At 36.8% G+C, this 119,626-nt stretch overlaps 2 protein-coding genes and 1 pseudogene across 5 annotated transcripts; 1 reads left to right on the forward strand and 2 right to left on the reverse strand.

The window, feature by feature from the left end:
- Nucleotides 1–21,446: 21,446 nt before the first annotated feature.
- On the forward strand, nt 21,447–66,713 carry MIS18BP1 (MIS18 binding protein 1; the record flags this gene model as incomplete). Of its 3 annotated transcripts, none has more annotated exons than XM_081047726.1 (17): nt 21,447–21,846; nt 28,167–28,801; nt 32,614–32,712; nt 33,010–33,494; nt 36,048–36,121; nt 37,799–37,929; nt 41,477–41,564; nt 42,982–43,133; nt 44,558–44,709; nt 45,199–45,295; nt 47,326–48,184; nt 56,292–56,464; nt 57,668–57,828; nt 59,717–59,862; nt 63,394–63,481; nt 65,099–65,153; nt 65,342–66,713. In XM_081047726.1, 16 exons carry the CDS (start codon nt 28,258–28,260, stop codon nt 65,443–65,445), a joined length of 3,408 nt encoding a protein of 1,135 aa, XP_080903852.1. In that variant the 3' UTR covers nt 65,446–66,713. The 3 variants fall into 3 exon arrangements, with proteins under 3 accessions (XP_080903852.1, XP_080903853.1, XP_080903851.1); XM_081047727.1 differs by having other exon boundaries at nt 21,537–21,846; nt 32,617–32,712; XM_081047725.1 differs by lacking the exon at nt 21,447–21,846 and adding an exon at nt 31,119–31,199 and having other exon boundaries at nt 28,258–28,801.
- Nucleotides 24,235–25,349, reverse strand: LOC308497355 (serpin B5-like; annotated as a pseudogene). The gene has a single exon. The product of its transcript is annotated as a serpin B5-like (transcript).
- A 1,682-nt stretch (nt 66,714–68,395) lies between the features above and the next one.
- On the reverse strand, nt 68,396–118,755 carry FANCM (FA complementation group M). The gene is made up of 23 exons (XM_081047724.1): nt 118,041–118,755; nt 117,389–117,561; nt 114,286–114,363; nt 110,874–111,032; nt 107,088–107,219; nt 104,893–105,025; nt 104,441–104,566; nt 103,820–103,900; nt 101,332–101,516; nt 96,837–97,043; nt 95,203–95,386; nt 91,561–91,718; nt 90,502–90,657; nt 87,024–88,929; nt 82,321–82,409; nt 82,147–82,215; nt 81,208–81,336; nt 80,298–80,454; nt 77,497–77,603; nt 76,142–76,708; nt 71,607–71,985; nt 69,716–70,007; nt 68,396–69,221 (listed from the first exon to the last, which is right to left on the reverse strand). The coding sequence occupies exons 1-23, from the start codon at nt 118,555–118,557 to the stop codon at nt 69,083–69,085; spliced, it is 6,123 nt and encodes a 2,040-aa protein (XP_080903850.1). The 5' UTR covers nt 118,558–118,755; the 3' UTR covers nt 68,396–69,082.
- Nucleotides 118,756–119,626: the final 871 nt, after the last annotated feature.

A 119,626-nucleotide genomic window follows, 5' to 3' on the forward strand; every position in this document is an offset into this window, starting at 1 on the left:
ACAGGCAGTGAACAACTGCAGATCGCTTTGTAGCTTCTATCAGGTAGGCTCTCTGGCCAGTCACAGGCAGAGGCTGACCCGGGCCTGCACTGGAGCCCCTCCCAAGAGGCCCCAGAAACAACAAACCTGGAGGTTGGCCTCAGACCACAGCAGAGCCCCACCTGATTAGCCCCACAGGTGGCACACACAAAGGGCGGTCTCAACAGGCACCAGAGCCTTCTAAGGCGAATCCCACTCAGTAGGATAAGCCTCCTGCATAGCAGCCCATAAGGTGTGGATGTGACCAAACCCAATAGCCAGTCAGCCTGAAGGTCAATCCCACACACTGAAGTGCCAATAGCAATCAAGGCTCAACTATAACAGGAGGGCATACAGAAACTATACAAGGGACACTCCCAGAGCACCCGGCTCAGGTGACCAGGGAGACTGTGCCACTGAGCCCCTCAGGACACCTACTATATAAGGCCACACAGCCAAAACTGGGAGACATAGTAGATCTGCCAAAATGAGGAAACAAAGTGACATCTTACATAATTATAACTATTAGTATAATATCAAAAATAGGAACTTGACATTAGGACAATGTGTCTATAACTCTATGTGAACTTATCCTATCTGTAGATTTGCAAAAACTACTACCACCATCAAGAAACAAAACTATTTAATCAGCAGGAAAATCATCCTTATTCTATCCCTTTAGAGTCACACTCATACCCTCTCTCATCAACAATCCTGACCCCTGGCACCGCTAATCTGTTTTCTCTCTCAGTAGTTTGTCATTTCAAGAATGTTTATAAACAGAATCACATAACATGTTACCTTTGGAGATTGGCTTTCTTTTTTATTTAACATAATGCCCTTGAGATTGATCCAAGTTGCTGTGAGTATTAATAGTTTCTTCATTTTATTTATAGATGCGCCCATAGTCTGTTTAACGATTCATCTATTCATAGACATTTTGGTTGTTCCCATTTTTTTTTGTTATTACAAATAAAACTGTTATAAAAAAATCCTTTACAAACTTTTGTGTGGGTTTAGGTTTCATTTCTTTGGGACAAATTCCGAGGAGTGTGATATCTAGGTCATACGGTAAGTATACATTTAGTTTTTTTTGAAACTGCTGAATTATTTTCCGGAATGGCTGTACAATACCACCAGCACCGTGTGAGTAATTCAGTTTCTACACATTCTCACCAGTTGTCCTTGAGGAGTTTCATCTCCAAAGTTCAATGATGAGCAGCATGTCTCAAACATTGACTCGCCACCTCTTTCACCAGAGCAAATACAAGCTAAGTCTCTAAAAGAACATTCTGATATCCTTATACTATTTCACTATCAGAATTGCCCTACCTACTTTGGTTCACTAAAGGGACAAGTCACATCTTTTCTCTTAATTTCTCCATTACTTTGAATAGTGGGTTTTAACTAGATACTTTGTTACAAGCCATATTTTATGACAAAGTATTTATATCAGTTTATGGAAATACCAATAAAGCATTTCAGGATGGTATGTAAATCTAATTCACATGTGACAATATCTTAACCACAAATAAATATATACGAGGCCTGACAATTAAGTTCGCAAACTTGTCACCATGTGCTTACATTGGCAGCACTGTACAAACAGCTCAGTAAGGCTTCATAACTTTCATATATCACCAGTATCTCACAGCTGTGTTCGTGTTGACGTGTGGCGGTGTCTTGCTGAGTGGCGTTCATTATTGTTGTTGTGTGTTTTTGTATGCCGTAGCGAAAATTCTGATCTTGAATTAGAGCAACGAACAAACATTAAATTTCTTGTTAAACTTGGCAAGTGAAATCAGAGACATGTTAGTCCAAGTTTATGGGAATAATGCCATGAAGAAAATGGCAGTGTACAAATAGAGTAAATGTTTTTCTGAGGGGAGAGAATGCGTCACTGATGAAGAAAGGTCAGGGCAGCCAGTAATGAGCAGAACTGATGAAAATATTGCAAAAATTCATCAAATTGTGCGTCAAAATCATCAGCTGACGGTAAGGAGCGTAGCAGACCAAGTAAATATCACTTCAGAAGTAGGAAAATTTTAACTGAAAATCTTGGCATGAGAAAGGTGTGTGCAAAAATGGTCCTGAAGGAGATCTTGCATCGCAATGCACCAGCTCCCACGGCACTGTCAGTGAGGGCGTTTTTAGCCAGTAAACAAATAACTGTATTGTTTATATAGTTAAATAACTGTTTGATCTTATTCATTAATCACTTCTTTACCTGAAGATAAAGGAGATATTGAAAGGAAGACATTTGGATGACATTCAGGACATCAAGGGTAATATGATGACAGCTCTGATGGCCATTCCAGAAAAAGAGTTCCAAAATTGCTTTGAAGAGTGGACTAGGCACTGGCATTGGTGCATAGCTTCCCAAGAGGAGTACTTCGAAGGTGACCATAGTGATATTCAGCAATGAGGTATGTAGCACTTTTTCTAGGATGAGTTCGTGAACTTAACTGTCAGACCTTGTATGGATGTTAAAGAAATTGCAGCATTGAGGAAAGAGGGAATAGGGAAAAAAAAAAAAAAAAATATATATATATATATATATATATATATATATATATATATATATATATATATATATATATACAAGGTGTGATCAAAAACTAGGGTGAATGTTTAAATTAAAAAAAAATTATTACAGTGAAAGACACATTACTATTAATCCCCCTCAAAAATGTTCTTCCTGACTTCAAGCACACTTATCCCATCATTCTTAGCCCTTTCTGAAGCAGTTTTGAAAGTCCTCTTTCGTGAGTGTCTTTAGTTGCGCTGTCATGGCTGCCTCCATGTCCTGAATTGATTCAAAATGTTTACCTTTCATTGTCATTTTGACTTTGAGGAAGAGCCTTATTAGACCTTATTAGTCAAACTTATTAGTCCTTATTAGTCACAAGGTGCCAGATCCGGTGAATAAAGTGGATGAGGACACACCATAATGTTTTTATTTGATAGAAATTGCCATATCAGAAGCGATGTGTGACACAGAGCGTAGTCATTATAGAGGATGATTTACGGCACACTTTAAAACACACCTTCTCTCAACTGGAGCTCATACCCAACTGACTGCTCTGAACAAGTTGAAACTTGTCACACACTGTTACTAAGGTTCGCCACGCCACTTCCATATTGAAGATCCCTGCCTTTCCATTGGATGGCACTAGGCAGCAGCATTCACTGTAGTTTTTTATCACACCTCATATAAAATGAGGTAACTTTAACCAAGTTTCTGAAATTGTTAACATTAATGAAGGTTGAGACATGAGGAAAGACCCCATTATCGTTCTTACTAGACTAGCCTGGGAACTTAATTTTTTTTTTTAACTTTCCAATCCTGTATCAACACCACAATATGCATCTGGACCTCCAGATAATTCTATAATTACCCCCTGAAGGACTCAGGTTTTCAGGCCAGCTCATTCACCTCCGAAGGACTCACATATATATCCACCTGACATCCATTGACCAGACCACCAGACGTGACCAGACATCCTGGCACCCATCTCTGGGCCACCTGGCATGACCAGCCTGACTGCCTATCATCCGACTGATAATTCTCCTGGACCAACTTTAGGGCTAACAATGAAGGACTAATAAGTCTCAAGAATGTACTTTTTGCTATAAGAACTTTTAAATTTTCTCTCTTCTTTGGAACACTTTTTCCTAGCTGTGTTTCTAGTTTGCAAAGTATAAGACCCTTGAATAAATCTCATTTATTTCTGGCAAAGCCTCCAGACTCTTTCTGAGTCTGTTCAACAGCATAAACTAAAAATAATCAGTTCTTAATAATCACTTTGACCAAACATAAACATATCATTTGAAACAAAAGAGCAAACAAAGGAAAAGAAGATCTAGTTGATAGAAAAATGAGTAAAATAAACTTTAAGGCATACACATTATATAAAATAACAGGGCCTTTATTTTCATATGTAAAAAATGGCACAAAAAAGATAAAGTCATTGCCACTTAAGCTATATCACACGTTTGAATTATGTTACTCTTCATATCAAAACTGCATGCATCGGGGCCAGCCCGGTGGCTCAGGCGGTTAAAGCTCCTTATGCTCCTAACTCAGAAGGCTGCCGGTTCGATTCCCACATGGGCCAGTGGGCTCTCAACAACAAGGTTGCCAGTTCAATTCCTCGAGTCCTGCAAGGGATGGTGGGCTGCGCCCCCTGCAACTAGCAACGGCAACTGGACCTGGAGCTGAGCTGCGCCCTCCACAACTAAGACTGAAAGGACAATTTGACTTGGGGAAAAAAAAAAAAGTCCTGGAAGTACACACTGTTCCCCAATAAAGTCCTGTACCCATTCCCCCCCAAAAAAAGTCTTTTTTAAAAAAAACTGCATGCATCTTCTTAAGTCCAGACCAATATTTTATATGTATTACATATTTCTATAAATACTAGTACTAGTATCCATCAACTTTCCCAAATCAGAAACAAGAAGGTTTTGTTTTAAAAATTTCTACCTCTGAGGTTCCATATCAAACTGGCCATTTAATTCTGTATTCAAGTATACTTCCTTAATCTCTCTCCCATCTGCCTATCCCCACTTCCAGAGTTTTGGGTTAGGCTCTCATCATGTCTTATCCTGACTGCTACAAAAGCTTCTGAAATGGACTGCCCACCTACAATGTCATCCCATTCTAATCAATTTTCTACACATTACCGAAGTGGTCATTCTAAAATTCAAATGCTGGTGAGAATGTGTAGAAACTGAATTACTCACACGGTGCTGGTGGTATTGTGCAGCCATTCCGGAAAATAATTCAGCAGTTTCAAAAAAAACTAAATGTATACTTACCGTATGACCTAGATATCACACTCCTTGGCATTTGTCCCAAAGAAATGAAACCTAAACCAACACAAAAGTTTGTAAAGGATTTTTTATAACAGCTTTATTTGTAATAACAAAAAATTGGAAACAACCAAAATGTCTATGAATAGATGAATCGTTAAACAGATTATGGGCGCATCTATAAATAAAATGAAGAAACTATTAATACTCACAGCAACTTGGATCAATCTCAAGGGCATTATGTTAAATAAAAAAGAAAGCCAATCTCCAAAGGTAACATGTTATATGTGATTCTGTTTATAAACATTCTTGAAATGACAAACTACTGAGAGAGAAAACAGATTAGCGGTGCCAGGGGTCAGGATTGTTGATGAGAGAGGGTATGAGTGTGACTCTAAAGGGATAGAATAAGGGTGATCTTCTTGCTGATTAAATAGTTTTGTTTCTTGATGGTGGTAGTAGTTTTTGCAAATCTACAAATAGGATAAGTTCACATAGAGTTATAGACACATCGTCCTAATGTCAAGTTCCTATTTTTGATATTATACTAATAGTTATAATTATATAAGATGTCACCACTGGGGGAAAATTGATAAAGGGTACTCAGGAGCTCTCTGGACTATCTTTGTAACTTCCTGTGTATCTCTAGTTATGTCAAAATAAAAAGCTAAAAATAAACCAACATATCAATTTAAACTTACAGTAAGTTGTAGTAGAAGAAACTAAGGTGATTTCAATGTTTAATTTGTCCCATATTATAGGCAGAGTATGTCTGGGCCAGACTGTCTTTTGATCTCTTCTATTCTCATCAATATTTGTTTTTATTTCTTTAGTTAGTTAGTTAGTTAGTTAGTTAGTTAGTTAGTTAGTTAGTTTTATTTAGTTCCTACATTATAAAATGATCATCTCTGTACTGCATCCAAATTTATTTCTTTAAAACAAATGTGAACTTGTCACTGTCTTACTTAAAACCATTCAATGTTTTCCCTGTGCCTTTATAGTTCTCAACATGCCCTTTCAAAATGATTAGATATTTATCTCTCTCTAACCATATTCATCACCACTCTTCTGCTAGCTTTTATCTTTTCATTCTTTAAACAAACTATTGCATTCTTTCCATATCAATGTCATCATCCCAGCTGGTCCCCCTAGAATGAATTATTCCCTTCCTTCACCTAGCTAACTCCTAACATCCTTTAGGTCTCAGCTTACATAATATTGCCTCACAGAAGACTACCTTGAGCCATTAATGTAATAAAGCAATCTGCAGTATTTTTTCATACTGCTGTGAGATATGAAATCATTTTAGTGGCTGATAAGCTTTTAATCGTATATTTATTTCTCTTGTCCTGATACTAAACATGAGGTTTCTAGATTAGGACTGACCATTATTATAGCAATAACCACGTTGGTTTCTCAAGCCCCATTCTCTCTCTGTGGGGTAATGTGATAAGAGCCAGATGGTAATTTCTGCATGTATAAAAAGGGAGTTGTTGCACTGCAGGATAGGCCCCCTGAAATTATGAATTTGGTAGCTTATAATAGCAACTGCTATGCAGTTACACTCTCATCTGAGAGAGGAGAGAAACTTTGTCTCCCTAAGGTAAATAGGTCATGTGGACTAGAAACATATGGCTCTACATTTCACCCCCTTGGAAAGTGAAAAGCAAATGGATCTGGTAAAAGGCGACATTATTTATCCGTATTGCAAGTCAACTTTCTTTACTCAGAAAGCCTGACAAAGTAAAAATGGCAAAATAGGTAATTCCAAGAGTCATTTTTTTTAACATCGAAATATCAAACAAAAACTATTAGTTCAGCTTACTTAGAACTCTGGGAAATAGTTAAAGATTTACGGCAACCAAGATAATGCTGAACCAAGAAAGAGGAAACTTAAAAGTAGTACGAAAGCTTTATGAGAGGCATTTTAAATCACCTTTACTGCTTTCCCCTCCCTGGTTTGGTGGCAGTCTTGAAGACAGCATCGCAAATTCCTAAAGTGGGAGCCTGGTCCCTGGTTCCAGGGGAAGCAGAGCAGACTTTATTCCAAAGAATTGTGTTTGTCTGTTTTCACCTTTTGGGGGCTACCTGGAAGAATGATACAATGTGCTTCCTTTTGTTTTGCATATCTTGGATCCCATTCAGTAAAGAAAAATGGCTACACAAAGGACATTGCTCAAAAAGAAATGTGAGACAGATGCCGCCTGGGGCAAAATATTACTGTTGAGGCAAACAATAGATGCACTGATAGTCTGGGAGAAAAAGCTTCGGAGAGTTCCTCTGAGAAAATTAGGGCATTCAAAAGTGCCTGCATATATTGGGGAATTTAGCAAGCCACTTCCCTGCCATAGGCAGAATGTATACTTAGAAACAACCTAAGATGACCCAAAGCTTTTTAAAATTTTCTTTTAATTTATTTATTATTTTATCTTACTTCACTTTTCTTTTCTATTCTATTATAGCTCCTGATGACCAAGAAAATCTGTGTCAAACACTAGTTGGACACAAGCTAAAGAAACAGAAACTTCAGAGTCCACACAAGGCAAAGAGTACACAATTTGCAAAAATAATGCAGAAAAATCACTAAACAAACAAAAGCTACAGTCCACATCAAGCAACAAAAACAAATTCTGATGAGGAAAACAAATCTGTTTCCAGAGTTAGCACATTTTAATGTCCAGTTTTTAACAAAAATAATTTGCAAAGAAACAAGAAAGTATGGCCTACCACAGAAGAAATTAACAGAAATTAATGCCTGAGGAAGCACAGACATTGGACTTACTAGACAATGACTTTAAGTCAACTGCTCAAATAGCTGAAGGAAAGCACAGGCAAAGATTTAAAGGAAACCAGCAGAAAGATCTCTCAACAAATAGAAAATATTAATAAAGAGATATAAAGTATGAAAAGAAACCAAACAGAAATAGTGAAGCTGAAAACTACAATAATGGATATGAAAATTCATTAGAGGGTTACAATAGCAGATTTCAACAAGCAGAAGAAAAGAATGAGTGAACTTAAAGATAGGTCAATTGAAAGTATCTAGTCTGGGGCAGCTGGTTAGCTCAGTTGGTTAGAGTGCAGTACTCTTAATAACAAGGTTGCCGGTTGGATCCCTCAATACCACTAACATCTGATTTGTCATGAGAAACTATGGAGGCCAGAAGGCAGTGAGACATTCAAAATGCTGAAAGAAAAAGACTAACAAAAATTCTGTATCTGGGGCCGACCCGGTGGCTCAGGTAGTTAGAGCTCTGTGCTCCTAACTCCGAAGGCTGCCGGTTCGATTCCCACATGGGCCAGTGGGCTCTCACCCACAAGGTTGCCAGTTCAATTCCTCAAGTCCCGCAAGGGATGGTGGGCAGTGCCCCCTGGTACTAAGATTGAACACGGCACCTTGAGCTGAACTGCTGCTAAGCTCCCAGATGGCTCAGTTGGTTGGAGCCGTCCTCTCAACCACAAGGTTGTGGGTTCGAATCCTGCAGGGATGGTGGGCTGTGCCCCCTGCAACTACCAACGGCAACTGGACCTGGAGCTGAACTGCACCCTCCACAACTAAGACTGAAAGGACAACAACTTGAAGCTAAACGGCACCCACCACAACTATGATTGAAAGGACAACTTGACTTGGAAAAAAGTCCTGGAAGTACAAACTGTTCCCCAATAAAGCCCTGTTCCCCTTCCCCAATAAAATCTTTAGAAAAAAAAAATTCTGTATCTGGTAAAACTATCCTTCAAAAATGAAGGAGGAAATAAGATAAACAAAAACTGAGGGAGTTTTCACTAGTACACCTACTCTATAAAGGAATGCTAAAGTAAGTCCTTCAGGCAGCAATGAAGGGGCACTAGATAGCAACTTGAAGCAATAAGAAGAAATGAAAAACTCAGATAGTGAGTGATGTCATCAAAATGGCGTGAGGTGAGCCTCTGGAAATCTCCCCTGGAATTTACAACACATTGAACAGCCATAACTCCACAAAGGACCTCCCGCACAGCAGACAGGCAAGACAAAGAAGCTCACTACTGAATTCACCTAAAGGTAGGCAAATTGGGCAAGCAGGGGCGTTGGGAAGGGAGAAGTGCGGAGACAAGGCCCTGCTGGTGCAGGACACAGACCTAGCTCAGTGCTCGGAGCTCGCTGCATCCCGGAACTACTGCAGCCGCAGGAGCAGGAGGAACTCGGATTCTAGTAGAGCTCCGTTTATGGCCCACAGGGCTAAGGGGACAGTGTATAACACGGCTGAACAAAACACTCACAGCAGAGACCTCGGAGCAAAGACTGAGGAAAGCAGGCTGAAAATGGTGGTTTAAGCCCTCACTGCTGAGCAGAGAACGGAAGCCTTAGGCACTGAGACTAGCCGCCCCCTCCCAACCCTCCCAGAGCTTACCCCGTCCCACCTGCCCAGTGCTAGCAGCAGAACAGTAGCAGTGTCAGATCAAAAGAACAGAATATTTGATGTTCTGAGAACTGTGGACCGCAGACACAGATTCGCAGCCCAACTAGTTCCAGCAAAGAGGAGGGAGCTGTGGAAGCAGGACTGGCTGTGGTGGTGGTCACCGCCATTGCACTGGGCCACCTCTCACGACCTAACCTGCCCCTGTCCCCACCTAACTGGGTATATCCCTGCAGGAGTAAACAGAACTGCTGAAACATACAGGCTCTGACTCTGCTGCAGGAAGAGCTTTGGAACTTCAAAAGCTCTCCGCAGACCAACACGGATGAGGTGCCCTATGACCCATGCGAACTGTTAACAGAGGAGAAGCCCACCTTCCATGGAATCCCACCATTCTGTGAGAAACTGGAATAGTGCAGATAAAACATAACACTGCAGTGTGAGAGAGAATAAAGGCTACAGTTGGAGAGAAAATAAAACATCCTACCAACAAGTACTGGAAAACAAAAGAAAGACTTCTTCCTATCAACCTATTGCAAAACCCACTCCTGTAGATGTCCAGGAAGAGAAACAATAAATCATTAATTGCCATGAATAACCAAGCAAGAAGAAAGTGAAAAGTCTCCAGATAATTAACTTAAAGATATGGAAATATGTGACTTAAATGACTCAAGATTACAGTTCTGAAAAAACTCAATGAGATGCAAGGAAACACAGAAAGGCAGTTTAACAAACTCAGAAACACAATCAAAGAACAACATGAACATTTTACCAAAGAGATTGAAATTTTAAAAAAGAACCAAATAAAATTTCTGGAGATAAAGAACTCAATAGAAGAAAAGAAGAATGAAATAGCCAACTTAGGTAGTAGAGTTGACCAGATGGAGGAAAGAATCAGTGACATCAAAGATAGTAACCTGGAAATGACATAGATGGAAGAAGAAAGACTTGAGACTTAAAATAAATGAAAGAACCCTACAAGAACTTTCTGACTCCATCAGAAATACCAATATAATAATAATGGGCATACCAGAAGGAGAAGAAAGAGAGAAGCGAACAGAGAATATATTCAAACAAATTGTTGATGAAAACTTCCCAAAATTGAGGACAGAACCTGATCCTCAAATCCAAGAAGCAAAGAGAGGCACCTAATTACCTCAATCCCAACAGGCCTTCTCCAAGGCACATTGTATTGAAGCTGCCTAAAATAAACTACAAAGAAAGAATCCTCAAGGCAGCCAGGGAAAAGAAGACGGTAACCTACAAAGGAAAGCCCATTAGATTATCATCAGATTTTTCAGCAGAAACTCTACAAGCCAGGAGGAAATGGAACCAAATATTCAAACTATTGAAAGAGAGAAATTATGAGCCAAGAATAATATATCCAGCAAAGATATCCTTTAGATATGAAGGAGGAATAAAGACCTTTCCAGACATACAGAAGCTGAGGGAATTTTCTAATACACGACCTGCACTACAAGAAATACTAAAGGAGGCTATTCGACCACCATCAACAGGGACAATTTGTGGCAACCAAACCATAAAAAGGGGGAGAGTAAAGGACTGAACCGAAATGTGGAAATGGAGAAAGTAAGCGTGCTAAAGAAAATGGAATACTCTAAATATCAAACTCTCTTTTACATAAACTTAAGGGTAATCACCCAAAAAAAATCCAGAACTGAAATATATACTGTAATAAAAGAAGAAACAGAGGGAAACATCATAGAATACCACCACACAGAAATAATAGGCAACAACAAAAAGGCAAAGAAACAATGGAGACACAGCCTTACCAGAAAACTAAAGATAGAATGACAGGAACTCCTCACGTATCAATAATCACCCGAAATGTAAATGGACTGAACTCACAAATAAAAAGGCACAGAGTAGCACATTGGATCAAAATACTAAACCCAACCATATGCTGTCTCCAAGAGACACATCTCAGCTACAAGGACAAACATAGACTCAAAGTGAAAGGGTGGAAATTGACACTCCAAGCAAATGGTACCCAAAGAAAATCAGGTGTAGCCATAATGATATCAGATGAAACAGACTTCAGGGTGAAAAAGAAAACAAGAGACAAACAAAGATGGACATTTCATAATGATAAAGGGGACTATACAACAAGAAGACATAACAGTCATCAATATTTATGCCCCCAATCAGGGAGCACCGAAATATAGCAAGCAACTACTAACAGAACTAAAGGGAGAAATTGACCAAAACACAATTATACTAAAGGACTTAAATACATCATTGACAGCTATGGATAGATCATCCAAACAGAAAATAAATAACAAAATCGGAGCCCTAAATGACACATTAGATGAAATGGACATAATTGACATTTATAGAGCACTTTATCCTAAAAAATCAGAATATACATTTTTTCTAGTGTACAGGGAACATTCTGAAGGATAGACCATATATTGGGGCATAAAATCAGCCTCAGCAAATTTAAGAAGATTGAAATCATACCAAGCATATTCTCTGATCACAAGGCTTTGAAATTGGGTATCAACTGCAAAAAGAAAGCAGGAAAAAACACAAATACATGGAGATTAAACAACATACTTTTAAAGAACGACTGGGTATTAGAAAAAATTAGAGGAGAGATCAAAAGATACATAGAAACAAATGACAATGAAAATACATCCTACCAAAATTTTGGGGATGCAACGGAAGCAGTTTTAAGAGGGAAATTTATACAATTACAGGCCTATCTCAAGAAACAAGAAAAATCCCAAATAAATAACCTCATGTTACACCTTAAAGAACTAGAAAAAGAAGAACATATGAAACCCAAGGTCAGCAGAAGAAAGGAAATAACAAAAATCAGAGCAGAACTAAATGAAATAGAGAACAAAAAGACAATAGAAAAAATTAACGTGACAAAGAGCTGGTGCTTTGAAAAGATTAACAAAATTGAAAAACCCTTGGCTAGACTCACTAAGATAAAAAGAGAGAAGACACTAATTAACAAAATCAGAAATGAAAAAGGGGAGGTTATCAAGGAAACCACAGAATACAAAGGATCATCCAAGAATACTATGAAGGACTATATGCCACCAAATTCAATAACCTAGAAGAAATGGACAAGTTCTTAGAAACATATAGCCTTCCTAGGCTGAACCATGAAGAACTGGAAAACCTAAACAGACCGATCACCAGTAACGAAATTGAATTAGTCATCCAAAACCTTCCCAAAAGCAAAAGTCCTGGACCGGATGGCTTTACCAGTGAATTCTACCAAAACTTCAAAGAGGACCTAAAACCAATCCTGCTCAAACTCTTCCAAAATATTGAAAAAGAGACAGTACTCCCTAACTCATTTTATGAGGTCAACATTACCCTGATACCAAAACCTAGTAAGGACAACACTAAAAAAGAAAACTACAGACCAATATATCTGATGAATACAGACGCAAAAATCCTAAACAAAATTCTAGCAAATCGAATACAACAATGCATTAAAAAGATTATTCATCACAAGTGAGGTTCATCCCCGGGGCACAAGAATGGTTCAACATCCGCAAATCCATCAATGTGATACATAACATAAACAAACTAAAGGACAAAAATCATATGATTATGTCAATTGATGCAGAAAAAGCATTTGGCAAGATACAACATCCATTTATGATTAAATAAATAAATAGGTATAAAAATAAATAGGTATACCTACTTAATAAAATAGATATAAAAGGAAAATACCTTAACATAATAAAGGCTGTATATAACACACCCTCAGCTAATCTCATAATTAATGGTGAAAAACTGAAGCCCTTTGCTCTATGTTCAGGAACACGACAGTGCAGTCCCCTATCACCTCTGCTTTTCAACATAGTGTTGGAAGTCCTTGCCAGAGCCATCAGGCAAGAGAAAGAAATAAAGGCATCCAAATTGGGAATGAAGTTAAATTATCACTCTTTGCAGATGACATGATGCTATATATAGAAAACCCTAAAGACTCCACCAAAAAGCTATTAGAAACAATCAATGAATACAGTAAAGTTGCTGGCTAAAAAATCAATGTACAAAAGTCCATTGCATTCCTATATACTAACAATGAAATCTCAGGAAAATAAATTTTAAAAAAAAACCATCTCCTTTTGCAATTGCAACAAATAGAATAAAATAGCTAGGAGAAAACTTAACCAAGGATGTGAAAGACCTATATCCTGAAAACTATAAGACATTCTGAAAAGAAATTGAAGAAGACACAAAGAAATTGAAAGACATTCCATGCTCATGGAATGGAAGAATCTACATAGCTAAAATGGCCATATTACCCAAAGCAGTATACAGAGTTATTGCGATCCCCATCAAAATCCCAATGGCATTTTTTAAAGAAATAGAACAAAAAGTCATTAGATTTGTTTGGAACCACAAAATACCCCAAATAGCCAAAGCAATCTTAAGAAAAAAGAACAATGCTGGAGGTATCACACTCCCCGACTTTAGCTTGTACTACAGGGCAACAATAATCAAAACAGCATGGTATTGGCAGAAAAACAGAGAAATAGACAATGGAATAGAATTGAGAACCCAGAAATAAAACCACATAAAAATGGACAGATTATTTTTGACAAAGAAGCTAAAAACATACAATGCAGAAAAGACAGCCTCTTCAATAAATGGTGCTGGCAGAATTGGATAGCCACGTGTAAAAGAATGAAACTGGACTGCTATCTGTCACCGTGTACCAAAATTAATTCAAAATGGATCAAAGACATAAGCATAAGACCTGACACAATAAACTGCATAGAAGAAAACATAGGTACTAAACTTATGGTCCTAGGTTTCAAAGAGCATTTTATGAATTTGACTTCAAAGGCAAGGGAAGTAAAAGCTAAAATAAATGAATGGGACTATATCAAACTTAAAAGCTTCTGCACAGCAAAAGAAGCCATCGACAAAATAAAAAGGCAACCAACTGAATGGGAGAAGATTTTTGCAAACAGTGCTTCCGATAAGGGGTTAATATCCAAAATACACAAGGAACTCATGCAACTCAACAACAAAAAAAGAAACAACGCAATTGAAAAATGGGCAGAGGACCTGAAGAGACATTTCTCCAAAGAGGACTTACAAATGGCAAATAGACATATGAAAAAATGCTCAATATCACTAATCATCAGAGAAATGCAAATAAAAACCACAACGAGATATCACCTCACTCCAGTCAGAATGGCTATCATCAACAAGACAAATAGTAACAAGTGTTGGAGAGGCTGTGGAGAAAAAGGAACCCTCATACACTATTGGTGGGAACGCAGACTGGTGCAGCCATTATGGACGGCAGTGTGGAGGTTCCTCAAAAAATTACGAATAGAATTACCATATGACACAGCAATTCCTCTCCTGAGTATCTACCAACAAAATCTGAAAACATTTATCCATAAAGACACGTGTGCTCCAATGTTCATTGCAGCTTTATATAAGGTGGCCAAGACATGAAACACCCAAAATGTCCTTCGATAGATGAATGGATAAAGAAGTTGTGGTATATATACACAATGGAATACTATTTGGCGCTAAGGGGAAATAGGACCATTTGTGACAACATGGATGGGTCTTGAGATTTAATGCTAAGCGAAATAAGTCAGACAGAAAAAGTAGAGAACCATATGATGTCACTGATATGTGGTATATAAACCAAAAACAACAAAAGAACAAGAGAAACAAATGAGTAACAAAAACTCATAGACACAGACAATAGTTTAGTGGTTACGAGAGGGTAAAGGGGGTGGGAGGAGGGAGATGAGGGTAAGGGGGATCAAATATATGGTGACCAAAGGTGAACTGACTCTGGGTGGTGAACACACAATGGGATTTATAGATGATTTAATACAGAATTGTTCACCTGAAATCTATGTAACTTTACGAACCACTGTCACCCCAATAAACTTTAATTTAAAAAAACTCAGACATAGGTAATTGCATAGGTAAATATAAAGCCAGTTTTATTGTACTTTTGGTTTTTATCTCTTTCTATTTCTTATATGATTTAAAAAGACAAATGCTATAAATGATGATTGATATTGCTATGATTGGTACACAAGGGTTTTAAGAATTCCTTTTTAATTTTACCAGGGATCCGCAAATTCTAGGATTGACAGAATGAGTGAGGACTACTGTTTCTGCAATTGTTATAAAATTATATTTTAGCAATATTATTTGTTTGAACTGTTTATTTTAAAATAGTTCCAAATACACAGAACAATTGTAATAGTACACAGAACTCCTGTATGACCTGTACACAGCCTCCCCAATGGCAAATCTAACCACATTTGACTTAATATTGTTTCTCTCTTGTTTTCTTTTCTTTTTTTTTTCTGTACATGTGAGAGTAAGCTGCACACATTATATCCTTTAACCTTTAAGGCTTTAATATATATTTACACAAAAGAGACATTGTCTTCATAACAACAGTACAACCATCAAAATCAGAAGATTAATATTATCCATTTCAATATAATACAGAATTGTACACCTGAAATCTATGTAAATTTACTAACAATTGTCACCCCAATAAATCTAATTAATTTTAAAAAATTAAAAAAAAATTATCCATTTCATCAACTGATCTTATTCAAATTTTACCCATTGTCCCAATAATATTTATATGTCTAGAATCATGGGTGGCATTTAATCATTGCATTTTTTTAATCTTTTTCAATCTAAAGTAGTGCTTCAGTCTTTCCTCATTTTTCCTGACTTTGATGTTTTTAAAGAATATAGCCTAGTTAATTTGTGAATTTCTCTCAATGTAGATTTGGTTGTATATGCTCTTAATTTACACAGAACTTATGTATAAACAAACACTAATTTGGAAGGGGCAAGAATATATTAAAAGTGATACTGTGTTCTTTTCATTGCATCATAAAAAAAATAAAAAAAATAAAAAGACAAATGCATAAAACAATAATTATAACTCTATGACAATGGGCATAGATGTATAAAGATATAATTTGTGACAGTAACATCATAAAAGGGGACAGAGCATTATAGTAGCAGACTTTTGTATGCTATTGAAGCTAAGTTAGTAACAACTCATACTAAATTATTACATATTTAGGTGGAAAAATCCCAATTGTCAATGGAGGAATGGATAAATAGAACATGATATATACTATACATACAATGGAATATTACTCAGTCATAAAAAGGAATGAAGTACTGATATATGCAACAATGTGTATGAACACACATACACACACACAAACAAAATGCTAAGTGAAGGAAGCCAGACACAAAACGCCACATATTATATGATTCCACTTATGTGAAATATCCAGAATAGGTAAATTCATAAAGACAGAAAGTAGATTGGTGGTTGCCAAGAACTGTGGGTTAGGAAATAACTGTTTAATGGATATGAGATTTCCTTTTGAAGTGATAAAAAATTTTGGTAGGTGGTGGCTGCACAACATTGTAAGTGTACGAAATACCACTGCATTGTATACTTTAAAATGTTGATTTCAAGTTATGTGAATTTCATCGTTTTTTTTTTTTAAAGAAAAAAGCCCTAATCATGGACAAACACGAAGATACACTGTTCTACAGTGATACACAAGCAATAAAAAAAGTAAAGATAAGAGGAAAATATTAGTATGGATTGCACACAGTAAGGGTAAGCAACGTTTTAAAAACTCTTGTTTATGTATAATAGCTGTATTTATTCTGTATTTTTGTATTTATTAGATTATTAGGTTACAATGTAAAATGGATTTCTTACTGTGGGTTTTCAACAAAAAAACAGTGAAAGCCACTTAATAAACTTGTATTATAATTCTTTAATTATCCTTCTGAGGCAGCCATGGTAGTCCGCAGCTCTATGAAGAATGCAGTTAGCTGACAGCCTTCAACTGCATTTCCCTCAGGATCTGTTAAAGCCTTATCTTCCATAAATGGTGCTGGGAAAACTGGAAAGCCACATGTAAAAGGAAGATACTGGACCACTATCTTACACCATGCAAAAAAATTAACTCAAAATGGATTAAAGTCCTGCAGCCGTAAGACTCCTAGAAAAAAACATATGTGGTAAACTCCTTGACATCAGTTTTGACACTGACTTTTTGGATTTGGCATTAAAAGCGAAGGCAACAAAAGCAAAAATAAACAACTGGGACTACATCAAACTAAAACACTTATGCACAGCAAAGGAAAACACCAACAAAATGAAAGGGCAACCCACAGAATGGGGAAAAATAAATTTGCAAATCACATATCTCATAAGGAGTTAATATCCAAAATACATAAAGAATTCATAAACTCAATAGGAAGAAAAGCAAACAGTCTGATTTTAAAATCGTCAGAGGAACTGAAAAGACAATTTTGCAAAGAAGACACAAATGGCCAACATATACATGAAAAGGTGCTCAACATCACTAATCCTCAGGGAAACTTAAATCAAAAACATGAGCTATCACCTCACACCCGTTAGAATGGCTGTCATCAAAAAGACAAGAGATACATGTTGGCAACAATATGAAGAAAGGGTAACACTAGTGCACTGTTGGTGGAATGTAAATTAGAGTAACCACTATGGAAAATAGTGTAGAGATACCTCAAAAAATTAAAGATAGAACTTCCGTATGATCCAGTAATTCCATTGCTGGGTATTTATCTGAAGGAAATGAAATCATTGTCTCGAAGAGCTATCTGCACTCCCATGTTCATTGCAGCATTATTTACAATAGCCAAGACATGGGAACAACCTATTGATGGATGAATGGATGAAAAAAATGTAGTGTATATATACAATGGAATATTATGAAGCCATAAAAGAGAAGGAATTCCCACCATCTGCGACAACATGGATGGTTCTTGAGGAATTATGGTAAGTGAAATACGTCAGAGAAAAATAAATACTGTATAATCTCACATATATGTGAAATCTAAAAAACAAAACAAAACAAAACACCTGAACTCATATTTACAGAGAACAGATTGGTTGACAGAGGCGGAGGTGGGGGGGTTGAAGAAATAGATGAAGGTGGTCAAGAGGTACAAACTTCCAGTAAATAAGTCCTGGACATGTAATGTACGGCATGGTAACTATAGTTAATAATACTGTATTGTATATCTGAAAGTTGCTAACATTGTAGATCTTAAAAGTTCTCATCACAAGAAAAAGAATTATATTGGGGCCGCCCTGGTGGCTCAGGAGGTTGGAGCTTGGCACTCCTAATGCCAAAGGCTGCGGGTTCAATTCCCACATGGGCCAGGAGGCGGCCTCTCAACCACAAGGTTGCCAGTTCGACTCCTTGACTCCCGCAAGAGATGGTGGGCTGTGTCCCCTGCAACTAACAATGGCAACTGGACCTGGAGCTGAGTTGTGCCTTCCACAACTACAACTGAAGGACAACTTGACTTGGAAAAAATCCTGGAAGTACACACTGTTCCCCAATAAAGTCCTGTTCCCCTTCCCCAATAAAATCTTTAAAAGAGAAAAAAAGAAAAAGAATTACAATTATGTGTGGTGATGGATGTTAACTAGACATACGAGTATTGTGGTGATCATTTCACAATATGTAAACATACCAAATCATTATGTTGTACACCTAAAACTAATATATGTTACTTGTACCTCAATTTAAAAATTTTTTTAATTAAAAAAAATTTTTTTTAAGCGTTTGAGCCAAGGCCATGTTCTTCCCAGGCAACCTCCAACATGCTGGATTCCAGGCCCTGCCCATTTCTGCCAACTGAAGGACTCCTCTGATGAACAACCCCAAGTCTCCCTATTGGGTTAGCCAATACTTTGTCAGTTCTACATTGTACTCTTAGGCTCCCTCTGCCCGATTCTGTTTCCTTCTCCCTTTTTCTTTGTCAGACCTCCGTCAAGGTCTGAAGATTCACCAGACCCAATCCTTCTTACTCCCCCTTAAACTTTCACAGGCCTTATCTCCCAATAAATCTTTTGTAGTCCTAACTCCATTTTACCATCATCACCTTCTTGAGGATCTGAACTGATACATCTTCATAGCATTTATTACAATTTATGTTATGTTTACATGCTTGTGTGTTTGTATTTTGTCTCGACCACACTGCAATCTCCTTGGCAGTCTTCTCCCCTGAAGAAGAGGCCTCCTTGCACAAAGCCTGGATACCCTCCCTGTTGACTCTATCCTCATCTCTCCTCTAGGCCCAGACAGGACAGTAGTGGTTGTACCACTGTATGTTACACAAGGGAACACAGCTGAGAGAGTGAGAGGAGACTAATATCCTAAGTCAGGGTTACATCTCCAAGGGTAGGATTTCTTAACCTTGGCATTACAGACATTTTAGATTGGATAATTCTTTGTAGTGGAATGGCTATCCAGTGCATTATAGGATATTTAGTAGCATTCCTAAATATCTAGTCCTCTACTCACTAGACGTGAATGGCACCCTTCTAAGTTGTGACATTTGTGATTCAAATGTCTCTAGACATTGCCAAATGTCCCCTAGGAAGGACGAAGTCACCTCTGGTGGAGAACTACTGGCCTTGAAGAAAGAGCATCTTTTTTTCTAATTCTCCCTAAAACACCGTATGGTGAATTAGCACTCCTGCTAGAACTTACTTACCATGGTCCTGGGAATATTCCTCCAGGCTAAGCAGAACCAGATGCCTTGGCAGCAACTCCCACACAGTGTGAGGCTTCCAGTTCCTCCCTCCTATGTCTGTCCTTTGGACCCTAAGTGGGTCTACGTGTGTTCCCATGAGTTACAGATTTAGGACTGGACAGATTATTCAAGGTGGTTGACCGCAACGAGGGGAAGCTCTCCCCTTCTGGCAGACAGAAACTTAAAGGAGGGCCCATCCAGGGCAGCATGTTGATGTTCCAGTGGACAGGTGAACATTGTCCCGTGGTCTCTAAGTCTTCTCATCACACTTGGTTATCCACAAACTGTTTCATCCATTTTTGCTTGGAAAACCATTAGTTATCCTTATGTAAATTCCTGTAGCTGTTCAACCTGGAGCATGCTATATACTAGTTACTTCTCACTTGAGAAGTGGCTAATTTAAACAATTAAAATCCGTAATTCTGAGTGTCTTCCCTTAATATTTCAAGGTTCCCATTTTGCCCGAAGGTGTGAGCCATGGCTATCTCCAGCACCAGGCATTGAAACCTCTCATACCTCTATTTCAGATGCTTTGGACAATGAATACTTATCTCTTCAAAACCCCATTATTCCACAAAGAGTAGTCCATCCACTTAACATTTATTTTAAGTCTGGGTTTTCCCACAGATTTGGTGGAAATACATGTCCAGCCATTTCCTCATTAGGCTAGACAGACAGAAACTTCGTTTTATTTATCCCTGTAGATTTGCTTCCCGCCCCACCTCAAACTGGTTTCTTTCCCTTACTTGCATTTATTTGCATACTTTAGTATATTTGGGGTTCTGAATATTCAGTGTGCACAAGAGTTAGTGGATACAGGATTTGGAAGAGGGGATTGCAAAAGTCACTTAAAAAAATTAATCCCTGACAACCATTTCAATCCAGGTTTAATTGAGAAATGTGACTCTAGGATGTTGAAGAATTTTCTTGGATGAGGCATAAAATAAACTCCTGTCCCACACGCTGACCTGGGGTGGGTGGGCGCTGGGGCGGAGTTCGTGGAGAGAAGATGCAGGACTGGAGCTGGAAGGGGTTTAGGGCTGAAAACCCTTGTGACTCCTCTTTCTCTGCCTACAAGACTGAAACAGGCGCCCTGCACTGTGTTCAGGCAGCGCCCGTGTCTTGCCGGGGCGCTGAGGCAAAAGACAGGGTACTTGGCGGTGGTCAGAGCAGAGCATCACTGGGTGCAGCCTACGGCAGGGCGCAGCCGAAGCCCCCGTCACCAATTGCACCGCAACCCAGAGCCGCCGTAGAGATGAAAGCTTTTAGGATTCGAGAAGATAAATTTCAAAAAAACCATCGCACTTCCTGACGGAATAGCTCAAACTAAACATCCCATTGCAAGTGTAACTTTCCATTCAGTCCATTATCCCCTCAAAAACAAAACGTTCCTTTTCCGTCTCAAATATGCTGACGGCCTGAGAAAACGAAACGCTCTCTCAAACACGTTCAGCAAGCTGTTTCCCCAGACCCGACAGAAACAGATCAACGAAACGCCCCCAGCAAGCACACCGGTGGGCGACGGGGGTAGCCGGGAAGGGCCAAACTTAAGAGGCGCAGAACCGCGGCAGCGCGCAGGCGACCTTTGACTCGGGCCTTCCTGCCGCGGAGCATCACGGGAGGAGCGGCGGAGTGTGGCGCCGGCCCGCGCCCCCGGCAGGCGAAACGAATTCTGTGGACTGGCAGGGCGCGCTCGGCACTTGGGATTATCCACTTTTTGTGGAAGCAGCACCGCCCACGCGGCGCAGGGGCCGCCTCCAGTTTTCGTGAGTCCCAGTGAAACGCGTGGTATCTCAATCCCTGAGCGCGCCAGTCCCGGGCTGGCTGGAGGGCGGGCGATTCAAATTTGAATTGCCACCCTGCTGAGGGTGTCAGGGAACCCACGGCTGCGGGCCCGATGCGTGGGCCCCCGGAGGCTCCTGACTCCCCGCACCCCCTCCCCGATCCACGGGAAGCCGAGCCTGGACCGCCGCGGTGTCTCTCTCAGCCAGGCCCCTCTCCCAAGGTACGGCCTCCCGGTGCGGTCCCCTCGCCTCCGGCCGCCAGTCCCTCCGCGCGGCGAGTCCCAGCCCTTGAGCGGCCGAGGCCCACGCGGGCGTTTGTGTATTTCTGGCAATGGCAGTGGTTGCACCACTACGCCTTCGTTAGGTGTGCACTTGTGTGGCGTGTCTTCTGCGGTGATCAAGCGAGTAGACCCCTTTCGTTCGGATTCGTTTCGATGATGAGCGCTCCGGGCCTTTGCTTTAAAAATCACTTCCAGGAAAAAAATACCTTTATTTATTTATTTTTTTTTAGAGTGATTACCAAGTAGGAAAATGGTGTGCGTCCTGCCCGATTTTAAACCTTGGGAACCCAAGATCCACAGGGCCACAGAAACAACTGATCCATCCAGCGTATGTTTTCTTCTGATTCAATTGCATGTTGGTTGCAAACATATTAATAAAATTAGAAAATGGAAGGGACCTTCATTCTACTCTTCAAAGATAAACACTGTTTACTATGTGGTACACGTCTGGATTTTCCCCCTGTGCTTATGCTCCGGGGCATTTGTGTTACAGAAAGGCAGTTGTACTGTTCTGCTCCTTCTTATTTTATTTAATATATACTGGCTACTTTCTATGTTATTACATATATCTGTTTTTATTGAATGCATAGAATTCAATTGTATGGTTGTAGCAGAATTTTGTCCCTTACTGCTGGACATCTAGGTTGTTTCTAATTTCCTGGTTAATTAAGTGAACGTCCTTATACGGTGCCTGTTTCAGAACTTGGGCTTTGAAATCAGATAGGCTTGGGTCCTGCTCTTATTCATTGTCAGTGGACCTTGGGCAGGTTATTTAATCACCCTATGCCTAGTTTCCTCATCTTCATGAGGAATAATGTGGGAATAATAACAGTGCTTAGCTCTTAAGAATTGCTGTAAGCTTATGTAGTGTCTGGCATATATGCAGTAAATGTTGGCTATTATTACCACATATATTTGCGTTCTTACGTATATGTTTCTGTAAGGAAAAAATCTAGAAGTGCAATTTTTTTTAGTTGAATAATATTTTATCGTCAATAGCACAGAATAAATTAATATTGCTCCTTTGGAGCAAAAAAGAAAGTTGAACCTATTTACAAGGAACGCCAGAGAAGAGATGAGGGACGGACTGTCACAAAATCTTCAGTAAATGTGCTGTTTTGATAGTGAATTAATAGGTGAACTTGCAATATGGTTAACTTACCAGACCAACTTTTTAATTTACTGTTAATGTAAGTTACTGACTAGCTATTTACAGGCTTGGAAAAATTCATGTCAAAGCAACATGAGCACTCCAGTAGCTTGAGTTAGATTTTCTAAAGTCATAAGTTCTTTTCCCCTGCCCACTATCACGTTAGACAGAGACAACATCCTTCAACTCTCATAAAATTCTGTTATTGGCTACCGTGAGAGTTCCTGTGCATTTTAAGTCCCTTGGTGTCAGGCATCCAAAACCTTGTTGAGTCAGTTAGAAGCCCGTGCCAGTGGTCTAGCACCAACTAAATGACCAGGTGTGCAGTCTATCAAAGATGAAAGTGAATGTTTAATTAGATCTGAACTTCCCCTTTACGGGGCTGCGCGATAGCTACCACAGGTCTACAATTCCTTACCCAACATTCCAAAATCTCAAAAAGTTCTGAAAACAAAGCTTGTTCATAAATTGGTGGCATATACATTTGTCAGCAAAACCTGACATACCTGGCCTACTTTTTTTGTGTGTCACTATTCTACCTTTTGTGGCAGATATATTAAGGTATTGATTTATAAGGTGTTGTTTCATACTCTGTCAGTGGAGTTCTATAACATAAGTTTGTGCAACATATTATCTTTCTAAAACCCAAAAAATCAGAGTTTGAAGAAAACATTTGTTCCATAGAGTTTAGCATAAGGAGACGTGGACCAATAGTAGCCTGAACATATGCCCAAGTTTCTCTGGAGCCAGGAAAGTTTGGTGGGTCCCGTGCACCACATTTCTTTAGTCTTTTAGGGGAATGAGAAGGTCTGGAATACTCTGTATCCCAGTGAAGGGAGGCAAAGCTCTAAGAATAAAATCCTGCATGTCCTCCTTACGGGAATTTTCTCTGTGAAAGACTGTATTCCTCCCCATAACCCTAGATAGTATGACAAATAATGAATACATATTTCTCCTCTGGAGTGATTTCATTCAAAGCATTGTCTTTTATTGGGTGGGGGACAGGGAACAAAAGAAAAGATTGAAAAAGATGGGCCTATTAGTGTGAGGGTTACATATGACAAGTACCAGCTGGTTCCTCATTCAGCAATGTTAACAATCTATCATATTTAGAAAGTGATTCTCTGGATACAGAGTTCACAGAGAATTCAGGAGGGACTTCCCCTGGGCTCAGCCACTTAAGGAGAACAGAACTGGCCAAAGAAAATGTTTCACGTTTTGTTGCGCCTGATGATGTGAATAAATGGGTGGTCGGCATTGAATTCATCCTTGTGTTGTAGGATTCGTGATCCTGGCAGCTCTGGGCTCCTCACCATCTTCTGTTATTTCTGAGCACAGTGAAGAGCATTTGAGAGGGCCACTCTCTTGGTCTCTGATACTCCAGAGAAATCAGATGTATTCTCATTAAAGATATTTTTCAGCCCTAAGTTTTCCACACTAGCCTTGGGATCAGTCATCTTTTCCACCTTAAATTTTGGAATGGAAAGTTTGACTTTGGCATTGGCCATAGTGCTGGGATTGTTCCACTGCAAGGGTATCTCTGAGTTGAGGTGTTTTTCAACCCTTTCCAGGCCCGTGAACTCAACCCTCCACATCGCTGGGTAGCAGGGCGAGCATGCTGAGGTGCTTGTTTTGAAGGGGAGCTCTGTGACCTTATAGTTGATACCGTCGATGTTGCCCATGGAGAACGTGGCATCCAGACTCATCATTTGCACGGGCTTGGTGTCAGTCTTGTTGACTTGGAAAGGGCATTCTTTGGTTTCTGATTCAGGAAATTTCTTCATCCACTTTCCAACAAAATAGGCAGCATATGTACCACAAGGATTTTTGGTCTGGTCACTGATGCTGTTGTCAGATAAATTGTTCTCAAAGTGGCCTCTGTGAGATCCTTACTTGCATTGTTCTGGCCTTTTCGTTTCTTCCAGTTTATCTTTGAAGTCAGCTGTTTCCATTTCCTTTGTGTAGGGTCTCCTGGAAGAGCAGATGAACTCTGGAAGGATTCAGAGATTTGTCGGTGTAGACCATTTTGATTAGTTTCAGCAAGTAGAAGGAACTAAGTTCATTTATATCCGACATTACTGTTTGAAATCCAAAGGGCACATCTTTGACATTTTCAAAGTAAAGGACCTGTCCTTTCGTTTGCTGTGTCACCTTTGGTGCCTACTTGAGCAAGTGACAGGGAGGTAGAGAGACAGATTGGAGAGACAAGGACATTGCCTGCTGGCTCCTTTTCACATAGCTGTTTGAACAGGTCAGTTGCAAAAGCTGAATTTGCCATTTGCAGGTCATCCATTGTGGGACGGTTGTAGATACTCTGGAAAACGAAAGGGACAAGGAAAGCATTCCCTCTAGAAGTGGGATTTCTTGATCAAGGGCATACGCACCTATATTTTGAAATGAATCTTTACCAATCTGATAAGCATAAGAAGTCTTACTGTTTTAATTTGCATCTCTTCATTTATTAGTAAAACGGAGTGTCATTTCACTCATTTATTAGTAAAACGGAATGTCATTTCACTCATTTATTGGCCTTTGTATTCTTTCTGTTACCTTTAATGTCCTTTGTCCCTTTTCTGTATTGATCTTTTTTTTTATTGATTCGTTTGGTCTTTTTGAATGTTATGTATTTTGGTCGTTTGTATGTCATATGCTCTTTCTTTTTCTTTTTTTTTCAAATGTACCGTTTTTTCAAATGTACATTTTTTTCAAATGTACTTACAATTCCTCTAGTTTTTCCCAACTCCAGCTCCGTGTTGGTTAGTGTGCTTTGAGATTTTTGACCCACTCCATATGATACTTAGTAGTAGTAGTACTGTTACTACTACAGTACATTCCTAGACAAATTTTTCATGTCTTTTGGGAAGAAGAGCAAGTTACATTCAGTATCATATCCATGACAACAACAGTTGTTTAGCCTTACTTCTATATGTACATTTACTATAAATGCTCATAGCTAGCCTGTTCATGTAATGGTTTTCCCATGCCCGAGTCTATTTTGGATAAGTAACATTTTTTTTCCTAGTACATCAGCATTTGTCAGTTTTCAGAATGAATTATTAGATTTTCCAAAAAGCTTTAAGCAGTTAATGAAAGCACAAGCATTCTATTTTAGAATTCACCTTCTAATCTCCAGTCCAAGAAGGAGCTAACAATCTCTTGTTCATGACCTCAGATTTCTTGTTTATGACCTCTGTTAAGTATGTTTGGCCTTCAGGACATTCTGTTCTTTCTTCAAATTAAGCAGTGCTAATTACTGAATGCCCATTGTCTAAGGTCTGTGTTTCACCAGAGTCGGAGCAACAGAATTTTTCTTTGTTTTGCTTTTTTAACTAGGAAGAAAATGGGGCTTCAGGTGTTTCTAAAGTGGCCTTCCCCCAGTGGGGTTTTGTCTTTACTCTGTGTATTCTGCAAAGCCTCCACGGTCAGAGAAAATCCTAGGTGATGTTTGTCCCTCTCTACATCCTTTGTTCCATCAATCACACTGAAACCACAGTGAACTGTTGGCAACTCTTTTGGCTTCTATTGAGTTGCTATTTGTCACACAGTAGCAAAGAGGAGTCCTGAGGGGGTGTGGAATTTGATGCTCTTTGAAATCTTGACTACTCACCTCTACATTCTACTCATGCTTGAATTGCGAGGTAAAAGGTTGGGCAACAGGTCAGAGAGGAGTTAAGTGCTGGTTCCCGGAGCCTTTCAATGTGACCATAACGATCAGCCTTTAAGTGAAAATAGTTCTGTATGTCTACTACACGTTGGCCTTATTTTCGGTTCTGCTAGTTAATTTGCAGTTTATACTTCCTGTTGAGCATTTTATTAAATTCTGAAGTATTGGGATTGTGTAAACCTGCACATACTTTGCCATTTTCCCATGCAGTTGTCCCAGTTTGTTTATTTTTGTTTTTGAGAGTTGAAAGTGCCTGGCTAGTGAGTTTTGTAACTCCCCGCACAAGACTTCTGTCACTAGCACATTGCCACATAATTGTACATGTTAGTACATACTTGCTGAATTAACATTCTGTGAAAGAATTCAATAGTTTTTGTTTCACAGGCTAGGCTCCCAAGATATCTTCTTTGTCAGCTCGTTAGTGAGAAATATTTCCTTTTTTTTCCCTCTTATAAACTGTTGGATAAAATAGTAGTTTGTATATGAATTTTTAACTTGCATATTTATTTCTCACCAAGGTTATTGTAGGTAAATGTACGTGATGGCTTTGGTCTCACTGCATTAGTATTTTCTGTGATAGGCTTGTTATGTTTACATGATGTCAAGACTTATTGGAATAGTCATACATTCAGCAGTAAGAGATGCTATAGGTCTAGACTGGTAAGTGCCAAGCTCCTTGGGCTGATATAGTTATTCACCAAGTATTATAGAAAGCAACTGCATGGCTTATCACCTAGAATTGTAATTTCTGGGTGTCAGATATAAAATTTGTACATAAGAAACAAGCTAAAACAATTCTAAGACATTGTATGCTCAAGTACATGATTCCCTTGAAAAGTTCTAAATAGCATTAAATTTTTTAAAGTTCGAATGAATATAATTCTGTTTAGAAGGTTTTTCAACAAAAACCTTACAATTAAAATGTTCGGCAGCATAACAAAATCAGGATTGGGGATTAATTAATTAAAAAATGGAATGGATTTTTCAGCCTTAATTAGGATTTATCTTGGTAGCTGCTGCGTTAAAATTTAACTGCCTAAAGGGAAGAACGATATTTGGAAAGTTAATCTTGTATAACCTAATATACTGCCATATGCAGATGTCATTTAATATTTTTGATGCAAATATTAGGTTGGAACCCCCAGGACTTAAGGTTCAAGTCAATTTCAAAAACAGGTATTCAAAATTCAGTTCTTAGAGCTATTATGTAGATGATTTAATGAATGCTGTATTTTTGTAGAGAAGTAAGTTCAAAGACCAAATGGCTCCTGTTAAATAAAAATAAAATGAGATTTAACAAAAATGTAAAATTTTAGTCTGACTTGTGAGCTATAGGTTACCCGGTGTTGTTATGAACCAATTAAACTTTTTGTCATTATGGAAAGCAAATAATAAACTGTTTCTGCACCAAAGGATGGTAAAGGTTGATTTTACATTGAATTACAGGTTCCTCTGGGCCCTTGCTGAAGATCTGTCCTGAACTTTGTGTTTACGTGAATTTTCTGATAGAGGAAATTTGTTGCACTTGTTTATCAAGATGATTACAACACCTTTGAAAAATTCAGGAATTCTCTTGTCCCCAGAGACATCTCAAAGGGGAAATGTGCCCATTCATGCAGTCTTTTTTGACAGCATTCCTTCAGGCACACTTACTCCTGTAAAAGATTTGGTGAAATATCAGAACTGCTTTTTAAAATTGAATAACCATAAAGCGAATCGATTGCTAGAAACAACAATTTCTAAAAATAAAAATGTATTTCAGTCTACCATGCTAACAGAGGCTACCATCTCTAACAGTCTTCTTGATATCAGTGCTATAAAGCCCACCAAGGATGGATTATTAAAAAATAAAGCAAAGTATGAATCACCAGGAAAAGTATTTCAAAGAATGAAAGAAAAAGTATTGCATAACAAGCAAGAACAAGCATCAAGAAACGGTAGTGTGTTGGAACCACAGAAAAGTGAAAGGAACAAAATGTTCACTCCCAAGGGAGCTGAGGAAAGAGTGTTGCAGCATACCTACCTCTGTGAAGAAAAGGAGAACAACCAACCATTCCAATCAGAAAGCAGCTCACTAAGAGGTTATTTTTATTATGTTTATTTATGTATATTTATTATGAGGTTGTTTAAAAAGTTGTGATGTGTTGTTTATTGTGTTCGGTACTGTTTTAGGTACTCCAGATACAGTGGTGAACAAAATGAACAAAAATCTCTGCTCTCATGTAGCTAGCTCACATTCAGTCGGTGAGAGACGTACAGTAGTTAAGTAGTTTTTATGGTAAAGTAGAAGAGAAGTGATATGGAAAGAAAAAGCAGAGTAAGGATAAGGGGGGCAGGTAGAGCACGTTGTGATTTTCAGTGAGGTAGTCAGGGTGTGCTTCAAAGAGAAGGTATTTCAGCCAAAAAATTCAAGAGGGTGATAGACACAGATAAGTATCCTGGACAGTGGGGAAGGATGATCCAGACAGATAACAGCTGGTACAAATGCCCTGAAATAGAAGCATGCCTCAGAAATGCAAGGACCCGCTATGAGATTAGTGTATCATGGAGTGAGTGAACAGAGCTGGGGAGGTGGAGATAAATGAGAGAGGGTCAGATAATGTAGGACCTTTGGGTAAGGGTTTGGCCCTTTACCGTGAGCAAAATCAGGATCCATTGGAGGATTTTAAGCAGAGGAATAACAAAGTCTGCCTTACATTTTTAAAATATCACTCTGGCTGTTAATTTGAAATATTTACTGCAGTAATCCAGGTGAGAAATGGTGTTGGCTTTAGCCAGGTGGTTGCAGTGAAGACGCGCAGAAACGCGCAGAAATGATTGGATTCTGGATATGTTTTAGAGGAAGAGCCAATCAGATTAGCCCATATATGGGGTGTGGCATGTTAGATATGAAAGACGACTCCAGGGTGGGGTTTTTGTTTGTTTGTTTTAGATGTGTGTGTTTTTGTTGTTGTTTTTTGTTTTCCTCAAGCAACTGGGAGGGTGGAGTGATTTAACTGAAATGGAGCAGACTGAAGGAGGAATAAGACAGGGGGCTTAGTTATTAAGTTTTGTCATGTGAATTTTGATATGTCTTTTAAAAATTGAAGTCTAGATGTGAATTAGGCTGTTGGAAAAAAATAGTTGGAATTTAGGGAAGTAGTCCAGGTGAGAAAATTATATTTGGGAATCATTAGCCTCTAAATGGTATTTAAAGCTATAAGATGAGATCATCAAGGAGTAAATGTAGAAAGAGAAAACATTCAAGAATGAGTCCTGGAGCACCTCAAAATTTAGAAGTTAGAATAAAGGCTAGAAAGTAGTGCAGGCCACTTAGAAGAAAATGAAGAAGAAGAAAAACCAGGAGTGATATTTTGGAAGCCAAGAGAACGAAATGCTTTGAGGAAAGAGTCACTAGTTGTGTCTAATGCAGCTGATTGGTCAGGTGAGATGAAGGGCTGAGTGAGATTTGACCATTAGTTCTAGCAACACGCAGGTCCTTGGTGACTGATAAAGGCAGCTTTGGTGGAACGATTCAAGAACGTGGTTCAAGAGGGTTCAAGAGAGAAGGTGAGGACAGATACTGACAGTGGTGCATATAGACAACTCTTTTTGAGGGGAGCTGAGAAATATGGGAAGTATGTTTTTTAAATATTTTACTTTGTTTAGTAATTGGTGGAATTACATTTTTGTATGCTGTTAGGAATGAGCAAGTAGAGAAGGAAAAACTGAGATTGGAAGTTGATACCCTTGAATAGTTGAGAGGGAATAGAATTCAAACATGGAGGTTTGGCCTTAGCTAGGAACCGAAACAGATCATCACTCAAACAAGAATATAAGCAGTGTTATATGACTTCAGAAATAATTTGAAATAGGAAGTAAAGTCCTCAGCTAAGAGAATGAGAAGCAGGTATTGAAATTTGAGGAGGTGGAGGTTTGACTAACATAGGAGTGGAAGGTTAAATGGCCTGGGCTGAAGGCTGATTTCCTGGGCAACGTTACTGACCTTGTGATTTGTGGGCATGAATTTAAAAATTTAAGTGTGGTTGTGAATTTTCCTCTGTCCCTATTTCCCTGTATAGGTGCTGGTGGGGAATAGGTAGGGGGTTGGATTTGATTAGGATTGTAATTTTGCCAAATAGGATGAAGTGAGAGAATAACAGGGTAGCTGGGATGTGTATGCAAGGTGGTAACCACAGTTGGCCATGAAATTTAAGTTGGTTAGACAAGGAAAAGAGGACTGAAGGAGATGAAGTGAAGAAGTGTAGTGTACGTCTTATTGGGATAGTCAGTGAATTTAAGAGAATGATCTGGAAAGATAGAAAGTGGTCAGAAATTGAGATACTTGAAATTGAGATTTTAGTGAGTTGCAATAATTAATAGAGATATTTTACGTGTTATCTCATTTAATCTTTTCAGCAAATACTACCGATAGATGCTCACTCAATAGTGTAGGAAACGGGGCTTATGAAGAGGTTTTGTCTGCTCCGTGTTCCACAGGTAATAAGGGATGGGCTGAGAATTAAATACAGGTATCTATTACACAGTGCATGCTCTTAACTTCTACACAATAGATTGTGGGTGCATTGTCGCCTTTCAAAAACAATGATATACTTTGACACAAAAAACAGTTTTCTAAGGGAGTTTAGGATGGAGGTGAGGGAGTACACTAAATAATGTTTCTCACACAGCCTGAGAGAAAAGGGAGAAGCCAATGAAATAATGCACATGAAAGCACATTTTATATGTAAAATAGAATTAGAGAAAGAAAGAACTGCTTTGAGAATCTGATGACTTTTTCTCCAGAAAAATGCACATATATACAAACACAAATTTTGTATGTAATTTCAGGGATCTTTTAGAGTCTCTGCCTGGGCCTTGGACTCTCAAATAAATGACCCAGGTTATGTAGCATGTTATAGCTGATCAAATTACCTTTTGTCTTTACTGCATTTCCCTGCCATTTCTAGTAGAATGAGTTAAAGAAATAAATTCATTCTTTTATGACTCGTCATTATAATAAATATTTTTTAATTTTTATGAGTTTATTTCAGCCAAACCTAATGACATATGCCAGGGAGCAAGACCTCAAATGCTCCCGGAGAATAAGTTTTGCAGCTTCCATAATCTTTATATTAAGATTTCTAAGGACAAAGCATACTTATTAAAACATAATCACTACCAATTTGTTTCAAGTATAATATTTGAAATTAACATAAAATAATTCAGTTTTCCTTCTCTGGTACAAATTTTAAGTCTATTACCTTCCCGTTTTTGTGTGAAAGAAAGTTATTTCTATACTGAAGAGATAAAAGTAATGATCTAGGATGTGAAGCAAAATGTAAGCAATACTAGTAGTTCTTGTCTAGTTAATAACCTACCAGATTTGTGCCTTTGAAAGCCTGCTAAAGAAATGTCAGAAAGGTGCAAATTATGGTTGAGTCTCAGCATTTTGATTTTTAAAATATAAGTTATAGCTCTTCAACTGTCCTTTCACATTTTAGAAATTTACAGCAGCTAGAAAAATCAGAATTTTCAAGACTGGAGGCACTTCATATATAATCTTAATATATACCTGATTTGTGGCAGCACCAGATTTTTATTCCAGATCTCTAGGCTTCTGAGTCCAGTAGTATACTTTTGTCTAGAGCTGCAAATTATAACATGGTGTAGTTTTACAAAATTCTTTCTCAGCATAATGTAGGTGTAGAGAATGGAGTGAAGGCCTAAGAAGATGATAAAGGGGAAAACTTAGGTAACTCTCGTGTATTAGAAAAGTATACTATATTTTTCTGATCATTACTGAACCTAAGTCTTTATTTCAAGATTTTAAAAAGGCATTTTTTTTCCTTCTCAGTGACTAACAGAACTCATCTTTCTCTTTCTTTAAAAAAAATCCCAACCTCTATCCAAGAAGTTCCTCTGGAATCATCAAATAGTGTTTTACTCTCTGCCCAGCAAAAGGTTCAGTGTCAACAGGAAAAGAAAGCGCCTCTGCACGATTTAACTTATGGTAAAGTGCTTTTGTTTTTTAGTTTGTTATTTGACTGTATGGTTAAATGTTCTGGGTAATTACTTTCCCTGTATAGGCAGGCCGTAAGTACTGACTATGGATAAAGGTTGAATCATAAAAGCCAGAGGCACTCAGAGAAAGACTATTGGAAAGGGAAGGGTGGAGCATTCCTAATGCGGACTTCCTTTTAATATAACATTTAATATAAATTTATATTAATATTTAATATAAATATTTCTCTCTTTTAATTTCATATGATTCTTGTATAAATTTTGTTTGGTTTTGTATTTTTTGCAGAGCTTCCAATTTTGAACCAGGAACATGAAAATGTTTTACCTGCAGGAGTCCCAAACAGGGCATTAACTAGGGCCCAGTTGGCTCAACAAATTCTTCATTCAAAGGAGAATACAGTTGCAACCACTAAGTCCAAAAAGGACACGTTTATTTTAGGAGGCAATGATTCAGCCTGTGAAAAATCCCAAAGTACTACTGTTGAGACTCTCAATACTGACTGTGTTCCTACTAAAAATGGCGATCAAGTAATGGTGTCTGATAGCGAGATGACAACAAAAAGGACTTCACAACAGGAAATTAAGGAAGGAAACGAGAAAACAGTGCCCAGAGAGGCTGATCTTCCAGGGTCCATAAATGATACATGTAAAATTGTGCTTGCAACTCCAAGCTTTCATGTAACAATACCTCGGAGATCAAAAAGATGTACTTCAAAGCCTCCTCCTTCAAGTATCTTTCAAACAACTATACATGGAGTTAAAAAAAATAAGGTAGGAAAACCTTTAAGATAGATGTATTTCTGTTTTTACCCCCATTTTTCAAGAGCTTGAGCTCTTATGCTCTCTTCTTATGAAAAGTGAAACAGTAGCTTCATTTTTATGTTTTATTATTTAGTGTAGAGGCAGTATGGCCTAGTGAAAAGAGCAGTGGGTTGAAAGCAAGAAGACCCAGGTGTTAAGTGTTACCTTGCTCTATTACAGTGTTTCCCTGAAAATAAGACCTAGCCAGACCATCAGCTCTAATGCTTCTTTTGGAGCAAAAATTAATATAAGATCCGGTCTTATTTTACTATAACATAAAACCGGCTCTTGATATGATATGATATGATATGATATGATATATGGTATGGTATGGTATGATATGTATGATATGATATATGATATGATACTGGGTTTTATGTTAATTTTTGCTCCAAAAGATGCATTAGAGCTGATTGTCCGGCTAGGTCTTATTTTCAGGGAAACACGATACTAGTTGTATATAGCCTTCAACAATTTGCTTCCTTTGGGGATGAACACTGAGTTCATACTTGTTCTTAATTTTTTTTTCCTGATTCTTGGGGTACAATAACAGAGCAATTAAAAGAAAAAAAAGAATTACATACGCACATAGCATCTGAAGATGTATTTTTTCTGTTGTAAAGTAATATAGTGATCAATAAAAGACTTCAGACCTTCAAACTATGCTGTTACATTAGGATAAATTCTCTAAAGAAAGAATGGAAAAACATTCAAGGGGAAAGATACAATGTAAAATTTCCAGTTGTTAAAGTTTTGTCTGTTAATTTTTTAAAGGGTGATGGCACACAGCAGCCAGAGTCTTTATATAGTCCAATTTCTACCCTACAGCTCCTTAAAAAATTAAATCATGTCATTCCTCTGCTCAGAATCCTCCAGTAACTTCTCATCTCAAGAGAAAACACTAAGCCTTTACCATAGTGTACAGGACTCTACATAATTCAATCCTGGAGATACCCCGCCTCATTTTATTCCCTCATGCTCACTCCTTTCAAACCACTGTGTCCTCCATGCCTCCTACTTAGGGCCTTTCCATTTGTTCCCTCTGCCTGGAAGAATATTACAAGATTTCCATGTGCCAGTCCCTCACTTCATACAGTTCTCTGTTCCAAGACCTTCCCTAACTATCCTGTCTAAAAAACACCTCCAGTTATCTAGTAATGATGACCCCCTGATATTTTATTACTTATTTGTCCATTTGTTTGGATGTCACCACCATCACTCCACTTTCTTCCACCCCCACTTTGCCCACATAAAGAGTGTTTGCTCTAAGAGACAGCCATTTTGTATTGTTTCTTGCTGAATCCCCACTCCCCAGCCTGTCAGCTAGAGCTCAACAAGTATTTGTGGAATGAATATGAATTAACATTTTAACATTTTATATAAGCAGTATGGTACAGGATTCTAGAGCCAGAATTCCATATTTGTGACCTATCTGTGCCATTAACTAGCTATGGGTGACATGGGCAAGTTATATAACGACCTTAACACAGTTTATCTACAAAACAAAGATATTAATAACTACCTCCTAGTGTTATAAGGATAACATGAGTCGATGCATCTAAGGTGCTTAGAACACTACTTGTTATTAGCTTTTATTTTTAATACCATCTGACTAATACTTTGTTATATCTCAGGTAGTTACAAATGTGGAAGTAGAAAAAAAAGGAATTTTACTGTCTCTTCCCAAGTCCTACTATAATTTTTTAAATGAACATAATTGAGAAGTGAAATAACTAAGAGCACCCTTCCATTTTAATATCTTTTCCTGACTCAGCATAAAACTACCACTGAAGAATTTATCTTTATAATTTTATATATACAGTAAATGGCAAGTCATATTGGGTATTTTATGACTTTGGGCTATATAGCTCATCAGAAATAATTCAGTATTTGTCATGCAGTAGAAACAATTTCTTAGCACAGATGTTCACAGAAATTTTCCTTTATGATAGGATTTTACTTGTCCTAAAATAAGGAATTTTCTGAGCTGTACAGATATTTGCGTTGGAATAGAATGCTGTTAAATATAGATAACTAGCAATCACCTTTTTAGTTTATAGAAAATTGAATGCAACTGCAAATCAACTTTGTGAAAAATATGCTGTTAATTTTAAGGGATAAGAGTGATGATGGCGTGTATACTACACAACTGACTCTTTTTTCTCCATTATTGGGTCTTTTGTGAGACTTGGTGTTTCAATGGCTGCCTTCGGATTTTAGGTAATTTTTGTCCCCTAGTGATTCAGAGAATTGGTAATAAGAACATTTAAAGTATAATTGATTCTGGATGCAGAACAAACTATGCAGTACAACTTCAGTCTCTCTCCGTTCATCTTTTCTGTTTCATTGTTCATGAGTTTTTACCTTATGCTACTTGAAATAGAATGTGATTTTTATATAGATGAGCACTAAGGAATCATTTGGATTACTTATATGAGGATTTTCTTTTAATTTAATGTAAATTGATTTTATAATGCTAATGCTACAAGTAATACAGGAAATACGTACTTTCTGTTTGATTAGGTAGTCCACCTAAAGGACTGGATGATTAAAATCATCAACAATAACACTGCTGTATGTGTAGAAGGAAAATTGATGTAAGTATAACATTTAAATACTCTTAATCAAATTTATAATAAGATACCTGTGTGTAAGAACTGAAAAGGAGATGCATGCAAAATAGCATCTTCCTGCAAAACAAAGACTTAATAACAAGGTTACAAAAGGCAAAAAAAAGTAAAATGACTATACGTGGTGATTGTAACCAGCTTTCTTGTTTTTGCCTGTTACGTTATTTTTAAAATAGTGACAGCTCAAATTTGTATACGTAGTGCTTTATTTTTTTCCAGAGGTTCTAATAAATGGACTGGTATTATTATATGCTTAATTATATATTGCTAGTTAATATGTACTACATGCATTTCAGTCCAGATTCTCACATCTAAATTGGGACAACCAGATATAAATTACTGATCCAGAACAGGAATCAAAGTTACTTAAAACTTTGCCATATAGCTATATATTAAGTAATCATTGGTACTTTCTGGTTCTCCCTAAAGCGAAAGCATCATCAGGTAAGTGGGCTTACTTACTACCATTTCCTGTTCTTCAAAATTGATTTCTTAGTGGTAAAAAAGGAAACAATTGTAATAAAAGCTTGTAATAGAAACAATACAGGATATCACTGTTCAAGGTGCTTACCTGGAAGTTTAGAGGTTGAGTGTATAAATCTGTCTTGCCCGCCCTATTTCTGCCTGCTTTGTGCCGCACTTCCTGAATTTCCAAGAGGCAGCGTAGATTGCCTTGGTGGCAGTCCCAGTGCCGCTGCTTACCAACTGTGTGACTTGGGCAATCTACTTATTCTTTTTCAGTTCTCAGTTTTTTCATCTGCACAATGCTGATAATAATATTACTGTCTTTGGAGTTATTTGGGGGAATAAATGAGATATATTTTTAAGACTTGAGAACAGTACTTTTAGAGTGCTATTTAAATGTTTAATAAAATTAATAAAGCAAAAAAGAACAGAATGGGAAGTAATATTGTATTAAAGTACACTATATGAATTTAATCCCATTTAACCAAATTAAAAGAACAGAATTTCTTAATTATGCTTAGATTTAGTATATTTATTATTAGTTATCTGAGTAATTAGAGAATATTCAACATTTATCTAATACATATTCATATTTCATTCTATTTTATATTCTTAGTTTTATCTAAGGAAATATGAGTAGACTTATGGGTCATTGATTTGATATTGCAGTTTGTTTCTTCCCTGGAACCTGTTTTTGGTGCTTTCCAAAGAGGAAGGTAAAAATCGTTTGGCTGTATAGTGAAGGTAAAAAAACCATAAGGTTAGATGGATTCAAACTATATAATTGCATGGCAGCTAACACAGCATGGGCCTTGAGAAGAGAGACAAAGAATCATTCTTTGGAAGTTTAGTATCAGTTAAGATGGAGTTGCAAGCATTGTCAGCCCCAGGTATTTGCAGAAGTTCCCTGCTCACTTGCTAGTGGTGTATTTTATACTTAGGGGTATGGTTTGGTCAGTTTCTTGGTATATACTCTGAGGATCACATTTAGCCAAACAGTTTAATTCTGCTGCAATGTTTGGCCCTCAAATGTCTTATAATTAGATTAATAATATTGTTACTATAGCTGGAATGCAAATTTATTTATATTATAAATTTATATACTTATTTATGTACATTGTGATTACTGGTAAAATGTGAATATTTTGGCCTTAACTAAGCAATTTTTTTCCCTTTTAGAGACATCACTAACATATATTGGCACAGTAATGCAATTATAGAACGGATTAAGCACAACAAACTTAGGACATTATCAGGCAACATTTATGTATTAAAAGGAATGATAGACCAGATTTCCATGAAAGAAGCAGGTAATGGCACATTATTAATTGATGTCATTTTGATAGGTGAAGCAGTTAACTATATTTCTAACAGTAATATACATTTTTACTTCTAATTAGGTGTTTTAAAATTGTGACTCAGTCAAAACTAAGAATTAAAACAGAATTGACCACATTATGTGAAACTATTATGTGCTGATCATTTTTCTCTGATTTAGTCACGCTTCTTGACTGTTTAAATAAGGCCAGTGATTTTATTTTTTTTTAATTCAAGTGAAGTGTTCCTTATATGGGAGGAATTGCTTTATAAGAATACGATTTAACTCCTTGGTTCCTTTCTATGTTGAACCTGCCCAGCACAACACCAGTCCTGGTATAATCTAATTTTCTGCCTGTGCCTTGCATAACAGCTATTGCCTTGCATAACAGCTATTGTGACTGAAGAAAACACATCTGAGCAGTCCACTTGAAGTTTATGATGACCAGCAACAAGTTGTGGTCCCTTAGTGCTAGTTGGTATCCTGCCACATTGCCCTCATCCATTCACTCTTCTACCCTCCACGATGACTATTTCATATTTTTGCAAATCTCTAATACCTCCTCCCTTCCTCTTCCGGGGGATAGGGTGGGGAGAACAGAGGGGATCACTTGAGCAATAGAAATAATCAGAAGAGAACTTCTATTTCACCATATCTAGTCATCTGCTTTTATTATGGATGAACTGTCCATGTGTCTGTCTATGTCAGCCTCTCCATTTGTACTCTAGCTCCCATTTTACCTCTTTTATTCAAAAATATCACTGCAGGACGTCCCGGTGGCCCTGGGTGGTTGGAGCGCCCTTCTCCTAATGCAAGGTCGCGGGTTCGATTCCCACATGGGCCAGTGAGCTGCGCCCTCTACAGCTAAGATTGTGAACACGGCTCTCCCTGGAGCTGGGCTGCCGTGAGCAGCCGACCCAGGATTGGCTACTGACTTCCTCAGCCAGGGGAGAGCAAGGCTCATAATACCACCATGGGCCAGGGAGCTGTGTCCTACACAACTAGACAGAAACAACAGCTTGAGCCGGAGTGTGTGGTAGAGAGGGGGGGTTGTGAGGCGGAAGAAGGAAAAATATCACTACAGTAATCCCTCTTTTAACCACACACTTTCAACCACTGTTGCTCTCAATCAGTGCAAAACAACTCAGAAGATTTATTTTATCTAATTCCTCTTGAATTTTTCCCATTTTTTTCTTCAGTTTTCCTTAATCATGTTTTGATCCCCAGCTCTTCACTGAAACGTCCCTTATCATAGTCACCAGTGTCCCCCACATTGCTAAATCCAGTATAATGACACAATTAATCATACCTACGTTCTTGAAACACCATCTTTACTTGGCCTCTGAAATGCTGTATTCCAATTTTCTTGCTGCTTCACTCCTATTCCTTCTTAGTTTCTTTGCTCATTTTTCTTTTTCTTCTTTACCTGTAAGCGATGGAGTAGACTCGGGCTCTTTCTGCACTAAGTCCTGTGCTGATTTCTTGTGGGCTTTCAATCTTACCTATATGGTGACAAATGTCAAATTTATATCTCTAAGCCACAATACTCCCGTAGCCACTCAACTCCTTTTCCATGTGCCCACTGACATCTCCATTAGGATGTCAACAGGTATCTCAGACTGAATATTGTCGTGCATCACTTAATGACGGGGATCCGTTCTGAGAAATGCATCGTTAGGTGATTTAGTTATGTGAACATCACAGAGTGCACTTACACACACCTAGATGGTGCAACCTACTACACACCTAGACTATATGGTGAGCCTACTGCTCCTAGGCTACAAACCTGGACAACATGTTACTCTACTGTAAGGAGTTGTAACAGTGGTATTTGTGTATCTAAACATATAGAAAGTGTACAGTAAAAGTACGGTATAAAAGATAAAAAATGGTACACCTGTATCGGGCACTTACCATGACTGGAGTTTATAGGACTAGAAGTTGCTCTGTGGTGAGTGGATATGAAGGTCTAGGACATTACTGTACACTGCGGTAGACTTTATAGACACTGCACTTGGGCTATACTAAATGTATAAAAATTATTTTTTTAAAATAATAAATTAACCTTAGCTTATTGTGACTTTAACATTATAAACTTTGTGATTTTTTTAACTTCTTTTGTAATAACTTAGCTTAAAACACAAACACATTGTACAACTGTACAAAAGTCTTCCTATCCTTATTCCATATTAATAGCTGTGAGTAATGCATTATGCGATGAGGTCATAACAGGTAAATACAGATTTTTCAGCTTCATTATGATTTTATGAGACTGCCTTCGTATGGGACCACGTTTGTATATGCGGTCTGTCGTTGACTGGAATCATCATTCTGTGGTGCCTGACTATATATCTAAAACCTGATCTCCTTTAAATCTACTTAGCCTAGTCTTCGCCTTTTATGTTTCCAGAGGCTAGCCAAAATCCTTGGAGACATCCTTAAATCCTCATCTTGTCTCACACGCACATCTAGTGTGTCAGTATCTCCTATTGGCATTATCTCCATAAAATATCCAAAACCTAGGCCTCTGCTGACCACTGTGGGCCAGACCTCCCTCTTTGGTCTGAATCATTGCAGTAACCTCCTAACTGGTCTCATTTTTTTCTCTTTGTACTTCCACAGACGCTTCTCAAAATAGCAGCTAATACAGTCCTGTTAAAATGAAATCCTGTGGTTCTTCTGCTTACAATCTTTCCATAGCTTTCCCTCCACCCAAAGTAAAAGACTAGGTCTGTGAAATGACCCCAAGGCCTTATACTCTTCCGTGCTCCCCCACTGCCCCCTGACAGCTGTCTGCGTAGCTTCCTAGTTCTAGCCTCTCCTCGCTCCACTTCAGCCACACTGATTTCTGTGTTCTGCAAATGGGCCAGGCACACTTTTGCCTCATAACCTTTCATTTTGTTCTCTCTGCTTCCAGTGTTTTAACCCTGTGTTGCCACGTGGCTCACTCCCTCGTGTCCTTTGAGGCTTTACTCAAATGATGCTACCGTGTTTCCCGGAAAATAAGACCTAGCCAGACCATCAGTTCTAATGTGTCTTTTGGAACAAAAATTAATATAAGACCCAGTCTTTTACTATAGTATAATACCGGGTATAATGTAATATAATATAATACTGGATCTTATATTAATTTTTGCTCCAAAAGACGCATTAGAGCTGATGTTCCAGCTTGGTCTTATTTTCAGGGAAGCACGGTATTTCAATGAGAACATCTCTGACTATGCTTTTTTAAAATGCTGCCTGTCTGCCATTTCCCCAGCATGAACACATTGGTATCCCTATTCCTCCTTAACTGCATAATTTTGTCCATAGCATCAATGACCATCTAACAAGATATTTTACTTATTGGTTTGCTTTCTGTTTCATACTAGAAGGCAAGTTCAATGAAGGCAAGGAATTTTGTTTGTTAATTACTGAATCTTCAGTATCTGGGACATTGCCTGGCACACAGTAAACAATAAGTAGCTATTTTTCGAATGAATTAATGACATCTTTTTAAAATTTTAGGCTTTTAGATAATTTTTTTTATTGTTAAATAGGATATCCGAATTATCTCATAAGGAAGTTTATGTTTGGCTTTCCAGAAAAATGGAAAGAGTACATCGATAATTTTCTGGAACAATTAAGGTAAAGTACTTTTTAACTTTCAAAAAAAAACTTTATTAAGGCATAATTTACATTTGATAAAGTTTGCTCATTTTAGGTATACAATTTGATGAGCAATTGTAAGTACTTATGTAATAAATATAAAGTGGTTTTAATTTCTTTATACGGAAATGCCATTTTTGAAGCTCTCTTTGATATTTGACTTTCAAAAGGCAGTAATACTTTACTAGAATTTCTGTCATATGGGATAAATCTAAAAGAAAAATAAAACCTTTGACATATTTCAAGGAAACATCCTCAATCATCTACCCTTTAAGAGGCATGTAGCTGAAATATGTGTCTGACGTTCTTGGTCCTTTTTCTTTGATTCATTCCTTTAAGAGTTAATGAGTGTGAGCTGCTTAGTACATAGTGTGTTGGCACTGGGAAAACAAAGAAGCAATTGATTAATTATTGCCTTTAAGAAACTCATAGGGGGTATGGTTGTGTAAGTTAATTAATCTCAGTACCATGTAATAACATACAACGGGGGTTGGCAATTTTTTCTGTGAAGGGCCAGAAATTAAGTATTTTTATGGGCATGCTGCCTCTATTATAACTAATCAGCTCTACGTTTGTAGAGGAAAAGCAACCACAGACAGTGCTAGAATGAATGTGGCTTTGTTTCAATAGACTTTATTGACAAAAATAAGCAACTGACAGGATTGGTCTTGTAATTTTCTTACAATATCAGCTTAAGTGGGAAACATAAAAGCATACAGTAGGAAGCATTTAAGGGGTTATATTTGAATCTTTTGACTTAAGATACTATATTTAAGTTTTTTGCAAGAGAAGACGTAGAAGCCACGAAGGCTTCAATAATGTAAGATTAAATTAGGTGATATTTGCTGTGGGGCAGAAAGTTATAGCTGAGGGAGTTTCCTTTTAGGTGTAAGGTTATGGTTAGGGTTACTGTTAAAAGTTAGGTCAGGGTTTGGGTTGAGATCAAAATTAGGGTTAGATTTAGAATTAGGAATGGGGTTAGGGTTAAAAAGTTAAAGTTAAGTTTAGGATTAGGGTTAGGATTAGTCTGGTTTACGGTTAGGATTAAAAATTAGGGCTAAGGTTAGTTTTAAGGTTAGGTGTAATATTTAATATTATGGTTAGGGTGATGGCTAGAGTTAGGGTTTTTGTTAGGGAGGGATAAGGTTAAGTTTTAAAATTAGGGGTAGGGTTAGAGTTAGGTTTAGAATTAGAGTTAGGTTTAGGGGTAGGTTTAAAATTCGGAACAGTGTTAGGATTAAAGTTACGTATGGTTAGGTTTGCTATGTTATAGGTAGGGTTAGGGTTACATTTAGGCTTGAGGTTAGATATAGGAGAGTTTCATTTATTTGTGGGTTTAGTTTTTTGTTTGTTTTTTGAGAACCAACATTAGAGGAAAAGTATTATGTGTTTTTAGGGCTTATGGGGAAAAAAAGGCCAGACAAAAACAGAAAACGGCAAGATTTGTCCCTGACACACGAAAATCAATGAAAAATGATGCAGGAGAAAACCAAACAGATGTCCTCCAAAGAGCCAGCACCATTCATGACCTTGATTGTGATCGTTTGGGTACGTTTGCTATTTCCTTCTCTGTTGGTGTAGTGGTAAATTCTTAACATAAGTTCCACATTGTTTAATTGTTTACAATGCATATGGTATTGAGTTCTTCGTTTATTTATACTGTCCTAAAATTCCTGCTTTTACACTACTTAAGGGAGAAAAACTGCAAAGCAGATAGCTTATAGTCAGCATTCAGCTTACTTCCTTAAATATTGCCTTTTTTTTAAATGATTTTCCTTTTTTTTAATTAGTTTCAGGTGTACAAAGCAATGTAATCGACATTTAAACCTCTCATAAAGTGATAACTCAACCCCCAAGCTCCTATCCCTCTGACATTCTTACATAGCTGCTACAATACCATTGACTATCTTCCCTATGTAGTACTCCTCATCCCATGACTATATATACCTATATATGTAGTTATAATTGATATTCAATAGTATTCTCCTTCAGCTCTTCAGGCGTACAGTGCAGTGGTCAGGCATCTACACAGTCTATGACGTGATCCCCCTGATAAGTCCAGTGCCCGTCTGGCACCTTACATGATCTTTACAACATTGTTGATTATATTCCCCATACTGTATTAACTATCAATTTGTATTTATTAATACCTTCACCTTTTTCACCTTGCCCCCAACCCCATTCCCATCTATCACCCTGATAGATCTAGTACTCATCTGGCACCACACCTAGTTATTACAGTATTATTGACTATATTCTTTATGCTATACCCTATATCCCCATGACTATAAATATTACCTCTTAATGAATCAGAATACCAAGAACACTAATAAACATGTCTGTGAAAGATGACAGTTCTTTCAGTTTACTAGATCTGAAGTATTTAGGCTGCCAGCCTATCTCAAACCTGTATTCAAGATACCTCTATATTGTACTAAATTTCATTCCTATTAATAGTCAAAACCAGTTTGCTTTCGTGGAGGAAATGGCATGTTTTTTTGAATGACCATTGCTACAAAGGTAGCTGGCAAAACTGTCAACTCTGCCTAAACTATAATCTACTTCACATCCTACCCCCCCACGAGGAAAAAAATATGGACATTAACTTACAGCCTTTTCTAGATAATAATAGATTCTGTTGTATAAATTTCTGCCAATTCTACGTAGACCTTGTAACAAAGAGCTTTACAGACTTTAGACTTCAGGATTGCTTCAGCCCAAAATATGGCACCACACTGAATATAAGTCACTCCTCCAACCCACCCCACCCCACTTTCCCGCTTCCATAGTCCTCCCATCACCTTTGAAACTTTGCTTATCCTTTCTAGTACAGACAAAGGAATGAATTAAAGATGCCCGTGACTTCTTGCCCAGAGCTAGCTAAAAATCACTCTACTGTTGCTTCAGTTCCTTCTCAACCCTTCCTCCTCATTTTATCAAAAGTCATTCTATTTCCATCTTTGTACTCATAGAACTAAAGAACAGTAAAAGCAGTAGATTGCCAGGAGCTGCAGAATTAAACATTTGCCAGAGTAATCATCAAAATAAACCACCATTAAGGCTCCCAGAAGACCAAACAAATAATACTATTCAAAATGGAGGAGGATATGATTTCTCTAATCAGGTAAGCTTTTACTGTACACTGTAGAGGAATGTTGTGATACTAGTAAAAAGGTTCGGGACCAAATCAGAAATCATGAGTTCTGTTTGTGTCAGCTTTTCATTAGTGTGGGCACTGTAGGTAAATGTCTTGATATTTATTTTCCCAGCGTCTCATTGGAAAAGTGCAGGTGACAATAATAAAAGATTTAGCTCTTAGAGTAAGGCTAAAATAAAGTGTATATATGTGTGTATCTACATATATATATGTGTGTGTGTGTATATATATATGCACTTGGAAAATGACACTATTAAATCAGTAAAAGAAATACGTAAGATAGTGGATACCCAAATGATGCTTCCAAAAATGAGTTTCTCAATCCCTCCACTAATGAAATTTGTAGAACTGTAAGTACCTGGAAATTTGTATGCTTGATACATACTGTGAAAATGCTTGAGGTCCTGTTTCTAGGTAGTAGTTGTTATAGTAAAAAGTTATCTTTTTGTTTTGAAGGAATTGATGAGAAAAAAGGAATGTAAAAAGTTGTCTTCAGAGAAACTCAAAAATTGTGAAAGAACAAATAAAATGATAATTAAAAGTCAGAAGCAAGGTAATAATCTTTATTGGCTTTGTAATAAGTAGAAAACTACTGTTTGAAACTTTTTAATATAATAAGAGTGATCTTGTCAATTTCTAAGTCTAAAATGATAGACCAACTATTTCAATGGTTATAAATGTTTGGTTTTATTTTTTTACAGTAGATGATTTATGTAATAAAACAATTCATTACTTTAAATACCAGATTCACTTATAGATTTGCCCCCTTTAATCTAGGTACTAAATAATTTTGTTTAAATCACAATATTATGTATCATTTTAAAAATACTTATAGGAATTTCTAAAGACTGTATTAATCCTTTTATGAAATTAATACCATAATTTAGTTTCATGCAAGTGTGGATTTCCAGAGCACTTTCATTGCACTTCTGGATACCAGAATTTATAGAGCCTTTTCTCTCTGCATTAGCAAATTTATAATTTCATGTAGAGTTAAATGTATTAGCTTAATGGCATTTTTTGTTTGTTTTAGTTCTTATAAGTGAAAGAAATGAAAGTGGAGAACATTTATAATTGTGTAAAAAAGTAGAGAATAAACCAATACTATTTACTTAGACTACCAAATTCATAAGTCTTAGGTCATAGTATCCAGAACAGGCTGAATCTTTATTCAAATTATTTAATGAAATGAATAAAAATATTCAGAGTAAAAATGCTTTGCTCAAAATTAGAAGTTCAAAATATTAAAATTGCCAATTGAATATTTGAATCATATTTATATAAGGAATTAGAAGAAAACACTTCTCTCTTATGTGAAGCTACATGATTCCCTTGAGAAGGCTTATAGAAATTTTCTTAATTAATTTTGAGTATGACCCATTTCTTCATAAATTATAATTTAGAGGTTTATTTTCTGCTCAGCATTCAATGTGACCTATCATTCTTTTATTTTTGTCATTCATCTTTAAAATATGTATAGGTTGTTGCAGTATTTCACTATGATGATTAGTGTGATAATTTCAATTCGTATCTTTTTATAACTACAACTGGATGATTTAGTTAGAAATGAAATTAGTTTGGCTTCTGGTTTCTTGAGTTTCAAATTTGAGAATCTCTCATTTTAATTTGCTGTCTTTAACTAGTGACACAGTTCCCAAGTTCTATTTTAGTTCTTATCGCATGTGCTTCGTGGAGTTTTTTGGGATTCAGCAAAAAGGTGTCTCTGTGGCCACTCAGGGATGAGAATGGGGCCATGTAGATGGAGTTCCATGTTCTCCTAATTCCCTCCTTAACTAGGACAGGTTCTAGTCCATATATTACATACCTAGTAAAGTTTTAGCAACCTAGTGGATTTCTTATGTCTCCTAAAATATGTTAGCTCCAAAGAGTCTGATTTAACTCATTTATTTAGCATCTACTGTATATGTGAAAAACTCTGAACTTACTCCAGCCAAAAAAATCCAACTATAAAGACAGTTCTTTCCAGTAAATATTTTTTTCAGTCTAGTTGAAAGAGAAGTGTGTAATTATAATGCAGAACACACTGTCAAACATGGCATTATTTAAAGTATTGTGGAAATTTTTAAAAGAGCACTTTCAGTTGAGGGAATTGGGACAAAGGTTTGTGGACTACGTAGATTAGAGAATAGAATTGAAGCAGGTAGTGATTTGGTTTGTAAATGAGTGAAGGAAACTTTCCAAGTTGAGCACATGGCATTACTGAAAGTTGAGAATCAAGAAAATTTGAGAAGCAGTGGTCTCATAGACATAGAGTATGGTTCAGATGTGAGTACAGTGAGAAATTAGAACTACATTGAAAGCCAGATTCAGGAGCTTATGTACATGCCCAGTAGACTGAAAAGTCATGGACAGGTTGGTATGAAAAAAAAAAATAGCATATGTTTACAACTGAAGGGGTAGTGATCCAAAATTGAACAGACCAGTGCTTCAGGAAGATTAATATGACAGTAGTGTGTACAGTGTGTTTATGGGGTAAAAACAGTATATTTGTGAAAATAGTTTTTGTATACTTTGTAGCCAATTTGAGATTTTGATCTTTGGTTTTGTCTTATGAAATTAAAGAGAGAACCGAAGAATCGAATGTACCCGTCGATATTATCACCAGGGAACCGTTTTTCTCAGACAAAGAAAGAAAATATATGGCTGCTAATCAGAAGAAAGCTTATATTGTAGTAACACCACTAAAATCTAAAAATGTGATAGAGCGAAAATGCATGAAGTATAATCTGTCCTCTGAAACCATTAAAGCAATAGCAGATTTTGTAGTGCCAAAGCATCAAAAAGAAAGTGAATCAGACTTAAATGAAACTACATGTCCTATCAGTAAGCCCACAAAGACTTCCAAAAATGCATCTAATTATGGTGCGAGTCGTAAAAGTGAAAACAAGGAAGTTTGCAATGAGTGTGATTTACTCACTGTCGACCAGAAAATAAAAACATCTAGTTCTAGAAAGAAACAAACGGTCACCTCTCACTTTAAGAAAAATACAAGATTGTCAAAATTGAAGAAAACTGAAAATCAGGTGACTATGTCATTTTACAAGCATCAGTCTTCATCAGATTTGTCTGCTGACAAGAGTGAAACAGAAGAGGAAATTAGAATGCAAGCTGGGGCTGCTAAGAAAACCATAGCAAGAAACACCAAAGACACAGTGCTTCACTGGAGGAAAAGCTCAAGGAACAGCACAAGGAAAATCCCCGTTTCTGAATCTGAAACTGAAGAAAGTGAAAATGAATTTTGCATCAAACAAAAGAAAGCTACATGTTCTGCTAAAAAATATCTTCAGAAATCTAGTGTTAGGAATGAGTCTCCAGTTAATACAATGGAATCTGATAAGACGAAGAGTCATTCCTTAGAATGTTTACCTGGTTTAATTCAGGATGAGGAATGGAATGAAAAGGAATTACAGAAACTTCATTGGTAAGTAATTAGATTTGACTCTAACGTACCTAGAGTGGCCACAAAATAGTGTGAAAACCATAAAGGACTCCAGTAAGGGGCTGATTTAATAACTTCTAATCATTGATATGGAATATGTCATCCAAAAACACATGGAGAGAAATTATAGTTTATACAAAGAATGAAGGGCAAATACAGATAACTTCCAGCTAAGTACTTTGTAGCCATCTATACAGTATAAATATGAGGAAAGTATAAGTGAGCTTCTTTTTATTCCCATTTAATATTAAAACCCCTCTCCCCCCGCCAAATAAAGGTTCTGTATGAGGAGATGGATGTGTTAATTAACTTGATTGTGATGACCATTTCACAGTGTACATGTATAGCAAATAATCCTGTGTAGGTTTCAAATATATACAGTTTTATTTGTTGGTAAATAAAGCTGCAGAAAATATTTCAACACAGATAAATTTTGCTCTCACAGTTGCACATTTTAAGATATGTAATTAAATTTACTATTACAAAACCTTCAAACATGTAGATTATTTAATAGTTTGTTTTTTTTCTCATTTATAGAGAAGAAAATAGTCTTGAAATTTAGGTGATTTTTCCTAGTTAATGCTGCTGATAAGTCAGGTCCGATGAGAAATGGATTTGATGACATAGACTTCACAAGCAGTCTCAGTAGTCTTGCAGTATTGGAAGCCAGGTCATAGTTCAACAATGAAGAGTGAGTGGGAGGGAAAAGACAACCTAGGTGGACAACACAAGAAATTTGCCAATGATAGGGCAGAGAAGATTGCACAGGTAATAGAAGAAAGTGTGAGGATAAGGAAAGACATGTTTGATTGCTCGCTTGTTTGTTCGTACGGTGACTCATGCCTGCACGTGGTGGTTGCTGTCGGAAATGATCTAGTAGAAAGACGGGAAGATAATTGATAAAAGAGAGAAGGACACTGTAGAAACATGCCACATTCAGTGTTCCACTCTCTTGTGTACCCCCCAAACAACATGTGGAATTTGTTTTCAAATCTACCTTCTTGAAACACTCTTAAGACATCTCTTGCCACCGTATTCTTCCTTTTTCAGTGGCCTAAGTGTTCCCTCTCTCCAGAAAGAGAAGGTAATCTTCTAAAGTTCTTGGTTTGGCTGCTTTCTTGCTATAGTGTGTTCCTCAGTGATCTTTTCCTCCCAAAGTTCATTCTTCTTTATCCAGGGCCTCCCAGATCTCTCTCTGATCCTGAATGTAGTTAGTTTGTAGTTCCTTTGCCTGCTGGACATCTCTACGTAAATCTCACCTTCAGCTCTAACTTAATATATCAACCAAACTTGTTTTCCCTGACCTGTCCACTTTGCCTGACATTCCTATTTCTGAAATTGTAATTCTTTCAGCCACCTAAGTTGAAACTCTTTTTTATTACTGATTTTTGTTTTTAAAAATCTGATTAGTTCCCAGGGAGCTATAGATTCTTCCACAAGGTCATTCCATCCACTGCCTTTTTCTTGATGCTACTCGTTTTCAGACCTTTAATGCCTTTTGCCTGAACTTTGGAAGTAGCCTTGTATTTGTACTTTGTTCTTTTGTCTGTGTGATCTGACTTATATCTTTCAGATTAGTCTTAATGTATAGTTGTGGTTCTGACAGATCAAAACCTTCATTGCATTCTTGCCAATCTTCAGATTGTATCAAGATTCTTCTGCCTTGCATTGAGAACATACAATTTTTTTACCTCAATTATCCTTTCCTGCTGTATCCCCCATCATTTCCTTACAATAAAGGTTCTCAACCTTTGCTGTATATTCTGATCATCTTAGCAGATTCTTTTTTAATGCTTGAACTGCAGAAATTGCAGTTCCCAGTAAGCTGGAGTAAGTACACTCCACTCTCTTGCTTCCACTGGGCAGTCATGAACCTGGACAGAGTCCATGGAGCAGCTTTACGTTGACTCAGGAAGGTAAACAGTGGCAGGGTGATAAGGGAAGGCTAGAATTTTAAGTACCACCAAACTGGCAGTGAATTTATTGTTTGTCTTCTGGTATCCCTCAAGCTAACCTCAAGGCTGTCTAACACCTGGAAGTGTCATTGGGGCACAATGGAGAATTAAGAGAAGCCTTCCAGTTCTGGCTTGAGGAGAAGGAAAGGGGACTACTAACACTCAGAAACAGTAGAGAAAATGCCCCAGTTCTCTTTCTTTTCTCCTTTCTCTTATAACCTAGTCCCATGGGATGAAAATCACAGCAGCAATTGGGACCCACACATACCTAAAACTCTGAAAATGGGGAACCTTCCTCTCCGATCAAGTGAACATCTCAAGAGGCTGGGGCAAATCGTGTTGTGTTTTCTTCCTCTGCTTGACACTGGAAAAGATGCAATTGTAAGAGTAAGAAGTGTGCAGCAGAGCTAGGTAATGAAAGCCCCCAGCTTTCTGCCAGAGAACCCAGAACAGGAGCCCTAGGAACCAAAAATTGCAGAGAGGGAGAAGCTAGCAAAAAAACCCTATACAATTGTTTATGAACTTTTGGGCTTACTCCTGAGTTGTGCATGTGAGGATGTGATCCTAAACAGCATACCTAAGACTTTGAGAACTAAACTAAGAGGTATATCACCGCTGATTTTCCAGGCCAGCCACTCAGGGTGTCACATGCAGGATATCTTAATAGCACTACAGAGCTTTAAAAATGGAACTGATGTTGAAATTGCTACTACAGTAGACTGATTGGAATTTATAGCTCAGGTTACAATGAAGTTGGTTGCCGGCTGAAACAAAAATATTAACATTCTCCATAGGTTATAAACAGGACCCAGAGTTTTATAAATAATTTTCCGAATGTCTAGGAAATAATCCAAAATTACTCAGCATACAAAGAACCAGGGAAATTTCAACTCATGGGGGAAGAAAACTGATTTTAATGCTGAGATGCCACAGATGTTGGAATTATCTGACAAGAGTCTGAAGTAGGTATATAAAAATGATCCAGGAACTAAGAGCAAAAATTATTGGAATAAATGGAAATTTAGAAAGTCTTAGCAAGATATAGAAGATAGAAAGAAGATTCAAATTGAAGTTTTAGAACTAAAAAATAAGATAATCAGTATAACTCATGGATAGGCTGATAGCAGAATGGAGATGACAGGCAAGGCAGTATCAGGAATGAAGGGATGGTAAGAGAAATGGTAACTATCAGGGTTAAATGTAATAGGTTATTCTCTTGACGTCTTTAAAGTGTTCATGGGTTGAAAGCAAATATTACACGGTATATGGTGGAGCTTTCAATATATGTAAATGTAATACATAACACAGCTCTAACAGGAAGGGTGAAGAGATTTATACCATGGTAAGTTTCTGCATTCTACCTGAAGCAGTAAAATAACTGATTCTAAGTAGACTGTTAAGTATATATATATATATATATATATACTTAACAGTCTACTTAGAATCAGTTATTTTACTGCTACTTAGAATCAGTTATTTTATATATATATATATATATATATATATATATATATAGCGCAGCCAGTAAAAAGCTATACAGATATCTTCAAATATATAAGTAAATTAAAATACTAAAAAAAAAATTTTAACTCAAAAGAAGGCAGAAAAGGAGAAATAGAAAATGGGAGAAAGCAGAAAACAAATAATAAAATAGCAGACCTAAATCCAAACAGTTAATTAAATGTTAATGGTCTTGTCGAATGAACTCAAAAAAGAGTCCAGAGACTTTGCTAGAAATAAGTGATAGAGATTTATTCAAGGATCTTAGATTTTGCAAACTGGAAACAGCTAGGAAAAAATCCAGAAGTGTTCCAAAGAGAAAAAATTAAAAGTTCTTACAGCAAAAAGTACCTTCTTTTTTTTTCTGTTTTTATAAGTGTTTTATATATAATTTATGACATATAATTATTATAATCTTGGATGTAATTATATGACAATTATATAAATAATAATAAAATGGTACCATGCTATATAATGATTGTATATCCAACTAAATGGAATATGAAGGCATGGACAGTAGAATGGTGTAGTGAAAACAGAAGGGTGATACCTGCAGGTTGTACCTGGAGAGAAGCGTAAGCATCCCTGGTGTTCGCTGATATCTAGTCATTGGCAGGAAAACACCTGGGCTGTGTCCTTTTCCTGGGCCCCATCCCGGACCTGCTGGATGGAACCACCAGAGCTAGAAACCAAGATTTTTCATGAGGTCATTGTGTGCCCCAACGCCCCAACAGCACTGGCCCTTCAAGAAATAAAGCATCTTCATGTCTGTAACGCCCATGGACACCAGACTCAGCTCTGAGCAATGGACAGGAAAGGTCCAGTGATTAGATGTTCGAACATGGTGATGACAGTGTGCTTCACTCACCAAGGCCCTGCAGTGTGTCCTAAGTGGTCCGAGCAGGACCTGTCCCCATGCCATTGCCTCCTGGCCTTGGCCACAGAGCTTTCTGTCTGAAGGACAGTGAGGGATGGTTCTGTAAAAAGTACCTTCTTGGGAATTATCAGTCCTGCATCCTTAGGACAGTTTTCAGATGACAGGCTGTCAGGCTGATGGATGGTGGTCTAGAAGACGAGTGCCAGGAGGTCTGGTCACATCCAGTGGTGTGGATGATGGATGTGAGGCAGGTGTATACGTGAGTCCTTCAGGGTAATTAGGGGGTTACCTGGAGGTCCAGAGGTATATCCAAGCATTGATGCAAGACTGGAAAGTTCAAAAACCTTAAGTTTCCAGGCTAGTTAGAACAAGCATGGGGTCTTTTCCTCATGCCTTTCTTCATAATGTTAATTTTACCAACTTGGTTAAAGCGACTGTATTTTATGTATCCCCTATCTTCACTCTCCAGTCTAAACACGCTACTTAAAAGGCAGATTGTCAGAACGAATTTTGAAAGATCACACTATACACTGTATAAAATAGGACATAGGTAAGTTAACTCCAAATAGGACATACGTAAGTTAAAAGGATGGAAAAATATGCACACTCAAAAGAAAGCTGAAGTGGGATATACCTGTGAAAGATTTCTGTAAGAAGAAAATTATCAGGGATGAAGAAGTACATTACAAAATGATAGAAGTGTCAATTCACCGGAAGACATAATGATCCTAAGTGGTGTATATGCACCTAACAACAAAACCTCAAAATATGTGCATCAAAGTTTGACAGAGCTAAAAGGAAAGGGTAGACTGAAAAGATAAGCAAAACCACAGTTACAGTGGGAGACTTCAGTGTTCTTCCCTTGATAGAACCAGTAGACAGAAAATTATCAAAGATACAGAGGAACTGAACAATGTCAACTATCTAATTGACATTTATAGAATAGTCTACTCAATAATAAGGGGGGGGAGATGTTATTTCCAAGGGGAGGTGGATCATTCACCAAGACAGCTGTGTTTGCTAGGTCTTAAGACAAATCTTTGAAATAACTGAAGTTATACAAAGGGTGTTCTGACCATAACTGAATTAAACTACAAATCAATAAAAGATAACAGGAAAATTTCTAAGTGGTTTAAAAATAATACTTGTAAATAATTACTGGGCAAAGAGGAAGTTTCAAGGGATATCATGCTGAACTTAGCAAAAGTGAAATTTTATCAAAATTTGCAAGGTAAGCCCAGAAGTTCATAACTTTATGAGGTGGTTTTACTGAGCTCATCTCTATTCCTGATTTCCATAGTATCTTCTGCATTCTGTGGTACATTCTCAACGACGAATGGACTACTAAGTAATAAAAGGGAAGGACTATTGATACTTAAAACAACTTGAATGAATTTCAAGAATTATGCTGAGTGAAAAAAGCCAGCTCAAAAGGTTACATACTGTATGGTTCCATTTATATGAAATTCTGGAAAAGACAACCAGAGAAAGAAAACAGGTCAGGGATTGGCAGTGTTATTGGATGACAACAAAGGGGTAGGTAGCACTGAGTGTTTTGGGGGTGTGATGGAACTGTATGGTAATGGTGCTAGTTGTTATACAAATCTGTACACCTGTTAAGATTCACAGAACCATACCCCAAGAGACAATTTTACTGTGTGGTAACTTAAAAGAAAAGGTAAAGGTAACTTAAAATTTAAAAAGTGCCTAGACTGCATACTATTAAAATATTCTTGGGTTTGGGCAATGCTTCTCTGGCTTTTTCAAAGCTCTGACCTGCAGCCATTTCTTTGAAAGTTACCATACTATAAATATGAACTATTTTTCATTCCTTAACCGTATGTCTTGTTTCATCTTCATTTCTTTGTCCAGTATTATTGCCTCATTTTCACCTGTTGTAATTTTTATCCATCCTTCAATATTTATCTCACGTCACCTCCTCCCTGTAACATTTCCTTGTCATCACCCAATCAGACATAATGACTCTTTCTCAAAAATGTGAAATATTGAAGCCTAGACCTACTGAATTGAAACCTTCAGGGGTAAAGCCTATGAATTTATTTTACTTTATTTGCTTGCTTGCATTTTTGCTGTAAGCTCCTCAGGTGCTTCTTCGTTGCAGCCGTCTGCTTCGTAAACCTCACTGTGTCCGAAGGGCAGACAGATAGTTAGCAAATGATCATTGTAATCACTAAGGAATTTATGAGAATACAAGTCAGGGAAATCTGACTTCGCTCAGGCAGATACTGAACTAAGATCTGAAGGATAAACAAGAATTATTTAAGCCCAAGATTCGTGATAAGTGCATTTGAAATAGAATAGTAAGTAAAAAACGTAGAAAGGAAGAACATATGTAGAAATACCAAAAGAAGGCCGAAATGACTGGAGTATAGAAAGTGAGGGAAGAACAGTACCCGATGAGACGGGACAATCAGGCAAGGAATAGTGTAGGTCGTGTTAAGTGTTTTGGTTTTTGTGCTAAGAATAATGAAGTATCAGTTGTACTGGAGTGACATGATTGACATGTGTTAGTTACAGATTGATTTCTTGCGAAATGCATTAAGTATTTTTACTGTGATGAAACTCCTTTCAGGCAGTTCTATACATGCAGATTAGCTATGTGCACAGACTTGGAAGCTGGAGCCTCCAGTCCCCTGCAGTGCTGCTCTTAGAACCCGTGGAGACTCATTATGCAAAAGCAGACCTTCATCAACAGTGTTTGGTGCCCACCAGCAGCTGTTCTGCTTTTATGCATGGAGTGAGTGCTCTTCTGTAGTCAGCGTGTACCTGTTCACAAGAACTGATTTCTTACTTTTTCAGGAATCTTACAAATTAAGTCATTATTAAAAGTTAAGTAAACTTACAATTAAATACATTTATTAAAAACAAAACACTGTAAACTCATCACTTCCTAATTATTTTAGTATATTTATTATTATGTAAACCTTAAGGTTCTTTGCATCTATTATATCTGTATGGTGGGAATTCTCTATAATTGTGTGCTATGGCAGAGTTCTTATTTCTCATTCATTGACGACATGTTGGTAGCTTGAAATCAGCCACTTTAGGGGTATTAGCAATATGGAAAGTAGCAAACACTACAGAAAAGGACTTTTCAACTCCAGAGAGCTGGTTGTTAAAAATTTAGTAGCATAACACTGCATTCAGCCTAACTAGGCTGAACTGTCAACCTAACCACATTACATAAAATCTGTAGGGGGTTGGGGTGGGGTGCAGTAATACGTTTACCAGGTTCTAAGTAATCATTTACAAACGAACTTTTAGAATGTAACTCACTTGTTAAATTGGAGAACTACCTTATATTAACTTAGTTTTTTTTCTATTTCAATTTTCATTTACCTCGAGGATTAAACCTAAAATACTGTGTTCTATAAAGTATAATATAATGAAAGCAACCATAACACTTTAGTAAGTGTTTATAACCTGGAGTATGTAAGAACTAAGAGCTCATCTTCCAATATGCTTAGCACTAGTAACATTGGAGCAACAGTGTAGAAAAGTTAGTTGTGCTAGAGTCCCCCAAAAGATCAAATCATTGATTAGCTGGACTTAGGGTTAAGACGAGGAATGATTTTTCAGGTTTAATAGACTACAGGAAAATAGAATGCATCTGCTAGATAAGAAGGATTTTGGTAAAATTTTATCAGCTCAGTAAATCTTGTTGATTTAGTGGTATGCGTTGAGGAGGTTATTTTTATTGATTTGAAATTCTTTAACTGGTTTTGGTCTTCCATAGTGCTTTTGCATCTCTTCCTAAGCACAAACCTGGGTTCTGGTCAGATGTAGCTATGGCTGTAGGGTCTCGATCTGCTGAAGAATGCCAGAGGAAATACAATGAAGATCCCCGAGGAAAAAGATCCCGGAAACATGTCACTAAGAAAAAGCCAGTCAGTCCCAAAGACCAAAATGGTAACCTATGTAGAAAATAGTTTTTTCTTAGTTCTCAGTATCAATTTCTAATCACTTACTGTATGTAATTTATATTTATCCATGTGTCTTATTATAGATGTTTTCTTGTAATTTTAAAGCTAGAAAGAACTCCAAAGATCATGTTTACTTTTAAGTCTTCCTAGATAGTTACTTCATCAATATTAGCCTTAGCAGCCTTGTGCTTTGAGTTTGTTCTAGGAAATCCGCAGTTGGATGCAGAGATTTCAATATCTGGATTATTGTTCTAAGGGTCTACTTTAATTTGAGGCAACTTAGGTAGGATCCCCTAATTCATAAGAAAACTCAGAATGAATTTAGTTTTCATGGTCCCAAAGTTTATGCCAGAGAAGTACTATACAAAACTTTAGGGTGTATTCAATACCTCTGTCCTAATTCAATGAGGTTTATATTTCAGCAAAGTCAATAAACTAGACATTCAGTAAAAGGAGTGTGGGAGATAACTTTTCTCACAAGGTAAAGGCCTTTTCAAACTTACCCTGCCTAATTTTTTTAAAGATTTTTTATTGGGGAAGGGGAACAGGACTTTAATTGGGGAACAGTGTGTACTTCCAGGACTTTTTTCCAAATCAAGTTATTGTCCTTTCAATCTTAGTTGTGGAGGGCGCAGCTCAGCTCCAGGTCCAGTTGCCATTGCTAGTTGCAGGGGGCGCAGCCCTCCATGCCTTGCAGGATTTGAGGAATCGAACTGGCAACTTTGTGGTTGAGAGCCCATGCTCCAACCAACTGAGCCATCTGGGAGCTCAGCAGCACCTCAGCTCAAGGTGCCGTGTTCAATCTTACTTGCAGGGGGGGGCTGCCCAACATTCCTTGCGGGACTCGAGGAGTTGAACCAGCAACCTTGTGGTTGAGAGCTCACTGGCCCATGTGGGAATCGAACCGGCAGCCTTCGGAGTTAGGAGCATGGAGCTCTAACCGCCTGAGTCACCGGGCCGGCCCAACCCTGCCTAATCTTACATAGTTTCTTCATGAGTATTTTGTGGGCTAAGCATATTGCACAGATTCCAGTGTAGAAAGAATCACTTGTTATATGAGAAACTTTTATAAATAGTAATAGAGGCTGAGTTTACTTAACACATATAGATTTTGCAAAGGTTGTTAATTTTATAGAACAGTTACTATAAATGACCAAATCCTTACCAAAATGTTTTACTGACTCTTAAGGCAAGACAGATGATGCTAATCAAAAACAAACTATTAAGATAACTGCCAAAGTAGGAACTCTTAAAAGGAAGCGGCAGATGAGGGATTTTCTGGAACAGTTGCCAAAAGATGACCATGATGATTTTTTCAGTACGACACCTTTGCAGAATCGAAGAGTACTGGTAAGAGTCTTAAATGCATTCTTTATATTGACTTTTATATCTTTGATTTTTGTATATGGTTAGTGTTCATTCCTGATATTTAGACCATGGATTGACAGTCTCCACAGACATGACCAAAATATAGTATAGGAAGCAATCTGCTAGTATATGCCCTTCTCATCAGTGTCCAGAATCTACCTGTCAGTGGGGTTCAAAGGTAATGTTTGTAGAACCAAATAAAAAACCTAGAAATAGGCCAAACGTATATATTTAAAATTTCATAAGCAATGAGGCAAACTTTAAAAAGGGGCAGAGGGGTAGGAATAAGAAAAGATTACGTACTGTGTCGTAAATTCAGGGTAGGGATTAAGTGACAGCACATGATTGACAGATTTGGATGTCTAAAACGAATTTTTGTAGTATGAAAAGTCACATAACTAAAAATTTCAGTGATTGGGATAAAATATTTGTAACATAAAACAAAGCCAATAATATTTGTGATACAGAGAACTCATTCACATGTTACTAGAATTATAAAAAGTGTCAAAATCACAGGAAAAATGTGGGAAAGGAAATATTCAAAAGGCTGAACGAACACTTGGGGAAATGGTCATTTTAGCTAGTGATCAAAAGAAAACAAAGTAAATTATATGTAAGTATATCTTTTATAAAATCTTTAAAAAAAATAAGTTAAAATATCCATTAACAAAAAACAATCGAGATGTTAATCCAGTCATGCATTGGTGCATACACAATTGAATCATACCTTTTGGAAAGCATTATGGCAATATATAAGAGCTATAAATATTAATTCTACTCATTGGAATTTATCCTAACAAATTAAAAAAAGCCAAAAATCTTTACAAAGGTATTCATTGCAGGTTTATCTTTACAGCAAAAAACTGGAATCTGCATATCTTCTAAGGATGTTCTTCATAAACACAGTGAAATACAGTACAAATATTAAGTGCAAATTTGAGACTTGCTAGAATCTAAACATAAATGTTAAGATTAAGATTAGTGAGCTAGACTTAAGGGTGATTTTTTCATTAATGTTGAATCATCTCCCATTTAAAAAGGCTATACAATACTTTAATAATTTAGTGACATCGCTATCTGGGCCCACTCCTCTGCCTACACAGGATGTAAAGGGAAGTGTTTTGAGGGAGCCATCAGAGGCTCTAACTATGTTCTCTGCACAACCACTGTGGTCCTTCAGGGGTTGTACCCTTTACATTACTCCACCATCATTTCAGGTTCTCTCTGTATTTTGGCCTAAATGCAATAGTAGCAACATTCTAAAAACGAAAAAAAAAGTGAAGTCGTTCGTTTTCTATGGCATAAGTCCCTTTCTCTATGGTTTTAATATAAAGGTAAATAAATCTTTATTAAGGAATGAATTGTTTATTAGAATTATATACACACAATAGTTTAATACTGCTTGAGTTCATATTAAGTATAATAGTAAATAAGTTATAGTTTTGTTCTGTCTACACAGAGGTCAGCAAACTATGGCCCATGGGCTAAATCTAGCATAGCACCTTTTTTTGTAAGCAAAATTTTATTGGAATACAGACGTGCCTGTTGTTTACATGTTGGCTGGCTGCTTCCAAGCTACAGTAGCAGAGTCGAGGAATTGGGACAAAGACTGTATATGGACCACAAAGCCTAAAATATTTACTATCTGACTTCACAGAAAACATTTGCTGTAGAAGTAGATGTCTATGTCTCCATTTTACACAACAGAAACTTAAGAGTTTTAGAAGATAAGGATCTGTTATCTACCTACTGATATTTTTCATTATCTCAGAAAAATATAAGGTGGAAAAAACTTATCAGCACACCAACATTTTGTGTAACGACAAATTTTTTTAGGGGTGCCTGATCGTAATTAATATTTGCTTTCTAGTTGCCAAGTTTCCAGTGCAGTCAAGAAGACGATATTCTGCCTCATATGGACAGAAATCCAACAACTCCATCATCAGCTGTTTTTCCACTGGTAAAAACCCCTCAGTGTCAGCATGTCAGCCCGGGAATGCTAGCCTCGATAGATAGGTAAATATGCATATGATGCTGTAATTCTGTATTGGCATTTAACATGTCAGGAGTTGGAGAGAGTAGATGTCAGTAATGAGAAGAGTCATCATTATTAAGAAATCAAGAATGAATATTCCTGGAAGTCAAGGATGGCTTGACTTCAGCAAACAGGGGTGTTTCAGCAAGTGGGGGTGTTATTCAGTAGTGTTGGGACACAGCTCACACTTTACATCAGGATAAATTACAAATGGACCAAAGTTTTGCATGTAAAAAATTAAACTATAAAAAGAAATCTTGGAGAATTATTTTATAACCTTAGATTTAGTGAAGGTCTTTCAAACTATGATGCAGGACCAAGAAAAAGAATAATAGTCAACTGTATAAAAGTTTCATCTGGTACAAACCAACCATAAATAATCAAAAGAATAATGACCAAAGAAGTGCTGGAAAGGATGTAGAGAAAAAGGAACTCACACACTGCTGGTGGGAACGTAAATTGATACAGCCACTGTGGAAAACAGTATGGAGGTTCCTCAAAAAATTAAGAATAGAATTACCATATGACCCAGCAGTTCCTCTTCTGGGTATCTACCCCCAAAATTTTGAAAACATTTATTCGTAAAGGTATATGTACCCCACCCACATTCACTGTTCATGGTGGCCAAGACATGGAAACCAGCATCCTTCGATAGATGACTGGATCAAGAGATGTGGTACACAAGTACGGTGCAGTATTAATCATAAGATGAAATACTGCCGTTTGCAACAACATGGATCTTGAGATTATCAAGCTGAGCGAAATAAGTCAGATGGAAAAGGAGAAGAATCATGATTTCACTCATGTGAGATATAAAACAAAATAACAAGTGAATGAACAAACAAAAAACTCATTGTCACAGACAACAGTATGGTTACCAAAGGGCAAGTGTGTGGGAGGGGTTAAAGAAGGTAAAGGGGGTCAAATATAGTGATGGGAGGAGACTAAATTTGGGGTGATGAACACACAATGCAATATGCAGGTGGCAACTGCCTGACAGGCGATGTATTACAGCACTGTACACTTACATACTCTTATTAACCAATATCACCCAGTAAATTTAATTTTTAAAGATAAATGACAATCAGAGAAAAGAACAGATGGACCTTATCACAGGAAAAAGGCTAATTTCTCTGATACACACAGTACTCCTACAAATTAGGAAAGCCATTCTTATGCATTACTAGCGAGAAGGTAATTAGTTCAGTCTGCGCCAGCAGCATTTTGTCAGTATCTGTCAAAACTATACATGCACATGCTCTCTGACATAGCAGTCCTACTTCTACAATTGGAAATGTTCAGCTTATTCATTGCAGTATTGTTTATAATGGCAAAAGACGAAACAAGTCAAATGTCCATCAGTAGGGACTAATCAAATAATTTCTGGTACATTATGTAGCTATAGAAATTAATGAAGAAATTATGTACTGTTATGGTAAAAGGCCCATAAGTGAAAAAAGTTAGATGCAGTGAATTATTGTTACCATTTGTGTGTGTGTCTGTGTATATATGCATATATACATAATTCATTTCATTAAATATCTCCGAAAGGATAAGAAACTGAAAACACTGATAATCCCTAGAGAAAGGAACTAAGAGATCCTGGGAGACTTTTTGAATTTTGAACTAGGCAAATGTAGGAACTATTTGAAATATAAACAAATAAAATTAAGAAAACTAGGGCTGGCCAACAGTAAAATGTTGTAAAGAAAAGATGAAAAGTGATAAGAAGGCCTAAAAATAGGCTATGCCATTTGGCAGTTAAGTAGGACTATGCTAATCTAGTAAGAACCATTTCCAGGGGGTGGGACATACAGAAGCCATATGATAATGACTCAGAAAAAAGTAATCAGTAATCTCAAGCTTGGTGAAGTCTTAATTTGCATTTATTCGGCAAACACATAATTTTTCCCTAGCAATCCACAAATTATTTTTTATTTTTGGTTTAGTAGGTAATGCAGGTGAAAGTATGTTGAGAGCATAATTTTGGACAAGTTTTTGGTAAGCACTTTGGCCAACTCATCAAAAGCTTTAAAATATTCCTTTGGCCCTTGAATTTTAGTTAATTCTAATGAAATAAGAAATTTTAGCAAGTACGTTTGTGTGAGCAAAGATGTTCATAACAAAACATAACACTGAAAACTCGGACATAAATGTCCAATAAGGAACGTTAAGAAATTAGGATTTGTTCATTTAATAGAGTAAAATATGTCACAATGAAAAATAATGCCTTCAAAAAGTTTTAATGTCAGAATAGTATTCAGTGGATTCAAGTTTTTAAAAGCTAATAAATAAAACTACATACGGTGTGATCACACATTCATAAGAGAAAGGAAATTTCTTGACCAAAAACATAAGCCAGTATCTCTGAGTTGGAGAATGACACTCATGTGGGTGGTGCTACGTTTTTTGTATCACTTACAGTTAAGGAAATGGGACTTTTTTTCTTGTAGAGCACATGATGGGCTCATTTATAAATATCATGAATATATTTCCTAAAACTTGTTTTGTATATTAAAAACTGAGTTTCGTAGGCCTCTTCACTATCACTTGACTTCACCAGCTCTAGTTGACTCCCTTTTACTAACAATTTTAAATAATGAAACTGTTTATCACTTTGGAAGTGATCTCTTTGTACAGGATGACAGACTCCCAAGGCGCTGACCCTGAACCTGACAGGGCTTATTCACACCCTACGCAGCAGGGTTTGCAGTGCACATTAATCTTACTACAATCACACAGTTACAAATTTCTCCATGTCATTCTTTCAAGATTGCTCCTAAATAGTCGTAAAGGAAAGGATAATCAGTCAATCACACAGGGTCTTGCAGCCACCAGAGAGAATGCGCATTATGTTCAGCTGGTATTTACTGTCGTCAGTAGAACTAGGAGTTATGGGGGAAATGAGAACAGGCATTCTGCTTGGCTTCAGTTTTTACCTGTAAATTACGAACCAAGCCTATTTGTTAAGAATGGGAGAGGAAAGAAATAAGGGAAAACAAATGAAAAATACTTCACAGTTAGTATGAGGAATGTAAGAAAGATGTTAACTATGTAGAAGTAAAAGGCTTGTGGGCTGAATTGAAGGAAACACTGTTGGAAGCTATAAATTAATTCATCACCAGGTTTATCCTTAAAGTGGTCTACTTGAAGGTTCTAGCTGGATGGGGACGGAAGTGAGCCGGAGAAAGGAGTGAAAGGTGTAACAAACGGGGGAGTCCAGGGATAAGAAGTCTGTGTTTTGGGAAAGAGGTGGCACGATAGAGATTGGAGAGCACAGACGGGACAGGGAACAATGATTTCCTAGAATGTTCTTATTTGGTGTTTTTGTTTCCTATAAATGTTTGAAGGCTTTTTATTCATCTCTCTAGGTACACCATTGTCTTTTTTAAAATGGGACAGAAAATGTACTTTTTGAGACTGAAACAAATTACTTTTGTCAATTGCTGTTTAACCTGTGGGTAAAAGTATGTTAGTTAATGTTGACTTGAAATTATTTTGTATTCAAACAGGGATGATTGTGATAAATATGTGTTTCATATGCAAAAAAAAGGTCAAAGTAAAGGTGGCATTGTCTGGGGCAATATCAAGAAAAAAACAGTAAGTATTTTTATTCTTCACGACAGATTTATTCAGTGCATATCTATCGAACAACTGTAATATATAGTGAATAGGGGGGTTGTAGGTTATGGAAAGTCCTTACCCTCCCGGTGCTTACAGCCTAATTCAAGTAAATGATAATATGAGGCCGTGAATGAGGTCAGTTCGTAAATGCTGCGGGATTACAGGTGGCAGTTGATAGATTGAAGCATTTGAGGAAAGTGAGAATGGTAAAAGTCAGGTAGGGTGGGAAAAGTATGGACAGGTCAGGGAAGGACATTTCAGGCAAGACACAAAATCTGTAATTGAAGATGTAGGCAGACTTCCTCTCAGTGTTTCCTAGATTCCCCTTTTCCAGCCCCACATCCCTTATGAAAATTTTGATTTGATGCAAAGGACCAGGAATCATCTTAACATAGAAACAGAGAAACATAGAAACAGAGAAAGACTTCGCTTCTCATCCTATTTTGCCAGTAAGAAGCTGGGTTGCCTTGACAAGTTTCTCAAACTTTAATGTGCATGGGAGTCACTAGGGAATCTTGTTCAACCCTCAATTCTGCTCCAGCAGATTTGAGATTCTGCATTTCTAACAACCTCCAGGAGACAGTTCTGCAGCTGATCCATAGAACATACTGAGCAGTAGCAACACCCTAATTAGCCTACTGTTCTCTGCGGAATGAGAGAAGGTTCATAGGGATATAATGGCTATGGGGGCCATTCCTAGTAAAGAACTTTTATTTCTCTCTATTTCTGACATCATCTTAACTATTTTCGGACTTTTGTTTTTCTTAATGTTAGTCTTTCCACCAAATAAAAATATCTTTGTGATTGAGCCCCATTTGTTCATAGACTAATATTTTGTAGCCAATGTATGATGACAGAAAGAGCAAAGGATTTAATGTTAAAAGTTCTGATTTCAAGCCTATGCTCCCACACAGGCTTTATGACAAAGCAAACTCCTTAGGCTTCCTGATCTCATGTTATTCATGTTGGTCTGACATGGGGGTCATGATATTGGTGTCTTACCAAATGATTTTGAGGGCTAAAAGATGTAATAGGGTTTTGACTTATCACAGGAAAAAATATGTTTACATCACAAGCTATGAACACAAGTTTGTATCTCAGAAGTCTCAGAAATACATCCTTGGCTTAGTGGGTATTCTCTGTCTTATTTTCCAGTCTATTGCTTTTCATTTTTTAAAGATAATCAGCAATGGCCAATAGTTTAGAAAGTAATGTAAGCCTACATTAGACACTTAAAGCTTGCAATATAAATTACCATTTTAGCCAAGATTTTAAAATACAGAGAATTTAAATTTTGCTGGTGTAATGGAGTGGAATAAATACTTAGTAGGTTTGGCCCATACACTGTCCTTTAACTGCTGTTCATTAGTTTGCCACGTTTTCTTACAGTTATGATGCCAGCGGTGGGAAACATGGGATAAGTCATGGTTCTTGCCCTAGATAAATTCAACTTCAAAGAGACATTTCACACATAATTATGTGATCAGGTGTTGGTATAAGTACTCTGGGGATAAAGCATGCTTAATTTTGTCTAGGTTTGAGGCAGGCTTCACAGGAGGTACCGTTTAGCCATTAATATGAACTGTCTTGTAGGTTGAAAGTGATTTTTCAAGTTCACCATCAAGAAGAAAAACCCCATTTAACAAAGGTAACACACTTATCTTTTTTGTAGCTCAGTTCTATGATAGGGTAGTCTGTTTATTAACATGGTACTAAAATTAATTGCTCTCAGATTGGCATATCTGCCATTTGGTTTCTTAAAGTTATTTTCAATTTCATTGGACTTGAAATTACTTTTAGAAATGTATTAATCTTTTTTATTAAACTTCTTTACAGAATTAGGAGAAAACACTAATATTGGAAAACTTTTCACTAATGCTATGGAGTCTTTAGATGAAGAAGAAAAAGATTATTATTTTTCAAACTCTGATTCTGCATAGTAAAAATGAGAAAATATTTCCAGAATTTTCATCAAGCAGCAGACCGTGCAATTGTATCTTCATTTTGAAATACATGTTTTCTTTATAATGTAATTTCACATGCAATTGTAGATTACTTTTCAAAGGTTTTATGTATTTGTATTCAAAGTTACAGATCTTTCTATAGAATATTCCTCATCGCTACAGTTTATTAAAAATACAAGGCAAATTGTTTTGCTTGTATAGATGTTTCTAAATTTCTGTTTTTGCTAGGTTAAACTATATTTAAATAAGTCTCATAAACATCTAAGTCTATTTAAGAAAATTATATTCCAAACCGGATTTTTCAAAAGCTTTCAAGAAAATGTTTCTATCCTTAAGGGAAGAGGAGAGGGAGAATAAGACAGATTGTACTGGTAGCTACTGCATTCATGAAAACTAACATTTTCCACCACTTGGAGGACAAGCCAGAGTTCATATAATGTTTAAATTACATGTTGAAACTATTTGGTATGCCTTTTCTCTGTATTGGTTTTCTTAAAACTTCTGATGGTTATATCTAGGAAACCAGTGTAAATTTTAATTTATTGCTTTTCAGTATTTTATTAGGTAGAATCAAAGAACAGATTTTGTTGCATTCTTAAGCCTTCTTTCCATATGCAGACATAGCTTAACTTTGGTCTCAATATTAAAAAGACTGGATTAGACCAACATGTCATAGGCCTACCATAGTAAGGAGTCAAGTCAATATGTTGTAGTAAACATTGTTTTCTTTCAGATAGCTCTTTTAAAAAATAACAAAAAAACTTCTTTTAGCTTATTCTGCCATTGTGTTTTAAAACTTGACATATATAGTCCCTTCTGGTTACAGTACATATTCCCCTACCCTTCCTCTCCAGTTGGGTCATCCAAATAAAGTTAGTTTGCTTTTATAATATGTGTGTTTTACTTGTTTTGGGGGTTTTAGGTTTTTTTAATTACTGGATCATAGAAACAAAACAAATACGCATTTTCTTACTGGTTCAGATTGTTTCCTCAAAAAATTCCAGAACTTTTTCTGTGTCTTAAGAATTTAGTCAATAATAATCATTTATGTAACTATAGGATTTATAGAAACACCAGGTTTAAAAAGAATAGTGCAGTTAGACTGAGATCATTCTCCTTTAAACTCCTCTACCATGCTGCTTTCTGCCATGAAGACTTCTGACAAATGTGAGATGGAACAAATGAAAGGGTTATTTTAGAGTAACTCAAAAAAATAGGGGTGTAGAATTTACGTTGCCAATATTTAGTATAATATCATGCTGCTCGATGTTAACAGTGTTTTAGGAACTAAAAGGTAGTTAAATTCCTTAATGGGAAACAAAAAGATAAATTTGAAATAGTGTGACTTGACACAAACCAAAAGTGTGACCCCTCCTCCCCCCATATTCCTTGTGTCCCATCAGAACTGCTTCAGCATCCTTCCTAGTCTATTCTGTGTGTCCCACCTGCCTAGTTCCTGGATAGGCCCATTTCTCCCCGTCGGGCCATAAAATAAAAGCTAGTAAGGTTTGAGGTAACCTCCAGAGAGACGTAAAAGTGGGAAATACTTCAAGGGCTCAAAGAAAAACAGTAAGATGGAATGGTAAGAATGGAAAGGTTGATAGTTGAGTGCTACCAGTGAAAGCTACTGCTGCTTAAATATGGACAGAGCTCTACACAGCAAGCGTAAATAAATGAACTCCAGTTATATCCCTCACAGCATCTTAATTTATGAATATTTTGCCTGATGGGTGGACACAGAATCTGAGCACACAGCTGTCTGCATGGGAGGTGCTACAAGGTGGTCACGGCCCAGGTCAGTGTGAGTTGCTGAGGATCTGCATGCTTCTGGGATACAGCTGGGGGGGACAGAACACACACCCCCACCCCAGGTCCCCACCCACACACACTGCTGATACTGCATCGGGCTAGAGAGCAAAAAGGACACGAACCAGAAAGAAGCCCGTTTCCTCCTCCTGACAAAGCTTAAATCATGCTCACTATAGGAAGAAATGCTCAAAAAGTCCAGTCCATTATAGCAGAGCAAGATACTGAAGGCTGAATTTGAACCTGAGAGGTAATGCCATATTGATAACTGCATATCAACCAATAAGTTGTAGAACTTTTCTCTCTGGCTTTGCCAATTATTGAACAACAGAAATATGAGATCAGTTGCTTCCAGAATTGAGAGTTCATACTCTCCCAAAGGTGCTAAGTTAACAATTAGAGTGTCATACAGGGACTCTGGTCCCGCTCCCCGCACAAGAACGCAGGACATGGTGAGGCCAAAAAGGAACACCCACGGAGCCATAGATGGGGGAGTCATACCACTATGGATATGAACCAACGGAACACCAACAGAGCCATGGACAGGGGGTTCCTACCAGTCTCGCTGGTGGCTGGTCGAGACGCAGAAAGCAGGAGCCACATGATCCATTGTCCGCTTCTCTGCCAACTAACCAGCCCCTTAGCATAGCCACAGCAATTGTATCAGTGGCTAATGGCTAACTGGTTACAGCTGACGGCCAACTAGTCACAGCTGACGGCCATCTACTACCCGAGCCAGCACCTTTCCAAGTGAGGCCGAGAGCCTGGAAACTGCTCTCCGGGACTCTGTCCCCACATAGAATAATAAAATAAAAACTATATCTAGGTCCTGGTTCTTGACTTCTGTAAGTCACTTGTTTCCGGTCCTCACTTTTATCATCTGATGAGAAAGGAAAGAAATGCAATTAAAATAAAAGTGCTCCGCTGTGAGGTTGGTTCAATTACCCAACAATGTTAACAGAAGAAAAAAATAAGGCAGCCAGAGAATCCAGGAGTGTAAGTGGGGGGATGTCCACAATGAAAGGCTGCGTTAGCACCAGCCTGACTAGAGGGAGGGCCTCAGCTGTTACAGATAAACATGGAGCCATCTTAAAACAGTAATAACACAGACACAATAATTAGTCACGACGAAAGTCCACATTCAATAGCTCACCTGTACTGAAAAGAAATTTTCTAAGTCCAAGCCAATATATCACTTCATTGAATATGATTATTTCAACAAGAACAAAGAAGTAGTAGGTTGGAGTTTATATTAATAGGATTTGAGCGCTTGATTGGGTTACCTTTGGTACTAAAATAAACATACTCAGTTATACTTGCCTAGTTACTGAGGCATTTATCTCAATACACCTACCACCCACACCTTATCCAGGATGTGTGTAGATTCAGGACATTTTTACTATTCTAGATATTATAGTTTACATATAGGAAAAATTGTTTCTAATCATTAAGTTGGCAGCAGTCAGCATCAACCTATTATGCGAACAAATGGTAATGATAGTACTAAAATCTTTGGAAAATTCCATAATACATCTCTAACTTCAGCTTTTACTCTCATAATAGCATCTTCAATAATCTTTTATTATTCAATCAAAAACTTTTCATAGTCTAGTTAATCAAAATGATTACTGAACAGATTTTTTTAATACATAATCTATATAAATAAAAATATACACAATATAAAATACTATGGAAATATTCTCTTATTTAGATATTTTAGACTGACAATCACAAAGCACAGTAACGATTACTGAAATGCACTTAGTATTGTGAGAGTCCTTCGATAAGTGCACTTTGAGCAGTCCGATCACGCATCAGCTTTCTCTCTACCTTGGTTAGGACTGTTTGGTAACATATGCATGTCAAATACGTAGTGAATGTACCTATAGATCTCCTCAGCCTTTTGATGAGTTACTTGTGCATACATGGAGATTTCTTGAGGGGAGCTGAAAAATAAATTAGACAAAAACATTACACTAGAACTTTCTGATAAAACTTGCTTAAAGAACACGAAACAAAAAGGCTTGTAAGAAAATCGTATCTTTCTAGGCATTTTACATCCAGTTAATGTCGTTAGCATTAGTTTAAACAAAAGCTTATTCCCTATATTTAAAATCATATATAACAATAATTTCAACATCTTACATGGGCCTTTAGTTTAACCCATTTTCTAAAACCTGCCTTTTCAAGCAATTAGTAATCAAAAATTAGCAAATGTTCAACCTGAACATTTTCCTAGTTACAGAACTAAACACCCAGAAGTGTTAGAATGCAAGACCCAACGTAAGAGCTCCGTGGTTCCCCATCGGGCTCTACGGTCCTCGAAGGCAATGCCATAAAGACACTATACCTCCTTATGTTGCAAAACAGTAACATTTCTATGAAATGCTTCTAAGAATCATTTAAAAGTAACCATTTAAAACTATGAAAACAGACATACCTGTTGGCCATCTTCTTCACAGATGGAGAGCAATGCCACAGGTTCAGTGCAGTCACGTAGCTCACACTGGGAATGCTCAGGTAGAACTGAAGTGCCTCAGCGCCTTTCCTGTCCACCGCTGTGGGGACGCGAATACCAACATTCTTCCTTTGTTCCACTAAAGACAGTTCCTTAAGCAAATCCGCAGTTTGTTCTTGGCAGGAACTGAAAAGAATTCGAATTCCAGCAGCAACTAAGGAAGTCAGCAGGTGGTCATAGCTCTTGGTTCTCTTAAACATCTTAGATGTGTCTCCTAAATATTTCACATTGAGGAAAATGCAAACCTTAGTAACTTACATAACTAGAACCATTAACACTACATATTATTACAATCCCAAAATCTACATCATTAAGGAAACTAGTATCACATTATGCTAATGAGAAACCCCTCGGCTAAAGACACAGTCATTCTCAGATATCGGAGGTAAAACAGGGAGAGTTGAATGAGGGTCTTGAATTGCAATCAACATAGGAAGGTGAGCAGGTGGGAAGGGCTTATATTCCCAGATAATTCATTGCTAAAGGCCAACATTACATTCCTCATCTAATAAAGTTTGTCATAATACTAGCACTGATGAGGAATTCATTAAGTACTGGTTTACTGATAGGAAATTATGTTGTGTATTTATTCCAAGAGTAACTCAATACCCTGCACGCCCATTTTAATATCATCTTTAATTCTTTCCTATTAATTTATTTTCCTACCTTTCCCACTCATTTTCTTTCCATATTCTATCCATATCCTTTTTGGGATTTCCTTCATATGCTCCCCCCCCCCCCCAAAGATACTTTTCCATAATTTTTGTCGTGTTACTTTCCTCTTCATTCCAAATCTATTTCCTTTATGAAAGATACGTTGGTAACGAGGAAATTATAGAATTTTAGCACTAAGGGGACCCAAGAGATTACCTAATCTAAAGCCCTCATTTGTCAAATTAAAAAACAGAAAAACTGGATTATTGAAAGATAAAGTGCTCACCAGGGTTCACCAGTGACTGTATGGGGATAAAAAGGTACACTGTTCAATTACCAAACCAGTGTTTTACATAAACTACATTATTTCCTTTTACATAATAACTGCTATGCCTGAATTCTCCGCTAGTGGTTTTCACCTGCATGATTTCACTTAATCCTCTTAACATCACGAGATGAGTAGGACAAGTATATTCACTCCTTAGAGGGACTGACTTGACCATGCAACATCACATGGCCGTAGAGACACTTGTCTCTATGGCTCAGTGCGTCTTCTGACTCCATCTCCCATGATCTTTTCACTATTCTTGGGCTCCCCACACATGGAGTTAAATATGACCCACAGCAATTCCCCAAATGAAGCTCCAATTCTGCATTTCTAGATGCATCGTAGGCACCCATTTCAGTGACCCATTGTGAACCCAATGAATTCACAACTGAACACCCCTTGTCCCTCAAATCTGCTGCTTCTCTTATATTTATAATTTTAATAAACAGCATCACCACCTAACTGCCCAATAACCAAGAAACTGATCAACTTGAGGACTCCCAGACATCTCCGGCCAGGTCCTGCCAATCCTGCTTCCTAAACCTCCTGCACCCTCCTTTTTCCACACCACTGCCTTATTTAAGGCCCTGGGGCTCCTAAGAAAGACTTATAATGAGTTAACTTGCCTTCACTTTATCCCTCTTCTATTCTCATAGGCTGCACTTAAACACAATGACTAATGAAAAACATTATGGCATTTTGCAAACATGAAATGACATTCAAGAGTCAGGTGTCATAAGAGCTTCACACATCCTGACAATAGAAGAATGAATTAAATAATAGCCAAGTTCCTTTACAACCGTATAAACAAAATCATTTAAAAATACAAACCTGTTTTTTCTCTGTCCTTTTCCACAATCACACATATTCTTTCAAACATGCTCTGCAGGTACTGGATCTGGTCAGTGAACTTGTTCTTATGAATACTACTATTGAACATCTCAGACTGAGAACGCCTTTCCACCACCATGCGGTTACTCACTATGTAATCACAACCGTTAAGAGGACAAACTTCTACTTGAAAGCCATGAGTGGCTCTTAGGAAAGAAATCACTTCTGAACCAGAAGTGACTTCACGACTATCTACAAGAATACAAGCTCTCTGGCCCTCCCGTGGGAGTCTAGGCAGAGTATGCGTGCCAGCCAGACTTGGCCTGGAAGTGGGGCCATCTGCTCGCGAGGAGCCGGAATCCTTCAGAGCGCTACCAACCTGAAAAAGCGGAAAACATCCATCACCATCAGGTTAAATACAAGTCGGTGCCACACACCTGAGGTTGACTTTCCTTACTGATACTTTACTTTTACTCATGTTTTCTTCCTTCAACATCACCAAAGAGACAATGTAGATGAAGGACCAAGCCACCACTTCACACCTAGTAGGATGGCTATAATTTTTTTAAAAAAGAAAAATAAGTGTCGATGAAAATGTGAAAAAACTGGAACGTACATTGCTGGTGGGAATGTAAAATGGGGCAGCCACTGTGGGAAACACAGAATTACCATATGACCCAGTAATTCCACTCCTAGGTATATACCCAAAAAAGTGAAAACAAAGAATCAGGTACTTGCATACCAATGTTCATTAATATTGGGAACTCCTTAACCACTGCCTGTTCAAATGTATCTTCTACCCTGTTCTCTCTTCTTAATTCCAACTGTATGTATCTTAGACTACTGGTACAGTCCCACAGCTCTCAGATGCTCCATTTGTTTTCTCACTCTTTGTGTTTCCAATTGGGTAATTTTCTATCGACCTTGCTTTAAGTTCATTGGTCCTGTTCACGGCTGTGTTGAGTCTACTGATGGGCCCACTGAACGCACTAACCATCTCTTACCATGTTTTCCATTTCCAGCACTTCCCCTTTGTTCTTTGTATTTTCCATTTTTCAGATGCTATTCCCTATCTGTCCATGCATGTTTGTTTTACTTTTCCACTAGAGCCTTTAACATATTAATCATGGTTATTTTAAATTCCCTGTCTGATTCTGATAGGCCCAACATCTGTGTCATATCTGAGCCTGGCTCTTGAAATTGTGTTTTTTTCTCCCTTACATGTGCCTGGTGACTTTTGGGTGAATGCCAAACATCTTGTGTAGGGCAGTAGTAACTGAGGTAAGTGGCATTTATGCCTAGACAAAGGTATGCCTTTTGCTAGGGCTTTACTGTGTGGGGCGGAGAAAATCCAATCAAAAGTTTAAGGGTTTGGGTTTTCCTATTGCCGTGACTACTCTTGGTACAACCAGAGGCTTTAAACTTGGTCGTGTTTCTTTGTGTTTAGGGTGGGGGCTGTGTGTTTAGGGTGGAGCACTGCATGGCCAGAAGAGTTTTCTAACTATTCTCTCAGCTTTAGAGCCTGAGCTTCAGAAAGGTTCTCTTCCCACATTACTGTTCCTCTCTCAGCAGTAGATGGCTTTTGCTACTCAGTGCTGGCTAGCCTGCTGGGCGGTAGCAATAGGAGCAGTTCTAGTATCCTGGTTCGGCCTGTCTTTGGCAGGACTTGTGTTTCTGGGTCTCAGAGGTGGGGCCTTCTCGCCCATCCTGCCCTCCCTCTCCATGGTCTGAGATCTCGAATGTTCTAGGTCCAAAATGTTTTCCTGCCTTTCTCAGGTGTAGAGCCTTTTGTCTGGTTCCCTTCCTCCATCTGCAAAGGGCCTTCACCTAGTAGGTCCTAAGGGCCATAGGGTTTGCTCCTTTATCCCTAGTGGTTCAAGCTTTTTATTCTATAGGGGACATAGGGGAGAAGGAACCAGATGGGTTTTGGTGCCTTTTCCACAGTAACTGCTGCTCACGTCCTGAGGCCTGCACCAGGAAGGAGCTTGCTCTGATTCTGTCTTTCCTGTTAATACATGAGTCGTCTGTGGAAATGAGTCCATGAGAGGTAGCAAATTTCCCTTCTGTCTGCAACTCCCAGGGGTTCTAAACTCCTGTGCTAGTCTACTGCCTTTTGTAATTCATTAAAGTTTTAGCTGAGTTCTTCTTACTATATTTTACAGTGCCCTGTGACTGTCCCAAATAAACAAGTCTTTCATTGGAGATACTTGTCCTTCCTTAGATATCAGACTAAATGGCTGCCCTGCAACCACAGCTTCATAAAAATCAAATAAACTTATGATTTTGGAGATTATCTGGCTTTTTGTTGTTATTATAAGGAAACAATACTCTTGCCAACTTGATACATCCTAAGCTAAAGACAGAAGTCATAATCACTCAGAAATAATCTTTAAAATATATTCAAGTTCAAAAAGAGAGGCTGGCCCGGTGGCTCAGGCAGTTAGAGCTCCATGCTCCTAACTCCGAAGGCTGCCGGTTAGATTCCCACATGGGCCAGTGGGCTCTCAACCACAAGGTTGCCAGTTCAACTCCTTGAGTCCCCCCACCCCCTCAAGGGATGGTGGCCTCCGCCCCCTGCAACTAAGATTGAACAGGCACCTTAAGCTGAGCTGCCACTGAGCTTCCTAATGGCTCAGTTGGTTGGAATGCATCCTCTAACCACAAGGTTGCCAGTTCGACTCCCGCAAGGGATGGTGGGCTGTGCGCCCTGCAACTAGAAAACGGCAACTGGACCTGGAGCTGAGCTGCGCCCTCCACAACTAAGACTGAAAGGACAACAACTTGAAGCTGAACGGCACCCTCCACAATTAAGATTGAAAGGACAACAACTTGACTTGGAAAAAAGTCCTGGAATTACACACTGTTCCCCAGTAAAGTCCTGTTCCCCTTCCGCAATAAAATCTTTAAAATAAATAAATAAATAAATGTAATGAATAAATGGCCAATTAAAGAAAAAACAAGAAAATACTGGAAACAGGTAGTTATCTTGGAGTAGAAAATGGCTTTCTAAACATGATACTGAAGTAGAAACTAAAAAAAAAAAAACTAGGACTGTATAAAATAGCTACCTTTCTAAGGCAAAAAAACCACTACAAACAAAACAAAAAGGTAAATGACAGACAAGGAATACTGTTAGCAATATACATGACAAAGTACATGTCAACATTTTAACTATCTAACGGTTTGTGACAGGATATTTAATCTGTTTTCTGTCTTAGCAAATTCTTTCCCCTCCTAATCTCAGGTGAAAAGAATCATATTATGTGGAATTGTAGTGTTAGGTAACAGAAGAAAATTCAAAACACATTTCTGTTAAAATCTATGTATCTTTTTTCACAGTCCTCAAATTTTACTAGCCTGTATCTATTTTTTAGTTAGAACATGCCAAAGTACAAATGTAGATAGTGCTTACTGGGTTTCAAAGTATTGTGCATATATCACCTACCTTGACCTTGGGATTACTATCAGCTGAGGAGACTGAGGCTCAGAGAAATTAAGTACTTTTTTGATCTCCAATCTATAAGACTTACTCTAGTCAACTTTAACCTAATTATACCTTCAAGAAATAACTTGGTGCAAAAAAAAAAAAGCCTGGGGACAATTTGAAACTGGAACCACCAATTTGAGAGCCATCGTGTAGACACTGGAGCAGGTTGCTAGGTCATAAGGAACTGAGAAACCCGGAATAAAGAGAAATAGAAATCTAGGTTCTAGGTCTCACTCCCAAGTGACAATAAAAGGAAGTAAATAAATATTTACAGTTAAGGGATTCCTAGTACTATGACTTTAACCCACATTTTAGGAAAACTACTGTAACAATAAACTTTTAAAAACTGAAAATGGGGGGCGGCTGGCTGGGTCAGTTAGAGCGCAGGGCTCATAACACCAAGGTCGCCGGTTCGATTCCCACATGGGCCAGCAGCTGCGCCCTCCACAATTAGAGTGAAAACAACGACTTGACTTGGAGCTGATGGGTCCTGGAAAAACACACTGTTCCTCAATATTCCCCAATAAAAAAAAAAAAAAAAAAAAAAAACTGAAAATGGCTTTAGGGATTATTTCAGCAACAGCCAAATAGGGAGAAGCTGGAAACTGGACTACTTAGCCATTTTGGAAGGAAAGAACTCTAAGGAAGGAAATCAGGTGGTGCCCTAAACGCCTTCCGCAATCAAGAGAAGAGAGTTACATACCTAAAGCCTCAGTGGGGGAAAGAAAAGTTAATCTGGGAGGCACTAGTTCTGAACATGTAACTTCTGTTCATTTTACCTGCAGGAAGCCCATTTTCCTATAGTCTTTTTTATAAAATTAGCAAGTTTCCTTATTAAGAAAGCTATTAACATATTTAAAAAATTAAAACCTAAGTATCCATATATGAATTATCCACATAATGTAGTGTGCTGTTCTCTTGTTTGAAGAATTTTCACCACTAGCTCATTTTTCTGACCTGGTTCTCATATAAAACACAAAAGAAAGCAAAACCAAAAAACACCTTTTGGTAAACACATGAAGGTGTTTTCCTCTACTTTGACCCATACCTTCAAATGAATTAGGAATTTGCCACAGTCTTTCTGTGAATCAACAGCAGTGAACAATGATGAGCTAGATCCAGTTTTAGTCCGGCTCTGAGGCCTGCAGTCTGAGACATCAGAATCTGTATCGTTTAAATGAAGTGGTGTGTGTTGTTTCTGCTTTGGCAACTGATTAACAAAAATTGGATCAGAATGGTTCTCGGCCGGCATGGAAGACTCAGAAGGCACTGAATTCAAAAAATGGTCCTGTTGTTGGCTCTTTTTATGGAGGCGTGGGTTGCCCACATTGCTGGGTTCTCCTTTATCATTTACATTGTCTTCCTCCTCACTTGAATCATCTGGTAAAATAATTCTGGATAATTTCTTTTTTGCACGTGCACCATTTCGTCTCATCTCCATTTCTTTCAGCTTTACTGCACGTCGGGTTTTATATTTTTCACTCCCATTTGCAAAGCAATCTTCACTTATTAAATCAAAATCAACACACACTTCTTCACTTGATTGGCTTTCAGTCGACTCCCCTTCACCTACACAAAAACTGTCTTCTAAGTAGGTTTCATCTTGCTCAGGAATCTACAGTAAAAATACAGATAAGAATATTACACATTTTTTTTATAAAATCAGCAAGTATTTAACATATTCTTTTAAGTATGTGAGATCTTTATGAATATTTACTTCACTTTATTAATTCAGTCACTTGCTCACCTAAGATATACTGAGTATATTCTTTATGGAAGAAAGTGGGGACTTAGGGGACAAAAAACAATGACTTAACCTCCAGAAATTAACAGTCTAGTGTAGGTAGCCAGAAAAATAAACAGTAATTTATACACAATGTGATGAGTGAACATAATAAACACAATGGAAATACAGATATATCTGTATGTTATCATATGAATATGATATGACATTCACATATGAATGAACATATTATCAAGCCAAACATGACAATTAATAAATTTAGACTAATATAAAACTATTATCCACAAATAAATAATCTATAATTTTTAGAATGCAACTAATTTTATGAAAAAAATTTTCAAGAGAAATATGACAACATAAGAATTAAAAATTTAACTAGTAGACGATGAAGTTTTATTCATTTCCTTTAATCATTCTAATTGGAAAATAATGTAATAGTACATTCCAATTAGCTCAAATTAAAGGAAGGATAATTTGATCAAATTAGGGCTAACAGGGATTTTGAGAATTCATTTAATCTACCTTTCTGACTCAGGGCAGAAATTATCCCCATTAGCTCCGATAGTCCAGTTTCAGAAACAAAATGGAGGTTTCATTAACAGGAACATATTTTGACCTCATCATCAGGAAATTCTCCACCTCATCGCTAGAATTCATACCTGTGAGAAAACGTTTATGTTGCTTCGTTTCTTATGGATCATTTTATACCGATTGCTCATCGATGGACTGCGCACAGATTTCATGTAAATAGCTCTCATCTCGGAATCTGTGTAAAGATAATAAGAATTTCAAATAGCAAAATTGTTTAAATGAAAGCTAGCAAAGTGTTTAACTTTGACTTATTCCAAATTCACACGATTCCAACCTTGGGGAATTATTTTATACAAAAGATATTTAGTACATATCGAAACATGTCTAAAAACAATTATTTAAAAATGCAAAGTTAGGAGTTTTTGCCTTTGAAATCAGACCATCTAGTTAGATGATCATGGACAATTTATTTAAGCTCTCTACCTCAGCTACCTCTCTCCTCCAAAAATAAGGATCAGGACAGTGCCTATTCATGAAAAGTAAATGTATAAAAAGACCTTAGGATTGTACCTGATTTATAGAAAGTATTTGACACAACACAAGAAATCCAGGCAAAAAAAGAAAACATGCTTAAAAACATCAAAAGCCACAGCCCAATCGTATGTATGTTTCATAACCTTCAGTCAAGTAAAAACTAGAAAACACACAGGTTTTTCTTTATCTTTAAGGTTATAATCAGAAAAGTAACTTTATTTTTGTCTCCCATTTCCCCTTACCTTTTGGGGTAGTTAATTAACATGCGTTATTTTCAGAGATAACATTGCTAATTGAATGACTAGTGCTAGTACAAGATGTATAAACTTTTCTTTGAATAACATTTCCTTTATCTTCATTCCATAGCTAGCTTCAACTATTAGATAGCCTCCTGACCCAACTATCCAATTGCTACTCAGGCTAAATCCCTACAAGGTTAGTGAGACCCTTACTTGCCATTCAGTGTTTAAAAGGATGCAGAATTAGGTATGAAGTACATACAGTAAAATCTGTCCTCTCTAGGGCACAGTTCTTGACAAATGCATAGTTCTGGCAACCACTAACCTATTTGCTGTCCCTATAGCTTTACTTTTCCAGAATGTCGTGTAAATCAAAGCATACAGTACGCAAACTTCTGAATCTGGCCTTTTTCACTAAGCATAACTCATGTGACATTTACATGCCTATCATTTTTTAAAGCTATAACAAAGAGTACATAAGAAATGAAACATGAAAAAAACGTGAATTTTGAGGTTAAAAAAAAAAACACCTTTGAAAACCTACATCCTTCAAACATATTATGCCTAAAATGGAGTTTCAGATCTCCTTACTCTCCATCCCAACTGTTCCACCTGCAGCCTTTCTATTGCTTACGCCCACTGACTCCTCTTTCTCTCTAATTCATCAGAAATCCTGTCAGCTGTACATACCAACAATCCAATATTGGTCACCCTCTCACTGCTACCACCTTGGTAGAAATCATGATAATTCCTTGATTAGATGACCTTAGATTAGATTCCTTGATTAGATGAAGCAATAGCTTCCTATGTGGTGTCTTCTTCCATCTTTGCTCCCCTGTGGTCTATTCCCCACACAGAAGCTAGAATGAGACCAAGTGGGTCAGGTCATGAGCTGGCTGCTCATTACTTCTCTGGTCTCACTTTCTACCACTCCCTCTCTCCCTCATTCCATTCCAGCCACAATGCTGTTCCGGGAACGTGCCAGGCACACTCCCACCTCAGGGCCTTTACATCGCCTGTCGTCTGCATCAACAGTCTCCCACCAAACCTGCAAAAGCCACTTGTTAACAAGCATTGCAGGCATAATACTAAGACACCTTATTCTGCAAATCATATCAGCATCAATGACAGCACTGAAAACTGTGTGTTTTTAGACCTTTGTTCTTTAAAGTCATGAACCTTGGGAAACTTTGCTGTCTTAAATAATATCAGGAACTGCAAGAGCAGAGTAAGTGGCAAGACCTGTAAAGATCAGAACACTGAAGAGCTCACTAGAATCTTTCCTATTTCTATTTCAGCTGATCTGAGTCATCTTCTCTCAAAGATGTGTAAGATCTGCTCAAGCACTGTTTGGAGACACTGTTTACCACTGTTTACTCCGTTACTCGGCAAATTTAATAAATTTAGCTTTGTGTCCCAGCTGGATTTAACAATGAACAGTGCTAAACTTCTCATCTCCTTCTGCAGTTTGACCAGTGTCATCTTCTCAATAAGGAGTGCCCTTAAATACCTTCTATAAAACTGCAACTTGTCCGTTTTTAATCCTCCTACCCCCGACACTACAAATCCTCATCTTACTCAATTTTTTCATTTTCCTATACATTTTTCATCTTATAATATACTAAATAATGTAGTTATCATATGTATTGTTTGTCTCCTTCCATTCAAATGTAAGCTTTCATAAGGGCACGGGTTTTTGTCCATTTTGCTCACTGGTATAGGTTTCTCAAGAACTTTACATAGTACTAGGCACATAGTAGGAACTAAATACTTGTTAAATGGACATTTGGTACTGAGTCAGCCTGGTTGTTCTTGGGAGATATAATCAAATTAGCAGAAACCTATAAACAACCAAGTCTAAAATAGAGAAAATATACCAGAATTTGAATGAAAATGACCAAATATTTCACATATACCAAATTTAATTCCCTTTAAAGTCAAGGTTCTTTGAAAAGTGACTAAAATATTTAAACATAACCACATTAAAAAAAACTAAAATTAAGGAAAATTAAGGAAAAAGAAGCATCATTATATCATTTACCATCTATGGTTTAATTTTAAAAACTAAAATTAAGGAAAATTAAGAAAAACTAAAAACTAAAAAAAAATAAAATTAAGGAAAATTAAGGAAAAAGAAGCATCATTATATCATTTACCATCTATGGCCTGTGAAAGTTGAGTCTCATCATTTAAGAAGTCAAGTAATGAGGAATCTTTTTCATTTTCTGACTCATCATTTTCATCTGATGAAACAAAGTCAGCATCTTCTTGGGAAAGTTCTGCTTCATCGTGTAAAAACTTCCTAGCTACAAGCTAAGACAAATTAGAAAACAAGAAGATAACCGTTAAGAAAATCATTTACTTAAATAATTGGAAATAGTTCCGGAAAATAGATTTCTTGCCAATACTTTTAAGACAAAAAATAAAAATAGAAAACTACAAGAAGTGATAAAAATGCTATGCCTATTTAAGTTTCTTCTCATAATTCTTATAAGTAAAATAAAGTACAAGTCAGCTTGTTAGCTTGTGGTCAGCTTGTGGAATGTTTCTTATTCTTTCTTTCTTTTTTTTTTAATAAGCATAAAATCACCTGAGTCTTCCAGCTATTTTAATTTTTGCCAGAAAAATACTGCAGCACAAAAGGACTGATCAGAAAAAGGTACTGAGAATTTTTTTTACAGGGATTTGAATATTGGATAGAGATAAGAAAAATAATACAATGATTGTAAAAGCAAATATTCTAAAACTCAGATTTCTGTCTCTATATATTCTTCACTTTGAATCTTAAATTCTCAATACACCAAAGTATCTTTATTCAAAATAACACAACATTGCCAGATAGTTTCAAAACACAAAAAGAAAGAAAAATACCACATCTTGAGATTATAATTCCAGTAAAAAAAGCAAAATTAGGGTAAAAATATTTTTTAATTTTGGGATTTTTTTTCTATAAAGAAATTATAGAGAGAAATCTACTTCTATGTAAAATCTAATGTTCTTCACTAATTAAATGAGTATATAGGATATACACAATATATATAGAAATAAAAACTGAAAAAAGTTTACCTTTAGGTGACTCTGTCTCTTTCGGATTTTGATGCCTCTTTTGGAATTCCTGTTATGACCTCTGAAGTCTTCTAATTGTGGATGTTGTTTGTGAAAATTCTCACTCTCATCACTAGATGATAATTCTAACTATTATAATTTAATAAAATTATTGCATAAGAAAATATAATTGGATTATTGTATCTTAATGTATTGCTCAAAGGTTGTTGCTTCTATTTTCATTTTTTTAAAAGTATTTTCTTGTTAAAAAAATAAAATGCTCTCACAACTTAGACATGTTACAAATACATAATAATTAATAATTGAAAAGTTAGGTAATAATAAGTACTAATATACTAAATTAGGTAATAGAAGTAATACTAGTATAGCAGTCATTCAATTTAGTATTACATCAAATGTATTTGATGAAAACTTATATTTTTAATTTAACTGTTTCCTTTAGAAAATCCTGAAGGGCTTCACAAAATATAATTAAGTCTGTAAATATAGGTATCAAAATCAGTCCAAGCATATAGGAATCCTGTCTAACCAAGAAACCAACATAACAATAACAAATTTGGAGTAGGAGGCCTATTACGATATCTTTTACAGAATAATATAAAACCAGTCAAAAGAATCAAAGGAAGTTTATCAAAATAATTTCAATTAATAGAAATAATTTTAAAGTGGATTAATCATTAGCATTATCAAGATTTTAATTTACATCGGGTAAGTCAATCAGACATTCTAGTTAAGGTACTAAGTTGAAGTAATTTTTATTGTTTTATATGCGTATACAAATATGGACTGACTGCCTTTTTAATTAAAAGGATTTACTATCTACTTTTCTATTAACTCTATATCTGTAAGGTCAAATTCATTCACCCCACACATATTTTTCTTACAATATTTATTCCAAAAGAATTTGAATTACTATACATTATCTGTGTATGCACTTACTTTCTTTGGAGGACCCCTGCGCTTTTTTACAGCATGAAGCGGTGAATCAACTTCACTATTTTTCTGATCCTAAAAGTAGATAAATAGATAAAGTAAAAGGTTAAAAAAAAAAGACATAAGGACAAATAAAAAGCCTTTACATGATCACACTATTGTGATCACTGAATGACTCACCTCGGGGGATTCTAAAACATTTCCTTTGTTTTTTTTCCTTTTTCTTCGGAAAATCTCATCTTCACTTTCATTGCTTGTTAATTGTTCATCTAAATTTATTTAAATATAATACATCTGGTCAATAGGTTTAAGTTTATCCAACCACAACTATTTTATTGATGAGTACAGTAAGAATTGTTTCTGTCAATCTCAACGTTCATTCACTCTCAAAAAAGATAGTTTTTCAGAAGTTTAGCCAAAAAATCAGCATGGGAAGAGACAGAAAAATAAAACAGTGCCAGTGAGAAAATTAAGAGATGATAACTTTTACTAATAAACACATACTTGACTCAGGTTCAATTTTACAAGTTAAATGAAAAGAGGCCAGAAGAGTATAAAATGTAATTTTATGTTAGTGGTTCTAGAATTCATCTCTAAAAACTACGTTCTTTCTGCCCTTTGTGTCTTGTTCTCTTTCTACTTGGAGGAGTTAAAGAATGATAATGCAGGGTGCAAAACAACATATAGATTATTTGTATGTACGTATGTATATATACGTACATATACATTTGTTTGTGCACAGGCATAAAATAAAAATTGTTAAAATATTCACCAAAATATTGTTACTAGAACACATGTGGGGGGTGAAAGAATGCTAAAAACAAAACTCTAATGGATGAAATCAAATGCTTCAAATATTCAGGTATTTAAACAAAGCTCTATTTCTGCACTTCCATAAAATTTTGATTGAAGATACCTCTTTGTCTTTATGAAAACTTCTGTGAGAACCCTGTGGTTTTTATAAGATATGTACGTAAATTCTTTGATGCACCTCCTTGCAGAAGGTGAATCAGAATTCCTCTCCCTTAAGTGTGGGACTTGCTTCTAAGAAAAGAACATAATGCAAGTGAAGGTATGTTTACTTCAGAGTGCAGGTTATTATAAAAGTCATTTTGGCCTCATCCTTGTTCTCTCTCGTATTACTCCCTCTGGAGGAATCGAGATGCTGTATTGTAAGGCTGTAAGAAGCAACCCTGTGGAGAGGCCAATGTGGCACGAAACCAAGGCCTCCCATTTATAGTAAAGCGATCCTGCAAGCTGACTCAAGCCTTCAGATAACTCCAGCCCTAGCCAACACTCCCACTGCAACTTCATGAAACATCCTAAACCAAACCACTCAGCTAAGCCACTCTTGAATTCCTGGTCCACGGAAACTGTGAAATACTACATGTTTGTCATTTTAAGCCATTATTTTGGGGATAATTTGTTAATGCATCAATAGATAAATAATACAGAATTTGGTACCTAGAAATAGGGAATTGCCATACCAAAAACCGACACTGTGAAAGGAGCTTTAGAACTAGATTGGGGACACGAGCTGTAAGGATTTTTGTGCAGTTTTAATGAAATGTTAAAAAGAATCAAAGGAATTGTCTGTAGGAACAATTTCTAGGAAGATTAATGGTCATTAAGGAGGCTATGGGTGAGAGATTAAAGAAAATATTAGAAATCATAGGAAAGAGAATCCTTTATGTAGTGCCAGAAAGTTTAGCAACATTGCAGGAAAGGAGGAAATGTACCTTATGAATGAGGTGATCTAGCTAAGGGGATTACTAGACAAAATGTTTTAAGGTGTCACCTGTGCTACTTGCTGTTAATGTAAATTGCAAAAGGAAATAAACTAAATAAAGATCTACTAAACATGAAACATGTTGCTGCTCCAGCTGGGAAACAATGTGAAATTAAGAAATTTTCCAGGCAAAGAGCTAATCTAGAGGACTGCCAGAAAAATACTGTCCAGATGAAGCTGAGGGTGTAACTGTAAACGCTTTAAGACCTCAGAAAATCAAAGATGGTGCCTCAAAGTACTATTCAGTTAAAGGCCTTCTAAATATTTTAAGGATGTCTCTCACAGATCCTCTCAAATAAGAGGCCTTCTAAGAAGATTAAAGAACTATCTCCAGACATCTCGCAGAAGCCCAAGCTAGAAAAGGAGTTATCTCTATAAGATTTGTGGGCATGGCTAGTGTCTAATGGAATGAACGCCAATTAGATTCACAGGACTTGTGAGAATTATATGGGAAGAAACACAGCCAGCTACAACTGACAGGGGCAGACAGGATGAAATGAAATGAGGCCTTTGGATTCTCAAATTTTTACTGAAAGGAAGCAAGCAGAGAAAACTCCACAGGTACTACCAGTTATGAAAAACGATCAAGCATCCAGGACAAAGCCAAGAACCATGAAGAGTTATTCCCAGGCTTTGAGTCTTAATCATAGGACTTCCAATCTTGGTTCTGCTGGATTTTAGAATTGCTGTGGACCAGAGATTTCTGTGTGCCTCCCATCGCCCCTCCCCCCTTCTGAACACGCCATGTTGAAAGCAGATTCTCCATGCCCAGTCAAGTCTCCAGATGACTGCAACCCCAGATGAAATCTCGATTGTAACCTCATGAAAAATCCTAAGCCAGAACAACCCAGTTAAACAACTCTTGAATTCCTAAACTACAGAAACTGTGAGATTCATGTTTGTTATTTTAAGCCGTTAAATTTGGGGGAATAATTTGTTACACAGCAATAAATAACTGACACAAATTAATACAGTAAATTTCTTCTCACATCGTGTCAATAAAACATCTTGAATAAATCCTTTTTGTAGATGGCATTGTATAATCCAAACAATTTTTCTTTTTTCATTACCTTCTAAGGAAGTTAGAATTCAATGCAGGGCTCAGCTACAGTAACCACCTGATTCCAGGAGGGTTTCCTTTTAACTGCTTTAGTGGTGTTCTAATGAACTAGTTTTGTATACATATAACATGGCAAATGATCATAAATCCTCTCTTTCAATTAGGAGGAATAAAAAATACTAAATAAATATTCTAATAAATAATTCCCTAATATATGTATTCATAATTATATTGCCCATGGTTAGTAGTTAAATACAATGCTAGAAAACAAGTTTTAATACAAATCTCACACAAAGATAAAAAAATGATTTCATCCAAAAACAGACTTAATATAAAGGTGTTAAAGCAAATATTAAAGGCTCCCAGGAAATATACACAAATACATATGTCAGAGTACATCCAAAGCTATGCAAAATAGTCAATTTCTAAAAATTATATATATTTCCAGAACTCACTTTAAACAAGCTTTTATCTTAAGTAAAACATTCATGAATCATGCCCTCCATGCTACTGAGAACAGCATAAGAAAAATATTTACAGAAGAAACTCATTTTATCCTACAACTACTGTTTTACACAGCCATAAGGAGTAAAATCCCTAAATGGCCTGCTATAATAATCTATACATAAACCTATACATAAAAAGGGTTGAGTTCTATAAAAGGATTTAAAAGACACTTAAATCACTTTACTATCAAACATCTATTACTATATTTTCTAGCTTTTCTGTAAATTAGATAACAGAAATGCATCTTCTGTGGTTTTGTCTCAGTCCTCCAAACACACTCTTATTGCTCAACTGTTTTGCTATTATAACCCTCTACTTTAGACTATCTCACCAAAATCTTACACTTTCCTTCTTAGCCTTTGTTTTCTTCATTTTATAACATCCAAATTCTTTTTATTATTTTCAACAAATCCCTCATAAATATTCCTGAGGAGCCAAAATGAAAATCTACATTAAAAAAAATCTGTGTTTCCAATCTAATCCAGTTCAAAATTTTGACATGTTCTGAATCTCCTAAACATCCATTGTTGTGGCCACGCAGCAGCCTACCCATCTGTCTCCTTGTACCTGCCCCTAAAGCAAGGAGAGTCTGTGAGACAGATCCTTTCAGGGACTTTGCTTCACCTTTGTGCTTGCACCTTATGTCTCCCTGTTTGGCCCCAGAAAGATGGCTGGTCAGCCAATGACGAGTAAGATTCCCCACAGGAGGGGGAGGGGGCAACTCAAGACAGGCGCAGTTAAGTGGGGACCAACAGGAGAACCCAAGGGGTTCATAGAGGTGGGCACAGCCCCCCACCTTCACCCGGCTAAGGAAAGCCTCTGCCTCTGTGGCTGCATTCCTTCCCACTACCTGCAGGGGAAGAGATTCAATGGTGTACTCTCCATCTATTCATATGCATAAAGGTTTTGTCCCTTGGGGAAGTACATTCATCCTGAGACTTAAGGTTCTGCTGCCTGCAGGCCAGGGTGATTGGCTTAAATCAGTTTCCTATTATGATGTATAGGATTCACAGATCTTGAGATTGACAAGCTTTATCTCCTTTGCTTCCTCACCTAACTAATAAAACCTGTGCATAGGCCCAATTCAGGGCTCAGTCCTTGAGGCTGGAGACCCTTGGCCCTGCTCGCACTCTATTCACGGCTACTGTCTTTTCTTAACCCTGCACCACCCTCCTTGCTCCTCAAAACCCTCGTGACAAGGGAGGAGACACACTATCTTATTATTCCTTTAGTAGTTACTTACACATTTTACTAGTATCTTTTCAAATATGTATATCACACAATGGTTTGTTTTACAATCACGGCCTATGGACAAATCTTACACTTCTATTCACAGTGTAATACCTTTCCCTTGGGTGCATGCCACAAATATTTATGTAGATAAATCGTACATCAGTAAGCATCCACTTAAGAAATATATAATGCATTATCTAATTAAATACATCACATACTGAGAAATTACATTTTGAATTACAGGTTACCTAATTATTCTAGAAAGATTAATGTTTTATAAAGATGAAATCTTACCTTCAGCAGAATAACAGGCTTGAGGCAGACTGATTTGTTCCCTGCTTTTAGCCCTTTCTATACAAAGTCCTGAATCATCAAAAGTGGAATTCAATGTTTCTTTGAAACTTTGTAGATTTATTTTTCCTTTGTTAGAATTTAGCGTCCTAGGCATTTCTTTTCTCTGTTTAGAAAATGAGTTCAATGTGTTTGATTCAGAAAGTGGTGTACTCATAACTTTTTCTCCTACTGGCAAAGCAAACTGAGAATAAACAGGAGACATAAATTGTTTATTTTTTGCTGTACTCAATGAAAAACGTGCAGAAGTTGGGCTCTGCTTATCTTCACTTGATGAGACAGTAATGGTTCTATTTATAGAACTATCAACATAATCCCTTGATATTACTGGTTGATTTGAAACATAATTTGCAGCACTTATCTCCTTACTATCCAAATACCTTCCAGATAAACCATCTAAAAATTTATTCTTATTTGTATCTGATGCATGTTCCAATACTTCATCCTCAGAATCTGGACTACAAAATCCTAAATCAAAGGTAACAGAAAATAAATCCTTAGAGTAGTCAAAAACATATTCATCATTCTTCAGTTTTTCCTCACGTACACCTGTCATATCTTCATGAGATTTCCAACTACTAGTACCGTAGATAATTTGATCTTGGGGTTCACAGTTGTCTAACAAAAGTTCATCAGAAATTAAGAACTGAGAGACCAATGTCATTTCGCCTGTATCAGTTTTGTCTGACATACGTAAAGATTTGCATTTACTGTTTGAGGGAGAAAGGCTTACATCATTAAACTCATCATTAACATCTTCAAATAGTAGTAAACTCTCATCCTGATCAGTGAACAATATTGGGAGGCCATTGTTATCAGCACAATTGTTTTCTTCAGCAAAACACTTAGGAGAGCCTGTGTTTATTTGAGTATGATTTTTACATACTAAATTTTCATTTTTAATATCTTTAGGTACTTTATCATCATAGCCATAGAAGCTTGGCTCATCAGAAATCTTATCATTAGTTGCACCATAAAGGCAGTTTTTTTCAGGAGGATGATTAATAAATTTAAGTGAATTCACTTCTAAATTCTGTTGAGAATTTATAGCTGAATGTGACATTAAACAGGTAGATTTATCATTTTGTAAATACTCTCTGTAAGGTAGGCAAAGCACATTTTCAAGGGCAGAACCCTTGGCAATTTCATATTCCAAATCTGAGAGTCCACTGAGAGGTGGAGGAGAATGAGATAAAAATCTCTCTACATTAGCAAGTACCTCTTTTGTTAAGGAATAACAATTATAAAATTGGTCATCTTGTCTAGCTATACAAAGCTCTTCCTCACATGGAAGAAATAAACTCGATAAACTAGATTTCTCATCACTGAAACTGTTATAACCAGAATCTGAAAACTTCCCAGCAAATGAACTAGCAGATTTATTTGTATACTGACATTCTGTTAATAATCCACATGGCTGGTTAACATTTTCACTGACAGCACATGCGGCAGCAACTTCATCTGTATCTGATGCCCTTTTATCATTTAGGTCTACCTGAAAAATATTTTCAGCAGCTGAACTGCCACCAGTATCTACAGAATTTATAACAACATCATTTTCTTTTTTAGGTCGATCTTTTCTCAGTTCTTTAGGAGCATTTTTCCTTAGAGAAACAATTTTAGTAGGTTTGATATGAGTTTGTTGAAAAATTTCAGCACATTCATCATCAGATTCTGTCACTGAGAACGAACTGGCTTGATTTGTATTCTTTGTAAATGAAGATTTCTTGTTATTACTAAAGGTGCCGTTGGCAAGAAGATTGTATTTGTTCCTGGGAGCACTAAATGTTGAGCTAACATCTTCCATTTTTAAATAAGGTTTAATTTCCAATTCATAGCTGCATTCTCCCTACAAAGAAGGAAAGTGAAAGAGTCACAGAAAAATAAAACAAAACAAAAAAGCCAATTCTAACAGATGAGTTTTACTGTTAAACTATTTTCTAAACAATACTACATTATTCAAAAGATTTTCCTTTACCTTAAAAAATTATTCTGATAAATCAAACAAATTATAAATCTTACTACTGTGAAATTATGATAAATTTCTTTAATCAGTTAATATTTCTGTATCCCCAGTGCTTAATACATGGAAGACCCATGATAACTACTTGTAGAAAGAACAAATTTAATGAATACGGAAAATAAAATTATGAACTCTAAGTTTTTTGACTTCTAACATTTAAACGATTACTCTAATTTCCTAAAAACAAATAATTAAGAAATTAATGCGTATATAAATGAAAAACACACATACATACATTGAATTTACTCTCCTGATGAAGTTAAACTAAGAACAGCTTTTAAACATCTGAAATAATGGTAGTACCTGTATGTCTGGTAGGCTTTAAGCTAGAATATACTATTTTTAACGAACTTCCCAACCAAGAACTCTTTCAGTGAATTTCTAAGTCATACTTATCTCTACATTTAAAACTAGTCCCCGCCACTCCTAGCTCATCCTTCCCTCCTCCCCATGAATGTTATTTTAGTCAGGATCCCTCGACTATTCAGGGACTTAAGCAGTTAACGTTCCACTTTTTAAATAATAAATACAATAAACATTAATGTGAGAATGTCTCTCTCCCTGGTAGTCTATATGCTCCCCATAGACAGAATATTTTATCTGACTTCTTCACTGATGTAGCCATAGGGCCTGGTACAAAGAATGACCTATGGAGGACACCAAGTATGTATGTGTTACTTTGATGGCACAAGTTTTGCTGGGATTCACCACTAATTCCTTTATCTACATGCATTCATAAACAATAATTAGTAATAAAAAAGCAGCGACAATCTACTGAGTACTTACTATATTACTAGTCTAAGTGCTTTACACGTATTAAGTTATTTAATCCTCATAACAACCCTATGAAGAAGGTATTATCATTATCCCCATTTACCGATGAAACTGAGCACAAAGAGATAAAGTACTTCACAGATGCACAAGAGGTAGTGTTAGAATCTAACCCAGGCATTTTGGATTTCACTCTTATAATAGGTTCATCATTCTTACTCTCTCAAGGAATAATCAAGAACTGCACAAGGAATCAATAATTCTCTAACCTACCACAGGGTATAAGAGACATACCAAATGACCTATGTGAAGGAGACTATTTCAATAAATCCCATCTAACAAGAATCCTAAATTAGCTTTACAAACCGTTTATAACAGTCATTAAGTATATTAAAATCTAACTCTGGTCTATTAGATGATGTTCTTCTAATTAAGTCTACGTCTAAGGCAGAAAACTGGATCCTTATTGAGATCACAAGGAGCTATATAGAAAAACAAAATATCTAGCTATAATTATTTATAATAAATACTTGTTTATTATAATGACTTCAAATTAAGAAGAATAAAGATTAAGTATTCTAGTTTCTACCATCATGCCACCAAGAGAAAGTTACAATAAAACCCAACCTCTTCATGTCTTATTTCTTCTATCATCTGCATAATGCTTATAAAATGATGGCATCGATCTGAATGGTCAACTTGATATGTAGGAAAAGGACGATCCTGCCATAGTCTCCACTCAGAGAGAGAGAGTTGACGCATTCCGATGGTTGGTTCTTGAGTCTTGATGAATGATTTTAAAAATAATAAAAATGATAAAAACACACATACTCAGATTTCACAAACTGATTTAAAAAAACAACCACTTAATACATAGGTAATCAGCCTAACATAAATTTGAATTCATTTAGATACTTTCAAATAAATTCTCAGAAAAGAAAATAATTTCACAAAGTACAAAGTTGCCCTTTAAATATATATTTAAATAAATGTAATTTAATGCTTAAATGAGTTACTACTTGACTATATTCCTGTTTATATAGTTCCATGTTAAGAGCAAATATTTAAGAAAATGTGTGGTTTCAAAACTACTATTTTGCTACATTTATATCCCATAATCTAATAACGAGGCATTTATAATCTCTCAGTAATACTAATCCCAATTCTTCATGCCTCTCTTCCCGTTAATGAATAAAACACAAATTCTGAATAGCCATATATTTCAAGTACTATAGACCTCTAAAACGAATTTTTTCTCAGGTTATTCTCCAACTCTTTAGGCAGATAAGTCACTTTAACACATTCTCTTGACTTTTATTAAGTTCATCAATAATTTGTTCATAAAACAAAATAAATAACATCCACGTTAAAGTTTTACTACAATTTCAAAATGAAAAATAAAAACCAAAGATACTCATAACAGCATAATTTTATGTTAGTTAATATATTGAAAAGAATTCCAAAACACAACAGGGAAATAATCTAACTATGGTATACTGCAGAGTAACATATCATGTAAATTATGCCTACATATAAATTTTCATATGGTAGAAAGTAATGAAGAAAAAGCAGAATTTATGTAAATATATTACATTCATGTAAAGATACATATACAATAAAGAATATAAGAAAAGTAGAAGTTTTACAAACTTAGAATTTAATATTCTGAAAACATGTTCGACTTACTGGTCTGTTTTCCTCACTTTGTAAAGACAGAAACTGAACTTGAGGCAATGTTATTTCCTTAATTTCATCACTGTCTCTTAATCTGTAAAGTCTGTTCCATAATTTAAATTCTTCTTCTGATAAGAACCAACCTTTTTTTGAATTACTTTGCCTCATTCCTACAAATGGAATAGTAATTGAACAGTGGTTAAAAACTCTGCTAGGCAAACACAAAATATACAACATCAACTGTCTGTCTACCCATCTCTGCTAAATCACTGACTCAATTCCTTAAAACTAGTATTCTTCATATAATCACTCTGGTAATCACTTCCTGCTTCCACATATCTCCTAAATGTCTCTCACCTCTTTGAAAGGACTACGTAATCCACCCTTCTGTCTAGGAGCTAACTTTTGGTAATGATTTCATTAACAGAACAGAGCCAGGTAGCTAGGCTCTCAGTCCTGGCCATTTTGGGACTCTCTCCATTTCCATGTCTAAGACCCAGCACAGAACAGTCAGATAACTTACAAATAAAAACTAGTACCATGATTCTAGCATAACATTATTGGAAAGGCTATCTGAAGCTTGCGGAGGGAGGGAACCCCAAGACGAAAAAGGATTTTTAGCTTAAGTATTAAATATTGAGTCAGTGAGAAACAAATACTTTGGTTCCAGGGAGCACAGTTAGTAATGAGTGTTGCTAGCTAAAGAACTATGGAGATTTTGGTGATATCTTGGGGTGTGGGAGGGAGGTCTGAAGGAGGCGGAAAATACCCACTGCTCTAAAAAATGACATAATAATATACTTTTTAAAAAACATAAACTAACCCTTTTTGATTTCCATAATCTCTATAAAGGAAAATTGACAAGCTGGAAAGGATAAACATTATAAAGCAGGAACTCTTGTCAGAAACATTTAAGGGCAGAAAAAAAAAATCAGAAAGACTAATGAATTAGAAATAGGAAACTATACTATACTATACTATACTATACTATACTATACTATTAGGAGCTTTTGTCAAATAAGGGTTTGAACTAAGTGATCTCTCAGGTCACTTTTAGATCTAACAATCTGAGGCTCTAAGGCTTTGAAATAGGAAGGTATTCCACTCTCCGAGTCACTTTAAATAAATTCAGGCTTCTAAGCCCACATGAATTATATACTAATATGTTGATTACATTTATACACAAAATCTTGGCAAGATGAATCACTGACACTTGAAAAAACAGGGAAAAAGGGAAAAAAAGTACAGAAAAATGAAGATGAGCTAATGTTATCTCAATTTTTTAAAAAAGGACAGGTTCTGGATTTCTTTCTAAAGACATTTGCCATCTATTCCTAGTAGCATTTTAGAAATAATTATTAAACATATTAAACATATGATTAATTAAACATAATTAACATTTATAAAAATACAGTGATCACTAAGAATAATTTATGCCAAGCCAATCAAGTTTTGATGTTATTAGTTTAATAAATTCAAGAGAATTCAAAATACATACTATCTTGTCTTTTTAACCAAAAATTTGGCACAGTCTTGTTAAAAAATCCTATTAAGTGGATTTGTATTAGGTTTAACAGACATATCCAAAAAGCGTTGATTAATGGCTCTGAGTTAAGGGAAAGAACACATTAAAGTGAGTCCAAAGTCGGTGACTCGGAGGGAAAGGACCTTGAAACGTCATGGTATGAAAACCAGAGCAACAAACTTGAGAGGTGCTTTCTTCAAATACGTAAATTGCTACAATGGGTTACCTGGGTAACCCATTCCTTGTGTGAATGTACATCACCATTCCTTGTATCTAGAAGACAAACCCAAATCAGTGAGAAAAAGGTACAAAGACAGATTTTTCACCATAAGGAAGAACCTTCTATATAGAGCTGACCAACAATGGAATGAACCCTCACAAAGGAATGCAATTTCCTTTACCCGAGACATTCAAGATGAGGCTGGATATGCATTTAACAAGAAGGCAGCAGAAAGCATTCCTATCTTGACAGGAGTTGGACAAGATGACCCTTAAGATTCCTCCCAAATCTGAAAATACAATTCCATGATTTTGTGATTCTTTAAAAGCCCTTCTTAAAGATTAAGTGAAATTCAAAAGAAAAACTTTTTAGTTTTCATTTTCAAAGTGCTAACATTTCAAGTCATTTTCTTGATATCACCAAAATCTCTAGTTCTTAAGCTAGCAATACTCACATTACTAATTATGCTCCCTGGCATCAAAAGATTTGTTTCTCACTGGCTCAATATCACCAATAACTTAGTCTAACTTCACCACTATTTGTTTCTTTTAAAAAAGAAAAAAAAATAATTTTCTCCTTTGTGGAAAGGGAAAGAAACCATTCTCTTTCCTTTTTGTTTTTATTTATTTTATTTATTAGTTTCAGGTGTACAAAGCAATGTAATAGACATTTACACCCCACACAAAGTGACAACCCCCAATCTACTACCGGTCTGACATCGTACATAGCTGTTATAATTCCACTGACTATCTTCCCTATGCTGTATTCCACATCCCGTGGCTATGCATACATATATGTATGTATATATATATCTCTCAGTGATATATATAAACATATATATGTTTAATTAATTATAGCTGACATTCAATATTATTCAACTTCAGCTTCAGGTGTATAGTGCAGTGGTCAGGCATCTACACAGTATGAAGTGATCCCCCTGGTAAGTCCAGTGTCCGTCTGGCACCCTACATAATCTTTACATTATTGATTATATTCCCCATACTGTATTTCATATCCCTGTGACTATATTATGACTACTATTTTGCACTTTCTAATCCCTTCACCTTCTCCCCCATCCCCTTTTTTAGAGCAATTCCAGAGATACTTGATATTTGTGAACCCTTTCTTTAACCCTTGGGTATGTATGCAGACCTTCGTGAAGGCTAAGCGAACCTTTAGCCAGCTTTCAACCAGAAGTTTTTTAAGGGTCTAGGAGCAGTCTCTTTGAAATTTAAACATCAAGAAAGATAGTATTCCTATCTCCCAGTCACCAGGGGAGTTTGGCTTAGGTTCCTTTCTCTGAGCTGTCACTATATGCTTGTCATAGAAATAAGAGAAGTTTTATTATTTCATTGGATGAAAGCAACTAACTATTAATAACAAATGCCTACCTCAATAACCAGGTGAATTTGGGATGAACTATCAAAGAATGTATAGCAAAAGGTGCTGTCCTCATGAGGACAAACTGCTGTTAATCTTGAGAATATGTATATAAAGGATTTTAAGTATTCAGGGTAACGAATAGGGTAGAATTTCTTTCTGTCTTTGTATTAATCTTAGTGGATTGCCTGCAGTACACACAGTATAATCTGGTTTAATGCTTATTCCATAATAAAACTGTTTTCTTTCTTTTCTACATTTTGTCAAGAGAAATCTTGGGGTTGGTAGAATATATTTTAATTTTCCCATCACTGAGTTTCTACTGGTCTGCATTGCCAGTGTCTCTTTCCCTTTACCACGTATCCTTTCCTTTCCAAAGACAATATCCATAACATCCTAGAATGCACACTAAGTTTCTCAAAGAAGAAATATATCAATATATGATCTGTGAACCAACAGGAAAAATATGCATGTTTCAAACACAAAATTTTTTATTTACCATTCCTATAGGAAAAGGAAGACGACTTACGCTGCAAGTTCCGAGAAGGCTTCTCTGGTTCATAGTCACCATGTGTGATGAACATTCTGTGTAATTCTGGATTGATTCCATCAGGAACCATTCGTGGACTTCCTTGGTAAAAATGAAGGACCTGTCTGCTCCCTGAAATAGCTTTATAAATACTTCTTTTGTTGGACTGACTTTGATTATAAGTCTGCAAAAACAAATGAATGTCAAATTATATTATTTCTATAATAATCACTTAGCCATAACAAGCAATTATATTAGTTTGAGTTTATTCTAAACAGTAAATTAAACTCCGATGCACTTAAATACTTAGGGAATAGAATATCTGTTGTCTTGAATTTGAAGCCGGTTCAATTAACTCTTATGGAAAATAATTTCAAAATCTATTATTATAAAAGCCTACCTTAGTAACTAAATTGCATAAAGGAAATCTTTTATTTAGTATCTTGCTGTTTTTAAATAAGGCTGATATTTATATATGAGTGGAAATTGATTTTTAAAATACTATTCCTTTATTTCATCTTCTTACTTCATCTCGCTACACTTCAGTTTTCTTTACTGTACACAAGAAAAGCATTATTCCCCTTAAGGGATCGTTGACAACATTAAATGAAGTAATGCATCTGAAGCGCTTAGAGCACTGCCCAGCACAGAGATAATGGTGGACCGTTATGGTCCTTTTACAAATAAGAAAACTACCACCTGAATACAGAGCTTAAGTGATTCACCTAGGGTAATCACAATTAGGTAAAATCCAGTCCCACTCATTGATAATACATAGACTTTTACAAGCTGCCGGACAGGTCATTTACTGGGGTCATTTTATAGACAACTGGATGTTACATAAGAATATGTAAAAATTATATGAAGAATATTGGGGGAAAATTCATTACTCAAGATGGTTTTTAAAGGGTATATAAACATTTGAAATCAAATTTTGAAAAACTATCATAATTAATTAAAAGGTTTTAATGTGAAACTATATATTTGGCTACAGAAACAGATTTACAAAAGTTAGTCAATACTTCAGTGTAACAAACAGAAAATATTACGTATGGCATCGTATTAGGAAGGACAGTCACCCGAGACTGTAGCAAAGTATGAATATAACTCACATCCCTTATCACTTAGAATAGGCACCAGCAAAGTTTTCCATAAAGGGCCAGAAAGTAAATAATTTAGGCTTTGCAGGCCACATACTATCTCTGGTGCACATTCTTGTTGGTTGGTTAATTGGATGGTTGGTTGACTGATTGATTTAAGCACCTCTTCAAAATGGAAAACCATTCTCAACTCACTGTAGTTCCTAAACTAAACAGAAAAAAACAGGCCTTCTGTTTTTTCAGCACAGGGAAACAGTAAAACAAAGTAATACACATTGATTTTTTTTCATCAAGTTGTGTCTAACTTAATACTGAAGCACAAAAATGTGTTTTTATATGGATAAAAATTAGATAACTGAATCCAGTCAAAAATTCTCTTCATTACAAAATAATAGTCAGAATCTAATACAAAAAGAAAAATATCAACCAACTAACTACAGATTGTTTGGACTTTGAATATTAACAGATTGATACTTGTCTTTGGTCCGTATTTCTCAAAATTTCACTGCTGACATCGTTTCTAAGTTTACTCACACGTTCTTCTCGTCCTTCAGCAAGGATCACAACAATCCTGCCTTGACGTTTGCGACCAGTTCTACCCATTCGTTGGATAAGACGAATTGGGCTCTTCTGGGCATCGAAACATATTATAAGATCAATTTCTCCTATATCCAAACCTTCTTCACCAACACAAGTAGAAACCAATGTATTGTAATCACCACTACGAAACTGTTTCACTACCTGAAATCAAAATTATTTAAAAATAACTAGATGCAAATGTAAGAGAATTGTAGATCAAAGCAAACCTTTCCCACTAGCCTCAAAATGGTGAAATCAAATTAAAAATAGGCTTGCATACTATGGACTAGGAAAAGTGGCAAAACGGCAATTCAAACCCAAAGAAATTGTGGTAAAATGCAAAGGGAAGTCCTAATTCTTTTGCTTGAATAATGGTTGTAATTTCAAAAGAGTTTGCTAACAATTTCCACATGAATGAGAAACCTCAGATATTATTTTTAGCATCACTAAAAGGGGTGTATAGGGCAGGTAAACGGCCCAGAGCAGTTACTGCTATTTATTACATCCTAGACCTAAATTTATTGTTAGGTGTATCTAAAGTAAAAACGATTTATTACTCCTAGAATTTGTGGATGAAAACAGGCGCTGTAAGAAATCTAACTGAAAGTAACCTCACAGGGTGACTGGATCATGAACTCCTAAATGGGCAGGTTAAAGTGGGTAGTCACACCCAGCCTATAACTTCTTTAGTAAAAGGGTTTATATTTTCCTTAAGCCAGCACTGTCCATTGTTTTTGTACACCTCTGAGATGCCTCTTTTTCAGACCCTCAAGAGAGCATATAATCTTAACTACCCTATAATCCAATCCCCTACCCTGCTTTCTTCTACCTTCCTGTAATCTTCCCAACTGTCCCTTAATTCAAAATGTAGAAAAGGAATTGCAAAACTCATTCTCTTTAGTATTTGAGATTTTGTTTCGCAGAAGTCGTCAGTTTGGCTCAAATAAATAAACTTATAAAATAAAAATTCTCTACAAGCTTGGATGTCCTTATATCAACAATATGTTCTCATATCTTACCGTTTATACTGTCATTCCAGTGAGGGGTAGCAGAATATGCCACCCAAAAATATGACTGTAAGAGTTGTCGATGTAAAAAACGTCCAAACCCACAGAGAATTTTTATGAATTTATTTGAGCCAAACTGAAGACATGGGCAAGGGAGCAAGGTCTCCATTGTTCCTCTCGCACTCCATATTTCTCTGCCTATAACCTCCAACACTGGTTATATTCCACTTTCCACCTAGTCTGAGCCTATACCCATGCAGTTGAATATGGCTGGAGGAAAACATGCTAACCGGTTTCACTTGAGACTCATAACCTCTAACCTTGAAAGGCCTTTGGTGCTATCTGAAAATCATTTTGCATTTCCCTAATCCATTCACTTTCCCATTCTCCTGGATAACTTTCCTACTCGCTCCTCTCATCAAACTTCCAACATTTTCTCCCTATCCTCACTCTCAGCTGGTGACATGACAAAAACTGAGCAATCAAAAAAAACCTTCCACAAGGTATCACTGCCACATCTACTCACCCACCTGTACCTCTCTCTGACTGTATAGTCTACCTTCCCTCTGTCATTTTGGATAAACTATCCATTTTCTTAACTGAGGTCAATCCCTATACTTTTGTATTAGATCCCATCCCTTTCCCTCATCTACTCAAAGATCATTCTAGCAATACTCTTTCTCTCTGCTCTATCATCAATTTTTACTTCTCAACTGATCATTCTTATCAGCATACAAACATACTGTTATATATCCCAACACACACAAACAACCATTCCCACCTTTGTTCTCCTTTACAGCAAAAATCTGTAAGACTTGTATACTTGCTACCTCCAGTTCTTCTAAGTCGCGGCTTACCTCCACCATTCCATTAAAACTGTTCTTTTCAAACTCATTTACCTCCCCTTCTCTTAAGCCAAGGGTCAATTCCCAGTTATCATCTTATATGACCTACCGGCACCATTTCTACATTTAATCCCTCTTCCTCATTTGGCCCCAGGATACCCACTCTCCTGGAGTTTCTCCTGGTCTTTCCCATTTCACTAGCCACTTACTCTGATTCCCTAAGGAATCAGTCATTGCTATCTCTCATAACAATGAAGTACCCTAGAGTTCAGTCTTTAGACAGCTTCTCTATCTCCATTCAATCACTTGGTAATTTCATCCAGTCTCATCTACGATGATGATTCCCAAATATATATTTCCATGAATCGTTGAACCTGAGATAAGACTTATACAGAGGGTGCCAAAAAAATGTATACACATTTTAAGAAAGGAAAAAACTATTAAAATTGTAATACTCAATATATACTGACAACAAAAGATGAACACAAGTCACATTTGACTTCTGCAATTAAAGAGGTGCTCAAAATTGTTACCATCAGCGTCCAGACACTTCTGATGACAGCGAACTATTACTTGAGCAACGTTGACCAAAGTGTCCACTTGTATACATTTTTTTGGTACTCCCCGTATATTCAGTATCTATACTTGATGTTTAAAACAGTGCTATTATTACAGGTTCTGGTTACTGTTATTACTGGACAACAAGTACAAAAATTATAAGTAAGGGTTTAGAAGCCTGACAGAGTAATTCTGTTTGTTGACTCCAATAAAAAAAAAATTTGACCATGAACTTTGTTTTCCAGTAATTTTACTTTTCTAGTAATTCATGTTTATTGTAATATTCAAAAGTACCCGCGAAGTACTGGCAGGAAATAAACTGGTCTTTCAATTTTATTAACCCTATTTTGATAGTGTGAAAACCACTAATCTCACAGCCAGGCCAGCGGACTTGCCCAAAACTAGGCTCCTGATACTCTCTCCCAAACCTGTGATGCCTGCAGTCTGACCTACTTAGTTCATAGCAGCTCTTTTTAGTTGCTCAGGCCGAAACCCTGGAGTCAGTCAGCCTTCACACTCCTTTATCTCACATCCCACTTTAATTTGTCAATAAATCCTGTCAGCTCGACCTTCAAAATATATCCAGAATCCAATCATTTCTCCAAACCTTCCCTGCTAGCACCATAGCACAAGCCACCACCATCTTTAGCTTGAATTATAATGTCTTCCAATTTGTCCTCCTGTTTCCACCCTTAGCCCCCGATACTTTATTCTGATGACAGCAACCACTGTGATTCTTTTAAAATATACATCAGGCCATGACCTTCCTCTGCTCCAAATTCTCCAAGGGCTTCTTCCCATCTCACTCAGAGTAAAAACCACTGTCATTAAGATGGAAATTACCTATAAGGCCCTAAAGAACTGCGCTCTCCACTTCCTCTCTGACTTCATCACTGGTTTCTAAATAAATGAATAATTTAATTTCAGCTATTTGCACTAAAGCTTATTTCAGAATAAAAGTGCTGTTATGAAAGCAATTATATAAAGGAGTAATAAAAAGGGCTGCTACCCTGGCATACATAAAAGTATTATTGACTTAAGTGAGTAAAGGACAAAGTCAACAAAATCAATAATGTTTTTTATGGTACTTGACAAACTCAAGAAATAATGACATTGGACAATAATGAAATTGGCCGAAGACCAGATTGGGTACTATGGGTATTTATTTCAAAATGCTTGACCCCCTATCCAAAAATCCACTTTATTCACTTATAAAATTTCACTTATGCATAAATGTTAAGATTAGTAGTAATCACCCAGTAGGATGTCTGAACCCTTTAACGTACTTATAATCAGAATTAATAGCATAACAGACTCCTCTGAGTGCAGCGAGGACTGGTGTAAAAGGTAATAGAAGAACAGGACTCCTCATCTACTAATGTTAACAGAATCAAGAAAGGATCTATCAAAATGAATTAGACATTAAAGATACACCTAATTGACAGTGACTACTCAAGTGCAGACCTACAGCTAATCAGCAAAAACTTGTATAGTTTATAAATATCAACATTGTAAAATTTCCCCAAAAAACATATCACAGTACTTAGAAAACTTAAGACCTCTTACACAGAGCATATCGATACTTTAAACACCACCAGGGTTTCCTCTGACCATATTTTTAAATTAAGATTTTTAAACAACAGAAAAACGAGATAATTGTTTGGAATAAATAACTAAAGTGACTTACTTAAAATAAGTAAATAGTAAATATTTATTGAATGCTCTAGAGTACAATTTCATTTAATGCTGATAACAACTCTATGAAGTATGTTTACAGATACAGAAAGGAGAGGCACAGGAAGTAAAGAAACTTGTAAATGGAAGAATCAGGATTCCAACCCAGGTAGTATGATTCTACAGCCTTTCTGCTTAACAATTACACTTTACATTACTTTAAAAAAAAAAAAAAAAGCCTGTTTACTTATACATTTTACTGTAAAACTATCTTTAAGAAGTAGCCAATTGACCAGTGAGTTAAAACAAAAAAGCATAAGTGCAAAGCTAATTAATTTTATTTTCATCATCTCCACAAATAATTACCTCCAGTTGCTCCTTCTGGGTAAAACCCTTCATGCTTTTCCCAGAGGCATGTCCAACAAAAGTCATTGCTCTAATAACTGGCTGGTGCTGTAAAAGCATTTCTGCAATTTCTTGAACACTATCTCGAAATGAAGAGAAGATCATAACTCTGGTCTTGTCACATTTCTTTTCAGAAGTGTTTTGAGCTATATAACAAAAAATATTTAATTACACCTTTTTAAAAAGCATACAGACAACTAACTCAAAAGACAAATCTGAAACTATACACTAATTCGTGATAATTTTTTAAAAAAATAATTTAAGACATCGTAAACCTTTGCTGGTTTTCCAACCTTTCCTAGTAATTTTAATAACCTTGGCTCCTTATCACTCATTGGCTGCCATAAAATAAAATCCTAAACAAATCAAATAAAAATGACCTGAATTACTTTTGAACAATCCTTCAGTTCATGTTTGATGCCTGTTATTCCCTTTTACCTTCTAAGTCAGTAAGTAGCCCAGAAACACAGAGTGCCCACTGACTTCATAAACCTCCCCTTTCCTTTCTGTTCAGTAAAGACACTGTCTTAATCCAGGCCATGGAATTGTCCCCAAATCTACTGACACTTTCAAATTCTCCAACAATAACTGCGGAGTATGCCCTACAGTCGGTCACAGCTCCTCCCAAGGTCTCTGTGCTTGGGAGGCAGCAGATACAGGCGTAAGAACGTGCTCTTGAAGGCTGGGTCACTTACTCCCTGGGTAATATGTGGCCATGGTAGTTATTTTATCTAAGCTTTAGTTTCTTCATATCTAAAATGGATTCAGGCGATGATTAAATGAACTAGTAAATGGTATAAAGTATGTAGACTCGCACATAATTGGCTCATAATTACAAGTTGTGTGGGACTTTCTGTTATTAGTTTTCTTTTGTTTTTAAGCTTGCTTGGGCCTTTGACAATTCTTCTTTCTTCCATATGACTTGTATTATATTAACCACTATGTGTGTGCCAGGGACAACACTAAGCATTTTATACATTAACTCTTTAGTCTCCATAACAATCCTAAGGACTAAATGACTTAATACAAAATTAATTCACAATACAGAAGGAAAAAGTAACAGCAGCTGCTGCCAGGAATATTATTCTAGACAAATCTCCTTTGAGTCTCCATAGCAGCAAGCCTCTGCATCTCACCAACCCCTAAGAGCTACTTGCAGTGCAAAGCGTGTCTCCCACACCAGCCACAGCCTACCTGCCTGTCCTCATCCCACTGACGCTCCCTTATAGTCATCAGTAACGTCCATGGTGCCAAATTCAATGCATATGTTTGGTTCATTTCACCACACCTCTCAGCAGTATTTATCACAGCCCACTCCTTCCTACTGAAACAGTCTCTTCCGTCAGCTTCTTGGACACTTTCACTTGGCTGGTTACTTTCTTAACCTCCTCTGGGGCTTTTCTTCCTCTGAACCCTAAATGTCACTATTCTTCAGAACTACATTCTGGGCCCTCTCTCGTCTCTCAACTGCATCCCTGATGATGCAATCACATCCATTCCTGAAACTTTAAATACCGCCTTTATGCTGACGACAGCAAAATTTGTGTATATGTAAGATGATACAAATAGCCAAGCCCATTCTTGTGAGATCCAGATTCACTTATCCAGTGCCTACACATCTCCACTTAGATGTATCAAAAGCATCCTGACACATTTGTTCTTTTCTCTATGTTGTTCTTAATTTTCTCTTTGTTCATATAATCATCCATAAACACACACACCCTCCTATGATTCCTTTTGTTTTTCTCATACCCTATGTCCAAATCCATGAACAAATACTGTTGGCTCCAACTTCAAAACATATCTAGAATCTAGGACCACTTCTTAGCAACTCCACTACTACAGCCACCATCGTCGTATCATCTTAGACCATTATAGTAGCCTCCTAATTGATCAATGTCTATTTCCCACAAAACCACCAGAGTGATCCTTTAAAAATGTAAGTCAGATCATGTCACTCTGCTACTCTACATGGCTTAAATCATACTAAGCACCCTACTGCCTCAGAGCCTTTGAATCTGCTATTCTCTCGGTCTGGAATGATCCTCCCCCAGAAATCCACAAGGCTTGCTCCCTCACTTCCATCCAGTAACAGCTCAAATATCACCGTACAGACAGGCTTCTTTTAATATCCTATAGAACAGCCTCCCTCAGGACTATCTCCTCACCTAGCTCACTTTTCCCACCATCATATATACTCGTATATTATTTTACTATCTGCTTCCCTTATATTGCCTCAGTCTGACTTTTCTTTTTTACATACCTTACAGTATTCTTAACATTCCTACCATTGCCCCATCCTCCCAAATATTCTGAGCTTTTTTATATTCATTATTCGGAGTAATCAAAAGCCCATCTTCTCCATAAGAAATGTTAGCACAAACCAATGTCAGAGTTTTAACTTTTTCAATAACTCTGCCTTGTCTTGAGGCTATTAAATATGGCCTACCATTCCATGACTTGAAGTGTTCAACTACAACTTCTTCTAATTTCTTTAATTTTGGATGACTATAGAAAAATTCTTTATCTCCTGAAAAAATAAAAAAAAATAAAAAACATCAAAATAATATTACTATATTTTTCCATACTCAATTACACTAATGTACTGTAATTATCCTTTTCAAAATGAATTTGTTAAAACTTTTTTCTTTTTATTTAAACACTAAGTAGCATCCGGATAGCACATAAGCTTTACAGTAAATTTTGAATTTTTATAAAAATTTCATTTTGAGAGAGAATCCAAACAGGAAGCAAGAACATAGAAAGGAAAAAAATATTTCGTTAAGCTATAAATCAAGTTTTGGTAGTTCTAAGAATTTTTTTACTATCAGTAACAACTACTAACTTCTATTACATTATAAATATGTTTGAATATATATTTACCCTGTTATCCCTTTTTATTATATTTTACTTATTTATTTATTCCCTTCTATGTGTCCCTTTTAGCATTTAATAGATCTACTGCTACAGAAATATCAGTATAGATTGATATGTGCATCAATGAAGCAAAATTTCAAAATTGACTTTGATGAAGAGGAAGCAATATAAAAATTTAAAAGAAAAACAATACCTTTTTGTACTGTAGAAATGCCATCTGCTGACGTACTACGTGTATGTGCAAACAGGCACTGCAGATGATTATAGAGTTTCATGAAGTCCACATTGCGGCTAAGTTCATTTTTTGCCCGAGTCATTCCTTCAGAAATCAAGAAAAGGTTTTCCTTATAAATCAACAGCAAAACTAATCAAATTCATTATGTATTAAAAATAACTATTTAGCAATCAATGCAAAATTTTCCAATTTAAACATGAAAACCATAACTTTTTCCAGTTCCACATTCACATATGAATTAAGGAATGGCTTGCCTTTTTCCAGAAATTTATAGAAAACAAAGAAATATGGCCATTTGTTACAAAACGATTTCACTGCTTTTAAAAAACCCAGCATTTTTAAGTAACCCAAACTGTTCAATATTTGTCTTTAGTCAGAATTACATGTCAGTATTTCTTTAAATAATTTACCTTTAGTTCCATCCATAATTCCACAGAGGAAGAAATATAATGATCTCGTTCCCATTTGCTGCAATAATTCATAACCATGACATAAACTAATACAAAGAGCAAACTCTCCCTCGATTTTGCCTTGTTGTACTTCCTAGAAAAAACAAGCATATATCGAATTTAACAAGAGAAAAGAATGAAGACACACGTTCCATGTGGAACTTACTGGTTCTGTTGACTGTCACAGGATGTTGCTATGGAAAGGTGCCAATGTATTTTCCATATAAAATCTGTCCCTTCATATTTTTTTCTTTAATTCAACAGAAACTTACATTTTAAAAAGCATAAGTGAAAGACGGGAAATATTTACCATATACTGTTTTTCTTTATAGATAAATTATTAGCAGTATTAGATTGATTTGTCTTTCTAGACTACTTAATAACCATCTAGAATGTGTCAAGCACTGAGCTAGATATTTGGGATACAATGGACAATAAGTCAGATATGGGCCTTTCCTCACGAATGTTATGGCATCAGGACAAATACTTCATCAGACTGTTTAATACTAACATTTAACACCAACTATGCATGCTATAATAACATCTAACAACAAGGAGACTGTTATAAGCATGTCATTTGTACAAATCATTTAATCTTAACACCTAGGAAGCAGGTAGTATTGTTATGCCCATTTCATAGATGAAGAAGCTCATACAGGTGATAAATAGTAGAGTCAGTATTTGAACCTAGGACACTTGTCCCAGCATCCTTGTGCTTTTAACCACTACTCTAAAGGAAAAGTCAAGTATATACATTTCTTTTTTGGGAGCATACAACAGGTGTATCTATATGATAGTTTTAAAATAATATATTTTTAAATCTGAGAATATATTTTATGATCTTCCTTTACTAAAGACTATTATTCTCTAGCTTACATTTTTAGTGGCATTTAACGTCAGTGACAATCATTTTAAATGTTTTCAGGAGAGTGATGAATGTCCTAAAATGGCAGCCTAATTACCTGAAAGGGTAAAACCACCTCTCTGTAAAATATACTGTCATCAGTAAGATCAAGTTCAACAGTTGTGGGATTTACTATTTAAAATTTCAATGAATCGTGAACTCCTAGCAGAAATTTAAAAATATTTTATTGAAGTTTAGTATATTATATCGCAATTTCACAGAAAAGTTTCCCTTAATGGTTCCCCAAATCTACAGAATAAACTCCACATTTCTGGTGACACATTTAAAGCTACTCCCATGTGGTCACACTTAGATTAACTATCATCTCTGCCTTCCTCAATCCTTTACCTCAGCCAAACTGGCTTACTCATGTCTCCTTCATACCTTTGTTCAAATGCCTGTTCTTTTGCACGTGTTCCTTCTCAGTTCCAAGAAAGACCCAGTGCCTTTTGGTGCTAGTAAACTGAGCATTTCTTGACTTTGAACCTAGCTTGATGGATATGTTCCTACTCACCTATTTTTTTCTATGAAGATTAGAAATAAGAAGCTTACTGCGAAGCTTCCTCCAACCTTGGTAACGAAAGTTAAGACAAAATGCTATGGGTCTAAAAGTTATTTAGGATCTGCCTTCTCATGGACCTTTGACTGCAAAACTGAAATGAACTAAAATATCAATTCTTAACTAAAAGTTATAAGATAAATTTATCTTAAATCATTAAACTGTATTCCTGTTAGATTTTTTCATGCTTTTATAAACTACATAAATCATATCTGAATTCTTGATGAGTACTAATACACAGACGGTGCCAAAAAACGTACACACATTTTACAAAAGGAAAAAACTGTATTAAAATTAGGTTGATGGTAACCACTTTGAGTACCTCTTGCAATTGCAGAAGTCAAACATGACTTGTATGCAACTTTTGTCATCGTTATATACTATTACAATTTTAACAGTTTTTTTTCCTTTCTTGAAATGTGTATACATTTTTTGGCACCCTCTGTATATACCAAAAAGTAATCATTATTTACATTTCAACCTGGCTCTGAGTAAAAACTTTATCATAAAAAAATTTATTTTAGGGCCGGCCCGGTGGCTCAGGCGGTTAGAGCTCCATGCTCCTAACTCCGAAGGCTGCCGGTTCGATTCCCACATGGGCCAGTGGGCTCTCAACACACACATACACACACACACACACAAAGGCAAAAAAAAAAAAGTAAAAAAAAAAAAAATTTATTTTAAAATACCTACCGTAATATTTGGAGATGGGTTTTTCCTAAATTGATCCCTTGCCAGAATTATTTGGTATTTTGTTAGATTGGCGATGTCCTTTCTCATCAAAAGATTCCTCTGAATCAAGGAACAGGCAAATGCTTCTAAAATCTGCAAATTTCAAAGAAATTTAGTTTAAGCTTGGCTTGAAGGCTTTTTTCAAATACAATTATTTCATCACATACTAAAATGGGAGTTACATATTAAATTATATATTACAGTTCATCCTAAAATGAATTTTTAAATAAGCACAGAAAAGATAATCCTAAAATTTTAAAGTACTTGGTATTTATCCCCAGATAACATGCATATGAGAGTCAGCACAACCATTTATTCGGTCCAACCATAATTGAAGGACATATGAATATGTGTTTATCTGTTTATTTCTTAACTCTGCTCCCCTCCCCCAGTCTAAGCACAATGAAAGGATGGCCTTGATTTCTTCATTGTTGCATCTTCAGTGCCTAGAACAAGGCCCAGCACATGGAAATATCTGTAGACTAATAACTAAATCAAACTACCTTGAGTACATTTAATTTCATTTGTTAATTCATTCTTTTAAGAAATATTTATTGGGCCGGACTGGTGGCTCAGGTGGTTAGAGCTCCATGCTCCTAACTCCGAAGGCTGCTGGTTGGATTCCCACATGGGCCAGTGGGCTCTCAACCACAAGGTTGCCGGTTCAATTCCTGGAGTCCCGCAAGGGATGGCGGGCTCCACCCCCTGCAACTAAGATTGAACAAGGCACCTTGAGCTGAGCTGCCTTCCCGGATGGCTCAGTTGGTTGGAGCACAGGCTCTCAACCACAAGGTTGCCAGTTCAATTCCTCGACTCCCACGAGGAATGGTGGGCAGCGCCCCCTGCAACTAAAATTGACCACGGCACCTTGAGCTGAGCTGCCACTGAGCTTCCGGATGGCTCAGTTGGTTGGAATGCGTCCTCTCGACCACAAGGTTTATGGTTCGACTCCTGCAAGGGATGGTGGGCTGTGCCCCCTGCAACTAGAAAGTGGCAACTGGACCTGGAGCTGAGCTGCGCCCTCCACAACTAAGATTGAAAGGACAACAACTTGACTTGGGAATAAAAAAAGTCCTAGAGGTACACACTGTTCCCCAATAAAGTCCTGTTCCCCTTCCCCAATAAAATCTTTTAAAAAATATATTTATTAAGCATCTATTACATATCAAGGATTGTTCTAAATGCTGGGAATATTATGGCCAAGACAAATGAAGTCCCTGCTCTCATACAGTTTACAACCAGTGGAGGCAAGCAAAGAACAAAGAAGGGAACAAAGAGAATTTTGGTTACAATAAATTCATTTAAAAACCTAAAATATAGTCTTTGAGGGAAAAGGGGTCACTATAAGTAAGGTGAACAAAGACAATCTCTTTGAAGAGGTAAGATTTGACATCTCAACAATAAGGTGTGCCCAGCATGAGAGGTTCTGAGGCAGAGCATTACAGGTAAAGGAAACAGCAGACAAAAGGTCCTGATGAAGGAATGAGCTTGATGCCACAGTGAAGGGAAGAAAGAGACCTCCAGATAAAGACCTACACAGCAATATGTAATACACTATTTAAATTTTTGCTTGATTTTTATTTCCTAACATAGGACTATTTTAATATTTTTATTTACCCTCCCTTCCAGTTTTGCTGATCACACTACCTAAATAAGCACTCTAAAAATATTGACTAAATTCTTATTATATGTAATTACACAGTTTACAATGTTTACATTCTTGTAAGTGGAATGATTTTCATCATAACCATGTATTCCTATTTAGGAGATGATTACCGGAAAGATTTTGCCTTATCTTAAATTAATTATGCTTAGAATTTTGTTACAAATAATTGAAAAACAAAAACCAAACCATATTCTTATAAAACTTCTCTTTAAGACAGACTGATTAAAGGTTAAATGATAGATGAATGTTTCGGCTATCTATTCCTACGTAACAAACTACTACAAAACATCACAGATGAAAACAACCATTAGATTTGTTCACAATTTTGGTTCTGTGGTAAGAATACCAGCAGGTCACTGAGAGGGCCTATAGCTATGAAACCACAGGAACATGAGAATTATCAAGTGCCCAGATCTTGGTTTCTAAATACTGCTCTTGCTCTCCCGCAAAAGGAACAAGGATTCCTTGGAGAAATGGTTGATCCCATGGCTGGGACCAAAAAAATACCAAATGAGCATAAAATATGTTGTAATGCCAGAAAGTTAGGAAGTGTTGCCTCCCCCCCACTCTGAAAAAAAAAAAAAAGGTACATATCTAAAGAACACAGGAGGCAGCTTAAAGGAGCTCCCAACGGCCAATGGTGGTACAAACTGAGCAACAAAATTAATAATGATATTATTGGACTTAACCCACACACACAAAAAATCCATTAGTCCATACTGATATAAAGAATTAATAAATATGGGAAAAGAAACAACTCTTCATTATAGAAAAATTCAAATTAACAAATGCAAAAGAAATGAGGGAAAGAGGAAACACTGATTAGTAATTAGACAAATACTACAGAAATAACTGTTGTATGTTAGAACCATCATTGTGTGCTAAAATTAGTGGGCAAAAATATGCTGAGAAACAGGATATTTGTATGTTCTTCAAGTATCTCCCCCTGGAACGCTCTAAACTATTATTGGAAATTTCCTGAAAGTCTAACATTATTGCAAATGTTAAAAATAAAAAAGAATTCTGTCAGGGCACTGTACTACTGACAGCTTGTCTTTGCTCCTGACGTCTGGAGTCTCAGATGGCGGGGGCTAAATGAAATAGCTCAACTGGGGCCTTATGTCTCTACCCTCAATTCTAGCTACTTACTTACTGGTTCTTCCTTTCTCCTCAACATGGCTAGCTTGTGCTTTGTCACATTCTATTGGTCCAAGACAGTCACAGGGGCCAGCCTACAGTCTAGGGAAGGGAAATGTATCCTATGTCTCAGTGGGAGGAGTGGCAAAGAATCTGCAGCCACCTTTAACCCATGGCAATGAAGATATGAAAACAAGATGTTGTCCTAATTATAAACTATAGAAAAACAATGTGTTACCTCAAATTTCTCCCACTGAAAGTGATAAACTGTCTAAGAAGCTTCTCAATAGCTACAGTATTGACATTTGGACCAGATAATTCTTTGTTGTTGGGGGGACTCTCCTGTCCATTGCAGAATGTTAAGCAGCATTCCTGGCTTCTATACACTAGATGCCAGTAGCAAGGACTCCCCGTCCCCTCCAGATATGACAACCAAAAATGTTTCAAGACATTGCCAAGATGGACAAAATCACCTCCAGTTGAGAACCATTGCTATATAAGGTTTCAGGGAGGAACATATTGAAAATAATTTCCTTACAAAGAAACTTCCGGTTGAATCTGGATACATATTATGGTTGTGTTCTCTATGTGAAAAGTCTCTGAGCTGTACACATGTTTTGTACACTCTGCTGTATATACGTGTGTATGCACGTGTGTGTATGTGTGGGGATATATTACATCGCAATTAAGAGGTTTACTTAAAAAAATACAAAACCATATAAGGCTATTATTGGCTTTAGAAATGGTCCATCATTTTGTATTTCTTCTTTAAGTAATAGTGTGTCAGTACATATAAAACATGATGATCATTTAAAATTTTTTAATTTCAAAGAATTTTTCAACATATTAATCATATAAAATGACAACTCTATATTCTCAGATTATATTAACTAAAGTAATTACATTATCAGTTAAAACCCTGAATTGTGATAAAAATGGTTTACCTGTATATATGCCTTTTGGATAGCGGCAAGTTCTTCACCAAGGGGAACAACAAGCTTTTCAACTCGTCTTTCATGAGAGTATGGCAAAATATCTGGAGAATCTTCAGAACGAAGTTCTATCTGCCCAATCAGTAGGTTAGTAATAACTTGTTGCACAGCCTACACAAAATCGATTATGATTATAAATTATATTACATGTTAAATATTTTGTCACTAACAGATCTAAAATTGCAGTAAGAAATTTGAAAGAAACATTAGACTTTGAAAGAAACATTAGAAATTTATATAATTATTTTTAAAAACAAAACTAAAGCACATCAGAAGTGGCACAATAGGGTTATATAAGGCTTTTGAAATATCTTTCTTCCACTCAGTCCTTCAGGCCAAGCATCCAAGAAATATGAACCAACAAGTAAATGTCCAACAAGTTAATCAAATGAAATGTATTTTACACTTTTCAATAGCAGTGATATATTCCATCAACATTTTATAAAGACTCAGACAACACAGAAATTTTAAATCAGCAAACCAAATCCCTAAAACATTATATAACAGTCAATTTTAGAGCCAAAAAAGTATGTGCCAGGAATCCTGATCCTGGCAAATACTTTTTTCCACTGATTTTTGTGGGAAGAACAGAGAAGCCTTGTTACTGTTAAAGAATACAAATATATCTTGGAATACTTTACAAATTGACTTGTTAGTAGAATATTTTTCATTTAAATCAACATAGATGGTGTGACTATATTTCTGGGGCTAAATTTCATTCACCCAAAGCTTATAAAGGAACTTAATTGTAAAATTTGGGTATTGGAGCAAAAACATAAAACCTGTTTGTATAAACAACTATTATACCATTATACTACAGTACTGATAATGTGATTAAGAGCTAAAGGGGGGAGGGGAGGGAAAACAAGAGGTGGGGAGAAGGGGTAGAGAGAAAGTAAAGGAAGGAAGGGTGTGAGAGAGAGATGGGAGAGAGGGAGAGGGAAAAAGAGAGAAGGAGGAAGAAATTAAGAAAGACTAAATCCTGAAAGTATTTAGAAATTAAGAGCTTTTTGAAAAACTAGAAAAGTTTCTTGGGCTGCTTCAGATCAAAAATACTCGAAGGCAAGAATCACATCGTAACCACCTTTGTATTCCCAACACCTGGTATGGTGCTAAAGTTACTGAGAGTCCACATCTATTCAAAATCTAGATCAAATTTATGACCATTTTATAAAAATGAGTAAGACTTTAACATTTTTAATCATTCATTCATTCAACAAATATTTGAGAAATTCCCACATGCCAGGTACTGAGCTGGTGATAGTTATAACCAAGATAGTCGTAATGCCTACATTCGTGTTGTGACTATTTTAGTAGGGTACAAGAGCAACAAATAAATAAGCAAAAGAATGACAGATTATGATAAATGTTAAGAAAATCACAAAAGAGGAGGAGCTGACTTTGATATCTTAGACTGGATCTTTCTGAAGGGAAGAGATTTAAGCAGAGATTTAAAAGCTTAAGTCTACTAAAAACAAGCATGTTTAAACAAAGCTGCGGAGAGGATCAAAGAGAGGATAGAAATTTCAAAAAATCATCAAAGCTATGCACAGGAAAACAAGTCTTACAGATTGGCAGAGTTTAAAATTATCTTTGAAAGCATCCAAAACCCAATACAGAAGACAACTTAGAACTACTAAAATCAGAATGTCATGGATAAGGCTCAGAATCTGCACTTTTACTAACCTCTAATAAAAGAAATCAGAACCCCCTGGAGAAATGACTCATTCTATGGGTTGGACAGGAAAAATACTAAATGAACAAAAAATATCTTGAGGCCAGGAAGTTAGGAAGTATTCCACTCCCTCAAAAAAAAAAAAGGTGCTTTCTAATGGACAAAGGAGCCATCTTCAAGGCACTCCCAATGGTCAAAACTAGAACAATCTCAGCAACAAAATTAATAATGATAGTATTGAATTACAGCCCATAAAAAAAAAATCCACTAATCACATTGATATGAAGAATTAAATTAATAAATAAATGGGAGAAGAGACAGCTCTCATTACAGAAGAATTCAAATTAACAAATGTAAAAGAAATGAAGGAAAGAGGAAACAATGATTAGGCAAACACCACAGAAACAATTGTTGCAGGCAAGAACCATCACTGGATGCTAAAACAATATTTACAGTCCCAAAATATCTACCCCACAACAGACATAATTCAAAGGGAAAAACAGTACAGTTGGTTCTCCACATCTATGAATCCATACCTGTGAATTCTGCATCCATGGATTCAACCATCCATTGATCCAACCAACCATGGATCAAAAAGTTACGCTGCTGCTAAAATACACTATGGTAGTTAGGCCTATAATGGCTGCATCTGTACTGAACACGTACAGACTTGTTTTCTTGTCATTATTCCCTAAACTACACAGTATAGCAACTATTTACATAGCATTTACATTGTACGAGGTATTACAAATAATCAATCTAGAGATGGGGGAAAGTATAAGGGAAGATGTGTGTAGATAATATACAAATACAATGACATTTTATATAAGGCACTTGAACATCCATGTATTTTAGTATCCACGGGGTCCTGGAACCAATCACCCGAGGATACCAGAGGACAACACTGTAATTTGACAATGGAACCAAGTCAAGATTAACAGTACCAGCAATAAGGCTAATCAACACCATGTATTCTCTGATAAAATGTGCTGGAAAAGGTAGGGCACCCCGTCTGGGGTATCCTTGCCAGAATTGCATAACCTCACTCCAATCGTGAGAAAATATCAGACAAACCCAAGTTGAGGGATAGTCTATAAAACAACTAACACCCACTCTTCAAAACTATCATGGAAGACCAAAAAAAAAAAAAAAAAAAAAAAACCCCCACTGAGGAACTGTCATAGACTGGATGACACTCAGGAGACATGACAACTAAATGCAATGTAGGATCCTGAACTGGACCCTGAGCAGAAAAGAACTGGTGGAAAAACTGGCAAAATTCAAATAAGGTCTGCAGATTAGTTACCAGTATTGTACCAATGTTACTTTCCTGATTTTGATAATTTTACCATGATAATATAACATGTTAACATTACGGGAAGCTGAGCAAAGGATTCACAGAGACTTCAGTTTTTGCAAATTTTCTGGAAATCAAGTTATTTCAAAAAAAAAAACTTTAAAAGAACTGAAAACAGTAACAATTTAACAAGCTTTAGGTGATTATTATGCACACTTTAGTCTGAAAACTACTAATGTAGAAAAATTGCAAACATAAGAAAAGACAGGAACGTTATAGGAAATGTTATAGTCCTAATGTTAAACTAAATACTAAAATGGAAAACTGATCTGGCCACATACAAAAATTCTTATTTTCATAAATGTTAATAAATGGAAAGACATTTTACATACCTTTATATCACTACCTGGTGTGGCACTCAGAGCCAAGATTCTAAAGTGATTTGTATATTTGACTAGTTCTCTTACAACCTTAAAAGAGGAACAAAAAAGTTTTTTAATTTCATCCGTCCAATACAAAAATAACAATGATTCTGTTAAGTAAGCTATTATATATGGTCCATTATTGTTATATCTTTATTCAGAGTATTGATGATCCAGTGGATGGAACTATTATTAGTCATATTATCTGAAGAATAAATGGTTTAGGCTTATACTCTACACCAATCAAAAACACTTTAAGGTTTCTTCTAAATATAAAGCTATGGCATCAAGGCCTAATGTAGAGGCAAATCAAAATACTCAGAGGGCTAATTCAAGGGCAAATGGAAGGGAGTCCACTCTTCATTGCCTGGGCCATAGTCTAGCCTTATAACTATATCCATATGCACATTTACCAGATTAAGATAAATCAAAAATAGAAAAAAAATTAAATACCAATATAAAATTAGATTTGAAATGAAAAAAACATTTTAGGATTTTAAAGAAGTTAGGTTTTATGTGAAGGCGCACAATTTTTAAATTAAGTTTACTTGTAAAAAAATAAGGCTAATTTGGGGTAATTTTTAAAATCTAACTTTCCTTTTAAATCCTAACACATTTTCTCAGTGGCACCAAAGCATCATTCCAAGCTTTGCAGTTTAGAGTCAACACCATTTCTGGTCTGATTAATACTGGATAATTTGCCAGACTCTCAAATGCCCCTCACATGAGGCCCCAATACAAGGAAAAAGGACCCCTAAGTAAATTGAGTTGCAGAAATAGTTCTCATTATTCCATAGTTTCATATTATATATAGAAAATGGTAAAACCAGATTATTTTAAAACTGCTCTAATTTCACCCCATGTCATGGATAAACCCCATGTCATGGAGACTCACACTGAATTTTGATTAATACTCAAAAAATATTATTGCTGGAGATTTTTTAAACATGATACAGAATGCACATAAAGACAGAACATTATATTTAATGGAGACTTAAATAGAATTGTTCTAATTAAAAACTGATGCAGGGGCCGGCCAGGTGGCTCAGGCGGTTAGACCTCCATGCTCCTAACTCCGAAGGCTGCCGGTTCGATTCCCACATGAGCCAGTGGGCTCTCAACCACACATTGCCAGTTCAATTCCTCGAGTCCTGCAAGGGATGGTGGGCTCCACCCCCTGCAACTAATATTGTATGTACATGGCACCTTGAGCTGAGCTGTCACTGAGCTCCCGGATGGCTCAGTTGGTTGGAGTGCGTCCTCTCAACCACAAGGTTGCCGGGTTCGACTCCCGGGAGGGTGGGCTGCGCCCCCTGCAACTAGCAATGGCAACTGCACCTGGAGCTGTGCCTTCCACAACTAAGACTGAAAGGACAACAACTTGAAGCTGAACAGTACCCTCCACAACTGAGATTGAAAGGACAACAACTTGACTTGGAAAAATGTCCTGAAAGCACACACTGTTCCCCAATAAAATCCTGTTCCCCTTCCCCAATAAAAATCTTTAAAAAAAAAACAAGGAAAAAAAAAAAAAAAAACTGATGCTAGAGAAGATGTCCCTAATGCATAACTTTTTTTTTCCAGGAGGGATTCTCAAGCATTTTGCAGAAGAAATGCTGTTGTGTTTGGAACCCCATTAGCTACCTTCATCAAACTGATGTGCTTGTTGGAACCTATATCTGGAATATTTACTGCAGCATAAATTTTCAGAGATGATTGGGTATTAATAAAGTCAATGCATGTCTCATTGTACTCAATAAAAGCATAAGCCTTGTAGTTTAAAAAAAAAATCACTTAATTCCTAGAAATTTTTTGAAAATAAATGGAGTGAAAGTTTCTAAATATAAGCTGAATCTACAAAATGAATGCCATAGTTAGAATGCAAACTTGTATATGTTCCTCTTAAGCAGAAAACTTAACACATTGGGTATTAATTTAACTTGGAAAAATACAAATAAATGGAAAAATATATCCATTTCTTGGGTGAGATCAACTCTAAGAAAGATGACAATTCTCCAGAAAATACAGAGATATAATACAATAACAAAGCTCAAAAGAAACTACCTTACAAATTCACAGACAGTGAAATTCATCTCTTTGTACTAAATGAAATCAACTTTCCCTTCTATACTTAAACGATACCCTCTCCCTAGTATCACCAGCTATTATGGTTTTAACTACCTACCACCTACATGCTGATTTCCAAATCTGTATCTCCAGCCCAACACTCTCCATGGAGACCCATCCTTCTCTCACCTACTGCCTACTGGATATCTACAGCTAGATCCTTCATAGATACCTCAAACTCAACAATCAAACTGCACTATCTTTCCATAATACCCCAAATTTTCTCAGCCTCCAGAACTCTTCATCTTGGCTAGTAGCACCAACATCCTCACCATCTTCCAAGTCGGAAACATGGGAGTCATCCTGAATTCCTCCTATCCCTCAGTGTGCACCCTGCCATTAGCCTTCTCTCCTCTAATCTCTTTTAAATCTTAAGTACCATCCCAGCTAAACATTTTTCAATGAGTCTCCACCGCTTACATCCCCTATGGCCTACAAGGAGCATTCAAACTGCTAAGCACAAACTACAAACGCCCTCATGACCTGGCCCTCAAGTACCTCTCCAGCCACAGCCCACCTCTTTACATTTGGACTTTATATGCTGCATACATAATGTCATTCAATCCTTAAAACAACACTAACAGTTAAGTATTATTTTACCTACCTGCCAAGGAATGACACTGCATATCCACTACCAATGTTTGGATTACCTTAGTTCCAAAACTCCACCCATACCCTATTTTGGATCCCTACCTCAATGATTAGGCTCTCATCATCTACATCTGACACTAATAGCCTGTTAAGCATTAAAAAAAAAAAAAAAAAAAAAGACACTGACTTCAATAGATGAAGAAAAGTATTTCCTATCACTATCTATTCTGAGGTAATAGATATAAGACTTTTCATAATGATAATACCATCAGTAACTTCCATCATTAACAATTATTCCCTAACATACTCTTTAACAGTGTTTACACTACAAAATATTTTTTAGACAAGATATTACCTGGCAATAAGCATAGTTCCCAAGAGCTTTATGAGCTTCATCAATAACTAGACACTTTATTTCCGTATTCGGACAAGCTCCTCTAGAAAGGTCATTTATCATGACTTGAGGTGTAAGAAAAAGGACTCTCTTACTGCTCCATATTTCCTTTCTGGTGAAAGCTTGAGTAGATCCTGCAAAAAAAAGTGACACTGAATAAACGATGGGTACATACACACTTAATTGCCTCAAAATGTTCTAACTGACAAGCTACAGGGATTCTCTTAAGATTGAATAAAGCAAACCTATTCATTAGAGCTAGACTTGCTACAAGTAGGGGCATACCTCAGAGGCAATGGTGGTTCTGTTCCAAGAAGGCTAGTATCACAATAAAGCTAGTGGTAATCTTTTTACGGGTGGAGACGAGTTCTTGCCTTCAATTTGTTAAGAACTGCAACATCTGTGAAGTGCAATAAAGCAAAACGCAATAAAACTAGTCCTGCCTGTAGTTGCTATTTCAAGGGAGAGGACGTAGAAAAACATCGTGATCTGGGGTCTATTCCCAGATAGACCAGATGGTTCAGAATTCCGTTACCTCCAAGAGAACGTAACCTGTAGCTTCTCCTGGGTGCTCAGCGCTTAATTTCACATTAGCCCATTGTTTGTAAAATACCTGTCATTTCGGCCATGGCGGACTGCGGGATACCCATCACTCGGTAGCAAGCCTCGATCTGCTGCGCCACCAACGGTTTCGTGGGGGCCATGAAGACCACCTTGCCAGACGGGTACCAGCGGTAGAAGTTGTACATGACCACGGCGGCAATAAAGGTCTTGCCCAGCCCGGTGGGCAGGCACACCAGCGTGTTGCAGAACAGAGCGGTGCGGGCGATGTGCAGCTGGTAGTCCCGCACTGGGTAATTGGTAGGGTAAACCCACAGCGCTCCCGCCGAGGTGCAGAACCCGCCATTCTCTAGACTCAGCTGTCGCTCTGCCTCACACACTGCGACTAGCAGCACGTCATCGTCCGACTCCGGCTGTGCCTCGGCAGCCTCGGCCGCGGCACGAAGACGTTCCTTGGAGATGCCAGGGCCCTGAGGCCGCTCAGTGCCAGAGCTGCAACCCGGAGCCCCAGCCGATCGGGAGACGCTCGAGCCCCATGTTTGGAAAAGCGTCCTTTGCCGTCCGCTCATGAGGCTGACAACCACCAAAGGCTTCTCTCAGAAGTCAGCAGCTGCAGCAGCTCAACAGCCACCGTCTCGATCCCCATGGATTACCTGCGCACAGAACAGTGGAATTAGAGGGCGGGAACCGGGACCACTTTATGCAGTGGAAAATGCCGCCATTGAGTTTGTGTGGGAATATAATTGGCTGGCTTCCCGGAAACCGTCGGCCCTCCCTGAGACGCATGCGTATTGTTTTGGAGTTACTCCAAATTTGGTCCCCCTTTCAGCTTTTTTATAGACTCTGAATTTGAGTTCCGTCCGGGCTTCATTGCAAAAGTGATACCGCTTGAAATAATGAAAATAAATAACCTTGAGATCCCGAGGACAATGGAAACTCCTATGTTTGTAAACTTAATAACCACCTTGATAGTCTAATGTGCTTATTCCTTGCTGTTGTTTTAAGTCGGAACGTGGCAAAACCGAACGTGTTTAGATTGAAGTAAATAACTTATCGTATTTCTCTCTCCAGGCTGAGGAAACAAAATGTCGGGTCTCTTTTTTGCAGTATTAGGAATGGCAACCCATTACCTTAATATTTTTATTGTTAAGAGGGAAGCAAATGGTTTGGTCCTGATAGTGGCTGGAAAATCCGAGCGTTCCGATGCTCCTTTACGTCTTGCTAAGTGTCACGGAGCAGGAAGCGTCGCTGTGGCTTTAGTCACTTTAGGGATAGCTTTCTCAGCTTCTGCTCTGCAAACCTGGCGACTTCAAGCAACCTCTGTAAATTTGTCCCCTTATGCATTGAGGAAAAGTACACGCGTATCAACAGATGCCTTGAGCATTAATAATGTCACCGTCATCACCACCGCCAGCAAGCGGCCTCCTGCGTGCAGCTTCGTTACATTCATTGTCTTATTTGGTCAAGTTCCCGAATCTGCGTTTACAGTTTCTCTTGTGTTTGTATTTGGGGGTGCGGGGGGGGGGTGCGGGGTGGAAAAGACAGGCTGTATTGTAGTTTCATTTGTGTGAGTTTTAAAACGGAGGTGGGCTACGGGTTGTTCTGATGACAAGGACTGAGCCAATTTAGGTGCGAATT

This window comes from Rhinolophus hipposideros (genome assembly GCF_964194185.1).
Source record: "Rhinolophus hipposideros genome assembly, chromosome: 5".
Lineage (NCBI taxonomy): Eukaryota > Metazoa > Chordata > Mammalia > Chiroptera > Rhinolophidae > Rhinolophus > Rhinolophus hipposideros.

What these genes read in the sequence shown, in the direction of transcription:
- FANCM (XM_081047724.1), bottom strand. Translation starts at nt 118,557, where the DNA reads ATGAGCGGACGGCAAAGGACGCTTTTCCAAACATGGGGCTCGAGCGTC. An exon ending in ACTTTCACAGGCCATAGATG is followed by an intron (nt 77,604 to 80,297) that starts GTAAATGATATA and finishes ATCTTTACACAG; the next exon opens with ATTCCGAGATGAGAGCTATT. An exon ending in AATTCCTAATTCATTTGAAG is followed by an intron (nt 71,986 to 76,141) that starts GTATGGGTCAAA and finishes CCGCTTTTTCAG; the next exon opens with GTTGGTAGCGCTCTGAAGGA.